This window comes from Symphalangus syndactylus, chromosome 13 (assembly GCF_028878055.3).
Source record: "Symphalangus syndactylus isolate Jambi chromosome 13, NHGRI_mSymSyn1-v2.1_pri, whole genome shotgun sequence".
NCBI classification, from domain to species: Eukaryota; Metazoa; Chordata; class Mammalia; order Primates; family Hylobatidae; genus Symphalangus; species Symphalangus syndactylus.
Window position 1 is genome coordinate 86,552,777 of NC_072435.2, and position 144,179 is coordinate 86,696,955.

Sequence of the window (144,179 nt, forward strand, 5' to 3'; positions counted from 1 at the left end):
ACCCAAGATAAATGTTGAATATTGCTGGGGGTCCTGGAAAACATTAGATGCTCTGTAAAAGAGTGGCCCTACTTCCAAGTTAGAAGCAGGCTGTTTGAACTTTCAAGTACACCTCTGGCACCATAAGATTTCTGTACCCTGGGCTCACCTTGACAACCTAAATCCTATTCTTACTGGATCAGCTGCTTTCCTCTGGGAATTCAAGTAGAATACAGGCTCTGAAATCACCCATTTTTCTCTTTCTAAAAGCAATATTATTATTTTCTTTCTATTTTTTTCTTTCCAACTTTTATTTTAGGTTAAAGGGGTACATGTACAGGTTTGTTACATGGATAAATTGTATGTCATGGGGGTTTGATGTACATATAATTTTGTCACCCAGGTAGTCAGCATAATACCCAATATGTAGTTTTTAAATCCTAACCCTCCTTCCACCCTCCACCCTCAAATAGGCCCCAGTTTCTATTGGATCCTTCTTTGTGTCCCTGTGTACTCAATGTTTAGCTCCCACTTATAAGTAAGAACATGCACTATTTGGTTTTCTGCTCCTGTGTTAATTCACTTTGGATTATGGCCTCCAGCTCCATCCATGTTGCTGCAAAGGTCATAATCTTGTTGTTTTAATACCCACGTCATATTCCATGGTGTATATATACCACATTTTCTTTATCCAGTCCACCATTAATGGGCATCTAGGTCGATTCCATGTCTTTGCTATTGTGAATAGTGCTTCAGTGAAGATACTTGTGAATGTGTCTTTATGGTAGAACGATTTGTATTCCTTTTATGGTAGAACAATTTGTATTCCTTTGAGTATATACCCAGTAAGAGAATTGCTGGGTTGAATGGCAGTTCTATTTTAAGTCCTTTGAGAAATCTCCAGACTGCATTCCAGAGCAGCTAAACTAGTTTGCATTCCCACCAGCAGTGTATAAATTTTCCTTTTCCTATGCCACCTCACCAGCATCTGTTATTTTTTTGACTTTTTAATAACAGCCATTCTGACTGGTGAGAGATGGTATCTCATTGTGGTTTTGATTTGCATTTCCCTAATGATTAGTGACAGTGAACATTTTTTCATATGCTGTTGGCCATATGTATGTCATCTTTTGAGAAGTGGCTGTTCATGTCCTTTGCCCATTTCTTAATGGAGTTGTTCATTTTTTGTTAATCTGTTTCAGTTCCTTAAGATTCTAGATATTAGACTTTTGTCAGATGCGTAGTTTTCAAATATTTTCTCACATTTTGTAGGCTGTCTGCTTTGCTCCTTTGATGGTTTGTTTGGCTGTGCAGAGCTCTTTAGTTTAATTAGGTCCCACTTGTCAATTTTGGTTTTGTTTGCAATTGCTTTTGGCGTCTTCATTAGGAAATCTTTGCCAGTTCCTACGTCCAGAATGGTATTTCCTGGGTTTTCTTCTAGGGTCTTTATGGTTTTAGGTTTTACATTTAACTCTTTTATCCATCTTGAGTTGATTTTTGTATATGGCAAAAGGTAGGGGTCCAGTTTCCATCTTCTGCAAATGGCTAGCCAGCTATCTCAGCACCAATTACTGAATTGGAATTCCTTTCCCTGTTGCTTGCATTTGTAAGCATTGTTGAAGATCAGATGGTTTTATTTGTCAAAGATCAACAGCTGTATTTCTAGATTATTTAATGTGTTCCATTGGTCTATGCATCAGTTAGTGTCGTCCTGTAGTATAGTTTGAAGTTGGATACTGTGATGCTTCCAGGTTTGATCTTTTTGCTTTGCATTTCTTTGGCTATTTGGGCTCTTCTTTGGTTCCAAATAAGTTTTATATATTTTTTCTAATTCTGTGAAAATGTCATTGGTAGTTTGATAGGAATAGCATTGAATCTGTAAATTGCTTTGGGCACTTTGGTCATTTTAACAATACTGGTTCTTGCTACCCATAAGCATGGAATGTTTTTCCCTTTGTTTGTGTTGTCTCTAATTTCTTGGAGTAGTGTTTTGTAATTCTCATTGTAGAGGTCTTTCACCTCCCTAGTTAGCTGTATCCGTAAATATTTTTTTGTTTGTGGGTCTTGTGAATGGGATTGCATTCTTGATTTGGCTCTCAACTTGGATGTTATTTGTGTTAGAAATGCTACTGATTTTTCTACATTTATTTTGTATCCTGAAACTTAGCCCAAGTTAGTATCTTATCATCTGTGAAGACAAATACTTTTACTTCCTCTCTTCCTATTTGAATGCCTTTTATTTTCTTCTCTTGTCTGATACTCTGGCTAGTGCTTCTGGTACTATGCTGAATACGTATGGTGACAGTGGACTTCCTAGTCATGTTCTGGTTCTCAGGAAGAATGCTTTCACCTTTTGACCATTAACTATGATGCTGGCTATGGGTTTGTCAGAGACAGCTCTTGCTATTTTGAGGTATATGCTTTCAATGGCTAGTTTGTTGAGGGTTTTTAACATGAAGGAATGTTAAATGTTATCAAAAGCATTTTCTGCATCTATTGAAATTATCACGTGGTTTTTGTTTCTAGGTCTGTTTATGGGATGAGTTACATTTATTGATTTTTATACACTGAAATAACCTTGCACCCAAGGAATAAAGCCTACTTAATCACGGTGGATTGGCTTTTTGATGAACTGCTTGATTTGGTTTGCTAGTGTTTTACTGAGGCTTTTTGCATCTATGTTAATCAGGAATATTTGGTCTGAAGTTTTTTTTTTCTCATTGTTTCTGTGCCAGATTTTGGTATCACAATGATGCTGGCTTCATTCATAGAATGAGTTAGAGAAGAAGCCCTCCTCCTCAATTTTTTGGAGTAGTTTCAGTAGGATTGGTACCAGCTCTTCTTTATACATCTGGTAGAATTTGTCTGTGAATCCATCCGGTCCAGGTTTCTTTTTAATTAGTAGGCTTTTAATTACTGATTCAATATCAGAACTCATTATTCATCTGTTCTTGTATTCAATTTCTTCCTGGTTCAATCTCAAAAGGTGGAATATTTCTAAGAATTTATCCATTTCATTTAAGTTTCCTAGTTTGTGGGCATAGAGGTGTCGGTAATAGTCTGAGTGTTTTTTCTATTCTTTGGGGTCAGTGATTATGTCTTTTGTCATTTCTGATTGTGTTTATTTGGATCTTCCCCCTTTTTTCTTTATTAGTATAGCTAATGGTCTATCAATCTTTTTTTTTCCCTTTCAAAGAACCAACTTTTGGTTTCATGGATCTTTTGTATGGTTTTTCTTATCTCCGTTTCATTAAGTTCAGATCAGATTTGGTTATTTCTTTTCTTTTGCTACCTTTGATGTTGGTTTGCTATTGTTTTGAAGTTCTTTGAGGTATCATGGTCACTAATCTGAAATTTTTCTAACTGTTTGATGTGGTTGTTTACCACTATAAACTTTTCTCTTGGGGGAAAGGCCAAGATGGCTGAGTAGAAACAGCTGTCGTCTACAGCCCCCACTGAGAAGAATGAAAATGATGAGTGACTTCTGCATTTTCAACTGAGGTAGCCAGGTTCTCTCATTGAGACTGATTAGATGGTTGGCACGACCCATTGAGAGTGAGAAAAAGCAGGGTGGAGTGACACCCCACCTGGGAGCTGCAGGAGACAAAAAGATCTCCCTCCCCCAGCCAAGGGAGGCAGTGAGTAATTGTGTGCTACTCCACTGGGGAAACCATGATTTTCCCACAGATCTTTGCAACCCGTGGATCAGGAGATCCCCCTGTAAGCCCACACTACCAGGGCCTTGGGTCCCAAGCACAGAGATGTGCAGACTCACAGCAGCCACTCAGGTCAGTGGCAAATCTGGCAGGCACTGAGAATGCAGGGATTTTTGTAGACTTTAGCTCCAGGAACTCCAGTGAGACCATAGATCCGTCCACTCCTGTAGGAAGGGGGCTGAAGACAGGGAGCCAAGCTGCCTCACTCAGTTGGCCCCACTCCAACAGAAGCCCTCAAGCTAAGACCCACTGGCTTGGAATCCCCACTGGCCAGTGCAGCAGGCTGTAGACTGCTTAAGACAACCGAGTTTCTGTTGGGAGAGAAAGCCACCATCACTGTGGCTCCATTCAGCCATTTTCCAATGATGGTACCAGCTAGACTGGGTGGTTTGGTCTGGGAGGAATTCCACACAGTGCAGCACAGTGACTATGACAGATCATGTCCAGACTGCCTCTTTAAGTGGGACCCCAACCTATCCCCTCTCACTGGGCAGGGCTTCCCTGCAGGAATTTCAGCATCTCCAGCCAGGGGTTTAAGGACGGAACTCTGATCTCCTTGGGATAAGCCCCTAAGGGGAAGGGGCAGCCAGGGTATCTGGGAATCATCAGTCTTAGTCTTTTCTTCCTGCTAGCTCTGGAGAGTCAGGGCAATCCAAAAGAGGAGGATTCCCCCCAATTCAGCATACCTGCTCTGCCAAGGGGCAGCCAGACTACTTTTTTAAGTGGGTCTCTGATCCCATTCCTCCTGACTGGATGAGACTTCCCAGTAAGGGTCTCCAGGCACGTTATACAGGAGTATTCCTGCTGGCATCAGGTTGGTGCCCCTCTGGGATGATGGAGCTCCCAGAGGAAGGAGCAGACAGCCATCTTTGCTGTTCTGCAGCATCCAGTGGTGATACCTCCAGGTGCAGGAGGGACCCAGGTGAATAAAGTCTGGAGCAGACCACCCCAGCAAACTGCAGTGGCCCTATGGAAGAGGAATCTGACTGCTAAAAGAAAAACAGAAAGCAACAACAACAAAATCGACTGAAATAGTCCCACAAAAATCCCAGCCGAAGGTCAACAGCCTCAAAGATTGAAGGTAGATAAACCCAAGAAGATGAGAAAGAATCAATGCAAAAACACTGAAAACTTAAAGTACTTCTTCTCCTTCAAATGATTATAACACCTCTCCAGCAAGGGCACAGATCTGGGCTGAGGCTAAGATGGATGAATTGACAGAAGGAGGCTTCAGGAGGTGAGTAATAGTGGACTTTGCTGAGCTAAAGGAGTATGTTCTAACCCAAGGCAAAGAAAGTAAGAACCATGATAAAACATCACAGGAGCTGTTAACCAGAATAACCAGTTTAGAGAGAAACATCAATGACTTGATGGAGCTGAAAGTGCAAGTTTGTTCACAATGCAAATACAAGTGTCAGTAGCTGAATATACCAAGCGAAAGAAAGAATGTAAGAGCTTGAAGATTATCTTGGTGAAATAAGGCAGGCAGACAAGATTAGAGAAAAAAGAATGAAAAGGAACTAACAAAACCTTCAAGAACTATGGGATTATGTTAAAAAACCAAACCTACAACTGATTGAGGTCCCTAAAATAGATGAGAATGAAACCAAGTTGGAAAACATACTTCAGGATATCATCCATGAGAACATCTCTAATCTAACAAGACAGGCCAACATTCAAATTCAGAAAATCCAGGGAACCACAGTAAGATACTTCATGAGAAGATCAACTCCAAGACTCATAATCATCAGATTCTCCAAGGTCAGAATGAAGGAAAAAATGTTAAGGGCAGCCAGAGAAAAAGGCCAGGTCTACAAAGAGATGCCCATCAGACTAACAGCAGACTTCTCAGTGGAAACCCTACAAGCAAGAAGAGATTGGGGACCAATAATCAACATTCTTAAATAAAAGAATTTCCAACACAGAAGTTTGTATCTGGCCAAACTAAGCTTCATAAGTGAAATCCTTTTCAGAGAAGCAAATGCAGAGGGAATTCATCAACACCAGGCCTGCCTTGCAAGATTTCCTGAAGAAAACACTAAATATGGAAAGGAAAAACTGTTACCAGCCACTACAAAAACACGCTGAAGTACCCAGACCAATGACACTATAAAGCAACTACATAAACAAATCTGCAAAATAACCAGCTAGCATCATGATGACAGGATGAAATTCACACATAACACTATTAACCTTAAATGTAAATGGGCTAAATACCCCCAATTAAAAGACACAAAATGGAAAGCTGGATAAAGAGTCAAGACCTATTGGTATGCTGTATTTAAGAGACCCATCTCACGTGCAAAAACACAAAGACTCAAAATAAGAGGATGGAGAAAAATTTACCAAGCAAATGGAAGACAGAAAAAAGCAGGGGTTGCAATCTTAGTTTCTGACAAAAAAGGCTTTAAACCAACAAAGATTAAAAAAGACAAAGAAGGGCATTAAATAATTGTAAAGCATTTAATTAAATAAGAACTACCCTAAATATATATACACCCAATACAAAAGGACCCAGATTCATAAAACAAATTCTTTAAGACCTGAAAAAAGACTTAGACTCCCACACAATAAAAGCGGGAGATATTAACACCACACTGACAGTATTAGAAACATCGAGGCAATACTTTTTTTCTGTTATGAAGACTTTTTTACTTTAAGTTCTGGGACACATTTGCAGAACAGGCAGATTTGTTATATAGGTATACATGTGCCATGGTGGTTTTCTGTACCTATCAACCCATCATCTAGGTTTAAGCCCTGCATGCATTAGGTATTTGTCCTAATGCTCTCCATTCCATTGCCACCCACCCTCTGACAGGTCCCCGTGTGTGATGTTCCCCTCTCTGTGTCCATGTGTTCTCATTGTTCAACTCCCGCTTATGAGTGAGAACATGTGATGTTTGGTTTTCTGTTCCTGTGTTAGTTTGCTGAGAATGATGGCTTCCAGCTCCATCTCTGTCCCTGCAAAGGACATGGACATGAACTCATTCTTTTTTATGGCTGCATAGTATTCCATGGTGTCCAAGGTGTATATGTGACACATTTCTTTTTTTTCTAGATGGAGTCTCACTCTGTCACCGGGGTGGAGTGCAGGGCATGATCTCGGCTCACTGCAACCTCTGCTTCCTGGATTCAAGTGATTCTCGTGCCTCAGCCTCCCGAATAGCTGGGATTACAGGCACACACCACCACATCCAACTAATTTTTGTATTTTTAGTAGAGACAGGGTTTCACCATGTTGGCCAGGATGGTCTCGATCTCCTAACATCATGATCCACCTGTCTCAGCCTCCCAAAGTGCTGGGATTACAGGTGTGAGCCACCGCACCCAACCCACATTTTCTTTATTTAGTCTATCATTGATGGGAATTTGGGTTGGTTCCAAGTCTTTTTTTTTTTTTTTTTTGAGACGGAGTCTTGCTCTGTCGCCCAGGTTGGAGTGCAGTGGCACGATCTCTGCTCACTGCAAGCTCCGCTCCCTGGGTTCATGCCATTCTCCTGCCTCAGCCTCCTGAGTAGCTGGGACTACAGATGCCCACCAACGCACAAGTCTTTGCTATTGTAAATAGTGCTGCAATAAATATATGTGTGTATGTATCTTTATAGTAGAACAATTTATAATCTTTTGGGTGTATACCCAGTAATGGGATTGCCAGGAAAAATGGTATTTCTGGTTCTAGATCCTTGAGGAATAAATCACCACATTGTCTTCCACAATGGTTGAACTAATTTACACTCTCGCCAACAGTGTAAAAGCGTTCCTATTTCTCCACAGCCTCACCAGCGTCTGTTGTTTCCTGACTTTTTAATGATTGCCATTCTAACTGGCGTGAGATGGTATCTCACTGTAGTTCTGATTTGCATTTCGCTAATGACCAGTGATGATGAGCCTTTTTTCATGTTTGTTGGCTGCATAAACGTCTTCTTTTGAGAAGTGTCTGTTCATGTCCTTCAGCCACTTTTTGATGGGGTTGTTTGTTTTTTTCTTCTAAATCTGCTTAAGTTCCTTGTAGATTCCAGATATTAGACTTTTGTCAGATGGGTAGATTGCAAAATTTTTCTCCCATTCTGTAGGTTGTCTGTTCACTCTGATGATAGTTTCTTTGCTGTGCAGAAGCTCTTTAGTTTAATTAGATCCCATTTGTCAATTTTTGCTTTTGTTGCAATTGCTTTTGGCATATTCGTCATGAAATCTTTGCCTATGCCTATGGCCAGAATGGTATTGTCTAGGTTTTCTTCTAGGGTTTTTATGATTTTGTGTTTTACATTTAAGTCTTTAATTCATCTTGAGTTAATTTTTCTATAAAATGTAAGGAAGCGTTCTAGTTTCTGTTTTCTGCATATGGCTAGCCAATTCTCCCAGCCCCATTTATTAGTTAGGGAATCCTTTCCCCATTGATTGTTTTTGTTAGGTTTGTCAAAGATCAGATGGTTGTAGATGTGTGATATTATTTCTGAGGTCTCTGTTCTGTTTCTTTGATCTATATATCTGTTTTGGTACCAGTACCATGCTGATTTGATTACTGTAGCCTTGTAGTATAGTTTGAAGTCAGGTAGCATGATGTCTCCAGCTTTATTCTTTTTGCTTAGGATTGTCTTGGCTATATGGGCTCTTTTTTGGTTCCATATGAAATTTAAAGTACTGTTTTCTAATTCTTCAAAGAAATTTGATGGTAGCTTGGTGGGAATAGCACTGAATCTATAAATTACTTTGGGCAGTATGGCCATTTTCATGACATTGATTCTTCCTATCCATAAGCATGCAATTTTTTTCCATTTGAGTCGAGGCAGAAAAATTAATAAAGATGTTCAGGAATTGAAATCAACTGTAGATCAAGTAGATCTCATAGACATCTGCAGAGCTCTCCACCTCAGAACAACAGAATATACATTATTATTGGCACCACATGGCACTTACTCTAAAACTGATTATATAATTGGAAGTAAAACAGTCTTCAGCAAATGGAAAAGAACTGAAATCATAACAAACAGTGTCTCAGACCACAGCACAAACAAATCAGGATTAAGAACCTCACACAAAACCACACAACTACATGGAAATTGAACAATCTGCTCCCGAATGACTCCTGGGTAAGTAATTAAATTAAGACAGGAATCAAGAAGTTCTTTTAAACTAATGAGAACAAAGAGACAATGTACTAGAACCTCTGGGATGCAGCTAAGCAGTGTTAAGAGGGAAATTTATAGCACTAACTGCACATATCAAAAGCTAGAAAGATCTCAAATCAACACCCTAACATCACAACTGAAAAAACTAGAGAATCAAGAGTAAATGAACCCCAAAGCTAGCAGAAGACAAGAAATAACTAAGATCAGAGCAGAGCTAAAGGAGACAGAGACATAAAAAACCCTTCAAAAAATCAACAAATCCAAGAGGTGTTTTTTGAAAACATTAATAAAATAGACCTCTAGCTAGACTAATAAAGAAGAAAAGAAAGAAGAATAAAACAAACATAATAAACATAATAAAAGGGATATCACCACTGAACCCAAAGAAATACAAACAACCATCAGAGTACTATAAACATCTCTATGTAAATAAACTAAAAAATCCAGAAGAAATGAATAAATTTCTGGACACATAAAGCCTCCCAAGACTGAACCAGGAAGGAATTGAATCCCTGAATAGACCAATAACAAGTTCTGAAATTGAGACAGTAATAAGTAGACTGATAACCAAAAACAGCCCTGGACCAGATGGATTTACAGCTGAATTCCATCAGAAGTACAAAGAGGAGCTGGTACCATTTCTTCTGAAACTATTCCAAATAATTAAAAAGAAGGGACTCTTCCCTACTCATTTTATGAGGCCAGCATCATTCTGATACCAAAACCTCACAGAGAAACAACAACAAAAAACTTCAGGCCAATATTCCTGATTAACATTAATCCAAAAATCCTCAATAAAATACTGACAAACTGAATCCAGCTAATCCAAGACAATCAAGTTGGCTTCATCCCTGAGATGTAAGGCTGGTTCACATACACAAATAAATAAACATAATACATCACATAAACAGAACTAAAGAAAAAAAACAAATGATTATCTCAATAGATGCAGAAAAGACCTTCAATAAAATTTAATCTCATTTCATGTTAAAAACTCTCAAAAACTAGGAATTGAAGGAGCATACTTCAAAATAATAATAGACATTTATGACAAAACCACAGTCAATATCATTCTGAATGACCAAAAGCTGGAAGCATTCCCCTTGAAATACAGCACAAGACAAGGATGCCCTCTCTCACCATTCCTATTCAACATAGTATTGAAAGTTCTGGCTAGGGCAATCTGGCAAGATAAAGAAATAAAGGGTATTCAAGGAGGAAAAGACAAATTCAAATTATCTTTTTTTTGCAGATGACATGATCCTATATCTGGAAAACCCCATTATTTCAGCTTAAAAGATTCTTAAGCTAATAAGCAACTTCAGCAAAGTGTCAGGATACAAAAAATCAGTGTGCAAAAATCAGAAGCATTCCTATACACAAACAATAGAGAAGCAGAGAGTCAAATCATGAATCAACTCCCATTCACAGTTGCTACAAAGAGAATAAATTAGCTATGAATACATCTAACAAGGAAAGCGAAGGACCACTTCAAGGAGAACTACAAACCACTGTCAAGGAAATCAGAGAGAACACGAACAAATGAAAAAAATATTCCATGGTCATGGATAGGAAGAATCAATATAATGAAATGACCATACCACCCGAAGTAATTTATAGATTCAATGCTATTCCCATTAAATTACAATTGACATTCTTCACAGAATTAGAAAAAAACTATTTTACAATTCATATGGAACTATAAAGGAGCTCATATAACCAAGATAATCCTAACCAAAAAGAACAAAGCTGGAGGCATCACACTACCTTACTTCAAAATATACCAGAAGACTACAGTAACCAAACAGCATAGTACTGGTAGAATAACAGACACATAAACCAATGGAACAGAATAGAGAACTCAGAAATAATACTGCTTATCTGCAACCATCTGATCTTCAACAAACCTGAAGAAAACAAGCAATGGGGAAAGGAATCTGTTTAATAAATGGTTCTAGGAGGATTGGCTAGCCATATGCGGTAAATTGAAACTGGACCCCTTCCTTATACTTATACAAAAATTAACTCAAGATAGATTAAAGACTTAAATGTAAAACCCAAAACTATAAAAACTCTAAAAGAAAATCTAGGTAATACCACTCTGGACATAGGCACAGGCAAATATTTCATGATGAATATGCCAAAAGCAATTGCCACTAAAGCAAAAGTTGACAAATGGTATCTAATTAAAGAGCTTCTGCACAGCAAAAGAAACTATCGTCAGAGTGAACAGACAACCTACAGAGTAGGAGAAAATTTTTGCAATCTACCCATCTGACAAAGATCTAATATCCAGAATCTACGAAGAACTTAAACAAATTTACAAGAAAAAAAACTCCATTAAAAAGTGGGCAAAGGGCATAAACAGATACTTCTCAGAAGAAGACATTCATGTGGTCAGCAAACATATGAAAAAAAACCAACATAACTGATCATTAAAGAAATAGAAATCAAAACCGCAATGAGATACTCTCACGCCAGTCAGAATGGCAAATAAAAAACCAAGAAGCAACAGATGCTGGAGAGGTGGTGGAGAAATAGGAACACTTTTAAGTTATTGGTGGGAATGTAAATTAGCTCAACCATTGTGGAAGACAGTGTGGCAATCCTCAAAGATCTAGAACCAGAAATACCATTTGACCTAGCAATCCCATTTCTGGATATAAACCCAAAGGAATATATTCATTCTATTATAAAGATACATGCACGGATATGTTAATCTCAACACTATTCAAGATAGCAAAGACATGAAATAGACCCAAATGCCCATCAATGATAGATTGGATAAACAAAATATGGTACATATACACCATGGAATACTACGTAGCCATAAAAAGAAATGAGATCATGTACTTTGCAAGGACACGGATGGAGCAAGAAGCCATTATTCTCAGAAAACTAATGCAAGAACAGAAAACCAAACACCGCATGTTCTCACTTATAAGTGGGAACTGAACAATAAGAACATATGGACACAGGGAGGGGAACAACACACACTGGGGCCTGTCATGTGTGGTGGGGGAAGGAGAGCATTAAGAAAAATAGCTAATGCATGGTAGGCTTAATTGCTAGGTGATGGGTTGATAGGTGCAGCAACCCACCATGGCACATATTTATCTATGTAACAAACCTGCACATCCTCCACAAGTACCCCAGAACTTTAAAATAAAATAAAAACTTTTCTCTTAACACTGCTTTAGCATTCTGGTATGTTGTATCTTTGCTTTCATTAGTTTCAAATAATTTATTGATTTCTGCCTTAATGTCCTGGTTTACCCAAAAGTCATTCAGGAGCAGATTGTGTAATTTTCATTTAATTGTATGGTTTTGAGAGATATTCTTGGTATTGACTTCTCGTTTTATTGCACTGTGATCCAAGAGGACGGTTCATATGATTTCAGGTTTTTTTTTTAAATTTGTTAAGAATCGCTTTCTTGCTGACTGTGCAGTCAATTTTAGAATATGTTCCATGTGCAATTGAGAAGAATGTATATTCTGTTTTTGTTGAGTCAAATGTTCTGTAGATGTCTGTTAGGTCCATTTGGTCAACTGTTGTGTTTTAGATTCCATATATCTTTGTTAGTATTCTGCCTCAATGATCTGTCCAATACTGTCAGTTAGGTATTAAAGTCTCCCAAAATTATTGTGTGGTTATATAAGTCTCTTTGTAGGTATCTAAGAATGTGTTTTATGAATCTGGGTGCTCAGTATTGGGTGCATATATATTTAGAATAGTTCAGTCTTCTTTTTGAGTTGAACCATCCTCAAGACAGGTAGTCATCAGAGTCTCCAAGATCAATGTGAAAGAAAAAATATTAAAGACAGGTAAGCAGAAGGAGAAGTTCACCTACAAAGGGAGCTCCAGTAGGCTAACAGTGGACTTTTCAGCAGAAAATCTACAAGTCAGAAGAGATTGGGGGCCTATGTTCAGCATCCTTAAAGAAAAAAAATTCCAACTGAAAATTTTATATCTAGCTAAACTAAGCTTCATAAGCTAAGGAGAAATAAAATCTTTTTCAGACAAGGAAACACTAAGAGAATTCAATACCACGAGACCTGCCTTACAAGAGGTCATTTCCATGCTAAACATGGAAATGAAAGACTAGTACCTGCCACCACAAAAACACACTTAAATACATAGATTATTGAAACTAGAAAGAAAATATACAATCAAGTCTACATAATAACCAGCTAACAACACAATGAAAGGATCAAATTCACACATATTCATGTTAACCTTTAATGTAAATAGGTTAAACATCCCACTTAAAAGGCACAAAGTGGCAAGTTGGATAAAAAAGCAAGGCCCCACTGTATTCTGTCTTCAAGAGAACCATCTTGCATGCAAAGACATCCATAGGCTTAAAGTAAAGGGATAGAGAAAGATCTGTTAAACAAATGGAAAGCAAAAAAGAGCAGGGGTTTCTGTTCTTATTTGAGACAAAACCAACTGTAAACCAGCAATGATCAAAATTACAAAGAAAGGCATAAAATAATATTATTTTAAATTACAGGCTTTTGAAGTTGCAATGGCCCCAAAGTATCCCAAGGTTCAAGCACAGATTCCTTTTATGACTCTCCTGATGCAACAAGGATTGGTCAAGCTAGTGAAATTCCACCTAAAATGCGCAATCCAACATGTTGCCCAAATGAATCTGCCTCCTAGCATTCCTCTGCAATCAATGGTTTGAAGAGTCCTACAGAAAAATGCCCAATCTAAACCCTACTTTCTTCCTTTTTCTCAATGATCACTAGCTTGTTTTGGCTATTTTTATGTTTCTTCTGAGTAATACAGTAGACTTCTCTCCAGACTTTTTATCTGTAGTTTTCCTCATAACACTAACCCTTCCAACACATTCTGCCAAAGTTATTTTTTCAAATACAAGAATCCAAGCTTCTCACTTTTCTCTTTAAATAATTTTGATGTTTCCTTAACACCTACAAGAAAAAGGCTAAAGGTCTTAGTGTTATAAAATAATAATGTTAGGAAAGTTTCTCCAAATGCATTTCTGTCTATCATTCTGATCTAACCAACATTCTGCCAGCATTGCTCTCCCCCAAAGAAAGACGCTTTCCTCATGCTCTTTTGCATTTGAATATGCTGTTTCTTTTGTGGCAAAGCCTTTCTAATTCTGTTCTCCTTGGTGAATCCTAACTCATCCTTTAAGACTCCACTCAAGTGTCACAAGCTCTGAAGAGTCCTTTAGGCAATAGCTGTTCTTCATTTTTGTCTCCACAGCACTTTCAGAATTCTATTTAGCATGTATCAGATTGCATTTTACCCATCTCACTACATACCTGACTTCCCCCTCAAGTTATGAATTCATCCAGGATAGGGATGATAATCATACACCCACAATGTCAGGTTCATTTTCTGGCATGGAGGAGTTCAGTGTGCCCTTATTCTAGGACTGCAAGAACAACTGAATAAATGGAGTTCTTCCACAGAAATAAGGAGTCTTCACATTCCTGAAAACCTCTTGTTAAAACTTGATTAAGTTAGAGCAGAAAATAAATCATGGAGATGCCCTTTTACTTTGTTTAAAGAAGATATACCATGAAACTCTGGAAATTCAGTGAAAAATGACATTCAATTTCCCTCCTTTCAGTTGTGGGCTAAATAGTATTGCCAATACTGTCTACTCTTAAAAACTGAAAATTTTTTTTTCAGACTGCGAAATATCTCAAATTCTTGACTCCTTCTACTGTTACTAAATCAAATTGCATTTTGTTTTCCACTTAAATTTTCATTTTACTCCAGGAGTTTTTAGAGAAGCCACTTGTATTAGTGAATTTGTGTTCAAAGTGCAAATTCTGCTGCCCAGTTTGTTATATCATCCCCTCCTATAGCTGTGATTTATCTGTTACATTCATGGTGTATTTTCTAGATAATTAATGTTTATAGGTAGTATAGTAGAGTATGTATCTATATATAGAGAGAGAAGGAGATATATTTGAATCTTATCTCATATGTATAAATTTCAGGCAAAAGACCTGATGCTTAGAAAGTCTAAGCCACTTATTAGGGTGGACAAGCTTCCTGGTTTGCCTGAAATAAAAAGAGTTTCATAGATGTAGGACTTTCACTTTTAAAACCAAAAAAATCCCAAGGAAATCCAGCGGAGTAGGTCACTCTATTACTTATTTAAGTTCACACAATAAGTAGCAGATACAAAGGCCAAACTGAGTTCTACATATACCCCAAATTCTATATTTATTGCACATGCTGCCACCTTGATTTTTATTTTGCCCATAACATTAATTTCTACATTGTTCATCATAAAATGCAAAGTTTTTAAGAGCAATACACAAATGGAAGAGTCTAGTGAAATATTTTAACAATATTTTAAGTTATGAATTAGTAGCACAGTTTGCTTTCAGCTGTAGATGTCATCTTCCATTTACATGCCGCAATTACTAGCTAATAGATTTATTTTGCAAATCACTACGTTGTAAAACTTAGAAAGTCAAAAAATAACAGATGCTGACAAGATTGTGGAGAAAAAAGAACACTTATACACTGTTGGTGGGAGTGTAAATTAGTTCAGCCATCGTGGATCACAGGGAGGCAATTCCTTAAAGATCTAAAGACAGAAATACCATTTAACCCAGCAATCCCATTACCAGGATTTATGTAACCAAAGGAATATCAATAATTCTATTATAAAGACACATGCATGCACATATTCATTGATGCACTATTCAAGAGAACCAAGACATGGAATCAACCTAAATACCCATCATTGATAGACTGGATTAACAAAATGTAGTACATACACACCATGGAATACTATGCAGCCATGAAAAAGAATGAGGCCATGTCCTTTGCAGGGACATGGATGGAGCTGGAGGCCAATTATGCTTAGCAAACTAACACAGGAATAGAAAACCAAATACCACATGTGCTCACTTATATATAGGAGCTAAGTAAGGAGAATGCATGGACACACGGAGGGAACAACACACACTGGGGTCTACCAGACCCCAGGGAGGTGGGAGGAGAGAAAGGATCAGGAAAAATAACTAATGGGTACTAGGCTTAATGCCTGGGTGATGGAATAATCTGTATAACAAACCTCCATGACACAACTTTACCTACATAACGAACCTACACATGTACCCTGAACTTAAAATAAAAGTTTTTAAAAAATAAAAATAAATTTATCTAGTTACTAAGAGACTAGTTGTTAGGACTCTCAAATTAGACTATCACTCCCCTATGAAAATAAGTAGTTCTTAATTCTTGTGAACCTTCATAAAGTTTTTAATGTCCCTCAATGGGCTTCTATTTCTTCCCCAAACCCACCCCTCCAATTTCAATTTTAGAAATATTTAAGACATATGGAGGAAGGGGGGTAAATTATTGCACTTTCACTGATTTGAAGAGAAAGTGAACAAGCTAATGTTTGGGTTGTGGGACAGACTGTCAAGACAAATTGGATTAAGAGGTGATAAAGGTTGAAAGACGATGTCATGTATGACTGAATTATTCTAGTAATATTCTCCAAAAGATATCTGGGCTAATGTATTTTCTCTTGTGAATGTTTTTCACCAACCTCTATGCATTTATAAAGAAATATGGTACTCTTCCTTGCATGTGATTTATAAATCTTCAATTTTTTATTACTTTCTCTCAAAGTATACTTGATAAAATGCTACTGATGTGACTATATTTCCAATTAGTTTTTGACAATAATGCAGAATTCAAGTGTCCTAATATTTAAAAATTAACACGAATGAAAAAATTGGTAAAGGATTATACATTCATTCAACAAACAACAGCATAGTAATGAAACACATTTTAAACCAAGGGTTAAGGACCTTGCATATGTGTTTTTATTGTACTTGTGATTATCTAGGTGACTCTAAGAAAATCACATCATAATTTTCTCTTTTCAGTTTTTCTGTTAGCAAAATGGTAAATAAAATAATTGCCTAACTTCGCCCATAGGCATGGGAAGAGATTCAGCTACGTGATCACAATGCATACTGGGAAGGAGAGTATTTGCTAAATTTGAATAAGGAGAAGAAACATAGAAACTGCAATACTTCATGTATAGCTGTTTCTCTTTCAATTTCCAAGAGAAATTGAAAGACTTTGAGGCAACACAAAACACTTAAACTCACTGAGGTGATTTTCATGTATCCTCCGGTTTTCATATATGTAGTTTGCCAGTGCCTCTTACACTTTACTGTGTAAAAATATTACCTAGAGATTGTATTAAAATGCAGATGATAATTCAGAAGGTCTGCAGTTCAACTTGACTGTGTGCATTTTTTAAAAGCACTAGAGCGATGTTAATAATGCAAATAAAGGAACCACACTTTGAATAGCAATGTAGAAGGCTATTTGTTTCCACAGTATTAGAGGGATGACAAAAATAAACAGCCCTATGAATGACATAGTCCAGAGTCAGTGTGACATACTAGACATTACAACAAGAGACTGGTTTGAAATTTGGATAGGAGGTGTCCTATTCCATTCAGTTTGCTATTGTATATAGAACACAAGGGCAACTTTTTATAAAGGCCATAAACTAAGCAGTTTATAAGTAATAGAAATGTATTTCTCATAGATTTGGGGGCTATGAATTCCAAGACTGAGGTGCCAGCAGCTTCAGCATGTGACTAGGGCCCACTTTCTGGTTCATAGATGGTGGCTTCTAGCTGTTTCCTCAAATGGTGGAAGAGAGGGGTGAGGGGAGGTCTCTCTGGCACCTCTTTTGTAAGAACACTAATCCCATTCATGAGGCCTCTGTACCCATGACCTAATCACCTCCCAAAGGCCTCAATTTCTAATCACATCACCTTGAGGGTTAGGATTGCAACATATGAATTTTAGGGGACCACAGAATGTATACCATAGCAGGGACATATTAATTTGAGGTAGTAACATGACAAGGGAGTTCCCCACAAAAAAAAAATCTGGTAAGAGATAGCCAAGGACAGATTGGGAAAAGCTTCAGATAATTTGTAATTGAAAAAAATTCAGGGTATATAGAACACAGGGGCAACTTTTTAAATGAAAACACCAAGGCAGAGAGTGCAGTGCACAAAATTTGTTTGGAGAAGAATAAAGTTGAGCAAACTTCTCAGTAATAAATCAAAATGAGTAGAGACAGATGCAGCTGGGTCAGTTTTGAGGGCTCAGAATGAAAGGGGAACTTTAAAAACTGAATGGTAACATCTGTACGATGCAAAGAAGACCCAAAAACTATTAAAAGGAAGGGAGACAGGATGAAAAGCTTTCTCAGGGGAGAAGTAAAATTAAGACATTTTCTGTTGATGGCAAGACAAAAAGTAGGAGGAAAACGGTCATTATGGAGGTTGCAAGTTATCTCTTTGCAAATGGGAACGCTTGCTCAGTAGAGCAGACAGAATAAGAAAGTTCATCAGATTTCAGTGGGAAAGAAAGAAGAAACGGGGGGAGTTATCTAGAGAAGTAATTAAGAGAAAGGCTATAGAAAATAAGTGTATGCCTGCCGTGATTTGAACTAAAGTGACCGGAGAAATAAATGTAGAAGGTGAAGAGGAACAGATCCTGAGTCAAAGGAGAAATGTAAAAGAGAAGAAAAGTGTCAAAAGAGAAAGAGAAATAGCACTTAAAGTGTGTCTTTATAAATTAAGTCACAACGTTGATAATTTTTTTTATGATTCACTATGAAGAAGAAAAAAGATGACATCCATTCAAGTACTGACAAATTCTAACTAACTCTATGAAAGCCTAAAGAGAAGGACTGAATTACAGGAATAAATTATTTTTTAAAATTGGAAGTAGCAACATAAGTAATGAACATAGTAAAATAAAGTGGCAGGGTAAACAGTGAAGACCAATGAGCAACCAGTTGGAAAGTATCATATGGAGAGCAGAGCAAAGGACAAGGAGGATGCAGATGTAGAAATAAGAACTCCATTCATCTGGGGAAAGATTAAAAGTGTCCACTTCTCTATGGCACACCCAGTTTGGCTTCATCATTTCTCTAAGACCTTTTTTTTTTTTCATCATTGCCAACAGAATACTAACATTTTTCTCTTTACTCCTTTTCCTCCAGGTTCTTATAGATAATTTATTGAGCAATCTGATAACTAAATTTGAGTTATGAAAGTAATGCTTAATAGTATTTTCTATTTCATTTCTTCCAGATATGTTGGTAAGATCCGTTCATATTTGTTTCCAAGTCATAAAGACCAAATCATGTTTACAGGGTCATAAAGGAGATAACTTCATTTTGAGAATATTTTCAGTTGTGTCTACTCTCTGAAAAGATTAATCCTTTGTGATAGGCACCAGTGTAATTTTTAAACACTAATTGGGCTTGGTCCATATCCAATTCTGCCATTACTCAATGTTCTTAAATTTATTTCAGAGTTTACCAGAGGAAGGGAGAGGAAATTATCCAAAAGCAAATGACTATTGGAATCATTACTGATTATGTTGTATCTCATTAAAGAAACGTTTGAGTAATGCAGAAAAGTAGGTCAGAAGTATAATGGCTGTCATGTTTAGGACATAAAGCAAGATGATCAAGCATGGGTATAATTTTAAAAGTAATAATTTTAGCAGAATGTAGGCATGGAAATAGCTGGTATCTTTTACAATAGTCATTATAGTAGATATCACAATGATGTTAGTGCTCAAGACATTTTTGAAACACTTTCAGAAAATTTTCATCAAGATCAGTTCACAAGTCATGCAAAAAAAAATGTTCCCATAAAATCACGATTGCCTAAATATTTGTATATTCTCAGCATAGCATCTCAATCTTTATTTTTAAAAATAAACAAATAAAAATGCTTATTGTTGAAAGTGCACCCAAGTAAACATAGGTGAAGGGATCAATCTGAAGTGTCAGAATAAGTCTAAGTAACATTGAACAGTTTTTAATTTGAATTGCTTTAAGGACCACATTTCTTAACTTCTTACTGGTAGTGCTGTCTATTGCAAGAACTTTACAAGGCAAGAAAGAAAAAAAAACTTGATTCATGATTTATTTGAAATAAACAGAATAATATATTTCCTTGGTCATGAAAAGGAAATAATCTGCAAAATATTTTGAAACAACATATTAATTAATGCACTGACTCTTGTCAAAACAGAAACTTGTATAGTAAACTACATTCCTGGCAATATTAAAGAGTTGTTGTTCAAGCTAGAAATCACAATGTTTCCCTCTCAGCATGAACAAGATGGAATCCTTGTGTACGCTTATCACTCTGATGCCCACTATGGTAGAATTTGGGTATTATGTTGCATGTCTATTATTATGTTAATTAACATAATATTTTGGTGTTCTTTCTCTCCATTGTGAATCAAAACCATTTGATATGAAATTATTTTCCTTTACATAGGAAGTATTGATCATAACCACATGTGTAAATGATTACATCTTTGTTATAAAACTTTAATTACAAATTTCCTGACTGGTTAAAAATTATCACAAGCTCAAATTAAGAAGACATTAATAAAATGTTTATTTATTCAATAAATTCCCTTTAAATACTTATATGAGATGTCCTTCTGACTTGTATTATACAGTTAAGAATTTTTTGGCAATTGTTTTGGGACAAGCCAAGGAGAAATGGAATAGTATTAGGGGTTTAACAAAACTGCTATCTTTGCATTTCATCTACAGAGTCTATATAACATTCATCCCTGGCAAAAAAGTTAACATTCCCTAGAAGAGAAAAATATTTAAGTCTTTAATTAATCTTGAGTAGATTTTTGTATATGGCATAAGGAAGGGATCTAATTTCAGTCCTCTGCATATGGCTAGCCAGTTATCTAAGCACCATTTATTGAATAGGGAGTCCTTTCCCCATTGCTTGTTTTTATGACCTTTGTTGAAGATAACTACAGGTGTGCAGCCTTATTCCTGGGCTCAAAACCCAAACTAGAAAAACCCTGGAAGAAAACTTAGGCAATATCATTCTGGACATAGGAACAGGCAAAGATTTTATGATGAAGATGTCTAAAGCAATCGTAACAAAAGCAAAAATTGACAAATGGGATCTAATTAAATTAAATAGCTTCTGCACAGCAAATAAACCATCAACAAAGTCAACAGATAACCTACAGAATGGGTAAAAATTTTTGCAAATTATGCATCTGACAAAGGTCTAATATCCACCACTTATAAGAAACTTACACAAATTTCAAGAAATAAAAAACAAACAGCCCAATTAAAAAGTGGACAAAGAACATTCTTCTTTTCCAAAAGAAGAAATACATGTGGCAAACAAATATATGGAAAAAAAAAAAACCCTCATCATCACTGATCATTAGAGAAATGGAAATCAAAACCACAATTAGATACCATCTAACACTAGTCAGAATTGCTATTATTAAATAGTCAAAAAATAATACATGCTGGTGAGATTGCAGAGAAGAAGGAACACTTATACGCTATTGGTAGGGGTGTAAATTAGTTCAAACATTGTGGAAAACAGTGTGGCAATTCCTCAAAGACCTAAAAAACAAAAATACTATTTGACCCAGCAATCCCATTACTGGGTATATACTCAAAGGAATATAAATTATTCTATCACAAAGACACATGAGTGGATATATTCATTGTAGCACTATTCACAATAGCAAAGACATGAAATCAACCTAAATGCCCATCAGCAGTGATAGACTGGAAATAGAAAATGTGGTACATATACATCATGGAATACTGTGCAGCCACAAAAAAAAAAAACAAGATCATGTTCTTTACAGGAACATGGATGGTGCTGTAGACCAATTATCCTTAGCAAACTAATACAGGAACAGAAAACCGAATACTGCATGTTCTCATTTATAAGTGAGAGCTAAATAATGAGAACACATGGACACGTAGAGGGGAAAAACACACACTGAGGTCTATCAGAGGATGGAAAGTGGGAGGAGAAAAAGAATCAGGAAAAATAACTAATGGGTACTAGGCTTAATACCTGGGTGATGAAACAATCTGTACAACAAGCCCCCATGACACAAGTTTATCTAAATAACAAACCTGCACATGTACCCCTGAATTTGAAATACGTTTTAAAAAAGGTGAGACAAATAGATCTGGGTGTGTGTGCATAATTTGGAGGAATGAAAAAGATATGTACTGTCTTTTTGAGGAGGTGGTATAGCCACGTGGTTGACTACTGTTTTTTTATTTACAGACCTGGTATCAGGCCAACACTTTCCCACTGAGGAGCACTGTGACTTTGAGAAAGTTACTTAAGCTCTTTGAGTCTTGTTTCTCAAAATCAAATATGGGCAATAGCAACCTCCTCAAATTGTCATTATAAATAATTACTAAGATAATACATGAAAAATGCCCACCATAGTACTATGTCTTACCTTTAGTAGAGGCTACAAAGAAACTGATTTCAGGAGTTACTGAGGGAGGGGAGAAAATAGTCACACACACGCTTGCCTCTATTTCTACTTTGGTGAAAAGTGGCATATGGTTATAAAGACCAAACATTTCTATGACAGGATTCATTCTTTCAACAGAAAACAGTTTAGGTGAGGTTTAGACTCCACATAAAGGAGGGGTCAGATTGCATTTTATTTAGAAACTAATAAAGGATTTGAAGCAGTCAAGTGGCATGCTATGTTTATAAAAATTATTTTGGCTTCTATCTGTAGAAATATTTGAAGGACGGCAAGACTGGAAAGAGGAAGGTAAGTTTGGAAACTACTACAATTGCTGAGGCAAATGATGAAGGCAGTCAGCAGCAAGAGACACAGATAGACTGGAACATGTTCTGGATGTAGAGATGACAGAAGTTACCGGTGATACAATATTGGGAGAAGAAACGTGTGCATGTTCCAGGATAATTCTTGAATTTTTGGCTTGATCCACTGGAACAGATACTGATGATATTTAATAAAAATGGAAGTGACAGAGAGAAGCAAGTTGAGGAAGAAATTAATTAATATGAAGTTTGAGATGCTTACTGAGCACCCAAAGCTGTCAAGGAGAACATTTGAACATACATTTAGGAGGGGGGACAAGTTGGAAATAAAAACACTGGAGTCATCCAAATATAGTTGGCTTTTAAAGTCACTCAGTTACTTGAGCTTAATCAGGAGGCATAGAAGCAAGTAGGAAATTCAGAATGCTCAGATGTTTAGAGCTTGACAAGTTAAGAAAGGGCCAACAGAGGAAATGAGAGAGGAAGTGGCTGGCAAAGAGTAGGAAAGCCAGAAGGGCAAGTGGTGTCACAGAAAGCCAGACAGGAAAGTACCTCTTAAAATAGGGAATGGACATCAGCCTCAGTGCCGTGAAAGGGCAATAAATGAGATGGTATGAGAGAAAGCACCTATTACACTTCCAGACATGTAGCAGGTATTTAATAAATGTTACTTCCCTTAACTTTGTGTTTTCTAAGAGGTTAGCAGTGTTTAGTGGTTAAGAGTGTAGGCATAGGAGCTGATCTGCCTGAGTTCCAATTCTTCCTCCACCATTCCATAACTGTGTGACCTTAGGCAAGTCACTTAACTTCTCAGTACCTTAGTTTCTATATTTCATTTTATTTTTAATTTTTGGGGATGGAGTCTCCCTCTGTCACCGAGGTTGGAGTGCAATGGCACCATCTCGGCTCACTGCAACCTCGGCTCACTGAACCCTCAACTGGGTTCAAGCAATTCTCATGCCTCAGCCTCCTGAGTAGCTGGGATTACAGGCACACACCACCACACATGGCTAATTTTTGTATTTTTAGTAGAGACGAGGTTTCACCATGTTGACCAGGCTGGTCTCAAACTCCTGACTTCAAGTGATCCTCCCTCTTTGGCCTCCCAAAGTGCTGGCATTACAGGCATAAGCCACCACACCCATCCAGTTTCTATATTTTAAAATGGAGGCACCATTAGTGCTTAATTCACAGGGATGCAGCTAACACGTTGCAATCAATCAGTAATGTTAATTACTATTTCCTTTCATATGTTTTTAAAAAGTATACAATAGGTATAATTTTTTTCAATTTTCATAATTTTTACTTGGCTGAGTGTCTTAATTACATTTCCATGGCCAGTGAGATAATAAACAAAGCCCGCCCTTTCTTTTCACATTGTACAGATATCCACTTTTTAAACATGTTTAATTGACATATAATAATCCTATATTTTTACGGGGCACGATGAGATATTTTGATGTATATGCATACAGTGTATACTGTAGAATATTACAATTAAATCAAGCTAACATATCTATCACTTCACCTATTTTTTATTTGTGGTGAGAGCACTTAAAATCTACTCTGAACCATTTTGAAATATACAATATATCACTATTAAGTATAGACATCATGTTGTTCAATAGATCACTGAAACTTATTTATCCTGTCAAACTGAAGCCTGGTACCTTTTGGACAACATCTCTTCTTCCCCTATTTGCCCACTGCCTCTCCCATTCCCCAGCCCCTGGTAACCACTATTCTACTCTACTTCTGTGGATTTGAATATTTTAGATTACACACGTAAGTGAGATCATGTAGTATTTGTCCTCCCATGCCTGGCTTATTTCACTTAGCATAATGTTTTCTAGTTCATCAGTGTTGAAACAAATGACAGAATTTCCTCCTTTTTTAAGGCTATATAGTGTTCCATTGTGCATATGTAACATATTTTCTTTATCAGTTCATCTATTGATGGACACTGAGATTACTTTCCTATCTTGGCTATTGTGAACAATGTAGCAATGAACACAGGAGTACAGGTATCTTTTCAACATACTGATATTGATTCCCTTGAATATATAGCCAGAAGTGGGATTGCTAGATCATATGATAATTCAATTTTCAGTTTTTTCAAAATCCTGTTTTTCATTATGGTTGTACTAAGTTATATTCCCACTAACCATTTACCAGGATTCATTTCTCCACATCCTAACGTTCATCTTTTATTTTCTGAATAATAGCCATTCTAATAAGTGTTAGGTGATATTCCATTGTGGTTTAATTTGCATTTTCCTGATGATTAGAGATGTTGAGCATTTTTTCATATGTCTAGTCACCTTTTAAATTTCTTTATTTAAGCAGTGTCTGTTGAGGTTTGCCTTAATCCATTTGTGCTGACATAATAAAATACTACAGACTTGATCATTTGTAAATAACAGTAATTTGTTTTTCACAGTTCTGGAGCTATGAAAGTCCAAGATCAAGGCATCAACAAGTTCCGTGCCTGGTGAGGGCTGCCCTCTGTTTCCAAGATGGCACATTATTGCTGTATCCTCACATAGTGGAAGGTGAAAAGGCAAAAGGGCTGAATGCTGAATAAGCCTCTTTTTAAGGGCCTTAGTCCCCTTCAGAAGAGAGAAGGCCTCATGACTAATCACCTTCTACAGGCCACACCACTTAATACTATCACACTGGTCGTTGTTTCAGCACGAGTTTTGGAGGACAGCCAGACCATAGCAAAGTTCTTTGCCCATGTTTTAATTAATTGGGTTGTTTTCCTGTTATTGAATTGTTTAAGATTCATATATTTTGGACATTTGCCCCTTATCAGCTATATGGTTTGCAAGTATTTTCTTTTAATCTGTAATTTTTCTTTTAATTCTTTTTTTTTGCTGTAAAGTTTTTTTAGTTTGATGAAATTTCATTTGTCTATTTTTGCTTTTGTTGACTGTGCTTTTGGGGTAATATCAAAGAAATCATTGCCTAGAACAATGCTGTGGAACTTTTCCCCTATGTTTTTCTTCTAGTAGTTTTACAATTCTAGGTCTTAAGTTTCTTTCTTTAATCCATCTTGAGTTTATTTTTGTCTTTAGAATGAAATAAAAATCCAATGTTATTAGTCTGTGTTTGGATATCTACTTGTAAAGAATACAGTTATTTTTATTGTCTGGAGTCCTGACAAGAAACAGAACTCACTTCAGATGGTTCAAATGAAAAACAAAACAAAACATTAATGTATTGTACTTTCTGAGGTATAGGAACAGCAAAAGGAGTAAATCAGGGATGGTGGAGCATGCAGAGACTAGCAACAGCTGAAAGTAATTTCCTCTCACAGGACCAAAGCGGCATGAGGAAGAAATGGTGTTACCAGCATTCACTGAGGATTAGAATTGCAAAAATGATGCTTTCTAGTGGGAAAAAGGAAAAAAAGTTATTACCAAGGACAAGGTAATGTACAACTTCCTCTCCTCCCACCTTCCTATCTCAGTGCACTAGGGCCGCTGGCTGGTTAGAAGCAGAAGCCAGCTGGCAAAGAAATTACAGTGAGGCAGTTTGCAGAAATTAACTTTCTAAGGCCCAGATGGAGCGGAGCATGGTGGAGCATAGACTAAGGGAACAAAGAAAGACCATGGATGCTTTGATATTCTCTAGTGTCATGTTCATAGTCAAGTCCCAGTAAATAATACCCAGACACAAGTGATTCTTCCCAGTTTCAATATCCTCCTTCCATGCTGGTAGCCTATCTACCATCAACACCACCAGCTTCTAAGCTGTGCTTTATGTCATCAAGATTTTTATAATCATTAACCTACATGGTGTCTCCTTAGCACTTTGCTTCTAATTAAAATATATATACTGATATATGTCATATATATATTCAGTTGCAAAAGTGTTTACAAATTATTAAAGTTACATGCATGATCCAAACTCTTCTGCAAAATAAGCCAAAAATCTTGTTTGTTTTCAAGATCTGGACAGAATTCTTTGATTTGACTACATTCCACAAGAATGCTTTCATTCCTGCTTTTTACTGGAAACTTTTAAACTGTTGACACCACGGATTTTAAAAAATAAACAGATGGGCATAGCTTCATGACTTCATTTTATATTGTGAATATAAATATTCAGAGAGATAAAAGACAATGTCTCTATTTTTAATGTTTGTAAATTTAAAAATTTGCCGACGTCATTTTATCCATCTGTACTTTGCTTGGCTTTTGTCCCTTAATAGATCTATAACTGTGTTGGGAAGTTGTTTAATCATAAGTCATTCTAGGTAAGTTAGAGGTTTAAAAAAATAAAAATGAAAGAATCAAAAAAAAAAAAACCTTGATGTCAAGATAACTAAAAATGTGAGATTAGCAAACCTGGTTACAGTCACAGTAGAACGAACATAAATCATTTTCAATAATTTTTTCTTTATTTAAAAAAACCCTTTTCTCACTTTACAGGGGAAAAAAAAGGTATTTGGCATAGAGTAGTACTGGACGTTATCCAGAGAAGAGTTTTTTTCAGAACTTGGTCCCTTTTCTAATCTGAACAAGTTCAAGCTACAGCAAAATTACAGTTTCCCAGTCTCCTTTTAATTTCCAATTTTTGTTAAAAAGGAACCTCAGAAGATATTGACTTTGTGCTCCTAAATTTGAGACAGGGCAGGTTAGAAATCTTTGCAATTTAACTAATATCAGTAACCTAATGGTGATGAACAAAATTTATATGTAGATGGAAAAATTTAAGCTAGTAAACACTAGGTTGTCATTTTAAATTGAGATGGATTTTTATGCTTTTTTTTGTTCTAAATGGATATTTTACCATCACAAAATGGATGGTAATTATAAGTTACATTTTGCCAAACATGGAATCAGAAAAAAGAAAAGACTTTTCATGATGCATCAATAAATAATGATTACATATCAGCTGAGTGCAAAATCATGTGGTCAAAATTAATAAATACAAATAATTTATGTCTTCATTTTCTATGCATCAGGTTTTGTTGTTGTTGTTGTTCAAGAGTAATTTGTCCAAAATTTGTTTCCACATAATTTGATTGCATTTATATTTTAAGGAGAATTCTTACAGTCTGGTTAGTGCTTTGCTCAGGTCAAAGACATGTAATAAGCAAGTCATACACTTTGGGATCTCATAATTTCTCTGTAGAGAGTGGAGCCCTAAAAGGGATAAATAATGAAACAAATAGTACTATAACACTGAGCAACAGGTGCCATAAATATACATAGACTAATGTGAGCCCATATATTCAGTAAAGTTTCATGGATCTGAGACTTCAGATGATCCCACAGTGAGACTGAGTTAGCCAGTATACAGATCACATAAGTAAAAATTTTTTGGAAGAAAATTTTCTAAGGTGATGATCTGGCAACTTTGGTTTCTAAAATATTTTTAAAGTAATAACTCAGATTTAGAATTTGTTTCTTGTATACACAATTTTCTTTGAATACTAAGAGCCACACATCTCAGTGTGATCAAGATACATACTTTTTTAAAAATGTGAAATTGGCTACTTAAAATATGCGATGTGGCTTTGAGAGAGAGAGAGAGAGACCTGTGAGTTGGAAGCTTGGTCTACAGAAAGTCTGCTCTGTATCCCTTCTGTCTATGGAAAGATTCTCAAGCCACAGAACAAATAATTCCAGCTGAAATAACTACAAATAGCATTCTAATTATGCATCCAATTTCCAGGCAAATATTATTTAAGAGTATTGCAGTATTTTCTAATGCTATATAACATAGGTTGGGATAAATTTTAATAGTAGAAATTTACTCCTCAGCTTAACAGGTATTTTCCCTTATTTTTATAGCTAGTATCAGAATGTTTATTTTGTAAAATTTCCAGCTCTAGCCTTTTTAGCAATCATAAAAATCCTCAAGAAAATGACACATTTTATCTTTAACCAAAATATTTTGTTTTCCAAAACTGTTTTCACCGGTGATAATATATTATAGCAAGTAATATTTTGATCAAAGCTTTGTCACATAACCCATAAGAAAAAAAATTACCAACTACTACGCTTTTCTTACTAGACACTTAAAGAAAACTGAGAAAAATAGAATACCAACAGTATCGTTTTCTTTTTTATTTTCCACCTAATTTTTCAGATGAGAGTATTAAAGTCCAGTGTAATAAAGTCTTTTGCCCAAAGCCACACAGGTAGAAAATATTTTCCTATGAAGAAGTCCATTTGTTTCACTATACTGGGCAGTATATGTTAATTGAATGCATAAATGCACTTTTGTTATACAAGAATGGTATATTTGAAATGCATGAATAGAACTTTTGTTTATGAGAACTTTTGAATTCTAAGATCCTAGAGGAAATCCTTAAAAGAGAGGAGCAAATGAATTGTGGATATAAAGGACAAAATTCTCCAAATTAAAATTGATGGATTGGTAACTATCATTCTACTCAATTTCTATAAGTTTGGCTTTTTAATATTCTACATATAATATGCTATTTGTCTTTCTGTGCCTGGCTTATTTCACATAACATAATGTCCTCTAGGTTCACTTATACTGTCACAAATGACAGAATTTCCTGTTTTAGTAAGGCTGAATAGTATTCCATTGTGTATATATATCACATTTTAAAAACCTCATTCATCTTTTGATGGACATTTAGGTTGTTTCCATCTGTGGCTGGGGGAGGAGGTAGTCAGGGAAAGGGGAGATGTTGGTCAACAGGTACAAAGTTAGATAGAAGAAATAAATTCAGGCATTGTATTGCACAGCAAAGGTGACTATAATTAATAAAAATGTATTGTATATTTCAAAATAACCAAAAGAGAATTTAAAATGTGTCCATTGCAAAGAAATAATACATATTTGAGGTAATAGATAGGTTAATTAGTCATTTGATCATTTCACTATAATTAATAATGTATTGTGTATTTCAAAATAACTAAAAGAGAATTTAAAATGTGTCCATTGCAAAGAAATAATAAATATTTGGGGTGATCGATATGTTAATTAGCCATTTGATCATTTCACAATGTATACATGCATCAAAACATCATATTGCACCATATAAATATATACAATTATTATTTGTAAATTAAAAATAAAAAGAGAACAAAATTGATAGATTGGAAAGAAAGGAGCATTGATCACTAAAAGTAGAAGAGAGAAGATTTTTGTTGGTTTATTTATTGTTTGTTTTGGCAGGAGAGTTTGACAAAGTCAAAAGAATGGTGTGATTAGGCACTGCTTCACGAAGACCTGAAAAGAATTTTCCAAAAATGTTGCAGTCAATTAAATCCTTTACAGTGAATTTGCTGATTATGATAAGAAAGATGGCCACACTCACTATTCACAATAGCAAAGACTTGGAACCAACCCAAATGTCCATCAATGATAGACTGGATTAAGAAAATGTGGCACATATACACCATGGAATACTATGCAGCCATAAAAAAGGATGAGTTCATGTCCTTTGTAGGGACATGGCTGAAGCTGGAAACCATCATTCTGAGCAAACTATCGCAAGGACAGAAAACCAAACACCACATGTTCTCACTCATAGTTGGGAATTGAACAATGAGAACACTTGGACACAAGGCGGGGAACATCACACACTGGGGCCTGCCATGGGGTGGGGGAATGGGGGAGGGATAGCATTAGGAGAAATACCTAATGTAAATGATGAGTTAATGAGTGCAGCAAGCCAACATGGCACATGTATACATACATAACAAACCTGCACATTGTGCACATGTACCCTACAACTTAAAGTATAATAATAAAAAAAAAAAAGATGGCCACACTATTGGAAGTTTCTATTGATGAAGATAAGGGTAATCTCTAACTAGGTTTATTTTGTAAGTAAATGCAGCACCATCTCACTTTAATACAAGCTGGGACTAAAAGTATTGCAAGTAGCACAGAGTACCCCTTCAAAACATAAAACTTAACATGTGACTGATAACTTGTATATGTGGGAGAAATTCTCTATCATACTCTTTCTTAGGAGGCCCTACTGAGTGACATATGGTTTATGTGATACATTGACAAATAATACGGTTCAGAGGCAGTATAGGGTTCTGTTAAGGCCACTTGACTGATGGAGTGGTGCCACCAAATTTCCAAGAAAGGAATGTTGCAAAGAGAAAATATATAAGACCTAGAATTAGGATAACATCTGGATTTAGGTGTGCCTAAACGAATCATGCTATTATGCAGAAAGTCAGGGGAAGTGCCCAAACTGAACAGTTGTGGGTTACTGATGCTGCTCCGATTGCCTGCACACAGTGTAATCCCATCCATCTGCCAATGGACAAGAATTAGATCCATATATATGCGTGTATATATATATATATATATATATATATATATATATATATATATACACACATGCATATATGCATGTATGCATATGGATCTTAAACATAAATGAATTATCTTTCTCTATAGATATATGGTATTGCTTTCTATATAGAAAGAGCATTCATTTGTGTTTAAGTTCTGACAACCCCTAAGATTTCAAAGTATTTTCAATGTATTGATAGAACATCAGGAAGCACAGATCAATTCAACCCAGGAGTGTTTTACAACTTAGTTTAGCGCTCCAAAGAGAAGTCTGGGTAAAAACACAAATATAATTCTGTCTTTATTCAAGAAAATTCTGAAAATTGAACTTACAAAAAAGAGAATGTCGATATATATATGCAAGGCACAACTTATTTGATAGTTCCTTGGAAGATGTTGGAAAAAATTAGAAAGTTGGCATAAACCAATCTCTACCGCAGGGTTGGTAACAGATTCGAAAGTGCACTGGACATACTGGACTTGAAGTTAAAAACATGAATTCCAGTTTGAAGATATGTTTTTTATCTTCTGTATTTTTGTTGTTGTTGTTTGTTTTGTTTTCGGAGACAGAGTCTCACTCTATCTCCCAGGCTGGAGTGCAGTGGCGCAATCACGGCTCACTGCAATCTCCCCCTCCCAGGTTCAAGCAATTCTCATGCCTCAGCCTCCTGAGTAGCTGGGCTTACAGGCGTCCGCCACCATGCCTGGCTAATCTTTATATTTTTAGTAGGGTTTTGCCATGTTGGCCAGGCTGGTCTCGAACTCCTCACCTAAGGTGATCCTCCCACCTCCCAAAGTGCTGGGATTACAGGCATGAGCCACTGTCCCCGGCTATCTTCTGTATTATTTTGGGCAAGTCACTTCACTCCTCAGAATAAAACTTCCATCTCACAATATACACAGTTAAGCGAATAATACTTGCTTTTGCTACTTCAAATGGTCTGAGGAGATCATTCCTATCTTGGTTGAACTCTGGAGATGTGTTTGCTCCTGCCTGGTTTATTATTATATAGCATCTTCTGTGTCTTCCTTTTTAGTTCCCTGGTGCAATGCCTGTTGTACAGTATACATTTAACAGACACTGCAAAATTTGTATAACTGCATAATTGTATAACACACACAAGAGGAAATAAATAGAGTACTCAAAAAGATTTGTTGTGAACTCTAAAATGTGAAAAGTATTAGAGAAGTCCAAAGTAGAGGAAGAAACAGAGCGGCAGAGGGCATAAGAAGACATTAACCTGAGAATTTTCCATGGCTGGTTGTAAATTTTCTTATGAACCCAAACAAATTATGAAACAAATATTTTCAGCTATTACACACGGGATTAGCCTATCACACTACGTAACTGACCTTGTGTTATACTCTCTTTATACTCTCTACAATTAATGATCAATCTATAACACTGCTGTGCAAGAGAACTTTCAGCAACGATGGGAAGTTCTACAACCGTATCTTGGAGATATTGTAATTTTCGTTTTAAAGCACATATTACAGGAAAGCGAGATGCACAATTTTTTCATTTTCCGGTGCATATACAAGTCATTTGTACACTATATTACAGTCTATTAAGTGTGAAGTAGCACTATGGCTAAAAAATCTACATACATTAATTTTAAAATACTGTATTGCTTAAAAATGAGAATCATCTGAGCCTTCAGTGAATCATGATCTATTTGCCAGTGGAGGGTCTTGCGTCAGTGTTGATGGCTGCTAGTTAATCAGGGTGGGGGTTGCTGAAGGTTGACATGCCCGTGGAAATTTCTTAAAATGAGACAGCAATGAAGTTTGCCCCACTGACTGACTCTTCGTGTCCCGAAAGATTTATCTAGCATGTGATGCAGTTTGACAGCATTTTACCCACAGTAGAACTATTTCAAAACTGGAGTCAATATTCTCAAACCCTGCTGCTGCTTTATCAATTAAGTTTATTTAATATTCCAAGTCCTCTGTTCAACAACATTCATAGCATCTTCACCAGGAGTAGATTCCATCTCAAGAAACCACTTTCTTGAACATCCACAAAAAGTAACTTCTCATTTGCCTGTTTTATTATGAGATTGCAGCAATTCAGTCACATCTTCAGGCTCTACTTCTAATCCTAATCTCTTGTTATTTCTACCATATCTCTAGTTAACTTCCTACAACAAAATCTTGAACTTCTCAAAGTCATCTATGATGGATGGGTGAATAAACTCCTGTTAATCTTGACATTTTGAATTATGAATGTTATGGATGGTATCTAGAATGATGAGTCCTTTCCAGAAGGTTTTCAATTTATTTTTCCCAGATCCATCAGAGGAATCAGTTGATGGCACTGATGGCCTTACAAAATGTGTTTCTTAAATGACAAGACTTGAAAGTCAAAATTACTCCTTGATCCATAAGCTGCAGAATGAATGTTGTGTTAGCAAGAATAAAAACAACATCAATCACTTTGTACATCTTCATCAGAGCTCTTGAGTAACTAGGTGCATTGTCAATGAACAATAATATTTTTAAATGAATCTTTTTTACTGAGCAATAGATCTCAACAGTGGGATTAAATATTCAATAAACCATGCTGTAAACAGGTGTACTGCCATCCAGGCTGTGTTGTTGCATTTACAGAACACAGGCAGAGCCAATTTAACATAATTCTTAAGTGCCCAAAGATTTTTGGAATGGCAAATTAGCATTGGCTTCAAATTAAAATCACAAGATGCTCTATCCCCTAACAAGAGAGTAAGCCTGTCCCTCGTAGATTTGAACCAGGCATTGACTTCTCCTCTCTTGCTATGCAAATCCTATACAGCATTTCTTCCAATAGAAGACATTCATCTTCACTGAGAATCTGTTGTTTAAGGTAGCCACCATCATGGATTATTTTAGCTTGATCTTCTGGATAACTTGCTTTGGCACTGTGCCTTCACTTTGTACTTTTATGTTACGGAGATGGTTGCTTTCCTTAAACCTCATGAACCAACCTCTGCTAGCCTCAAACTTTTCTTCTGCAACTTCCTTACCTCTCTCAGCCTTCATAGAATTGAAGAGAGTTTGGGCCTAGCTCTAGATTAGGCTTTTGTCTAAGGGAATGATGTGGCTAGTTTAATCTTCTATCCAGACCACTCAAATCTTTCCTATACTAGCAATAAAGCTGTTTCACTTTCTCGTATTTCTATGTTCACTGGAGTAGCACTTTTATTGATTGATTGTTTCTTTTTGAGACGGAGTCTCACTCTGTCACCCAGGCTGGAGTGCAATGGCGCAATCTCAGCTCACTGCAACATCCGCCTCCCAGGTTCAAGCAATTCTCCTGCTTCGGCCTCCCAAGTAACTAGGATTGCAGGTGCATACTGCCACACCCAGCTAATTTTTTTTATTTTAGTAGAGGTGGGGTTTCACCATTTTGCCCAGGCTGGTCTTGAACTTCTGGGCTCAGGCAATCCACCCACCTCGGCCTCCCAAAGTGCTAGAATTACAGGCGTGAGCCACCATGCCTGACCTGGAGTGGCACTTTTAATCTTCTTTAAGAACTTTTATTTTGCATTCACAATTGGGCTAACTATTCAGCACAAGAGGCTTAGCTTTCAGCCTGTCTTGGCTCTCAACATGCCATCCTCCCTAAGCTTAATCATTTCTAGCTCTCGATTAAAAGTGAGAGACATGTGACTCTTCCTTTCACTTGATCATTTTAGAGGCCATTTTAGAGTTATGAGTTGGCCTAATTTCAATATTGTTGTGTCTCAGAGAATGGGGGGCCCAAGGAGAGGGAGATAAATTAAGGAGAGGAAGAAAGATGAAGGGTCAGTTGGTGGAGCTATTGTAACACACACAATATTTACCTATTAAGTTCACTGTTTTACATGAGTGTGGTTCATGGCACTCCAAAATAATTACAACAGTAACATCAAAGACCACTGATCACAGTTCACCATAACAGAAATAGCAAGTTTGAAATATTGTGAGAATTACCAAAATGGGACACAGAGACACGAAGTGAGCACATGTTGTTGGAAAATGGCACCAATAGACTTGCTCCATGCAGAGTTGCCACAAACTTTCAATTTGTGAAAAATGCAATATCTGCAAAGCACAATAAAGTGAAGTACAATTATGCCTGTATATGTGCCCTGTTTAAATAGTAGCCACTAGCTACATGCAACTGCTAAGCACTTGAAATACGGCTAGTGCAATGGATGAACTAAATTTTTCATTTCATTTCATTTAAATTAGTTTAAAATTCAATGAAATACTCACGTGGCCAGTGGCTACTGCATTGGACAGCACAGATCTACAAGTTAATGGCTAATGAATGACCATATTCATCTGTGGAGCAGAGGAGAGTGTCTAAAACAGCATAGTGACCAAAATAATACATGCCTAAATAAAAAAGAATCATGATTTCAAAGACTCCAGTTTTCAAAACTATTAAGTCTTGCTTTCTGCAACTTGTGACTTAACACACCTCTTTGACAGATCCTTGTATTCTTTCACCAGAAACAGAAACAGAATTCGTTGTATTTCACTAAATACATGGCTTCATCTTTTGGGACTTGGTTTCCTCATCTGTAAAGTAAAGTGAAGTGGTTGGACTTCGTTAGTTCATATTTAAATTTTTCTTTCAGCTACAAAGTTTGGAAGCACATTTAAGTGAATTGCTGGGAAAAACTGTGTGTTTGATTTTAGGTCTCATCTGTGAATTCCTGTCTCATCATGAGAATCTCTCTAACATGTTTTCCTTTCCCTCTGTACTTCTGACTCCCTCTTATCTCCCCACAGTTCAAAAGATTTCTCCTGTCTGATAGATTTATCCTTCTGCATTTGTGCTGTCAAAGAGCTTTGTTTAGACAGAGTCCAGACATACTTGTGTGTTGCTTATGAATTCTAATTAAGAAGGACAACACATGAGTCAAGGTTATCTTTAAAAAAATAGAACTTCAGTCTAAGATCAGAAAGGAAGAAAAACATTATAAAATAAACTTGGCATAAAGAACTCCAAAGTTTAAACCAAACTAAGATGGGAAGCATAGGAAGCATGTTTTTCTTTCACAAAGTCAGATTAATTCTTATTTGAAGGGTTCTTTGAGCATAAAGAAACTGCCACTGCAGAAATGCAGATTTCTGATGTGGCCACCTTGAGTTTGTTGAAGAAAAACAATTCTGAAAATTCACTCAGGTCCCTCTGGCTCCCCGGGTTCTTTGCACCCTGATAAAGAAAAAGATTACACATGCGCCACCTTTTGGAGAAAATGGGAATAGCAGCAAAGAGGTCAGATTCAAAGACCATTAGCTCTATTTCACCCTCAAAGGGAAAAACAAAAAGCCAAATATCACTTATTTTTATTATAATATTTAAAAGCTATATCCCCCAGAGGTTTATTAATCATGTGACATAGAACTATTAGTAAAGTCTGAATTAAAACTTGGATTTGGTTTTTCTCATTTTCAAAGTGGTAATAAGCTGATTTTGCTTTAAAACAATAAGTCTGAAATAAACACAAAATAACAAAACACTGTCTCGAATCCTAATGTCATAGTTTTCATTTATCCTTGGTCATGGATATAGATCTACAGGGAAAATTAATTATTTTTTTTCTATTTATTCTATCCTAGTTAGAATAATCCTTAACTTTAAGTATTGTACCTCCCTTCTTCTTAGTACTTAGAGTGGAAAACCAGAGAGGCAAATTCATTTATTTTACTAGAAAGAAAATTCTTATTTGTTTTATCTAGAACCATGAAAAAGAAGTGGTATCACAAATCTGCTTAGTTTTTTTGGACTTGAAGCGTAGAGTCGAAGGCTTTTGAGATTCCACAATGCTTGGGAGAAAATGTAAGTAAAATTACTGGTTACTATATGTAAATATCTTTTACACATGTTAGGCATTAAGGCGTGCCCTCCAACGTTATAATGACCGCTGAGCAAAAGATTCTGCAACTAAACAGTAGACAATGCTGACGTATAAAATGCTTCCAGGATGAAAAGGGGAGATAGCTGAATTTCATTTTAAACAGTATTGACATATCCACAAATCTGACTTAGAGATAGTTCTCACTAGACTTGTATATTGAAGTCACAATCATAAAACAATGCTCTTCATTTATTGTCTTTAAATTCTCATCTCTGTCTGAAGACCCTTTCAAATATAATAGAATAACAAAGCATAGAGGCAAATCTGATAAATGACTGATAGCTTCTATGTTTCTGAGTTCATTCTCCCAACATTATTTTGTTTATACAACAACCTACATGTACAAGAATTAAAGAGTTCTTAAAAATATTTAACTTGAGTCTTAATCCAGATCAGATTTTTCATTATTTCCTAAAAAAAGTGTCACAAAAGCTGCTGTGATTTTAAGTATGAAACGAATGCTACCGTTGTAAATAGCAGGCATAATGTTTTAAAAAATAATTCTCATTGGATATAAATGTACTATGTTGACTTTTATATCACTCCTTTTCCCACTCTGTAAGTTTTAATGAAATTATTTTTCCTTAAAATAAATACATGAAAGATTGATTACTAAAACAGCATTATGCGTTTTATGTTCTGCCAGCAGGGAGATGATAGAGTTGGGTTTAAATTCCTCAGCACGCCCTGCTGTGGTTGTCACTCATAGCTCTCCCTTTCCAAAAACCTCAAAATAGCTTATAATGCCACGTACTATATGTGGAGTAATAATTAGGCTTTCCAGGGTACTTTCTGTTGGACAATCCCTTTGGCACACACAAAAGCCATAAAATCCAGCTCTTCACACAAAGTTCTCCAGCTTTTTTTGAATGCTTTAAAGATCATAACTGTGATATCACTTGACAACTTGGCATGGTGAAAGCTGACTAATGGGCACTTTTGAGTATGGAGTTTTACGCTTTTTCTTTTCTTCTTTTGGGGACATCTACCAGGATTTGAGAATCAAATTGATAGGATAAACCTACAATTTACAGTCCTTGAATCCTGATTAATTAAGGGCAGACATGTTAAAGGTTTTAAGTTAAAACTGATTTTTGCAAAAGGAATTTGGGTCTTCAAATGAAAAGAAAACATAAAGACCTTCCAAAGAAATTTAACATTTTAAATGAGCTTCCAGAAGCCTGGAGCTCATTCCATAATAATATATTACTTTTCTAATTAGAATCCCTAATTATCTGGTGTATTCCTATGGATGCATAGAACCTTGTAATTTGGCCACTCGCCCACTCCATTTGGGGTTGCTCTTGTGAATTTAAATTGCACCCCAGTTACCACCAGATGCACCTACGACATGTGTCTTCAGAGTCTACCACACTATCAGTATAAAGTAGAGGAATTATCAGAAATGACTAGAGAAAAGAAAGGAGATTTAAATATTTATAGAGTAAAATCAGGTTGGCTTAAACCCAGGTTTTTCCAGTCAAGAAAAGGGGATAGATCTTTTTTCCTTTAGAAACATACAAACACACACAAAAAAGCATTTTTATTCACATAAGCAACTCTAAGACAAGGTCCTAAGACAAGTTTATAATGGTGCCCTGCAGAAAATAAGAAAAAAACTACTCATAATTATTTGTTAATTATTTGTTAAACTCACTTTATCTAACCTGTAATTTCCGCTAAGTCCTTGCTTGTTTTGATATATGTTTAATTAAATTGTTTTGTTTGTTTTTTTGAGATGAAGTCTCACTTTGTCTGGAGTGCAGTGGCGCAATTTCAGCTCACTGCAACCTCTGCCTCCCGGGTTCCAGCAATTGTCCTGCCTCAGCCTCCCGAGGAGCTGGGATTACAGCATGTGCCACCATGCCCAACTAAGTTTTGTATTTTTTGTTAGTAGAGACAGGGTTTCACCATGTTGGCCAGGCTGCTCTCGAACTCCTGACCTCAGGTGTTCCACCTGACTCGGCCTCCCAAAGTGCTGAGATTACAGGCGTGAGCCACTGCACCTGGCCATGATATATGTTTAATTAAAATTAACAGAGGGCATGATAAAAAACAAAATAAGCATAAATTACTCATTTAACCTACATACCCATAATGTTCCCAGTTGTTTTCAGCTCAGTTTAAAAATTGGTCTAATTTGTAGCTAATTTTTATGTACTGGCCTGCATATGTTTAAATAGTGGAATAAGCAAACATCTAAACATGACATTTAAAATCTATTTTGAAATTTCTTGTTCTGCTTTTTAGAAAATGACTGGATATATGTACAAGTATATATATATATACACACATATATACATATATACATACATATATACATATATATGACTGCATGTGTGCATGATGTATATGTATATGTGCATAATTTAGGGTCCTCGTATTTTTCACACTGTGGGTAGGAAGGGTAGGATTTAGACAATCTTGTGGCTGTTACCAGGAAATGTAGCCCTTTTTGATCTTAGTAAAACATTTTACAAATAAATGCATAAAATTAAAAATTATATTATCAAAGGGGAAAATATTAAAATACACATGTTACTTGTCTTCACATAATTTTACAAAATAGAAAAAATATTTTAATTCTTAAAATTATATAATAAAAATCACTGGTATAAACTAAGACAGTTTGAGATTTGAATCTTATTTCCAACATCTTGTGTAATATCCAATATCCAAGAACCTGTGATCTCGGGAAGTTGTAGAGCCCCTGAAGTCCCAGTTTTCTAGTCAGAAACCTTATCGTTACTTTTCAATAAACACACATTCCTTCCTTCCAAAGCTTTGCAAAAAGGCACTTCCTCTAGTAGGTCCTTAGCCATAAACTCCACCTAGCTTAATTAATCATATTTATCCTAACATACAGTAAATAAATTTAAAGTTCTCAAAAGAGCAAGTCACTTCTAAGATTCTACACAACCAAGGTATGATAGCAGCTTTCATTCATCCATTCACTCATTCATTCATTCATTCATCATTCAGTTATTTATTCAACAAATGTTCATTAAAGCTTGCGTGTGTGTGAATGAGTGTTGGATTTCTCTGAAAGGCTGGAGCAAAGTAGAGGATGCCAGCATGCATACTTGTCCTGCTATCTCAATATCTTGTCCAGTTTTCTCTATTCATTTCACAGGACTGCATATGCACCAGGTAGTCAGAGGTGAAGAGGATGATACCCCTATAGCTGTGGGGTGTTTCACTGTTTTAGAAGGGACTGAACTCATTTGAAATTGGCAACTGAAAGAAGTCATTATTCTCAACTCAGAAAAGCCCAGAAACAAGTCCAGGCTGGTAATAAAGAAAGCTATCTTCAATGTTCATGCCTCAGAAGTAGATTTTCTCGAAAGACACTGTATCTAATTTTGTATTTGTAATTTTTTATTTTATTTCATAAAGACAGCCTCAATATTTATAGGCTTGAAGCCATATAAACTGAATTTGCCTCTACCTGTGCTACTTCTTTTTATTTTGTTTTGTTCGTTGCACTATATTTTGAGGCCATTACTTTTAGGAACAGTCTTCAAAGTGTATAAACCAGTGGTTCTCAACTATCCTGTTCATAATAGTTGTATGGAGGGATTCTATTAAATATGAACCCCAAGTTTCCACACTAAGGAGCTTCTGTTTCAGTAGTCTAGTTTGTAGCTTTCAGAATGAATACGTGTGTGTGTGTGTGTGTGTGTGTGTGTTATTCCTGTCTTTAGACCATACACTGAACATCAAATACAAGACAAATTTTTTAAAATTTAAGAGAGCTTTAGAATCTATCTGCTGTTGTTGTTCTTCATTTTAAGATAAGCTGAAGTTTTTTCTGTTATGTTGGGTGGCTTTCTATTCTGAAATGATGGCAGCTGCAGGGGGTTTGGGATAGGGTAGAAGGCTCAGTTTGGTTAAGGACTTTCTTTGAAAGTGGCTCTGTAAGCAGATATTTGGAAGTATTAATCTTTTTTTTTTTTTTGAGACTGAGTCTTGCTCTGTCTCCCAGGCTGGAGTGCAGTGGCACAATCTCAGCTCACTGCAGCCTCCGCCTCCTGGGTTCAAGTGATTCTCCTGCCTCAGCCTCCTGAGTAGCTGAGATTACAGGTGCATGCCACCATGCCCAGCTAATTTTTGTATTTTTAGTAGAGACGGGGTTTCACCATGTTGGCCAGGCTGGTCTTGAACTCCTGACCTAGTGATCCACCCTCCTCGGCCTCCCAAAGTGCTGGGATTACAGGCGTGAGCCACCACGCCCGACCGGAAGTATTAATCTTACTCCTTATTGACCTTGCCATTGATATGGCTGGTCATTTAGAATAGTTGATATTAAACTTCAGTTCCAATTCCAAGAGACTACAGTAAAAAATGTTGAAGTCATATAGATTGGGCCCAAAATAAAATATAAACAGTCCCCACATCTCCGTGTTGTAGACTTTGATATACAGCACTTTTAATTATATTGCCAACTCACTCTATTTCTTTTTAACCTCTGTTCCTTCCAGAGGACCCCTAATTCCTGCCAACCACCTGACTCTACCTCATTCCAACAGTTCCCAGCCACCTGTCTCCCCCGTCCTCCATTCCATCTGCTGTAAAGCAGGCTCTGCAAAACAGTCATTAAAATCTTTAGAGATGCCATCTGCTGCCTAGTATTGTCTATGAATCATTTGAGGTTATAAATATTACATTTGCATTGTGTGGCCTGGGACCTCTGAAAAACTGACTCAACTAATTTAACATCATAATTATCATCATGGCCTAGAGGACTACAATATCCAAATAGTATTTCATTAGTAAGAGCAATGGCTTTTTAAAAGAGTAAAATAGACTCCCTCCTTGTCATCCAATGAAACCCATCATCCAGTGAAACCCATCCCTGGATCAAAGATTCTGGAAGATACTACCGTCTTTAAGTTTTACTTAAACCAATTAAGAGCTAAGATTTAGCCAAGATTCAAAATAAATTACTTAGTGACATTGAAGATAGTTGAATAGGAATATGGATAGATGAGTAATAGAAAATGCATAGTACATTGTAGGTTTAGTAGAAAGTGATTAAAGATAATCATTGTATCATCTAGAAATTAAAGTGAAAATAAACATTTTTTGTCCATTCTTTTACTAAATAACAAAGATTTCTTTAGTCCCTCCATTTAGTACTATTATTTTTATAATAATTATAAATTTAGAGTATATTTGATAAAATATTTAATTCTCAATACTAAATCATATTATCAAAAATACATATCAAAATTATCTACATAATTATATGAAGTTCTAAACTGCTTAAATGATTTAAAGGGTATGTATTTTGTATATATCTAATCATTTTCTTCCTTCTAAAATGATTTATGAGTATGTAATTTTTTCAGTTATTTTATAAAGTAAATCACAATAAGGTATTATAAATGCTTCCAAAATCAAAATACATGTTCCATATCGCTTTCAACGACACAGTAGTATCTGTAATTAAATCCTAAAACTTGATAGAATAACCCTGCACCACCACCTGCTGTTGGAAACAAAAAATTTAATTTCATATTTTCAACTTATAGCTATGTATAAGCTTGGTGCTAGGTATCAATCTTGGTGCTAGGTATCAATCTTGGTGCTAGGTATCAATCTTCATGGGGATAAAGCAACACTATTATTATGGCTTTTACGGATTTTTAAGGATTCTACATAATTTTTTGAGCATGTGTGTAGATTTTTAAGTATACCGATTCTACAAAGGAGGAAAGCAAGAAGTGGAACAAAACAAGTAAAGCCAAATCAAATAAATAAACACTTGCAATCTGAGTATTCTGCTGCACTTTAGGAAGAAGAGAACTTCATTTTTCTGCCACAGAATCTCTACAGTTTTTATTCTTAATAATTTCATACACTATCATGATTATTCCTGCATATATTTATCACTGTTAACAGATATATTATCAGTGTTTAATGCAAAGGGAAAAAATGGCCTTTTACATTAGGACAAACTCGTATCTGAATGCCAGCCCTTCTACTTGTTAGCTTTGAGTTCAGTCCAATCATTTAGCTTCTCTGAACACCAGGCTGAAGACTTTTTAAAAATTGAGATATACACATGCATCTTATAGGGTTTTATGAGATTTTTAAATATTGTATGTAAAGTACCCGGGATACACATTAAGCACTGAATAAATGGCATCTCTGATTATGTTATTTTTATTCTATAATCTTTGTATGAATCACTAAAATCTCAAATCTGGGAAGTTCAAATCTGATCAGACCATGGACAGATGTTAGAGAGATCATAAGAAGACACAAGAAATCTTATATTTGAAATAAATATAGAGAGTGAGATTTGAGTCAGACACTCAACCAAACTTGATAGAAATACCAAATCTATAATAAATAAGCCTTAGAGTTTCAGTCAACAATCCAACTGGGGTTCATCTTGACAAGGAGGTTGGGGGGGAGCACAGACAGTCCAAACATATGTTCATGAACATATACAGATTCATCTGATGAAGGTCACTTTAGAAAGCTCGAGTCTCCCTCATAGACAAGCCTCTAATGGATTTTAAAGAATGGACTTTTATCATGTTTTCTGAAATAAATTACTCATCAACTCTATAGAAAGCAGTAGTAGGCACATTTAATGATACTTACATAAATAATGTAGTGAGCAGGAACATCACTAGGGGAGTCTTTTATAAAAATCTAATTAAGTCAGATAAATGAAATAAGACTATCCATTTAGTACTATATGAAATGAGGCAATGGATAAATAAAAAAGAAAATAGAGAGATGGATGGACAGACAGATGAATGCAGAGACCTCAGAAAAGAAGTTTAGCAGGGTAGAAAGTAAAACTCTTCCTTACAATAAAATTCCAACTAACAAAGGTAGAACGAACGATAGAAATAGAAAAATCACTATTTGGAAACCATGCTAGTAATAATCATTTCAGACAAGACTCACCAAATAATTATTGCATAAAAGTATAGTGAGAAACAGGATTATTATGTAATCTCAAAGTAGCTCACAAGGTAGTTATTCATTACAAAGACAAAAATGGTAACTTTACATTAAAGAAAATTGGCAGACACCACCTTTACCAAATGGACAGTTAAATTACTGTTTCACTAAAGACAACATGCTGCACTGAGAAAAACACATCACTCCTGTTGTACTCCTGCCAAAAATACATAGCTTAAATCTAATAATGAAACGTCAGACAAACCCAAACTGAGGAACATTGTTCAAAATAACTGGTCTGTATTCTTTAGAAAAAAGTATCTGTCATGAATGTCAAAGAAAAGCTGAGTCTCTGTTGTAGAGTAAAGAAAAATAAAAAGATATGAGAACTACAGGCAACATGGGATCCTGGATTGGTTTAGAATATTAGTGGTATAAATGGCTGAATTTGAATATGGCTTCTAAGTTAGACTGCAGTGTTATTAATGTTAGTTTCTTGATTTTGTTCATTGTAATGTGGTTAAGTGACATAAAATGTACACTAATGTATTTAGATGTAAAGAGTATTATGTTTGTAACTTACTCTCAAGTGTTTCAGGAAAAAATATGTAACTACAGTTATATTTGCATCTATACTTATATCTACATTTGTAATCATATCTATGGAGATGCCAGGGTTGGAAGAGAGAAATAGGGAGGAAAAGAGGAGAGGGAGAAGAAGGGAGGAAGAGTGAGAATTATAAAGCAAGCAAGAGAGGTAAAGGTTAACATTTGGAGAATCTGGGTTAGGGTATAGTATATAGGAATGCTTTGCTCTAATCTTGCAACATTTTTGTACACCTGAAATTACTTCACAATTAAAAGTAGAAAATGATAAAGGAAAGTGGAGGAGAAGGGGAAAGGACAAGGAGGAGGAGGAGAAGGAGGAAAAATTTACTTTCAATTCTCCTCTTTTGCAATTGTTTTAAATCTGGCCACTAAACATCTAGATTTCATAAATACATAACTATTCAATCTGAGTAACATTTTTAGGAGAGAAAAACTAAATCGTTTAAGGCACAGAGAGCTTACATCTGAGTATTACATAGCAGTGAAACATGGGTTTCATTGCTGATGGGATTTGTGGTTAACTTACATTCTTTTTCCCCTACTGAACAATTATAAATTTCCTTGAGCATTAATTGGTAGCCTTAGCCAGATGTTAAAATGTGGCTGATAAAATGTAGCATCATATTTCAAACCAAAATCCAAAGTCTAAGCAACATCTAATTTTTTTGGAATGTAGATTGTGAAACTTGAAACTACCAGAGTATTGGATGTGCTGGAGAAGTTTGAAAGGGTCACAATTGAACCAGACGCATCAACCAGCCTAAAGGGCAACAGATGGCAAGGAATGTCTCAGAGCTGCCTAGCTTATTTTATCCCTATTCTTGGTAACATCTCCATTTTCTCTTATATTAGACAGTGTACTACATAGGTCCAGCCTCAGAATGCCTGCAAACCGACAGTTCCCTTCAACCTAAGACAATTACTGAATAGAAGTTTTTGAGCTGACAACAGATGGATACATCACCATACTCTACCCACAGCTGATAAATTCATCAGTGAGCCCTTGATCTGGTGCCAACCAATTCTTACAACCAGTGACACCTATGAGGTGGCCTGGAACAAAAGGTCCAGGTACATAGATAATGGTGCTTATGGTGGAGTTTTCTGTTTTGCTTTGTTTTAAAAGAGAATTACTGAAACACACTCGACACAAATTTTGCACATTTTAATGTGTGCAATTGGATTTATGACATATATATACATATATGTATATCAACATATTTATACCCGTGAAACCATCACAATCAAGATATTGTGCAGCAAACCACCATGGCACACATTTACCTATGTGGCAAACCTGCACATCCTACACATATACCCCTGAACTTAAAATGAAAGTTGAAGAAAATAAATGTTGAATAAATCTATCACCTCCAGAAGTTTCCTCGTGCCTTTGTAATCCCTCTCTTACTCCTGTCCACCTTCCTCCTATAGAAGGCAATCGTTGATCTGCTTTTTACCAATGTATGTTAATTTTCATTTCTTAGTATTTTGTAGAGATAGAAGAACCATACATTGTGTCCTGTTTTCAATGGCTTCTTTCACTCAGCATAATTATTTTACTAGCAGTTACATATATGGTGTAGCATAAATTTCTTTTTATTGTTGACTAGAATACTAGTTTACAAATATACAATGGTTTGTTTATCTATCTGTCATGGACATTTGGATTGTTTCCAGTTTTTAGCTATTATATCACAAATAAAAATGATATGAACATACATGTAAAAGTTTTCACAGGAACAATGCTTTAGTTAACTAAAAACCTAGGAATGGAATAGGTAAGTTTATGTTTAACTGTTTAAGAAACTGCCAAGCTATTTTCTAAAGTGGTTATACCATTTTACATTCATAACAGAGTGAACGGCAATTCTAGATCTTCAATAATCTAGCCAGCACTTAGTGTATAATATTATCTCATTGTGATTTTAATTTGTATTTCCCAAATAACTAATGATGTTGAGTGTCTTTTAACATGTTTATTTAATACCAGTATATGTTCTTTGGTGAAGAATCTATTCAAATATTTTGCCTATTTTTACATAGGTTGTTTATTTTCTTTATTGTTGAGTTTTATAAGTTCTTTATATATTCTGAAGACATATCCATTGTCATATATACGCTTTGCAAATGTTTTTTCATATACTGTACCTTGCCTTTTTATTCCCTTAACAATGTCTCATGAAAAGCAGAATTTTTAATTTTGGTGAATTCTGACTTAATTATAGGCCATGCTTTTGGTATTGTATCTAGTAAATCCTAGCCCAGAGAATCCTGTGTTCCCTTCTAGAAATTGAATAGCTTTAAATTTTATATTTAGGTCTAATATCCATTTTGTGTTAAGTTCAAATAATGAATTGACATTGATTTTCTTTTATGTTATGATGACATTTTCATGTGTTTTGCTTTGTTTGATCTTTTGCATATTATTTGATTATTCCAACATCATCTAATGAAAATACGATTCTTTCTCCTTTGAACTTTTACACCTTTTAAAAAATATCACTGTCCATATGCATGTAGCTCTATTTTTGTAATCTCTATTTTATTCCATTGATCTATTTCTAGTATTTGTACAAATACAACATTGCCTTGATTAAAATCACATTATAATAAGTCTTGATATCATATAGTGTTAGTCCTCCCACTTGGTTCTTCTATTTCAAAGATGTTTTGGCTTCTCTAGATTGTTGCATTTCCCTGTGAATTTTAGAAATTTCTTTTTCATTTTCTGCCAAACCAAAAAAAACAAAAACTAGGACTAAAGACCCATGGGTATAGTATGGGTCTCAGTATACTTAGACCTTCAGTAATTTCGCTCTGCAATTTTAGGTAGTTTTCAGTGCACAGATTTTTTTGGTGTTTTATCAGACTTTACCTTAAAAACTTTGTATTTTTGCCGTTACTACATATGGTACAATTTTTTATTTTTAATTTTTGATTGTTGGTTGCTAGTATATAGAAATATAATTGATTTTTATATTAATCTATAAGTTTGTCAAACTCATAAGTTCTAATATCATTTTATATATTCCATTATATTTTTTATAAAATGTTTGAATAAAATTTTACTTATTTCTTTGTGACATGAGTGCCTTTAGTTTTAATTTCTTTTTCTTTATCTTATTGCACTGGCTAGAGCCTCCATTTTATGTTAAACAAAATTGATGAGACCAGACACCTTTGTATTTTTCCTAATCTTGGGAGAAAACATTAAGTCTTTCACTATTAAACATGATATTAGTTGTATATTTTTTTATATCTGAACTTTATCAGGTTGAGAAACTTACCTGCCATTTCTACTTTGCTGACATATTGTCAAGAATGAATATTGGATTTTTTTCAAATGCTTTATCTCGTTAATTAAAGTGTTGATTTGGTTTGTTCTTTTCAGTTTGTAATATGGTGAATTTATTTGATACATTTTTGAATGTTAAAACAACCTTACATCCAGGATAATTACTACCTGGTCATGATGTATTAACAGAATTATGCAGATATCAAAACCAGACAAAAATGTTAACATAAAAGAACATTACATACCAATATTTTTCATGAATATGCAAAAATAGATAGATATGCTACCCAAATTTTAGCAAATCAAATCCAGTAATATATGACGACTATGCGTGGTTTAACCCAGGAAGGTAAGGTTCAAGAGCAGTGGGAAGAGGAATAGAGAGGACTTGAGTAAGAACATGGAGTGAAATGAATTTGTGACGACTTTGATGTAGAATCACCAACCAGTTCTGCATTACTGCTATCATAAAACTCAAGTATTCCTTATTTTCTTATTTCAGTAAAATTTCTTCATCCTGATTTTATATGTATCCTTAGCACAAAACCTCCATTAATTGAGAAATAAAGGTGGGTCTCTGCTCCTTGAAGCCAAAAACTCTTAACTAACAAAACATCCTTGATTATCTTTGTTTGTGATTAGGGTGTGCTTAGATTAAGATGTTTTAATATTCTCCATAATGTAATAGAGTTTATGGATCTTCTTTATGTTAACACTCAGCAGGCCCTCACGGAAGAACTGACCTGACAGCTTCCTTGACTCTTCCCAGCCTCCAGAACTGTGATAGACAAATGTTTGTTGTTTATGTCACCTAGCCTATGGTAAGTTGTTATAACAGCCTGAACCAATTAATACAGAAGGTTTGTATATGGTAATTTTGTGAGGAAAGATTTAGTTCCTCTAAAATTTTGTGAAAGCTTTTTACCATAAGTTGCACTTTAGGACATAAACCCTATTCCCTTTATGTAAATACGTAAAAAGAAGTCAATAAAGCCTCTAGGATTTACACCTCAAACTACTCCCTCTTTGTCTTCATTCTGCTATATAGATGTCTCCAGGGAGGCCATACCTAATGAGGAGCTCCCAACAAATTGCAACTGATGTTACCTACAACCAAATATGTCAGGAGGGTTAGAAAACCAATACAAAGTTAGTCTGTCAGAACCTGTGTCAGGCAGAGGGCTCCCATGCCGCATAGTTGCTTTAAGATGTTAATTGATTATAAAGCACAGTACAGCTCCCAAACAAGTGTACTCCAAAATGAAGTGGAAATCTTAATGAAGTCATCAAGACACATCATAAGGACTTAAGTCGAATATTTAAAAAGAAAAATTTATCAGAATTCTCTGAAGCAGATTTTTTGATTACACAATGAGAATGAAAATATTATCTTTTGAAGAAAAACATCTTCAAAAAATTTTTTAGAAAATGTTTTAAACCTAGGTCAAACATCCTTCGAAACCACCCTATTCCATTTATTCTAATAACATACTCAGTAAGTATCACCGTAGTATTTGAGATACACTGAGAAAATTTCACTGGATAATAGATATAATTGTTCAAATTATTTTTCTATTTAGCACATATAAATCAAGCCCTTGTAGAGCTCCAGACACCGTTCTAAACATTGGGAATACAACAATGAACAAAACATATATAGGTGGTGACAGATGTTATGAAGAAAGAAAAAAGCAAAGAATAGGGTTATGGGTTGATGGGGAGGGGGAGTGCTATTTAAATAAGAGGATAGGAAATTAAGTTACAATAATAAGGTGACATTTAAACGGACATGTAGGCAGAGTGATGGAGTGAGCCATATAGAATAAGACTGTCCAGATATGGAGAGCAGCAAATGCCAAAAATCCAAAGCAGTTTTATGCTTGGCCATATTCAAAAACCAGCGAGGTGGACCACACGGGAGGAGCAGAGCAGGTTAAGTATCAGACTTCCACACTGGGGATGCTTCAGCCTCCTACCTCCCATTAAAGGTACTTCGTCTCTCATTAAATTCAACAACCTGCTTGCAAAATAAATTATTTAACTTCTGATTCCCCCAAGTACTTAACATCAACTGCTTTTCACATATGCTTTAAAAGTTTCAACTTGTGTCTAATCTTAACACCACAGGAAAAAATCCTTTGTATTTGCTGTAGACTTTTTTTATGTCTATGTGGATGTGTCCATCTGCGAAAGGCAATGGTAGGTAAAAGTGTCAGAACTGAACTCTTTTCTGTTCAGATTTAGTTCATCAAACTTCAACGGGGCTTATATTTCCATTTTCTATTGTCCATTTAAAAATATAAGAAGGATTTTTAAAAGAGCTAAATTTCCACATAAGAAAGATAAAGTAAAACTGTATTTGGAAAGTTTTCTTGGGAGCCAGTTTAGAATGGTTAGCAATACTTGTCAATGCAAGAGCAAATAAAACAATGAACTCTGCCCACTTCTGTTAATTTACTGTAAAACCTCATTGGTAATAAATGTCAAGAAATCCTTCTTACAAAGTTGTCTTCTATAATACATTTGTAACTTTTTTTCTGTTTATAAGATCTATTGTAATATTTTTCCTGGATGTTTTTCAGGGAAAACAGGAAGCAAAACAAACACATCATGCAAATCATTTATATTGGCTAAATTAGGAGACGTTTGTTTATGCAAAACAATCAGCATCCACAAAGATTATGCAAAACACTGTTCAGTAACACCAAGTTTTTACACAAATGATACACTGTTTCCCCTGCTCTTTCTCTGTAACTCCTCAGAAAATTCACTGGTTGTGTGTGACCTTAGCCTAAGGCAATTTTATACCTACAGTTTTTAAAGGTATGCTTGGAATTTCATTTGGAACAATTCCGCAATAATACGGACCTATCTTATATAAGAGAAATGATACGTTTTTCTTCTTGGTCATAGATTTTAGGAGTAAAGGAGAAAAGCAATAAGAGGTTAGGGGATGGAAGGTGTATTAGTCCATTCTCACACTGCTACAAAGAAATACCCGAGACTGGGTAATTTATAAAGAAAGGATGTTCAATTGACTCACAGTTCCACATGGCTGGGGAGACCTCAAGAAACTTACAATCATGGCGGAAGGTGAGGGGGAAGCAAGCCTGGACCTTCTCACATGGCCGCAGAGGAGAGTATAAATGCAGGAGGAACCAACAGACACTTACAAAACTATCAGATCTCGTGAGAACTCACTCGCTATTATGAGAACAGCATGGGGGAAACTGCCCTCATGATCCTATTACCTCCACCTGGTCTCTCCCTTGACATGTGGAGGTTATAAGGATTATAATTCAAGATGAGATTTGAGTGGGGATAAAAAGCCTAACCATATCCACAAGGCAAATCTTCACTCAAAGATAAAGCAAGAACAAAAACGGGATGGATAGAATTAATTATATTGCTGGGTTTTCTTCATGAAGAACACCTGTGCCCTGTAGAGCTTTTCATTTAAGACGCTTCTAATAACAAACAGTTTAGTAATAGTACATTTTGGAGGTAATCTCAGATTAAAAACACCAGCATTTCCTGACCCAAGCAGCAAAGAACAGCATGGGGGAAACTGCCCTCATGATCCTATTACCTCCACCTGGTCTCTCCCTTGACATGTGGAGGTTATAAGGATTATAATTCAAGGTGAGATTTGAGTGGGGATAAAAAGCCTAACCATATCCACAAGGCAAATCTTCATTCAAAGATAACGCAAGAACAAAAAAGGGATGGATAGAATTAATTATATTGCTGGGTTTTCTTCATGAAGAACACCTGTGCCCTGTAGAGCTTTTCATTTAAGATGCTTCTAATAACAAACAGTTTAGTAATAGTACATTTTGGGGGTAATCTCAGATTAAAAACACCAGCATTTCCTGACCCAAGCAGCAAAGAACAGCATGGGGGAAACTGCCCGCATGATCCTATTATCTCCACTTGGTCTCTCCCTTGACATGTGGAGGTTATAAGGATTATAATTCAAGATGAGATTTGAGTGGGGATAAAAAGCCTAACCATATCCACAAGGCAAATCTTCACTCAAAGATAAAGCAAGAACAAAAACGGGATGGATAGAATTATATTGCTGGGTTTTCTTCATGAAGAACACCTGTGCCCTGTAGAGCTTTTCATTTAAGACGCTTCTAATAACAAACAGTTTAGTAATAGTACATTTTGGGGGTAATCTCAGATTAAAAACACCAGCATTTCCTGACCCAAGCAGCAAAGAACAGCATGGGGGAAACTGCCCTCATGATCTTATTACCTCCACCTGGTCTCTCTCTTGACATGTGGAGGTTATAAGGATTATAATTCAAGATGAGATTTGAGTGGGGATAAAAAGCCTAACCATATCCACAAGGCAAATCTTCATTCAAAGATAAAGCAAGAACAAAAACGGGATGGATAGAATTAATTACATTGCTGGGTTTTCTTCATGAAGAACACCTGTGCCCTGTAGAGCTTTTCATTTAAGACGCTTCTAATAACAAACAGTTTAGTAATAGTACATTTCGGGGGTAATCTCAGATTAAAAACACCAGCATTTCCTGACCCAAGCAGCAAAGAACTTACGGCTGCTGTTGAAAACAGGACAAATTTGCTACACAGCCTCTCTTATTACTTAAAAAATTCACTTTGGTCAGCCAAGATTAATAAGGGGGGCTCACAGTCCACACAAATTCTTCTTGGCCCCTGCTATTTGTCAAAGCATCCATGTAATATTAATAGCATTAAGCAGCTCCTAAACATTCATATTAGTGATACCAATAATATTTGGCCTTAGTGTCAGCTCAGCACTTCCCATTCTCATTGGAAAGGGCGAATATTTATATTAGCTCCACTTAGAAGATGCATCTTAGGACACTGAAGCATGTAACTTAACCCACAAAATTAAAAATAAAGTCATTTCAGTGTGACCTTTAAAGAAACACAATTCAGTTATAATATGGCTTTTTGAATATAAGAAATAAAGTATAACTAGAATTGGGTTGTCTTATCATCCTGAGAGTTACAAGGATATATATTTCCTTCTGGAAAGTAGTTATTTTGGACCCTGCCTGTCCAAGTATTTTCTCTGTCAATTATCGCAGATTGTTCAGGTCTTCAGGGAATTCATGGATCAAAAAACATAAGACAGTCTTTCTATATTGTAGAAGATTTCTATCACCAACTATAACTCAGTGCCAATTTCTGCAGTATCCATCCATATTATAAAAGTTCCAATAAACACTGGAGTTGGAAACTTTGGTAGATTCTTGTGAGATTTCTGAGGTTTAGTTGCCAAAAGTCACAAAAGGTTGAACTTTTGTCAAAGATATTGATATTTAGCAGAATTGGAATGAAATTTCATCATGGTTTGGTGGCACTAATATAAACAGAAAAAAATTGTTTATTTTTTTAACAGTGACTTAAACATTGACGATTTTTTTCATGTTACTATCAATAAATTTATCTGAAAGTAGGGGCTATAATACTGCTAGAGTTATCTAGTATGCTTTTGTTATTGTGATTGTTTTCCCTTGTCCATAATTTCTCTAAACATTTTATTTTTCTTATATCTTTACTAGGGTTATTTTACATACACACATCGTCTCTTCATTCCACATGTGCCATTTTCATCCCATTTCTGAGTATTTTCCAGTGCACCACCCTCCTGTGTCTCATTTAGCTCTTACCAAATCTTTGTATTATCACATAATAGAGTTACAGATGGTTTTAGGGCTAAATTATATTCAAAACCTGAGCTATGTTTTTCAATTAACTGTTTAAAATATTTTAAATGAATCCCTTATTTAGTGGTAAATCATTTAATTAGCAAACACCTAGAAGAGTGTAAGGCACAGTAATAAACCTGGGGAAATTAGGTCATCCTGACTTGTTTTTGGAGAGCCATTTGACTGCCAGATCCCGTGGGTTCCTTAAGAATACTATTTCCCAGAAGTAGAAACATTATTCTTTAGAGGCAGAAGTTGAAAGATGTTCCTGGTAAATGGTATATAATTTTAACTTGCAGTGGTCCAGAAGAGAACCTGAATATGCATCTAAGTTGCTTCTCATTTATACTGTCTCAAAGAACACAAATATACATTCGAGGCACAGGAAAAATGTCAGATTTCTACAAATAAAGTATTTGCACGTGTAAGTCATGATCAATGCAGGCAAAAGACCTACAAGGAGACCAATATAAGAATATAAAATGTAAATGTTTTAAAAAAAGTAATTTCAATCTAAATTTTTTCATTACCATAATATATTCCTATGCACATATACTCAGAAACATATCTAACAAGATCTTATAAGTTACAGAATCTAACACAACGTGAAACTGCTACATATAAAACTATATCACAATTAAGCAAAAAGTAACACTTTTTAATCAGGCAAAGGGTTAATATATTTGAGATATAGTTTATAAGAAATAAATATCAATTAGACTGCTTCTGAAGAACAATGTCTAGAAAATACGGCATGTGAATATTTTATCCTCCATCTCAATTTTTTAGAGTGTGGATGACAGTTTACAGAGAATTGAAGTTGATAAGGCAAGGAACAGCTGAAAGTGCAGGCAGCCCTTAGCCAAATAAAGTTTCTAAGATGGGAAATATCCCCCACTGTTCTGTTCCGGAATTGTTGCCATTGCAGTGTGGGGCAAGTAAGAACATGCAAATTTCTTGACAACCTTCCATATGCATGTCATCTAAAAATTGCATGTATTGGGAGGCCGAGGCGGGCGGATCACGAGGTCAGGAAATCGAGACCATCCTGGCTAACAAGGTGAAACCCCGTCTCTACTAAAAATACAAAAAATTAGCCAGGCGTGTTGGCGGGCGCCTGTAGTCCCAGCTACTCGGGAGGCTGAGGCAGGAGAATGGCGTGAACCCGGGAGGCGGAGCTTGCAGTGAGCCGAGATCGCGCCACTGCACTCCAGCCTGGGGGACAGAGCGAGACTCGTCCCAAAAAAAAAAAAATTGCATGTAGTGCTCACACCAGCCATTCAGTTCACTCAGCTATTTTCACAGTGCCTGATTTACTAGCGAGAAAACAGTAGCTTAAATAGATTAAATTATTTTCCCAACATCTCCCAGTGGCTAAGTGACAAAGTCAGGATGCATCCTCAGTTCTATGTAATTGTGAAGTCAGCGGTCTTTCTGTTAAATTCCATTGCCTTGCATTTCATAAAGACTGAGAGGGTTCTGTACTATGGAAAACTGATCTTGAAGACTGAGATGCCTATGAAATGAGAAAGACTAAATAGATAACATCCATGGAGAAATAGGAGGATGGGTAGGTGCCTGCCATGCAGGAGGTGCATATTTTATGTATGTGAGCATGTACATGGTACCTAAGTGAGTACATACGTGGTACCTAAGGCACTGTGGTATACTTAATATAGGGTAGAGTAGAAAACTAGTGCAAGGAGAGGCCTCTCAGAATGGGGCATGACTGAAGAGTTAGAGCAATCTAAGGGAAAACAACAAGTCTGATAACCCAATTTATCCCAGAGTCAGGCTTGGGTTTGCGTCTTCTTGTCTCTATCATGTCTAATGTTTCCTCGGTGGTTGCTGGCATGCCTTGTCTTCTCCATTGATTACACTAGTAACCTCTATGAGACCGAGGTCAAAGAGAGAATCTTTCTTTTTTTCTCAAGAGCCCCAGGTGTCACAGTGATCAGATAAAGCTGGCCAGATGACTGAAACTTCGAGAAGGCCCAATAACAAATGGAAACAAATGGTTTGTGAATGGAGGCATGAGTGGCACAGCAAAAATTTCCTTTCATGGAAAGTTGTTAGACCATTGAGTGTTAATGTGCATGACCTCTCCATGCCCATCCCTCCATGGAAAAAGGCACAAAAGGCAGAAATCTTAAGGTTCTGGGGTCCTCTGTCCTGGTAGATTCCCACACTATGGGAGCTGCCGAATCTGACTTTGAAGCTCAGGGCACCGTCCTGTGAGGATAAATGGAGGGACTTAAGAGCCAGGCTTACTTGCTAGCATCCTTGACCATGCATTGTTTGTTTGCTGATTCTATAGTAAACAAAATCTATTCCAAATCATCATTCTCTCAATGGTCCAATCTAGACCAGCTTTAATGGTCCGGCCTAGTTCAAGCAGGATATGGTAATTGCTGATGTTTCTTGTAAAGCACTTTGTAATTACCAAGGTTCTATCATAGATCTAATTTTATTTTTTATAATCCTCTCATGAGAAAGAGGGTATTTTTCTTCCCCAATCTTCAAGGTGTAGAAACTGAGTTCTAGATTTGTTAACTCCTTTCACATCTCACCACTGAGGAATTTGGGGCCAGAATCTATGTATCCTCTATCCTACTGCCTTCTGCATATTATTTTATAAATAGCATAGGGTTAATGACTGATAGGAAGGTCGCATGGATCATCGCTGTTTTCAAATGAAAATTTCTCCCAATTTTGGGAACTTTTGGCTTCCCATTATGTTTCAGCACATTTCAAATTAAACATAAATAGGGATAAGATTTTACCTGTGGAGAAAAATCACAGAAACTTGAATAAATGTTCTTTTCAAGTTCAAAATTGCAAGTAACCAGAAAACAGTCTTGGAAAATATTCTAAATAGGGGGTTGAGACTGTAAAGAAAATATCCAAAATGCAAACTACATGTCATGTAATAGTCTGGAGGTACACAAAGAAAAGCTGCTTTGGTGTTTAGAAATGAGAAAATCAAAATTATATAACAACCAGCAGCAAAATATTCAATACTTTAACTCATAAAACAAATTTTTAGTCTCTGCTGACTTGGGAAGGAGGTAGGTCAAGGAACAAGGACAGGATCCTGGCACATAGCTTAATCAATGCAAACTGAATGGATGAATAAATGAAAGGAGTTATTGCCATAAACACAGCTGAGAAGGAGAATGAGAGATGAGTCCCCCAAACACAGATCTTATCCTGTACCTTCTCACATTTTTTTCTTTAACAGTTTTTACAATATTTGATTTTGTTTTTAATTTCTCCTTTTCTACAGCTCATGAATCCATAAGTTTCACCTTTCCCTGGATAGGATGAAGAAAGGTTCTACTGGAGTGTAAGATTTGAATGTGTGATGGTTGTGGTAGAATGGGGGTAAAGAGAAGGCACTTGTAGAAACACGCACAGTACTAAACCTAAACCTGCAGTACTTAGAGTTGTCACTACTTCTCTGTGTGCTCAGAGCTTTACTTCTATTAACTCATTTAATTCTCATGATCCTAGAAGGTTGATTTTTCTACTTCCAACTTATTTATCAAAAAATAGAGACAGAAGTAGCACATAGAAAAGGCGGCAGAGCTGAAATTGTAACCTGTATCTCTCTGAAATCAATGCTGTCTGCTGTCTTCACTAAACCATTCTCAGACCATAGGAATAATCCAACTTTTTCAGTTTGCTCATTAGTAATGAGTAGTGATATGACTAATAACTGAATATAGCAAAATAGTTATGGACCTAGTTATAATAAATCCTGTTTTGGTCCTCTCTACATTATACCAAAGCTAGCCTTTGGTTTATTAGTTAAAGATAAATTTTGAAAGCATATCATATACACAGATAGCATTCCCAATAAAAGCACTGGTTGCATAAGTAAAACCCAAATGCATTGCCTCCACAGAGCCTATGCCTCCAGTATCACGTAATCAGGGGTAACTGCTGTTTTGCCCATAAAAGTCCTGGTAGCATCCAGTATTGGAAAACCTGGTTAGAGGCTGGTGGCTCCTGGTGTCCTTTGCCTAGATACCTGGCTACTCTAAAGGCCTGAGCCATCAGTTTCAGAAGGTTACAATCCATGTGCATATCTCAAATTTTCCTTTTATATTAGATGGCATAAAATACAGATATGAATTTATAATTCTTGAATTAATCAAAATCACAAACTAAACTGAATCAAATGTAATGTTTCTTTTTCTTCCCTGCTTCTAAGACTAAAGTCATAGAATTAAAGGCATCCAGAACTGTGTTTAAATTATTCTATCCATCTCCTGAATCCATTCAGAATGTAAAATTATTCAATAGCTCTTTAAAAGATTTCTTCAAACTTTACATAATTCTATCCTTTTCTGATTTTCACATATTTCTTAGCATAAATTTGATTGCAAGAGGATGAATATTTTGACTTATTTAGAGAAAGAAAATAGTTTTCTGATTAGTTATTTAAATAATTTTGACAAAGATGCTCTCCAAAAATCTTAACACAAACAAAAAGTGATTTTGAAATACTGCTTTGGATTCTTCCAACTTAAAGTGAAGAGGAGAAATAGAAACTGGCATGTGCTTAGAAACACTAATTGTAGACTTGGGTTGCTGAATATTCCCTGAAAAATAATATAACATTTTTTTCCTTTGAAATAACGAAATAATGGCATTAACAGCCCATAGCCACAGTGAAAAACTGGAATAACGAGAGTGGGAAAAATATTCCAAGGTGAATGCCAAAATGCCAAGGTAAAATGCAAAGAATGATAATAGCTCTTCATTTTTCTAAGATGAGTTTTCCAGTTCTGCTTGGAATAAGTATGGGAGTTAAGTTACAACTGGTAGCACATCACATGGTTGCCACTTCTAAAGTTTGCTAAGAACAATTACAAAATCCTAAATGGTAGTTATTCTTGGATATTTGCTCTCAAATCTTGTTCTTTACCAGCTCAAACTGAAGGTACTGCTGCTGGTAGCAAAAATGAGAGGGTTTTCTGGTCCTAGTTAACTCTTTTGAAATCGCAGACTCTTGGAATTCAAATAGATGACATGCATGGGAAATCAAACATAGAACTGTCCTTGTAAGTAGGAAGAGTTAGAAGCCCTTTGCCAGCTTTACGGAGGCTATAGAATTGTGGTGTCATGTATGCCTTCTCATATGCTGGGAAATTTAAACTTTAAAGTCATCTGTGTCATAAAAGCACCCCTATTAAATGTAAATATCCCTGGACCCATCATAAGCCTAATAGATTCCATCTCCTGTCACATTAGGAACTGGAAAACTCTATTAGGAAGAAACACTGTATAGAAGATGGGTTGAGAAAGATTGTAAGAGCAAGTGGAGGTTTACTGTGTGAAACATCACTGTGATTAAACAGCCATGTGTGTTGGCTGATGGCAGGGGCAAGAGGGAGACGGCTTGGTGGAGGGTTCAGGGAACAAAGTCACATACAGTGCTCTTCTTCCAGCTCTGTTTTACATCATTATTAGTTGATAAATAATAGGAACGTCAAGAATGAGAGCTAAGTTGTTAAGTCTCATTTTATCTATTAATTATTAAAGAAAAAATATTTACAACACTTGTTGAATAGTAGGGCAGACTTTACCCAAGACCATTTCATTAACTATAGGGACCACTGAGATGGGTTTTGCCATAGAGGAGAAAGGTTGGGCTCAACTCCATATACAATAAGGAAAACTGGGAATTTATAGCCTGTGAGCCAGGTTGTAGTAGGAAGGTCAGTGGACAGAAACACACCAAGAGGAGGTATCAGGGTAAGAGGCAATTCTGGTTAAACCAATGTAACAGAATTCCTGCTGATGGCAGGCCAAGGTGATCAGACATTACATGAGGAATGGTGGGGAATGAGGAACCTGCTCAGATATACAGTATGATCAGATACTGAGGGTGGAAGGTTCTGGTTAAACCGACTTATCAAGATTGTTTCTAATATTGGACAACGCAAAAACACAGAAGCCCAAAAGTCAGGACCTAGTTGAGAAGAGAGTTCAGAGGCACCTGATTATGGCATGGGCAAGGAGGAAATCTTTGTCCACATTCCTGCACCCAATGTAACTTTATATTTATATTTACTGTTAATGAAAGTAGAAAATATTCACCTAATAGGCCATAATATAATATTTCTACATCATATAGGAATACATTTTACTTTAATAGAAGTGGAACTGAACAGTCACTAGAAGGATATCCATTATAGATTTTTCCGTGGTGGGGCTGAATGGAGCTTACTTTTGTATTATAATTTAATGAACAGTCAACCAGAAGACTTAAATTCTAGTTAAACCATGCGAATGTGGACAATTCACTTCTCTTTTACTTCAGTCGTTCCCCTAGAGTTGGCTATGTGCTTTCTAGGCAAAAGTCTGCTTCAAGCTTTCACAGGCAACACTTTTACCAAATGGTTTGTCACAGAACAACAAAAGTCACTGGATCTCCGGGCTGCAATATCTATTTGTTTGCTATTCACTGCCTGACTGTAATTCAATTGCCTCATATTTATTATAAAATAATAAATATCCATGCATTAATCTCTGTGTTAGCTAGTTGCTCTATCAAAATTAATTTAAAATGTGGTAAATTTTACAAGACAATAGTATATTAGTCACTCTCACAAGCAGAGATGAGCTGTCAGGGGTTGGAGGCAGCTACTATCAACAGTTGTCTTCGGTCCTTGCATCTGAAGAGAGAGGGTGATGTGGAAGTTGGCACAGTAACTGACACACACATTGCACTGAAGGGGAGAATTTCAGTCACAAAGGCTGCACTTAAAATTAAGAGCATTTATTACTAGCAGGAATAAAGAAAGAAATACTGAGAGATAATTGGCAGGCACTTCTACAGTAGACTTCGAGTCCAACAAGCAAAGCTCCATATTTATAATCTTTGAGAATTTTTGTTTCCCAGACACTAGTCTCTGTGCTCTGCCCAACCTCTGTCCCTCAGTTTAATATTCTTTATTTTGAAGTAATTGTTTTTAAAACTAGCCTTGGAAATATATGCACAAGTCTTTTAACAAATCTCCCCTACCAGTTGTATATAATAAATGCTACCCTTTGTCGGGTGCAGGCTGTTTGATTGGATTTATTCCTCCTATATTTTTAGTTTGTAATACAAAATTTGTTTGGCTTTGTTTTCAGTCCTTGAATGTTTCATGTTATGAGGCTCTTAGTTGATTTTAGACTGTAAGTCATGGGCAAAAGGACCTCTCTTTGTTTCCTTCCTTTTTTGCATCCAGGAATGCTTCCTTCATCTTAGCTTGATATCTTTCTTCTAGTTAGGGTTGCCAGAAAAAAATACACTATGCCTAGTTAAATTTGAAATTCAGAAAACATTTTTTTGTAATATAAGGTATATTGCATGTAATATTTTGGACATATTCATACTTCAAAAGTAGTTATTATTTATAAAAGTAGTCAATATTTAAAGTTAAGTAGGTGTGCTATGTTTTTATTTGTTAGCAATTCCACTTTTAGAACAAAACTGAAAGATGCAAGAAATAGCTATTTTTCCCACTAAAATAATACATAGTCTATAACCCAACTCACAATAAGCATCATAGTGACCAAAGATTTTGCAAGAGCAAAGCAAGGCACCAGCCTTGAAACTTGAATAGCCTAGTCCTCACCTCACTCCTTCAGATGATCCTATCTGCCAATTTCATATTTGAGAATATATTACGTATAGAATCTCACTTTGGTTACAAAATTTTTACCAGAGAGGATGTTCTGACTGCAAGTGCCAAAAATTCACCTGAAAATAAGTATCTTAAGTAAAAAGGTGAATGGATACCTGATTTGCCAAATGTCCTGTGACAAGGAAGCTCGATTAATGCAGTGGTTGAAGAATAGAATTAGGAACCAGGCTCTGTTCCTTCGTACTGCTCTGCCACTATTTTTTTCCTCGTTGTCACAAGATGGTTGCTACATTTCAGGGCTCACATGCAGACAAGATCCTATTCAGTGGACCAAAAATGATTATTTCTGGGCTGCTTTATAAAAGAAAGGAAATCTTTTAAAAATGACCTCGACTGACTTCCTCTCACATGTCATTGCCCAGCACTGGGCTATATTTATATCCCTAAATCAACTACTACCCAGGGCAAGAGAGTATGCAATTGGATTATTTATCAATGTTTACCTCTGAGCAATATTCAAGAAAGATGGATACCCAGTACACATTGGGACCCTGCCAGTAAGGAAGTAGAATTGGAAAGCAATAACAAAAAAAGGAATTTATAAAGGACTATCAATCATAATTTTTAAAAGTAGGCTTCTAATAGAATAATTTTTTAAGATGAATCATTTTTACTTATGAAGTGTCCACAAAAACTGACCATTAAATAAGCTACACAGGAAATCTCAAATTCCAGAAGCAAATAATATGTAAGAGGTTAAGTGAAAGCCTCTAAAATTTGTATGTGTATAGTTTTAAAAAGATATTTATCACTAACTCTTAGAGTGAAGAAGGAAATCAAAATAGGAAATTACAAACATTTATAAATACTATAACAAGCATATAATATTTAAATGGTCATAGAGTAAAGCTACAGTAATCAAGACAGGATGGTATTGGTGAAAGAATAGACAAATATATCAATGGATAAGAAGTGAGATCCCAGAAATAGACTCATATAAATATAGATAACTGGTCTTTGACAAATAATATAGCTTAAATATTTATCTCTTCCCAAATCTCATGTTGAAATGTAATCCCCAATGCTGGAGTTGGGGCCTGGTGAGAGGTCAATGGATCATGGCGGGAGATTTCTCCTGAATGATTTAACACCATCCTCATGGTGCTGTCCTCAAAATAATGAGTGAGTTCTTGTGAAATCTGGCTGTTTAAAAGTGAGTGGCACCTCTCTCTCTCTCACTTGCTCCTGCTTTTGCCATGTTACGTGCCTGCTACCCCTTCGCCTTCTGCCATGATTGTAAGCTTCCTGAGGCCCTCCTTAGAAGCCAAGCAGATGCCAGCAGCATGCTTCCTATAAAACCTGCAGAATCATGAGCCAATTAAATCTCTTTTCTTTATAAATTTCCCAGTCGCAGGTATTCCTTTGTAGTAATGCAAAAATAGCCCAATACAACAAAGGAGCAAAGGCCGTATCATGGAGCAAGGATTGTTCTTTCAGTAAATGGTGATGGAACAAACATCGTGTACTGCAAAAGTTAATGTCAAAAGAATGAGAAAATAAGCCACAGACTAGGGCAAATATTTGCAAAAGACAGTTCTGAGAAAGGACTGTTACTCAAAATACATGAAGAACTCTTAAAAATCAACAATAAGAAACTAACAACTAATTTAAAAATGGTTAAAGACCTTAACAGATACCTCATCAAAGAAGATGTACAAATACCAAATAAGGATATGAAAAGATGTCCAAAATCTTATTTGTCTTAGTCTCTTTAACCTATTATAACAAAATACCATAAATTTGGTAGCTTATGAGCAATATAAATTTATCACAGCTCTTTTTTTTGTTCAGATAAAATATTATAGGTTTATTTATTTAAAACTTAATTCTCGCATTGGGTATGCAAAATACAAACTCCATAAAATGTTCATTTTACTTTGTACTTTACAAATGTGCAAAATAGGCTGGGCGTGGTGGCTCATCCCTGTAATCCCAGCACTTTGGGAGGCTGGGGTGGGTGGATAGCTTGAGGTCAGCAGTTTGAGACCAGCCTGACCAACATGGTGAAGCCCTGTCTCTAGTAAAATACAAAAATTAACTGGACATGGTGGTGGGTGCCTGTAATCCCAGTTATTCAGGAGACTGAGGCAAGAGAATCACTTCAACCTGGGAGTTGGAGGTTGCAGTGAGTCGAGATCGTGCCACTACACTCCAGTCTGGGCGACAGAGCAAGACTCCATCTCAAAAACAAAACAAAAAAAAAACAAAAACAAAACAAAACAAAAACAAATATACAAAATAGAAATTTATTTAAATTTATATTATATATTTATTAAAGCAAGGAAGTATACACACAAAAAAAATCTGTTCTTGGGAATAAACCATTGTACAAATTATTGCACATCTAAAATCACAGTACATAGAGATTGTATAAAAATGTTAAAGAAGTATGCCAGGTGTATTTACCTGACTTAGGTCACAATCTAGATCAGAAGACAAAGATTGGAGTGCCACGTTCTGATGGTCAGGTTCTGATGAGGGCTCTTTTTCAGGTTGAAGCCTGGGGACTTCTCACTGTGTTCTCAGATGGTGGAAGGAATAAGAGAGCTCCCTTGAGCCTATAAGGACACAAATTCCATTGATGTGCATTGCCCTTGTCATCTCCCACAAAAGCAGGGATTTGGGGTCTGTTTTATTTAGTGATTTTTACTTGAGCATTGTGTGGAATATAGTAGATGCTTTCTAACTCTGTTGTATGTCAAAAATGAATCATTATCATTTTATGGATGACAACATTAAGGCATAGAGAGGTTAAGCACATTTCCCAAGATTGCTCATGAAATAAGTGGCAGGAGTAGGATTAGAAGCTAGTCAGTCTGTCTCCAGAGTTAAGGATTTCAACTTCTATGCCACATTGTCCCCACAGGGCTAGAGTTACTGTACTGGTAATATAGCCAGATTTATGTAGTGAGAACCAAACTGTGGGAAAAAAATCAATAAATATGATACTTCGAGCAAATATATAAATAACAGCTAAAACAAAAGAGAACTGAAATGAGAATGTGACACCCTAGAACAGCTGACATGGGACAAAAATACCTTGGGACCCACACTCCGAGTCAAGAAAAAAACAGTATTTATTTCAGAGCCCTGGTATATTATAGAATTATTTTATGTTTCAGTTAATTATACAGCAAATATATTCTAATTATGGCCAGAATTAATTATGCTCCTTGGTAGAAGGGATATAAACTTTTAAAAATGACTATTTTTTTCTGTTTGTTTTTACTTATTTTAAGTTTAGGGGTACATGTACAGGTTTGTTACATAGGTAAACTTGTGTCATGAGGGTTTGTTGTACAGATTATTTCATTACCCAGGTATTAAGCCTGTTACCCATTTGTTATTTTTCATGATCCTCTCTTTTCTCCCACACTTCACTCTCTGAAAGGCCCCAGTTTCTAGCTGTGCACCCATGTGTTCTCATAACTTAGCTACCACTTATAAATGAGAACATGCAATATTTGGTTTTCTGTTCTTGTGTTAGTTTGCTAAAGATAATGGTCTCCGGCTCCATTAATGTCCCTGCAAAAGACATGATCTCATTCTTCCTTATGGCTGCACAGTATTCCATGGTATATATGTGCCACATTTTCTTTATCCAGTCTATCATTGATGGGCATTTAGGTTGATTCCATGTCTTGACTATGTTTTAACAGAGATACAAACCAAGCCTTGATGAAGGATTCTTGTTATATCATTCTGAGAACGTGTCTCTTTGCCATCTTTCTAGCTTCTGCATGGGTTAGAGGAGTCTTGCCTGTGAAATGTTTCCAAGAGCACAAGCCCAGTAGCATCACTGGTTGCAAATGAGGTAATAAAATGTTCTGGATTAAGAATCACCAAGTGGGCCAGCTGAAGACCATACTGCCATGAGAGAATTGGTAGACAATGGATACTGTAAAACAAATCAGAAATCCTACTTTTTTCTTTTTCTGAACCAGTGGAAGTGAATTTCAGGGACCAAGGCAAGGAAGAAGCATTGTGCTCTGAAAGTGTCCTTGACTGCACTTCTAGTTATTGTCAGGAATATTATGTGTTTTGTTTGCTGGCGTATGCCTTTCCTCTATCCCCAGTGTCCTTGCTTTTCCATTATTGTAAAACCAGGACTTAGTAATCTTAGTAATGGCAGTAATCTTAGTAAATGGTAGTAATCTTAGCAAATTGCCTTAACCTCTTTGAGCCTACCTTTCATTATCTGTAAAATAGGGCTACTAGCCCTTAATATGTAATGTTTTCATAAATATTTAATGAGTTGAAATTTAGAGTGCTATGCATATGTTGTGGCAATTAGCAATCAATAAATAACATAATAGTAGCCACTATTGATGCTATTTATCTGAGACCTAACACATGAGCTTGTCACATAATATGTGTTCATTAAACATATGTTACACATATGAGTCTGACTGTGAACTCTTACAGAAGACTGACTACCTCTTCCCTAGACCCCATCGTATTGAGGTACTCCTAGTTGGTGCTTAGTGCATTTGTTCACGCTAAATATTTACAGGGATTCAACAGAGAACAAATCTAGTGTTGAAAGTATCAAAATTTAAAGTCTGATGAAGATGCATAGTCTCTAATTTTTCTACCTGGTAAAGTTGCCCTGGTGTGGATATTATACTTTGTCTTCCGTCATGTAAATGAGCTTTCTTGGTCTGTTCACTAGCACTGGCCTCAAGTTGATGTCCCTCTTGTTTGATCTTAGGGATGGTTGGCATCTTGAAACATTTTCTCCATGCCAGAAGTCATATTTGAAAAGGGAGGTGGTGAGTTCTCAAATATGATAGAATGTCTATGTTTTAAAATTTGCTGAATATGGGAAATTGCCTTGGGCACGGCGTTCATTAGATGCTGGGGGTTTACAGACCTGGGTGCTGAGTTAAGCTGCATCGCCATCTCGTGGTCAGTTGATGTGGTGGCCAGAGACGGAGCGTTTAATGAGTATGTGAGTGAGCAGATTTCATATGCTAGAGTTGAAGGGAACTTGGGGGTCACCTTGTAGACCCCTTATTTGTACACAAGAAAAATGAATAGAAGAAAAGAAATGACCCAATCTTTTTGTTACAGAGGTTAATCACAGAATTGCCATCCCATTTAGTTGCTATTTCTCTCAACAGTGTGCAATATAGGCTGTGTGTCTTTAGCTGAATACTTGAGTTTTCATGTAGTTGCATGACTTACTATGAACATGAACGCTCTTACTTTTAAAATGGGGCTGATATTATTGTTGTAAGTATCAGTTGAATGATGGAGTATGCAAAAGGACTTTAAAAATAATAAATTATTGAATGAAATCTAAATATTATGTTTTATGTTAAATTTTTTTGGTGTGGAAACAGATGCCATCTCATTCAAAGTTGCATCTGCAGTTGAAAGCCACTCACTTATTTATTCATAAGTTAACTTCCATGAGTATGTATTGGGCAGTTGCTATGTCATCACCACAGAAAGAAAGGACACAAAGAGTAAGAAAACACAGACTTAACTCTTAAATAAATTACAGTCTAATAATGAAGAAAACGTTAATACAATGTGCAATGTGTTGTGATAACAGATATTAGAGTAGATCCCAGAGACTGGTGCCAACTTCAGTGCTTGCACATAAAAAGAGAGTGTTCAGTTCTGTGAGTTGGGGTGGAGCAGGGTTGCAAAGACAGAATAAGCTTTATATAGGCAAAAATAAACATGAGTTAAGTCTCAGGTAAATAACAGTAGTATGCCAGGGAAATAGGTGAGGGCAATTGGGAAAAGGAAATTATGTATATGAAATGCTAAAACCCTGAAAAACAAAACTATTAAAAAGAACAATATTATCTTATAGTTACCAAAATATTTTAGTTCTGGTCATATGTCTTCAGGAACTCATGGATCTCATTCCAAACAAATGACAAAATAATTTGGCTTGGGGCCACTATTTCGTAACATCTAATAAAATTTGATATTTTTTGAAATTATGAAAACTAAGATAATTTTAAATTGTGAAATATGTTATACCCTAAAGAGTCAATAGAAAATGATGAGAATCAAATGCTTTATGAAAGCTCATCTAGACTAATGGCTTTATCAATTTCTATATTACACACTCGTCTTTTAGTTCCATGTATTAACAGCTGTTGGAGTTTTTTTCTATTTCCCTTTCATCATACCAGGTATTTGAAAGAAAACCTTAATGGCCTAAAAGTCATACTTTCTCATTTCAAATTCCTTCTAGTTTTCTTCACCATCCTCTGGCATTCAGAGAATTGCTTTGTAGACATATTGATTGACGGCCATCTATCCACACATCAGGCATTCTAAATGGCTCCCTTCTGGGCTATCTCAGGAGAAGAAATGTTCATTCGCCCTTCAAAACACAATAGTGAGGACAACTCTGTCAAAAAAGATATTTCTATGCATAGTGAAAGGCAAAAATTACATTATTCCTGGGTATGTTTTCCTCTGCCTCTGCACATCAAGGAGAACAGAAAAACTTAAGTTTTTAGACAGATAACAAGGTAACAAAATAATTTGAAAAGAAAGCAAGCGTAGAGAATTTCCAAAATGCATAAAAGGCTGACTGTGTTTTAAGAACTTGGTTTTTGCCTCTCTCGTTTTTCACTTGCCCACCACGAATACCATACTTTTCAAAGAGGTACTTTGTCCTGACTTTATGCCTGCTTAGGTTACTCATGCCTTGAAGTGCTTTCCCCTCCTCTGACTCTCATCCTTGCCTTTTCAGTGACAACCATCATTCAAGATTAAGCCCAGAAATTGCAGTCTCTGGGAAAGATCTGACTTTCTAGGCTGGAATATATGCATGTTCTATATGCTCCCTTGGCACCTTGTGCTATTTTACTGTGGCAGATTGATTGATTGCAGGCATTATTCCTGTTTTTCCTGCCTCTCGGTTTCATGTGTTTTGCAGTGGAACTTTGAATCTCATCCCACCAAGAGGCTATTTCCTCATTCCTTTGAATCTGAGTTTGCCTTGTGATTTGCTGTGGCCAATAGAATGTAGAAGAATATTTGTTTGCAAAAAGATTGCATCGCTTATAATCACGGACTCATAAGATCCTAATAATTGCTAGGGGAGGGATAGCATTAGGAGAAATACCTAATATAGATGACAAGTTGATGGGTGCAGCAAACCACCATGGCACGTGCATACCTATGTAACAAACCTGCACCTTCTGCATATGTGCCCCAGAACTTAAAGTATAATAAAAAAATTAAGAATAATAATTGGATACTAATTAATTGCCCAGTTTCTCCATGCAGTAGTCTTCAGGCATCTGCCATTATGGTGGCTCATAAGAAATATAACAAAGTACAGATGTATTAAGGCTTTTCTACACTGAAGGATTTCACTAACATAGACCAGGAAACTGCACCTAGGTCAAGCAGCCTTGCACAGTGTCTTCAAGACCACTGTCAAGGCTTATCTTGAGAAGTGGGTACTATCAAATATGTATGCCAGCTGAGGGCAAAAGTGAAAGCAAACAACTGATAACATACATACATACCCAGTGAGTTCTTTCAATCTCAAAAGGATGCTCAATTATTTCTTTGACTACTGTCAGTTTTCATTAATTAACAGAAAAGATTATTGAGAAATATATATTACTTTGTAGGGTTAGTTGGTTTAGTGGTGTAATTATTCTTGGCAGAACTCTGAAAGGACACAAGTAATAACACCTTCAGATGCCAGTTGTCTTGGCATTGAAGACTTGAAATTATCCCTTGGTGATTTCCAATCCGGCCAAACCTCTGTGAAAAAACACGCTAGGCATATAGTGTCCCAACAAGGGAAAATCACTGCATCAGAAAAAGTGCCTACGATCACCAGTGTGCTTGAACCTATTAATTATAGGGAACTAAACATTTTCTCTGGGTTTTGTGACTCCTATTGGAGGTTTCATTGACTTCTCGGTTATCATAGTATAAAACCTGGGACATTTGGTTCAAAGAAGGAAAATGTTAATGCAATTGGAGTGCGTTCCTGCTTCTCCACCACCTCCTTGAAGCCCCATCATATCCCTCGTTAGTTCTACCATGTCCTTCAGATGCCAACTTTTAGTCCACAGGAGGAACATGAGCATGCCAGAAGCTGCCACCATGTGGAATTGTTCTGAAAGTCACACATACTGTCCTCTTCACAGGTTAACATTCCTGGCCTAAGAATTTACCATTGCAGACAAGTAATATGAATACCTTTTGAATTATGACATAATAGTTCATATGCGTGCATACACCAATACTTAATTAGATAATCAAATGCTAATGAGAGACAGTCATAGCTGGCCCAGCCTGTGGGCCTTCCTGAAAATACCATATTCAAAATAGTGAAATTATTCTCAGGGAGAAGGTCAGAAAAATCAGGGATTCCAAAGGGATGGTATGTATTTCTGAGAATGAAAAGTGGCTCTATATAGTTCTGTAAGCCAAAGCTTGAGGTGCCTCCAACTTGTACCCACAGAGGTAGTCCCTCACAAGGTATGACTTTCACTGAATTAGATCACTTCCTATCCTTTCAGTATATAAGTCATGAGTTGTGTAAGTTGAAGCAAAGACTGGAAAGGAAAATTGTCTGTCAAGGAGGAAATGTAATTCTTCCTTATGCAAAATAAACCCAGAGCTATAAAGCCCAGGGCCCCTAAATTATCCCCATGGAGTCTTCCTCTATCTTTCTCTTGTATCATCTTTTGTATGTGGCTTCTATCCTCATGGTCACCTTCTAGCTCAAAATGGAGAGCTCAGGCCCTGGCATCACATCTATATTCCAACGTAGAAAGAAGAAGGAACAGAGGAGGAAATCAGACTTTTCTAGTTGCACGCCAATTTTTTTTCAAGATGCCTCTCTGAAAATTGTTGCCAAAAACTTAACATTACTGGCCAAAAGTTAGTCATATGTACCTGGCTGAAAGGGATGCTAGGAAAGACAGTCTGTTAGCTGTGAACATTGTTGACTCAAATTACTTTAAGTTCTACTACTAAAAAAGAAGTAGAGAATGGGTACTCAGAGGACAGCTAGCCAAATCTTCTCTACTAAGTTAAGGATATGAGAGAAGGAAAAGTAACAACGAACTGACCTTGAACTGATAAAAATGATGACAGGAAAGAACTTCCAGGCAGAGGGCAGGAGAGTCAGGTTAGGTTCCAAGAGTCTAAAGTCTTGGCTGCAGATGGGAGCCATCCAGAAGTTATTAGTGCAATGGAATATTAAGTTTAGGATTTAGAACAAGATAAGTAGGAAAGAAACTGTGCTGTTCTGTGCACACCACCTCCTGGTTTTGGTAATTTGTTCAGGAAGAGTGCTTTAAGATAAATCTGGGTCAGGGTTTTTGGCCCAAATTGGCAGAAGCTATCAATTGATTCCAAATGCTAGACCCATGTCTCCACATCCAATAGATGTCATTGTCAGAGTCTACCTGATCTGGAATCTGTTTGTTGCAACAAACCCTTGGGGTTAGTTGTGCATGGATCTCTAATCTTTGGAACCAGAGAGATGAGGATTGTTAATGATGGAATAAATCAACTGTTATAAACAAATTCTGGCGAAACATGTGAATACTTCCTCCTCTGCATTTTGTACTCCTAATAGTCCCTCCTTGACTGGGGGTGGGAATCCTTAGGCTCAGTGCCGCTCCTGGGTGGACTGTCACCAACTCCCTGCTTTTCTTTGCTCTCTGTGGGTCAAGTTATTTGCCTAGTCAGTCCCAGTGTGAGAACCTGTGTACTTCAGTTGCAGGTGCTGAATTCATGCACCACTTTCAGTCACTCTCTGTGAGCGCTGTGGAACAAGGTGCCAAGGAGGAAGCGTTCACATGTTTAACCCGAATTTGTTTATAACAGTTGATTTATTCCATCATATTCTTATATTGGCACCAGAAATACTGTCTCTGGATTTCCACTTATTTTTACTATTCAGGAAGACTGGTTTGTTTCTGATCTCTACTTCAAGGGGGATGTAAGAGTAGAAATGTGTGGGTAACTTTTTCAGCATCCAGTTTGCTTTAAGATTCTGTTACAGAAATTGAACTGGGTGTATATTAACTTTCCTTTCCCCCAGCACTGTGGGAAGATTTTCCTTTGCAGTATCTAGAGGCAGATGAAGAGTTCTGGAGCCATGACATTGGTGAAACTATTCACAATGGTCAAGGCTGCATAGTAATTTTCCCCATTATCTACCTACTTCTCCAGTCACATTTAACTCCACACTACTGCTTTTCCCTCTTCGCTCTTTCACTGTGCATTTTTCCCTGCTACCACAGGCCATTTGCATGTGCTGCCCAGCCATCTGCAACACTTCTCTCACCTACTTGCTTGCCTCTGGCACTCCCTCCTCTAAACACACACATTTAGTTCATATTCATCCTTCAGACCTCAGCTGAAGCAGCACATCTTAGAAGAAACGCTTTTTGAATCCTAAAGAGCACTCAAATCCTTATAATATGCAAACTTGAACTTTCATTTCTACAAAAGTATATCTTAGCTTGAAATTTGCATACATTAATATTAATATGATTAATGTCCCTCTACCCTGTTTGGCTCTAATCACACTGACAGCAAGGAGTGGGTCTTTTATGTCAACTCTTATATTACCAGCACTCAACATACGCATGGTAAATAGTAGGCGTTCAATAAATATTTTGTGACTGAATGCATGAATCTGTATTTGTCCCTGACATATAATAAGCCTTTCTCTCTCTCTCTTTCACACACACACACACATAAACACACACACACTTTCTCACACACACACACACATCTTAAATAAATATATCAACTAAACAAGTTAATATGTGTTAAGTGAATTTATGAAAAAATTGTTTAAGATGCTGTGTGGTACAGTGAAATGAACATGAACTTTACAGTCAGGCATTTAAGACCTAACAGCAGTTCTTAAATTAATTGGCTGTCTGAGTTTGGCAAGTTATCTTATCTCTCTGAGCCTCAGTTTCCTCATCTGAGAAAAGGATAAGAGCTTTGAGCTTAGTTGTCAAAGTCAAATGAGATAACCTTAAAAAACTGCCTAGCTGAGTGGTATTCCGTAAGTGCTTAATAAATGGAAGCTACTGCCATGATTGAATTTGTATTATCATTATGTTAAAGCAGGGAACAGAGGTCAGTTTAGTTGAATTACACACACAAAAAAACCAGTGCCGGCTACATAAATTTATTCAGTAACTAGTTGTAGAATAAATGAATAAATTCATTTTGGGAATGACTTGAAATCTGTACTGTGAACAAAGTATTTTTCAAGAGTATTTTAGAACAACTCAGAATCCTGCCACTAGGTGTCAATAAATATACACTCTAAAAACAAGACCTGGCTTCCTAGATTCTGAATCTGCCGTTAAATTTTCTTGTTAAAATATTACAGCGCCTCAATTATTTATAAGTAAAATCATGTGTATCATCAATCGAAAGTTTCCAACTATCTAGGAGTATCTATCAAGTAAATCAAATTTTCACACTCTTTCTTTTCGTTTTCTTTCCTTTTTCTTTTTCTTTTTTTTTTTTTTTAATACTAGGAAACACACTGGCTTCAGCCTGTACCAACCAAATTGACTGCTTAAAGGCCATTCAGCCCCTTTATCACTGTGGCTCAACTTTGACTTTCTTCCCAGTTCATCCGTGATTCAGACTTCTGTTTCAGGAGCTTTGCCCATGCCTTCTGCCACCTTCTGCGAGGAATTATACCTGTCCCATCCCGTCAGGTCTGCTGAATGTCCAGGTAAAGATTTATTTTTTCCTTTGGGTCTCAAAAATGTTTTATTCTAGTCACCCTTCACTAGATGTGGATTCCCTGTTACAAACTATATTAGTTTCCTGAGCTTACTGTACAAAATACCACAGACTGAATGGTTTAAAAAACTAAATTTATTTTCTCACAGTCCTAAATGATGGAAGTCCTAATGTTACCTGAAAGGGTCCCAATCCAGACCCCAAAAGAGGGTTCTTGGATCTCACTCAAGAAAGAATTCAGGGAGAGTCTGTAAAGTGAAACCAACTTTATTAAGAAAGTAAAAGAATAAAAGAATGGCTATTCCATAGGCAGAGCAGCCCCGAGGGCTGCTGGTTGCCCATTTTTATGGTTATTTCTTGATGCTAAATAAGGTGTGGATTATTTATGCCTCCCCTTTTTAGACCACATAGGGTAACTTCCTGACGTTGACATGGCATTTGTAAACTGTCATAGTGCTGGGACATAGCATTGAGTGCTATCATAGCATTGAGGATGACCAGAGGTTGGTCTTGTCACCATCTTGGTTTCGGCGGGTTTTAGCCAGCTTCTTTACTGCAAGCTGTTTTATCAGCAAGGTCTTTATGACCTGTATCTTGTGCTGACCTCCTATCTCATCTTGTGACTTAGAATGTCTAACTGTCTGGGGATGCAGTCCAGTAGGTCTCAGCCTTATTTTTCCCAGCTTCTATTCAAGATGGAGTTGCTCTGGTCCAGATGCCTCTGACACTAGATCAAGATGTCAGCAGGGTTGGTTTCTTGAGGCCAAGAAAGGAGCCTCTTACCCTGGCTTCTGTGACTCTCTCCTCCTCGTATCTTCACATTGTCTTTTCTCTGTACATGACTGAGTCCTAAACTCTTTTAAAAAGAACACCAATCATATTGGACCAGGGACCACCCTAATGGCCTCATTTTAATTTAGTTGTCTCTTTAAATACCCTATCTCCAAATGTAATCATATTCTGAGATGCTGGAGGTTAGTACTTTAACATCAGAACTTCAGAGGAACACATTTCAGCAAATAAAATACACTCTCACACACTTCAAAAGTTCTCAACACTATTTACTACAACTGCAATTATTAATATGTGCAAGTCATTAACTTAATGTCTATTAAGTGCCTAAAATCTATAAGTTTCCATAAGGGCAGGAACCATGTCTGTTTGGTTAAAGAGGTAACCTCAATATCCTGCAACTGTGCTCAATGTCTATACATAGTAGGTTGTCTTTTTCTATTATTGCATTAATATCATCTTCTTTATTTTTATTTCCTACATAACTCCAATGCCTGGCACAAAGTGGCTCAGTAAATATTTAATTAAAGAAATATATGTAATAGCCAGCAGCAAAAAGGGTGCTCTGGATGCTTTATTTTTCCTTTTTCTTAACCAACTCCTTACTCTCATTAGCACGACAGCCCACTGAAGTGGCTACATATTTGGCATCAGCAAAGAGAAGTAGGTTTCCCACAGTCAAATGGGTGCATAATAGTAAATTAGCCTCAGCCCAGGTTTAGCAGTTGTACGTTGGGTGGCTTGATAATAATAAAGTTGTGTCAGTTTATAGAAGCGGACATCCTATAGAGCCATATTCAGTACTTTCCTTTGTCCCAGGCACTGGGGCCTCTGTCCTGGCCTGCACTGCTCCTCTGCCAGCTGCAGCCCTCTCTTACTATGAGAAGTCTGTGTGGCAAGGGTACAGAACCATCTGTAACCCACAATCCCCATTTTTCTAGACCTCTGGCAGGTACTCAAGACTGTGATGTTTCCTGCCAAAGTGGCCTTCTGCTTGCTGCTGGGGTTTGCAGAGTCTCCTTCCCCAGATTCATTCTGCTGAGGCAACCTCAGGCCCAAGAGACAGCAGGAGATTCTTCACGGTGTGGGACACAGCCAGATGTGGAGAAAACATAGGGGCAGCACATGCAGGGTTAGGAGCACCCATATGATCTCTTGGCTCTGTCCCCCCAAATATAGGGGTAGACCTGGATGTCTTTGTATATTTTATACTCTGATGTTTCACCTAACACGTTATATTAGAACATATAGGAAAGTTTCCTAAGACACTATCCCAGGAATTCTCATGCCTCTGTAAAGTCATTGTTATTGAACATGTGCAGTGCCTGGAGCCAGACAAGCCTAAGCTTCAATACCAATTCTACCTCCACCATTTGTGTGACTTTGGACATGTCACTTAAACTTTCTGAGCTTTAGTTTCCCCAACTGAAAAAAAGGAAGTTAAATCAAATCATATGTTTATGACAAAACTTTGGGTGTGATGTTTCCTGTTGCCCTGGAATTAATTGCCAGGACCCAAGGCTGAGGATGAAAGATGTATTATGAATCCCACATTTAAATGAGACATCAGTGAAATATTCACCAACAATTAAGGCCAGATACCTCCCACAGGACATATGAAGAAACAGTCAAACCCTCTCTGCTACCCCCATCATCACCCAACCTCCTCCCTCAGTCTGTTTCAGTAGAGTCCTGGGAAGAGTAATTTAAAAAGCATGAGGAATGCAAGAAATAATATATAGTAATTGAAAAACGCATACACAGCAGAAAAGCAATAGGCGAAACACTGGCAAAAAAAAAAATATGGAAAATAATAGACCTGGTATTCCTAATGAGCCATAAAGTAAAAGGCAGCAATATGAAATTATTAAATTTAAAACATAATTCTTTTCAGTCTATTGCACCTATGAAGTAAGCCTTCCTTTTTAATCATGCTGGGCACATGCGCTAAGAGAAACATGGACCTGTTTTTAACCCTTGATGTTGAGAACTCAGAGAAAAGGTGAAGAGATCATCAACTAACTGGGGAACGCTATGTAAAAAGGACTAAAGAAACAATATTTAGGAAGGAGGAAAACAAAAGAAATAGAAACAACTTTTTTCTCTTCTTCAAGTACCTGAAAGTGTGATTTTTTTCAGAGCTCTGTTGTATAGTCTTTTTTTCTGAGACAGGGTGTCTTCCTCTGTCATCCACGCTGGAGTGCAGTGGTGCAATCACAGCTTATTGCAGCCTTGACCTCCTGTGCTCAAGTGATTCTTCCACCACAGCCTCCTGAGTAGTTAGGACTACAGGTGCACACCACCATGTCCAGCTAATTTTTGTGCGTGTATTTGTATAGAGATGATGTTTCAACATGTTGCCCAGGCTGCTCTTGAACTCCTGGGTTCAAGCGATCCTCCTGCCTGGCCTTCTGAAGTGCTGGGATTCCAGGCCTGAGCCACAGCACCCAGCCTGTATAGTTTTTGAAAAAGACAACATTGAAGGAATTGAATTTCTTTAGCGGTAGTAGGATTGACGACAATGATATATAATTATAAACCAGAAATATAAAAGAACCTTTGCCATTATATTCTTTTGGCACTTTCTGTGGGACAATTGTCTATAAGCTAAAGTAAGCAAACTGTCTTATTACCAAGATGAATTGGCTGGAAAAATGCTCTCATTATAAGTTGTTTATCCAAATTAGGTAGACAGTTTACTGATCAGAAGATTGAAATACAGCAATTCAACACCTGATGCTAATGGAAATAGTTCAGCTTTGTGTTCAAATCCTGGCTCTTACCTAGTAGCTGCACAATTTTAGGTGTCACTCAAAATTGCTGGGCCTAGTTCCTTCCCAGAAGAAAGAGAAATCACATTGTCTGTCTAGCAGACAGTGTTGGGAGGGTAAAAAATGACTCCAAATGCAAAGGACCAAGATTGTATCTTGCAGAGTAGAAATGCTCCCTCTTTGCCAGTTATTCCTGCACCAGTAGTTTTGAAATTCTACCCTACAAATAAAATGGGAAGTAGTACTATGCCAATTAGAGAACTTATAATATTAATAAATCTTGACATATTAATATCTTTTATATTAAAAACAAATTTCTAATTCTTATACCTGTAAAAATTGCTGTAATTTTCCTTTTTTTTTTTTTTGAGATGGAGTCTTGCTCTTTCACCCAGGCTGAAGTGCAGTGGCGCAATCTTGGCTCACTGCAGGCTCCGCCCCCCAGGGTTCATGCCATTCTCCTGCCTCAGCCTCCGCGTAGCTGGGACTACAGGCGCCCGCCACCTCGCCCAGCTAATTTTTTTTTTTTTTTGTATTTTTAGTAGAGACGGGGTTTCACTGTGTTAGCCAGGATGGTCTCGATCTCCTGACCTGATGATCCGCCCGCCTCAGCCTCCCAAATTGCTGGGATTACAGGCGTGAGCCACCATGCCTGGCCAATTTTACTTACATATTCAAAAAAAAATGAGGCCTATAAAAGTCCAGTTACTAATTTTTATTTATTTTTATTTATTTATTTATTTTGCACTACAGATAGAATCAGCCATCAAATCTAGCTTTCTCTTATTTGGAAAAAGTAAGTTCTTTTAATTTGATTAATAAGTAATTAAAGAGAAGAAAAATGGCTTTGACACAGATACTCTCTTAAATTGATCAAGTGTGGCCGGGCGTGGTGGCTCAAGCCTGTAATCCCAGCACTTTGGGAGGCTGAGGCGGGTGGATCACGAGGTCAGGAGATCGAGACCATCCTGGCTAACACGGTGAAACCCCGTCTCTACTAAAAAATACAAAAAAATTAGCCGGGCATGTTGGTGGGTGCCTGTGGTCCCAGTTACTCGGGAGGCTGAGGCAGGAGAATGGCGTGAACCCAGGAGGTGGAGGTTGCGGTGAGCCGAGATCGCGCCACCGCACTCCAGCCTGGGGGACAGAGAAAGACTCCGTCTCAAAAAAAAAAAAAAAAAAAATTGATCAAGTGGTTACTTTTGATTAACTCAGAGGTTAATAACTGAAGGTTTTGCTTCTCTTTGTGGATGTTGCTGGTGTTGCCACGCCCAGATCCACTGCACCTGCTATGGCGCCACCCCTCAGTTGCTGAGATGACAGCTGTTCACAGCTCACACCTACCCCATCTCTGGAGAATTTCCTTCTTCAAGCCTGAGGAGTTATGTCCATCCCACCCCAGCCTTCTACAACCCACAGCTAATGACAGGCTGACAGGGAGAAACTGGTGGAGCATTTGCCTCAAGGCAGAACCCACCATGAGGTGCAATTTATGCTCCAGAGCTCTGCTCCCCATGGATTGAGGCTGAACCTCCTCTTCAGCTGAGACCACATTCCTGCTTAGCTCCTTCCCTGCCCTGTCCTATTCTCTTCTCTTTCTTCTCTTGAAGGCTCTCCTTACCTAAAACAGCTCCGCCTGAATTCCTGTCATAGGTTCTGTTCCTAGGAAATCCAACCTAAGATGCCAGAGAAATGAGATGATACGTATCAATTTTATTTTTGTAAAACATTCTAAGAATGAAAGTTAGGATTCAGTTATAATGTAAAAAGGGAAAACACTTAAAACTCAGAGTTCTAAAACAATTTTAAATTTCATTTCTGTCATTTGAAATCAGACAAATTATAAGAATTTAAAGGGAATCTTAAAATGTTGAAAGCATTCCTATTGCATTTATCACAGATCAATAATGGGATAAAACAGAAATTTGCCACATAAAACAGCCCATTAAGTTTCTCAATGTTATTAATAACACCATTAGGGAAAAATATTTTCCCCACCTCTATACCCACCCATGCTTTTGAGCCTCTTGTTTTTTCTGTTTCCAAAGTTTAGAGAGAACAATGGTGACCTCCAGTGGCCAATAAGGCAATTTTTTGTCAAAACTCCCAAATTAAGTCACAGAGATACCGCCCCCTAATATTCATAGATTTTTTTTTATAGTTTGCACAATATGTTAACCTCTATTGATATACTGTTAAAGATTTTAGAACTCAAATATCCTCTTTTTAATCACAAGCCTAAAGTAGAGTATCGCTCAGAACACCATCCAAAGTTTTTAAAATAAACTGAGATCATTCCAAAGGAGTATGGGGTTTTAAACCCACAAATAATGAGAAAATTAAATGAGAGAAATTAAGGTCTTAATATACTAAATTACATTATTTCTAATTTCTATGGTGCTTTGTTATTGGGTGAAAATACATTTTTAAGTACCATCTTACAACTAAACATGAATAACCCATTGCTAAATACTGACCCAAAATACTATGTCTGATTTGCCTACTTTCATTTAACTGAAGAAATATGCAACTGAAACTAATGGTCTTTATTTTATTTTTTTGTAGAGACAGGGGACTCACTGTGTTGCCCAAGACGGTCTTGAACTCCTTCCTTGGTCTCTCAAAATGCTGGGATTACAAGTGGGAGCCACCATACCCGGTCATAGTGCTCTTATAAAATGCATCATCATATTTATTTTATAAATTCAGAAACAGAAGTCTATATAGATAAGTTTTTAAGTTACTAGGGACCTGGAAATCATACTGAAGATGTCTGCAACTGAAAACTCAGGAGAGTTCCGAGGCTAGACGGGTCAGGAGATGAATAAAAACGTTAGCCCCAACTGATCACGATGAGGTTAATCACAATACTAATTAAAGATACTACAGATCCTAGGACAATGGTCAGAAGACGAGCGACTATACTTTCCTGTTTGCCCTTGGAAAATCGAGGGCTGACTTTTCTACGTGCTCAGTTGTGCTCAGATAACCTAAATTGATAGAGAGAAAGCTAGCAGAGGATAAGATAAACTAGTTAACTGTAAATAAGATTTTGCTGTAGGAGAATCTTCTTGTTGCTCTGGTTTTAGATAGCAGAGGAAGCCAAAAAATATCTGCTTTAAGTTACCAGGAGTTGAAGTTCATCCCTGCTGAAGTTAACGGGTTGCTTCTTTTATCTGGTGTATTCTTACTTTACTGGTGAAGAGAAAATAAATTAATTAATACCTTATTGTTAAAAGGACTGTAGTGGGAGAAACTCTTTTATAAACTATGTGATTTTGTATGATTTTCTGATAGAAAATATTTGATCAGTTAATTGTCTTTAGACTCCGGATTTCCACTGGCCAAATATTGTTTATCTTCTTGGAGTGCTTTGGCCGGCTTTCTTTCCTTAGGAAATGAGTTGGAAAACATCAGTGATACTTCAAAGCCATAGCTTGAGGTTATCATCTGATTTATGAAATGACTATTTCCATCATTTGTCAGAACATAGAGTCCTTCCTGTGGAATTGGAATCCTAGTATGTAAATAAAATTGGGGAACTGCTGATTATCACATCATTGTAGGAAACAACTGAACAAAAAGGTCCATACCAAAATGACAAGAGTTGGATTTTTTGGGGGTGGCGGGGGGAGTCTCCCTCTGTCACCCAGGCTGGAGTGCAGTGGCATGATCTCTGCTCACTGCAACCTCCGCCTCCCAGGTTCAAGTGATTCTCCTGCCTCAGCCTCCCCAAGTAACTGGGACCACAGGAGCGTACCACCACGCCCACATAATTTTTTATTTTTATTTTATTTTATTTTTTTTTAATTTTTAGTAGAGACGAGTTTTCACCGTGTTGGCCAGGCTGGTCTCAAACTCTTGACCTCGGGTCAAGAGCCTCGGCCTCCCAAAGTGCTGTGATTACAGGCGTGAACCACCGCACCCAGCCCAAAACGACAAGAGCCTTAACATCTTTGTAAGGTACGGGAGATAATTTGACAAATTTAACATTTTGGAGATTGGGAAACACAATTTGTTTTTCTTAATTTATGTTCAGGGATATACTTTACCAAATGAGGTCATTAACTGTTTCTCTAGCATGTCCATAGTTTTTCCCCATTTCTTAATTTTCCTTTCCCTCAACAACAGGAAGTCAGGAAAAGTGGATCTCATTCTCATGTGTCTCTGTCTTATTTGAGCTTTGGAAAGTTACAGAACCTCTGTAGTCTTTAGATTTCCCACCCCTTAAATGAAAATCATAGGTCAGGAAACCTAAACATTAAAAAATAAAATAAAATAAAATTCTGACACTGCCCTGAGAGATTCTGACGCAGGCGATATTTGCGAGCTTGGGAAATGAAGATATATATTTCTAGATAGCTGTCTAGGTGGTTTCCATTATGAGCCAGTCTTTGGCACTGTTGGGTAATATTAGATGATCTCTGAGGACTTTTACAGACTTATGAATATAAAGTCTATTCTTCAATAATAGTAAATTTTGATGCAAAATGGTTTTCTTATCCCAAGAATGTCAATTGTTCAAATGGTAACTTCCAAGTCATTATGCATATTCTTGGTAATATCAAATGTCCATTCATCTCAATGGGAAAGGAGGGAGGAAAGAATAGAAAAAAAATCAAATCAGTTAAACCTGGGTTTGGGGGACTGGCCAGACATTAGACAGAATGAATTTTTTATTTTTCTTTAGTTGTGATGTTACGTAAATATTTAAGTGGGGGGTCTCATCAGAATATAAATGGTATACTTAACTGAGAGTAACAAAGGAAAGTTTTACAAAAAGACTACTCTGTTCAAATATGGACAGGGTGAAAGGAAACCAGAAAGTGAAGTTGCAGTCCCCTGGGGCTAGCATCAAGGAGGAGCTATTAATTACCCTCCTGATCCTAAGGGAAAAGAGGAAGGAACCACTACAAGGATAAAGAGATTTAAGGCTGCTCAGTGAGAGCTGTTTTGGTCATGTGACAAAGCCAACCTGAAGTAATCTGACAGGAGAAAAGTGGAAGGACTGCATCCCTGGCCTCAATTTTCTCTTTTCCAATGTGCTTTTGATACCTAGTGCCTCCCATTGACTGATTCTAAATCTAAGAGGAAAGGCAAGGGCTGTGCAATGCCTATGTAAAGACAATCCCCTGTGGGCACAGAGGAAGAAGTGGAGGGACACAGAGGGATAGGAGGTAGTTAAGCTGCAAAAAGACAGCTTCTTCCCCAGTGGTTTCAAACCTGCACAATGTGAACATTCTTCCGTAATGTTGTTTCTTGACTTATTCACAAGAATGCTTCCTATTTAGCTCCATAACCCAGCTCAGATGACATCTTATCTGTGAAGTTGTCCTCGCCCTTTGCCCACAAACCCATCTGTGTATGACCTCAAAATCAACTTTTAAAATTGCTCTTTTCATATCATGTTATGGGCCCGCATCTAAATTATTATTGAATTGCCCATATTTTCAATAATCCAGGACAAAATGTCCTTGAGGATTTGGTTGAGTCAAATTAAGGGGTCTGATAGAATAGACTGTTAATACATTTGTTTTTTGTTTTGTTTTGAGATGCAGTCTTGCTCTGTCACCTAGGCTGGCACGATCTCGGCTCACTGCAACCTCCGCCTCCTGGGTTCAAGCCATTCTCCTGCCTCAGCCTCCCAAATAGCTGAGATAACAGGAGGACACCACCACATCTGGCTAATTTTTGTATTTTTAGTAGAGACGGGTTTTTGCCATGTTGGCCAGGCTGGTCTCGAACTCCTGACTCAGGTGATCTGTCAACCTTGGCCTCCCAAAGTGCTGGGATTACAGATGTGAGCCACCATGCCTGGCCTCTCTCTTCATTTCTAACTCACCATTTTCGACCCACCTTTTTCCCAATCTCCATGAAACTTAATGTCCATGTCACTAAGTTACCTGAAATATGACAATTCTATGTAAATGAAGGATTGCTTTCTTTTCATATACCACATTTTTAGTCATGTTTTCCTGTGGATCAATTACTGTTTTATGGGTAAATTCACATCTGCTGAATTTGGAAAGCCTCTACTAAATAACATTGGCAAACCATTTCTTAGAAATAATTACTTTTGATAGACATACTTGTTTTTGTGACTTGACCATTTATTTCAGATACTTTTGAATGATTTTATTTGTAAATTATGGTTAAATGATATCTTGTATGTAAAGACATTAATGTAATACCTGATTTATTAAAAAAACTATCAACAAAAAAGCAACAACTATTATGTTTGGTAGTGCTAACAATAGCTTACACTTGTAAAACTGTAGTATTTTACGGCAATTTAATAGATACTATCTCATTTACTCCCATGAAGTAGATATTAACAGGACTTTCACATTATTGAAAAGATTGAAACTGATTACCTGAGTTTCTCAAACAAGATTACATAAGAGAAAAGCAACAGATTCCACTTTCAAATTCAAAAAGTTGGAAAGCTGAATTTGAAAGTGGAATCTGTTGCTTTCCTCTTATGTGATATTGTTTTTGATTTCCAAGTCCGCTGACATTTCACTATATTGTTTCTCTACAGAGCAAATGGCTTGTGTACTTCTGTGCCATTGTGCACATGTTTTGTCCTAATATTATATTTTTTCTCAACCCTTTGAATTCATGATGCCCTAAATATGGAACCAAATTCTTCTCAGCCTCTAGAACTTAGAGGGTCACCTGTAGGGGGTGCATGTATTGTCATGAGAAACAACCAGGTTACCTTCTTATATGGACCATTGTTCTAATTATAAGACTCTTGAATTTTCTTGGCAGTTACTGCCTCTCTGGGTCGAAGTCTTAATTCATTACAAGGAATTGAATTTCTTCTGAATTTGGAGATCTCACTTGTTGTTGCCATCTGTTATGGCCTAAACTGTGTCCTCCCCACCCTACCAAATTCATATGTTGAAGCTGTAACCCCCAGTGCCTCAAAATGTGATTGTATTTGGAGATATGGCTTTAAAGAGGTCATTAAATTAAAACGAGGCCATTAGGTTGGACTGTCTTAATCTGTTTTGACTGCTGAAACAAAAATGTTATAAACTGGGTGGCTTATAAACAACAGGAATTTGTGTTTCACAATTCTGGAGACTAGGAGGTCTAACATCAAGTTGCTGGTAGATTCTATGTCTGGTGACAGCTGCTTCCTGATTCATGAACAGATACCTTTTCACTGTGTCCCCACATGGTGGAAGGGAGTTGTGTTTTTTTTTTTTTTTTTTGAGATGGAATTTCGCTTTTGTCACCCAGGCTGGAGTGTAGTGGCGTGACCTCGGCTCACTGCAACCTCTGCCTCCCGGATTCAAGTGGTTCTCCTGCCTCAGCCTCCCGAGTAGCTGGGATTACAGGTGCCTGCCACCACGCCCATCTAATTTTTGTATTTTTAGTAGAGACGGGGTTTCATCATGTAGGCCAGGCTGGTCTCGAACTCCTGACCTCAAGTGATCCGCCCACCTCGGCATCTCAAAGTCCTGGGATTACAGGACGGAGCCACCGTGCCTGGCTGGAAGGAAACCTTTTTTCAGAGCAGTAATCACATCCAACAGGGCTTGCCCATTATCATACCAACGGGTTAGGATTTCAACATACAAATTTTGGAGTACATACACATTCAGTTGACTGCAAACTCCTCTCAGATATTCAAAAGGCGATGCTGCTTTGCTCTTTTGAGTCATAGAAACATAAACTTGTGAGAGGAAAATAAATCTTGGGACCCCCAAATCACTAAGCCAAAGGGAAAAATCAAGCTGGGAACTGCTTAGGGCAAATTTGCCTCCCATTCTATTACTAAAAACGAAAGCTACTAAGTTAGAAAAGCTACTTACCTCCCTCTCAAGGAATTTCCTTGTGGACAAAAGACAGACAGAACTTAAAGTTATCCCTCTGCTCACTGAGATAATGTATATCTGATGCCTCCTTTGGAAAGGCTAATCAGAAACTCAAAAGAATGCAACCATTTTTCTCTTACCTTCCTATGACCTGGAAGCCCCTCCCCACTTTGAATTGCCTCTCCTTTCTGGATGGAACAAATGTATATCTTACATATATTGATTGATGTCTCATGTATCCATAAAATAAATAAAACCAAGCTGTTCCCCAACCATGTTGGGCACATGTTGTCAGGATCTCCTGAGGTTGTGTCACAGGTGCACGTCCTTAACTTTGGCAAAATAAACTACCTAAATTGACTGAGACTTGTCTCAGCTATTTAGGGTTCACAAAGTGTTGGCGAGCTAGTCAGAAAAATGGGGCTCTCTACCTAATCGTCTTGCCATTTTATGAAAGCCAAAGAAAGATATTTCAAAGAGAAGGGCTGGGGAGTCTGTGAGTCACTACTACTCTTTGTTTCTCAGTGGTACGAGAGTACTAATATTTACGTAGCTAAAGCTGAGTCAGTGATGTGCAGCCCACTGGGTCCCTGCATGGTGCCCCCTGCCATAATGGGTTGACAGGACCATGAGGTAGAGCTTAGGAGGGAGGCTTGGGGGCTGCAGGGCATATTAAAACTTCAGTAAAATCACTCTTGTAAAGCGACTGAGCCCGAAGGTAGTATAGCTTTTTCTGTTCCTCTTGCAATATGTCAATCAGACTGCCTCACCTGCAAAAGTACCTTTCAATTTTATTTCTTCCATCTCCTAAGCTCTGATTTGCGATTTCAAGTTTTACCAGAAGAGGAATCATGGGTCTTGGAGGCTCCCCTGTTTTATGTTTATTTTCTGACTCCCTTTTGTGTTCATTAGGTAATGATCAGTTTTCCTAATGCCTCATTTCACATTTCTTTTTTTCAGCTATACATCCTACAACATATCCCTGAGGCAAAATAACCCTAGCCAAAATTCCTATAAAATGGTTTTGTATATATATCAAATCAGTATAAACAACATTATGATTTTAGACACTTAGCCCTTTCTAAATGAGTACTGACACTCCTGTTTATGTACCTTAAATGAGCTTTGGTACAACAAAATCCTTTTAAGCACACTCTTAATCTAAAACTTTTTCTCTGAATGTAAAGAATTCCCATTTTGATTCATTCATGTGAATAAAATGGGAATAACAACACAATTATTTGTTAAATATCTATCATGTTCCTGGTACTGTTTTAAATGCTGGGCGCACAGCAGTTGGAAAGATAAAATATTTGCCCTTGAAGAGTTTACAATTTGTTGGTAGTGAGATGAGAAAAGCCAATAGAAGTACATAGACTGTTTATCTAAAGCAGTCGCTCTCAGTGTGGTCCCAGTACCAATGACATCTGTATCACCCTGACCCTGCATTATGAGGAGCTTGTAAAAAATGAAAATTACTGAGCTCACCCCAAAACTTTTGTACCAGAAACTCTGGGTTGGGACTCAGCAGCCTTTGTTTTTAACAAGCCCTCTTGTTGCTTTTGATGCATGCTCAAGTTTGATTGGTTTTGTTTGTTTGTTTTTGTTTGTTTTGAGACACAGTCTTGCTCTGTCACCCAGGCTGTAGTGAAATGATGTGATCTCCACTCACTACAACTTCTGCCCCCCAGGCTCAAGCGATCCTCCTATCTCAGCCTCGTAAGTAGCTGGAATTACAGGTGTGTGCCACTGTGCCCAGCTAATTTTTGTATTTTTTGTAGAGATGGGGTTTTGCCATGTCTCCCAGGCTGGTCTTGAACTCCTGGGCTCAGATGACTTGCCCACCTCAGCCTCCCAAAGTGCTGGGATTACAGGAGTGAGCCACCATGTCCAGCCTTCACAATTAAGTTTGAAAACCACTGAACTACAATATAAGACTTAAGTGTTGGCTTAGTACAGGGAGACTTGTTTAAACAGGGCTAAGAGAGTCTTGTGGGTTCGGGGTAAACTTCTCAAAGAAGTTATTTCTAAGAGGAGGATTGCAGGATTGTAGAAATTGGCTGGGCAAAGGGAAGGCGGGGTGGGCAGAAATGAGAGGATATGCTGAATCAGGCTAGAGGTGCAAAATGGCAGAGCTTATTCAGAATTCAGGAAGGGTTCAGGGAGGCTGGAACTGCCATTGGTGGAGAGTAAGGAACAGTTAACAACTCTTATCAAAGAACAGGCAAAGCCTACCATCTATCACATCTGCAGGTAACAGAACAGTAAAAGTAACAGCTGCTGTCAGCAGTGACCAGTAGGCTTTTTCCATCAGGAAGGTCTGCAAGTCAGAATAAAGTGAGTGGGGAAAAGAGGCACAGTTGTGCATGTGAAGTTAGAGGGCCTTTGGAGGTCTATCCATGCAGGGAGGCAGGGAGTGAGCAGGAGGGACAACCCAGATAATACTAGGATTCTCCTCAAGAGGATGATGTCTTAGTCTTATTGGGCTGCTACAACAAAATACCATAAACTGGGTGGGTTATAAACATCAGAAATGTATTTCTTACAGTACTGGAGTCTGGGAAGCCCAAAATCAAGGCACCGGCAGATTTGGTATCTGATGAAGGCTGTTTCCTGCTTCATGAACAGTTAGTTTTTTCACTGTGTCCTCACCTGGTAGAAGGATAAGGGATGTCTTTAGGGCTTCTATTATAAGGGCAGTAATCCCATTCACTGGAGATTTGATCTCACCTCCCAAAGGCCCCAGCTACAAATACACTCACCCTGGGGATTCGTTTTCAACAACAAAAAAATTTTGATGACATACAAACATTCAGAGCATAGCACTAGGCCCTCATCCAATCTGACTGGTGTCCTTATGGAAGAGGAGATTAGAACATACTATGGGACACCAGAATATGAGCACACAGAGGAAAGACCACGTGAAGACACAGGAAGACAGCAACCATCTGCAAGCTGAAGAGAGAAGTCCCAAAGAAACCAAACCTGCTGACACCTTGATCTTGGACTTCTAGCTTCCAGAATTGCGAGAAGATAAATTTCTGTTGTTTGAGTCATCTCATCTATGGTACTTGATTATGGCAGCCATAGCAAAGTAAGACACCATCCTCTTGAGGATGGATTGCATTAGCCTTATGCAATTAGTATGAATGTACTGGAAGATGATGGCATCACTCGAACTGAAATCCAATTTGTGAACATACCCTCTGACTCCTGATACTTCTGGGAAATAAGTGAAGAAAGATAAAATGCTAAGAGGGGGGTTCTAAAATTGTTTGGATTCGTGGCATTAGATTTCTCTTCCGGATCCCTTATTCCTATGTCTGTCCTACAAATTCCAACACAGGGTGAAATGTTGGAGATCAACATGAATATCTTGCATTTCTCAGCCTTTAGCATAGGGAATGCCTACACATTGTATATCTTCTGTCAGAAAATGTTTCTATATCCAGTTTCCCATGTTGTCTCCTTGCCTTTTGATATTAATGACTACATTTTTAGCAAAGTTTGCAGAAAGTAGGGGATGATTTTTATGGAGATTTAGTCCCAGCGGTTAATGGGGTTGTGCATTGTGTGAAGAGTAATGCCTTTCAATGGTGACAAAGTAATGCTCAACAGCTTTCAAGCCACTGCATCCATCATCAATGTGGGCTGTGGTTTGTTACTGACATGAAGTGTAATATAGGGTCCTCCAGAAAGCATCATGATTCTGTTTCCCACGGTAACCCCAGCAGCGCATGTCAGCCAACATCTGGGCTTCACAGCTGTGAGGTTTACAAGAAGCCTGTGCCCGTGCCTCTTTTCAAAGGTAATTTGCTGAGCAGCACATATGCTCATTTGACAGACACACTGTGGCACCACAGGCACCAACCACAGGGTGATGGTTCCTATAAAATACCCAATCAGCTATTTTATATTTTAATCAAAGGAAGTATAATGTTGGCATTGCAGTAAGTAAAGGATAGTACAAAGCTAGACCCTGACATGGACATTAGTACTTACACCCAAATTGGAAAACCAGCTGATTAACAAAGGACTTTTCTGAAACAAACCAAGTCATTATGCACCAAGACAAACTACAGTTGTCACTCGACTTTTAAAGACTCTGCAGAAGGCCGGAGGTGTTCCAATAGCCCCTTACCCTCCTCCCACCAAAAAAAGGGTAAGGGATTTTCACAGCATTTTTTCTAATAGTCCTGTGTTTAAAATGGATGTTTAAAAGCATTCTTTTGTCATTCTGTCAGTCGTAACCAACAAATCATTCTCACTGAGAAATTACAGAGGCTTTCAAGATGCATGAAAGAGAAAAGAGTTGCCACTGGAAGGAGGGGGCAGCTGTAAATAAGACCCCTTAGGCATGCAGCTGTAATGAGGACTATTCACAGTGCCACTTCATGCCTTTGCTTTCTGCTCACTTATTCCGGACATATTGCTTAAGAGCTCTGTAATCTTTGGGGTTTGAAAAATTTACAGTTATGTGACCAACACCCAGCCCCACCTCCTTCTGGATTGTTCTACATCTAACTATACTACAGATTTTCACATGATGAATGATCTTGGATGCCAATGAAAAGGAATAGTTCACTTGGATCTATAGATTCCCTCGCTTTGCTAAAATAATATGCTTCTACATCAAGTTTCAAAATGGTTTGCATTTTTTTGCCCTACCTATGTTTTCCCTCAGCTTCTTTACATATTTTTCCTTAGTGTAAAATCTATAATAATAGATTCTGATGTTTTATTAAAAATATAAGGAATATTTGGATTCTGTTACTTTATTCTGAAGTCTATTATTACACTTTCCAGTATTTCCTTTTGAAAACATAATTAAGTTTATTCTTATAATATAATGTAAATACAATTATTTTCTCATTTGGGGAATATATTTTAGAGTAGCTATTAGCAGTATACAATATTACTTTTGTTTATAAAAGCCAGAGGAATTAAGACAGTACAAATTCCATGTTCCATTTTTAATCTTCATAGTTCTTTGTAGGATTAGCTACACCTTCCTTTCTTATTTATTTCATAATTTGAAAAACCATAATGACATCTACTTGATCTTGAATTGCAATAAAATTTTCATTTTTTGTCATAGCATTTACCTCATTTTAGATAAAATTTGACTTAGATGGTTTGGTTTTAAATTGTTGCTGTTGTTTTCATTTGTAAGCTTCATGGCAGCCTGTACACTAAAAATTACGAATTATCACTTGTCCTTGCACAAAGTTACCCTCTAACTTAAATATTTTCCCTCAGACTTCCCCTTATTCCAACTTGGGATATCCTCATGTCATTAAAGATTTTGATTTCTTAAAAGGTCCTCAAAATTTTGTAGAAAAGCACTTTACTCATTACTAACCTCGTATTTACACATATGATTCTAATTTTCTTCCCATGTTTTAAGGCTTTTATAGTAATATTACATAAATGGTCTGCCTAACAGCCAACCATTTCCAAGATAAAAACAGGCTAAGGGACAAATGACAGGCAATTATTAAGCCTGTTAAGGAGAAACTGTTAAGCCTAGAAGAATATTGATACAAACTGACTTTCTGCCCAGTGGACTCAACAAAGCTAACCTAATTCACACCAGATATTCTCTATGGGACTATAAATTCATCAGATTGAGAAGATGGCAACCCAGGACCACAATAAATTGTTCTATGGCATAGTAAGGCACCCTCCACATTCTTATTTTCAATGGCACAATAAGACACATACACACATACCTGACAAAGAATGAGTAATTTTGGAAAAAGCTGCCATGTTTTCAGTTTAATCTAAAGAGAGAGAGAGAGAGAGAGAGGAGGATCCTATATTCACTCCTAACTGCAAGTTTGGAAAAGGCATGAGGGATTTGGGAGTGAGGCAAAGAGGCCACATGGAAGGGAGAATTGAAACACAACTCAAAAGCCTGGCATCTGTGAGGTGAGAAGAGAGCAGGAGATGCCAGAAGTACCCATTACTGACTTGACTTACTTCACAGAACACAGGAAACTGTTGCTTCTAAGAAAATATCTATTTCATCATAAGAGAATTACAGCTCTTTTGTACATATGAATTTAGCCTGTTTGAATTTTGCCTGGTGTTTTGGCTTTGCAAATTTTTAGTTACGAGTGCTGAAGTATTATTCCAACCATTTCACTCTTTCCCAGTGAATGTTAGAACAATCACCTTTCAATTAATAAACATGCAGTTTTTTACAACTACTATCACAAGTAACAGCTTAGTGTGTAGAAAGAATCAATGGTAAATTTTGGTGTTTCCAGTTGCTCAATTATCTCATTTATCCTTTAGGTATCTGGCAAGCTGTCTTTCCCTTTTCTGGTCACCACTCCTCTGGGGATGTAGCCAAGTACAAATTTGCACATTTCTCCTCCCACAAGTGTCTCAGCTCCCACAGAAAACAAAATCTACATCAAGCATGTTTAAGACGATCTACATGTGAGGTAGAAAGGTTAACACACAGGAGGAGTAACAGACTCATTTATTTATTTATTTTTACCTTCAAGGAGTTTAAATGCAAACACAGAGAGAAAAACTGAAAATAAGCATGATTCTAGAATTTATATTATTGTTATATATATATTTTTTTAAGTAGATAAGTATAAAACTAAGGAATTGCTCAGATGACCAAGTCTGGAGCAAAAACATCTGACACAGGAAAGTGAGAAAATAAAATGGGGGCCTTGAGTAGAAAAATTTCAATGGGTTAATTTCTGCTGGCGTTCAACATGTTATGCCACAGCAAACAAATAAGAATCATGCTGGGTCTCAATTTATCAGATTCCTTTAATTTACTAAGACTGCATATTAAACTAAATTGTTAGCAGCTGGTTGTCTACCTCAACCTAACTCAACTCCTGGGAGCAATTACAGAGCTTCTCAAAATCTGTCCCTGTGTGCACCAAATTGATGTTGGAAAGAAAAAGATACCTCTTTCCAAAGTACTTTATTTCAGCCTTTCAAATTCACCTTCTGAAACCTAGGAGACATTCCTTCTAAACACTGTATACGGTATTGCTTAAGACAAGGAAAGTTTTCCCCCAAAACCCTTTGTGCTCCCTTCACTCTGGTAGAATTTTTCATAAGTTCTTTGGCCTATGCCCACCATATACTAGGCCACCCTTGCTCACAGAAGGCCACAGCAAACCCCTTCTGCAAGCCCACAACGGAATCGTAAATCTTTACAACTTATTGAAGTCTTCCAGATTTTTCAATATGCCCAATGATCCAGACTTTTTGCTTGCATGTTTAAATGGTTGCCTGATGGCTTGCAACAAGAAGTAGAAAGGCATTTTTCTTAAAATAAGCAAACAACCATGGCAAATGTCATATTCCCAAGCTTGAATAATAAATAGTGGTAAAATCTACAACCTGAAACATATTTTAAGAATCAGACATAGATTTGGGTTTTTTCTTTCTTTTTCAGGAAGGGGTCTCCCTTCCTGCCAATAAAAATTGCTTTGTGTTGTAAAACTTGGGTTCAGCTTGTCTCCTCCTTATATAAGCCCAGTTGAATAGACTGCTGAGGGAAAATCAAAGTTTAAGAGCTTGGCTTTTCCCGTTTGGCAAATTTCATTTCCTGATAATATCAGATAATTAACAAATTGTGTGTTTTAATGCCCTGTCTCTTGACACGCATTTGGGAAAAATACTTCTTGTGCCTTCTGAGTAATGGCTTAAATGGAAGAACATGCTCAAAAGAATGCTTTTTCTCAATGCATAAAACACACTCAGTATTTATTTTAATTGCTACACATCATGTGTATACTCGTTCGTGTAATTATATACATATTTAAAGGGCAAGAGGAAAATATTATTTTAAGACATTCATTATGAGCAAGGCATTGAAAATTTCTAACTCAAGATGAAAATTCATAAAAATTCTTTGGCAAAAACACCTTAGTATTCTCAATACGGTAACTGACTTTTTTTTGGGGGGGGGGGTTTATGAAATAACTAGATACTACCGTGCATTGCTTTTGGATAAAAAGGGAATGCTGTTTCTTAGCCTTTCTGCCTCTTTACTAAATGGATAATTCAGGACTGGGAAATGCAGCTCTAAGTTTGTTGTTTACGAAAAACACATGCTAATGTAACAGCGTATGAGGAATTAAAGGGAAAATATCAAACGCGCCGTGACATCCAAAATGCATTTAGCTGTTGGCTTTTACTACAGGGCCTTTCATTCTCCAGCCGACCCCCTCCAAGACCAAGTGTTTTTGCGTGTTGGGCTAAAAATAGCCAGCCAAGCCTAACAACTAGCTTCTGATTGGCTCAGAGCAAAGGCCACTCAGCCAATAAGAGCTTCTGGGAACAAAAGCAATTCTTTTGTGTGTGAGATACTCAACCCACGTCAAAACAGCTTCAGGCTGTAGAAATGATTTTGGTTGAGATTTAACAAGGTAATAATGCATTTCAGCCCTCTGAAAGGTTTGAAGCGGAACAAAGGGAGTAGTGAAATCTACAAAACAAACGGAGCGCTCAAGGCTTTCATGGGATGAATCATCCGGGTGCCTGGGCTACAAACAGTTGCAAGCTCAGAAAAGAAAAAGCGCTAGTATTTTCTTTCTTCCTAAGATTTTAACTTACTTTTCAAGCGAAAAACAAAACAAAACAAAAACAAAAAACTAACGAAAAGCCATCAAAGGTGTTGTATCTTGACTATGCCCAAATTTGTTATTATGCTTATTTGATGATGAATAAAAAGCAATTCGTCCACGGTTCCCTTAAATCTCACAAAGAGAAAACAAATGTATGTGTCGTAGATAGTAGGTAGTAAAGCTCCCGAAACTTTGGGCTTTCGTTTTTGGGCATCAAAAACAGCCCACGTTTTCAGAGTAAAGGCAGGTCTTGATTAACGCTGTGATAGTTCTCAAGGTAAGCAAATTACAGCAGGGCTTGATTGGAGAAAAGCATTGAAGTTTTGGAGGTTTGGGCCACTTTCAAGGCATTATGCCTCTAGGTGTCGCTGTTGCACAGCGGACGAACCTCTTCAGGGCATCCTTCCCCCTTTAATAGTCACTAAAAGAAGAAAATAGGCTTGGTAGGCGCCTTTCAGGTAGAACAAAAGGGAGTGGGGAGTCAGTGTTTGAGGCCCTTGAGCATGGTTTATGGTCATCACTATGCGACAAAGCATCCCTTAACAATGCAGATTACTTTACATGGAAATGAAATGCCATAAAGGACAAAATGTTGCTACAGTAACCACTGAAAATGTTACATAACACGTAGGAGCTCATAGGCCATTTCATGGCCTTAAACTGGCTTTATTGTATGGAAAATAATTAAAAGATGATGTTGTGCTTTATAGGCGTCCTTTTTAGGAAACAGAAGGACCCACACTTTAACCTCTCACATAGGAAACCTGTATAGGTTACCAAGTCCTGAAGTTGGCAGAGAAATACAGGTCACAAACAGACTGTTCCCATGTTCTCCTCCCAGAAAACTATGGATTCAATGTAACTTTTTCTCTTGAATATAGCTTTTATGATAATTAGTAAATGAATCCCTAATTAAGCTTTATTCCTGGTGTGGCACAACAAGACCCAAGAAAATCAAACATCTCAGTAAAACTGAAACATTTTTATTATCTGATTGGTTATAATCAAGAAGCAATATTTCTGTAACAGTTAACTGTTTAAGGAAACGCATAATCTGTCACAAAATATTGCATTCATCAATTATTGGCCCCAACTGCATTTATGAGCCTATAATCTTTTGCCATAAAACATGGATGTTGGGGGAGGGCTGTAGAGAGGAGTATCATATTCATTAACCAATATTACAGAAACTAAAAGTGGTAGTAGACCCTTTTCTTTTCTATTACATTCAGTTTATAATAGTTTTCTTTGACAATAATAATAATAATAAAAGAAAAAGAAAAATTCACCTAGGAATTGTATTCCTAAACAACGAAATCTCCAGAGGACTACGGATACGTAGTTTTCAACATGCAATGTCTAGAAAGAATGTGGGTTCTGTTTCTTTGCAGTAATTCTGTGTGTTTTATAGTCTTTGCTTTATCATCTTGGCCTAGAGCCAGTTAAAGAAATTCATCACCAAATGTGCAACAACCCATGAGAGGGAGTCCAGCATTGAGTTTGGAAATAGGATGAGGTGGTTGCAGAGGAAGAGGCCGAGGCTGTGAGTGATGTATTTCCCTATCTCCCTGAGCCTTTCCGCTATTGACTTGCTCAAGTCCCAGCCCTGACACGTAGCTGCCCCTGTGCCACCATCGGGATGCCCAGTGAGAGAAGAGATGGGGAAAAGGAAAGAAAACATCCTGTCCCACCTGCCCATGTAGTAAAGAAGACAAGGAAGAATTTGTAGAAACCAGGGGTGGAGAGTCTTCCCCCAGAGGAGAGAGGCTCATTGGTCATAAGCCCTAGGGCAGTGGAACCAGAGCCCTGGTCCTCAGATGAATGTGGGAGAAGGCAGGATGACTCCAGAGTTGAATATTAGATGTCAGGAGCCCGGAGAAGTGAGAGATGGCTACCAGGAGATGGGACCACAGCTGGATTCCAAACATGAACAAAGATTCCCACCTGAGACTGTTATACAAGCACTTGAGAACTGCCAGATGTCAAGGGGATCTTTTGGATAGTGAAAAAATAAGAAGTGACCATGTTAGCCAGAACATCACAGCCTCTTCCCTGTTTTCAGGAAGATTTAAGGCCCCCAGTCTCTGGTGCTATTTTGAAAAGGCTAGAGGAATTCTTGACAATATGGTAGAATTGAATTAGCTGGGCATGGTGGCGTATGCCTGTAATCCCAGCTACTCGGGAGGCTGAGGCAGGAGAATTGCTTGAACCAGGACCCAGGAGGCGGAGGTTGCAGTGAGCCGAGATCACGCCACTGCATTCCAGTGCTATAGAGCGAGACTCCGTCTCAAAAAAAAAAAAAAAAAAAAAAAAAAGAAAGACAATATGGTAGAATTTAGTCTTGGTGTTAAAAGTAGGTTAGATTAAGATAAATAATACAGAAGCCATTTCTAACATATTGGAGATTTACATTATACAAAAGACCATAGTTTATATTTTCTAACAACTGTGTTATTTATTACTGCATTCGTTCCTCAGTACAATCCTATAATGGAATTAGGACAGATGTCCTGACCCATTTATGCCTAGTGTTCCATTATTGGAACGCTAAACATCTGGGAGTTATTTATATCCTGCTGCTGAAGGTCATCACCAAGATCTGATTGCAAAAATTCAAAAAATTGCAGCTTCAGGCATAAATGGGTTAATTAGCGTTAACAAAGCAAGCCCTTCTGACTTTTATGTTATTCTTCACAAAACTCTCTGGGATTTGTCATTATTATAATCTCCATTAAGTAAACATTTTGAAGTTTTGTAAACACTAAGTTGAGGGGCTTGGCAAAGATCATTCAGGCTCTGTCTTCTGTGCTGAAACAAAATTGATAATTGAGATGCTTTTCTGAGTAATTTTATTATGAAATCCTCCTCTTATCAGAAATACCTGCATCAATCATGTTTTATTGCTAATTTTGGAAACAGAACAACAGACCTTTGAGAGAGCACTGGCTTGGAAACTAGATTTTGAGATTAACTGTTATGTAAGGACTTAGGATTTTGCTAGTTATAGGTGCCAGGGAGAAATTGGTCATAGCTAGGAAGCTAAAAAATGGAAGCCAAGCTATATAAAAGACAAGATCCCGTAGCCATGCACTAGGTAAAGGGTATGGTCATGAGGACTGGAAGCCCAGTAATTCCAAAATTAGGTGGAAGTGATTTTACAAAAAAGTCTATAATTGTGACGGTATGGGTAGACAAGAAATCAAGAATCCTGAGTAGCACAGCTAGAACTGGAAATGGTAAGTAGCAAATTTATAAAGTCTAGAAAGTTAGCAGCAAATCTTGGTTATGAATGGCCTAAGTCATATGAAATCCAGATCCTCACAAAGGGAATTGAAGCACCAAAATGGAGGAGGAATCAATACCGAGGAAATAACTACTTCCTAGGAGCTAGTGTAGAAGTGCAAACAGCTGTGGATTCTCAGTTCTAGATCAGGAATTGTAAGTGAGGGGCTCTCCTACCATTGTCCTTTCAGTCACATTTGTCAGCCACCAGGCATCACCAATGAAACACAGCACCCTTTTCTGTGAAATCTGGAAGCGGCCTTAATATCTTTCTCAATACAGTGCCCCAAGAAACCACAGGAAATCAATTGGAATTACAGTTTTGGGTGTATATTAAGCAAACAACTTAATGTAGCCTATAGGAGAATTAGAGTCACAGTTCTATAGAATAGGGTGACTATATGTCGCACATGTCCCAGAATGGTTTTTGTTTACGTCTCTTGCTACAACATAATTAATAGCACCCCATTCACTCTCAAAGGTGTCCCAAGTATGGACTATAAATTATATTGTCCTTCTATTTATGGAGAAAATAGTCAGACATCCAAGCCCTACTTCTGACTGACCATGTAATCTTAAGGCTATGTAAAACCACTGAATCAAGTTACTGAAGAAAACAGATACCCTGTATATTTGGTACCATGGAGACCACATTTGTTTTATGCATATGCATGATCTGTTTATGGATTCTGGGTCTCAAATTCCCTTCTAAGAGAAATGAATATCTACATTCAAGACTAAAAGGGAGTGATCAGTGACATAAAAAATACTCAATGTGTTTTGTGATCCTTGGGATCAGAGGCTGTGAAATGAAGTAAAGAATATTTTACTTAATATTGTTATATACATTGCAAGAAATATTACTTCAAGTTTGCCCATGTATTTGTTCTCTCAACAAACAATTACAGAATGCCTATGATAAAACAGCAAATGTGTGGGATAGGTACTGCCATTCCCAGTTTCCTACTCCCATAGCAGACATCACTAATTGATCATGGAACTCTTTCCCTCTCAGAACAGGCTCCACATCAGAATCCTTCTTCACAAGTCTTCTTGGCACCCACACCATTAGACAGAACTTATACTTGAGTTGAGCTCAAGTTTCTCTCCATCCCCAGCCTTGCCCTTCTGTCAGGTCCTGTACTAAATGGTAGAAGTACTGAAAAGCAATCAAATTATGATTGCTTTTGAGAGGCCTCTGGTCTACTGGAGGAGACAGACAAGTACATGCTTCATTGCAGGGATAGGACTAGGGGATGCTTGTGCACCAGGTGCCAGTACCATCGTTGTCTGCTGATGATGGACCTATATGCAAAACACTAGAAGGATTTTAGATGAGCCTTTGTGCAGTCTAATGAAAGCTTGACAGATAAAAGATACTTAGGTTGGAACTTGAAGAGCAGTTAAGGATCAGATCAAGAGGTAAGAGAGTCCAAAACAGAAGAAACAGCATATGCACAACCATTGTGAAATAAAGTGAGAGTAAAATCAGGTGGGGCATGGGAGTGGTGGCAGTCGGGGAGGCATGCTGGTGCAGAAAGGTTTGATTTTAGGGATTAATGTGAAATACAAATTAGAGCTATGTCCACATTGAAAGCAAACCAGTAGGAGTAAGACATTCACCAGTTATTTGCCTACATGTAAAACTGTTTTGATGAAGTTTTTTTTTAAATTAATTAAGCTGTAAAGAATTCATTACATCAACCCCTCCCCTCCCCCCATTTGGCTTAATGTAGCTACAGATGCAGGTTCCAATATTTCTTGTGCAGTCTTTGACTTATTTCTCCTCAAACTCCTTTCTTAAATTAAGGACAACCAGCCTTGTCTTCCCTGATACATGAGTCAGGTTTTTAGGTTTATTTGTTCTTTTATGTTTCTTATCCTATAGTCATGCTATGTTTAGCTCCCATGTCTGCATCTAAAATCTAAAATGTATACTTGCTGTCTACAAAACTAAAAAATGCTGTGATATTTTAGTATGTGGAAGACTCAGTTCATGATTTTTAATGCCCAAATATTATTGAAAATGCAGCTTGTACATTTTTCTACCCACAAGCTCTCCAGATCCATCTTTAGAGTGTTTTATCAAGTTCCAGTCTTTGGAGTCATTCTGTAGTTGTGCCTGTCTTTTTCCATAAAATTTACTTAGCTCTGTGGACTGGTCCTTTCCTAGTTTTAATCCCTATTTGTCCCAGTGTGTATTTATCTAGACTGTACAGCTTTGGGTTCTATGCTACCTATTCCTCTAGTCTACCACTAGAATTATCCAGAATTATCTTCTAGTGCACCTCAAGAAGCTCCCATCATCTCCATTGTCCCAAGTCCCATCCCAAATACTATGGAATTTCCTCTTTCTTACCTCAAAATTGTGTTCTCTTTAGAAATATCATTAGTTTTGTAGATCATAAATATCCTGAAATCATTGAGTGTATACTTCTAGGGTGACTATTCATTATTCTGGACTTATAATTTTAACCTAATTATAGAGGCAAAATATTTCTGAATCTACCTATACATGTTATATAGTTGTAGATCTAGAGGTAGCTTTTCTCAGGATAAAAAGTAAAAATAAATCTCAGTTCTTTTTTTTCAGGCAAAGGTTTCTCTTTTCTAGTTAGAATTCTCTGATGACTATAACTGATATTTAAACCTCAGAATATTTTGGGTTCAGTTCAGATAAGCATCTATGACTTTGAATGTTATTTCAACATTTTGAGTACATAAATTGAAAATGTATGAACAAACAGCTCACATCAGATTTTTGCTCTTAGATATAATCATTTCCAGCAACAAAGTATGTGAATGACAAAAGCAGTATCAATTTTATCTGACCTACATGCTTATGAACAGGTTCTTTTCCAAGAGTTTATTTGTAGGTCATTTAGAAGTCCAAATCAGCTTTGCTCATTGAAACAGTGCTAAGCTGTGGTGAGGTGCTGAGGCCAGCCTGTCAGAGCATGGAATGGAGTGCTAAGACTCCTAAAGGGCTTTCGTAGTGGACCCTGAGTTGGGGAACAGTGATAATGATACTTGACATTGATAATTATTCAGCTCTGTATGCTTTCCATGTGTTAACTCATTTAACCACAACCGTATGAGACAGGCACTACTTTCATACGGAGTTAATGAGGACAGAGGTTGAGTAGCTTATACACAGCACTCAACTTGGAGAAGTTGAATTTGAATCCAGGTATTCTGGCTCCAGGGCTAGTGTTCTCAACCACCACTTCTGGAAAGGGGATGGGGAGGATGAGGAGAAGAAACTGCTCAGAACAAATGTGGGTGTGAGGGGAGATGATAACTGGAAGAAGGGATTGAGAAGAATCAGCTGTGAAGGAGGAAATGCTGATCATTAGCAGGGTGGAATTTTGCCTCCATTCCTTCCTCTGATTCTTAACTTTTAAAATCTTCTTTATTCTATTTCATTATCATGTCCTCATTTAGTCTTCCTTTTCTTTTCTTTCTTATACCACAGCAGATTCTACTATTGAAGGTGTATGAGTAACAGGGAATATGAAATTAGAGATGAACTGGGTTAGGGTAACAATTGTCCTGGTTTGCTCCTGCCTTAAGGGGTTACTGGGAACACTAGATATCCAGTTTTAAGACCATGAAAGTTTCTGGCAAATGAGAACTCGGTTGGTCACCTTAGTATGTGTATGACAGAACTGTTGTCACAAGACCCTGTACAAACACAAGGAGGAAGGGAAATGGGAACCAAAAAGAATTCCTCAGGAGCAGTGACCATGGGAAATTTGTGAGAGCTGAACTTCAAGCAGCTGGGGTGGATTTTGAGCTTCAAACTCCGAAGTGCATTGAGAACATTAAGCAAAAGTTTCTGCTTGATCATTTCTCCCCAGTTCTTAAGTAGTATTTAGACAGATTAAATTTGGCCCCAAACTAGGTCATGAGGTTTTACAAGAGTGTGGAGGAGAGTGGGAAGCCGCTTTTATCTGATGAAAGCAACTGGAAAAACAACACTGTTAAAAGTTTACTTGTCCCTACAGGAAAGAAATGTCTTATTCAAGTTACCCAGGGCCACTTCATGTTGCTTCCTTGTTTAGTGATTGAAGAAAAAAATAACATTGCTCTCAACTAAAATTTCACATAGAGATAATAAATAGTTTTTGAAATAACTTAAACATATTGAGAAACAGGCTGAAATACTCTCAAATTCTATGCTGTCTACTGTGTTCAGATTTTCTCTATTTCTACAGATTTATTAGTTATCAACTGAGTTACTGTCCTTATCTCCTTAAAACTATAATTTGTTGAGTTTATTTGTTAGTATTTAAAATATTACTAAATGAATTAAACAATTGTTTACCATTGTTGATTTTAAATGAGTATTTTCTATCATAAAAATACATTTTGAAGAGATTTACAATGAAAACATTTTCCAAAGTAACAGAAATATTGCCTTTGACATGAATTAACTGCTTTTCCAAGCACCCTTATGAGACATATTTTTAAATTGTTTTTAGAGGTATTCTGTTTTAAGTACATAAAGTTTCTGGAACACTCTTAATGAAATGTTTTTGAAGTTGAAAATATAATGGCAAACCAAGGCAGCCTGTCTAGATAAAACTATAAAAAACAGTCAAGTAACTTTTCCACCATGTATAATCAAGACACCTTATACCTTATTATATACCTGATATAATCTATTGTATATCAAATAAAATGCTTCAATTCTTCTAGAAAAAAAAATTTGAAATGCCCATTAATTCATGGGTTTATCATTAAAATTATATATTACTATGTGAGGCAAAGCCCGATTTTCTACTGATTTCTTTTGGCACCAAAAAAGAAATAGAAATAATAAGATAATAAATCCATAGGATCCTCAACTTAAATCATGGTTAATTTATTAGTCAAATCTTGGTGCAATGACAAACAACTGTAAGTTATCAGTGGTTTATGACATCTTAGTCTGTGCAGGCTGCTAGAACAGAATGCCATAGACTGTGTGGCCTACAACAACAGAAACTTTATTTCTCACAGTTCTGGAGGCTGGGAAGTTCAAGATCATGGCATTGGCAGATATTGGTGTCTACAGCCTTCTTACTCTACCCTCACATGGCAAAAGGGTTGAGGTGTCTCTCTTGGGTCTCTTTTAAATGCACACCAATCCTATTTAAGAAGGCCCTGCCCCCTTGACCTAATCACTTCTCAAAGTCCACACTTCCGAATACCATCACCTTGGGGATGAAGATTTAAATTTTTGGGGGGACATCAACATTAGCCCTGTAGCATAACACATTTAGTTTTTGCTTATATTATATGAGAATGTGGACTGGCTTCATCTCTGCTACACTCAACAGGACTCAGCTTGATGGTATTCTTCATGTCTTATCATTCTGGGATCTAGACTGAAGAAGCAACCACTCTCTGGAACATGCTATTTTCATGGTGGAGAACAAAAACTCAAGCATGGACAGAGCCTAATGCAAATACTTGATGCTGTATGTCACATCATCCCAGCCCACTTCATTTTTTTAAATTAAATCTAAAATTTGTTATGGGTACATAGTAGGTGTGTATATTTGTGGGGTACATGGGATATTTTAGTACAGGCATATAATGCATAATAATCACGGCAGGGTAAATGGGGTATCTATCACTTTAAGCATTTATCATTTCTTTTTGTTACAAATATTCCCATTATACTCTGTTATTTTTAAATATGCAATAAATTTTTGTTGACTGTAATCATCCTGTTGTGCTGTCAAATACTAGGTTTTATTCATTCAATCTAACTATATTTTTGTACCCATTAACCATACCCACTCCCCCCACTCATCATTCATAGCCTCTGGTAACCATCATTCTACTCTTTATCTCCATTAGTTAACTGTTTAAATTTTTAGCTCCCATAAATGAGTGAGAACATGTGAAGTTTGTCTTTCTGTGTCTGCCTTTTTTTGCTTAACATAATGTCCTCCAGTTCCATCTATGTTGTTACAAATGAAATGATCTCATTCTTTTTTATAGCTGAGTATTCTGGTTAGTAATTCCTTGTCAGGTGAATAGTTTGCAAATATTTTCTCCCATTCTTTGAATTTTTTATTCACTTTGTTGATTATTTCCTTTGCTGCACAGAAGCTTTTTAACTTGATGTGATCCCATTTTTGTTTTGGTTGCCTTTGTTTGTGGGGTATTACTCAAGAAATCTCTGCCCAGTCCAATGTCCTGGAGTGTTTCCCCAATGTTTTATTTTAGTAGTTTCATAGTTTCAGGTATTTGATTTAAGTCTTTAATCCATTTTGACTCGATTTTTGTATATGGTGAGAGATGGGGGTCAGAGGTCAATTTTCATTCTTCTGCATATGGATATTCAGTTTTCCCAGCACTATTTATTGAAGAGACTGTCCTTTCCTCAATGTATGTTCTTGGTTCCTTTGTTGAAAATGAATTCACTATAGATGTATGGATTTATTTTGGGGTTCTCTATTCTGTTCCATTGGTCTATGTGTCTGTTTTATGCCAGTACTATGCTGTTTACTGTATCTCTATAGTATGATTTGAAGTCAGGTAATTTGATTCCTCCAGTTTTGTTCATTTTGCTCAGGATGGCTTTAGCTATTCTGGGTGTTTTCTGGGTCCGTATAAATTTTAGGATTTTTTTTTCCTATTTCTGCAAAGAATGTCACTGAATTTTTGATAGGGATTGCATTAAATCTGTAGATTGCTTTGTGTAGTTTGGACATTGTAGCAATATGAATTGTCCCAATCCATAAACATGAAATATCTTGAGGACTTGTGTGTCCTCTTAAATTTCTTTCATTAACATTTTATAGTTTTTATTGCATAGATCTTTCACTTCTTTGGTTAAATTTATTCATAGGTATTTTATTTTATTTGTAACTATTTTAAATGGGATTACTTTCTTGATTTCTCTTTCAGATTGTTCACTGTTGGCATATAGAAATTCTACTAATTTTTGTATGTTGATTTTGTATCCAGCAAGTTTACTAAATTTGTTTATCATTTCTAATAGTTTTGGTGGAGTCTTTAGGTTTTTTTCAAATACAAGATCATGTAATCTGTAAACAAGGAAATTTGACTTCTTCCTTTTCAATTTGGATGCCCTTTCTTTCTTTCTCTTCTCTGACTGCTTCAGCTAGGACTGCCAGTTCTGTGTTCAGTAACAGTGCCAAAAGTGGGCATCCCCACCTTGTTCCAGATCTTAGAAGAAAGATTTTCAGTTTTTCCACATTCAATATGACACTAGCTGTAGGTCTGTTAAATATGGCTTTTAATGTGTTGAGGCATGTTTCTTCTATAAGCAATTTTTTGAGGATTTTAATCATGAAGGGATGTTGAATTTTATCAAATGCCTTTTAAGCATCAATTGAAATAATCATGTGATTTTTGTCCTTTATTCTGTTAATATGATGTATCACACTGATCAGTTCATGTGTGTTGAACCATCCTTGCCTCCCTGGGATAAATCCCACTTGGTCATAATGAATGTTCTGTTTAATGTGTTATTGAATTTTTGCCAGTATTTTGCTGAGGATTTTTGCATCAGTGTTAATCAGGGATATTGATTGGCCTGTAGTTTTCTTTTTTTTGATGTTTCTTTGCCTGATTGTGGTACTGGGGTAATAGTGGCCTCACAGAATAAGTTTGGAAGTATTCCCTTCTCTCCTATTCTTTCTAGTAGTTTGAGTAGGATTAGTCTTAGTTCTTCTTTAAATGTTTGGTAAAATATAGCAGTGAAACCATCTGGTTTCAGCCCAGCTCACTTCTGACTTTTAGTAGTTTGAGTCTGCTGCCAGTATCTCAACTGCAACACTGGCCAGGCTGTTCTCAGTCTTTCTGCCCCAGGGCTTTCTCCATGGCCTTCATAGTCTATTCAGCCTGCATGTAGTCATTGCAGAGCATTGCTTCCAAGCTGGTGCTGCAGCTTCAGACTTCAGTTGGTCATTCCAAAGCTCTATCAGACTATCAGTGTCTAAATGATGTGGCATAAAATATAACCAGTGTATCCTGTCTTCATGTCCCAACCTGTACTTCTCTTCTGTGAAGTAAACTGTCTTTTATTATTTTGTGCAGAGTTTTGAGTCTGTTAGTGGTGCTGGATGAGGATATGCAGCCAAGAAACGCAAACCCACCTAGAATGGGTGTCTATTCCTGGAATAACAAACCACTGGCCCTTTCTATATAGAAAGGGCTCAATCAAGTCAATGTTCAGCCAAGTGGGAAGTTGATCTTCTCAAGGAATAATGGCACACAAGGGCTCAGTGTTGGTCTCTACTGTGGATGGATTAGTCATTTAGAAGTGGAAGTAGTTGGAATGGCCTTGATAAGTAAAAATTCATGATGTTTGGCCCAAGCTTGGACCCCACGTTGGCCACTATGGCTACTCTGTTGATAATTGATAATCGACCCAGGATTCCATGTTATTCTTAGTTGAACCCCTGTGCCCCAGAACAAGTTCAATGGGCACATCAACAGAGTAGCCATAGTAGCCAACATGGAGTCCAACATGCGGCCAGTGGTAAAGATTGGCTAATATCAATTGGCTGAGACCTTTTAACACATGATTGATGAGTGCCTCTTCTGTGATGAATGGTTCAACATCTTTCCACAGATGATCTCCTTTTACCTGATCTTCCAATAATTTCCTATTCAGGATACTCCCTGACCAGCTGACCAGGCTATTGGCCCCTTTCCATGAATCCCTCTGCAGCCTTACCCCAGGCCACTTCTTGTTTTTAACAAAATAGATAACCAAGTGCACTGATTTGCTTTGGATCTCTGTCCCCACCCAAATCACATGTTTAATTGTAATCTCCAATACTGGAGGTGGGGCCTGGTGGGAGGTGATTAGATCATGGGGATGCATCCTTCATGAATGGTTTAGCATCATCTCTTTGGTGCTGTTCTCCTTATAGAGTTCTCATGAGATTTGGTTGTTTAAAAGTCTTCACCACCTCCTTTTTCTCTCTCAGTCCTGCTTCTGCCATGTAAGATGCATGCCCCTGCTTTGCTTTCCACCATGAGTAAAAGTTTCCTGAGACCTCCCTAGAAGCTGACCACATGCTGCTGTGCTTCCTGTACAGCCTGCAGAATTATGAGCCAATTAAGCCACTTTTCTTTATAAATTATTCAGTCTCAGATGTTTCTTTATAGCATTATGAGAATGAACTAATACATGCACCATTTGAAGTTCTTCATATTGAGAAAATTTCGCTTCACCATTTTCTTTTAAATTCATTTCTGATTATGACTATAATGTAGTCACCATCTATTTTCTGCTTATATCCATATTCCAAGCTCACACATCCACATACAAGTTCATGTTTTTTCATCTGTTTCTGTTGGTCTTATGGAACCCCTAAACATAATCTCAGGTGGATGCTGATGGAGGGAAACTGGTTCAACTGGAATGAATAACATGAAAGCCTGGATTTCTTGTTCATGCAGCCTACTCACACTCTCTGACCCTATTTAGATAGATCCCAGATGTATCATTTCGATTTTATGATGGACTGTTGCTGGGCCACCTGAATTGGAAATTTCAAGGTACATGGTCACTTGTTTGATTTGATGGTGAAATATTCCATGTCTACCAATGCCCAGGAGCATGAGAGGAGCTATTCCTTGAAAGAACTGTAATTTTCCACTGATAGGGTTTGGCTATGTGTCCCTATCCAAGTCTCACCTGGAACTGTAATCCCCACATGTGGACAATGAAGTCCAGGCTGAGGTGGTCTCAGTTGGACATGAGGAACTTCTAGGGAATTCGAGCAAAGATCACTCTTGCTATGCTTTAGCAAAGAGACTGGCAGCATTTGGCTCCTGCACTAGAGATCTGTGGAAATTTGAACTGGAGAGAGACGATCTGAAATTGGAATATACATTTAAAAGAGAAGCAGAGCCTAAAAATTTGGAAAATTTGCAGCCTGATGATGCAACAGAAAAGAAAAACCCATTTTCTGGGGACAAATTCAAGTGCATTGCAGAGATTTGCATAAGTAACAAGGAGCCAAATATTAATCACCAAGACATTGGGGGAAATGTCTCCAGGACATGTCAGTGATCTTGGTGGCAGCCCCTCCCATCACAGGCCCAGAGGCCAGGAGGGAAAAATGGTTTCCTGACCTGGGCCCAGGGATGTCCTGCTGTGTGCAGCCTTGGGACTTTGTGCCCTGTGTCCCAGCTGCTCCAGCTCCACCTGTGGCTAAAAGAGGTCAAGGTACAGCTTGGGGTGTTACTTCAGAAGGTGCAAGTCCCAAGCCTTGGCAGCTTCCATTTAGTGTAGTGCCTGCAGGTGCTCAGAATTTGAGAATTGAGGTTTGGGAACCTCCTCCTAGATTTCAAAGGATGTATGGAAATGCCTGGATGCCCATGCAGAAGTCTGCTGTTGGGGGTGGGGCCCTCATGGAGAACCTCTGCTAGGGCAGCGTAGAAAAGAAATGTGGGGTTGGAGCCCCCACACAGAGTACCCACTGGTGCACTGCCTAGTGAAGCTGTGAGAAGAGGGCCACCATCCCCCAGGCCCCAGAATTGTTGATCCACTGACAGCTTGCACTAGGCACCTGGAAAAACAGCAATCAATGCCACCCATGAAAGCAGCTGGGAGTGAGGCTGTACCCTGCAAAGCCACAGGGGTGGAACTGAACAAGGCCCTGGGAGCCTACCTCTTGCATCAGCGTGATCTGGATGTGAGACATGGAGTCAAAGGAGATCATTTCAGAGCTTTAAGATTTAATGACTGCCCTGCTGGATTTCAGACTTGCATGGGGCTGGTAGCCCCTTTATTTTGGCCAATTTATCTCATTTGGAATGGGAGCATTTATGCAATTCCTATACTCCCATTATATCTAGAAAGTAATTAACTAGCTTTTGATTTTACAGGATCTTAGTCAGAAAGGACTTGCCTTTGCCTCAGATGAGACTTTGGACTGTGGACTTTTGAGTTAATGATGAAATGAGTTAAGTCTTTAGGGGACTGTTTGGAAGGCATGATTGGTTTTGAAATGTGAAAAGACATGAGATTTGACAGGGGCCAAGGGTGGAATTATATGATTTGGCTCCCCACCCAAATGTCATCTCAAATTGTAATCCCCACGTGTCAAGGAAAGGAAGTGACTGGATCATGGGGATGGTTTTCCCCATGTTGTTCTCATGATAGTCAGTGAGTTCTCACGAGATCTACTGGTTCTGCAAGTGTTTAGACGTTCCTTCTTCATTCTTCTCTCTCTTGCCACCTTGTGATGAAGGTGCTTGCTTCCTCTTCTGCCATAATTGTTAAGTTTCCTGAGGCATCCTCAGCTGTGTGGAACTGTGAGTCAATTTAACCTCTTTCCTTTATAAATTACCCAGTCTTGGATATTTATTTATAGCAGTATAGAAATGGACTAATACATCTACTGTAGTAGGAATGATCTTGTTCCAGAACTTAATAAATGAATGTTGTAATTTTCCCACTGACTCTTGGTATGTACTCTAAATTTTACCCACAATCAACTATTCCAAGAGCACAAAGTCTGCTGGATTATATGACCCAAGCAGCAGGGATGTTTGCAATGTAACCTGGATCTGCTAAACAGCCTTTATCTGCTCACATTCTATTCAAAACTGATAGCCTTTTGTGTTACACAGCATATAGGCCAAAGACTATTCTTAGGTATGGAATAGCTTGCATACAGAGCTTGAAGAGCTACAAAGTTTTGTGCTTCTTTCTTTGTGGTAGGGATGCAAGCTAAATCAATTTATCTTTTACTTTTTAAAGGGGATGACCCTATTTACTGGGGGACATGGGATACCTAAAATCTTAACAGAAATGGCAGGTCTCTTATTCTTCAAAGGTTTTATCTCACTCTGAGCCCATGTCTACCAAGGCTTTGAGCTTACTACCTATTTCTTCCTGGATCAGTTTGAGTGCAATGGAGCAAGGCTATGTTCTGAGGGATGTCCTCATAGTTTTGATCTCTTTGGAGTATGACAGAGGGCAGGAGACTTAACATAGCCAAGAGACAAAAATGTAAATTTATAGTTGAAGGTTCCATGTGAATGAAAACTTTAAAAAAATATTTTTTGCTGATGGCATAGAAAAGAATAAAACTCTCTAGGTATGAAATACTCTTCAGTGCCCTCCACTCATGCCACCCATATATGGTCATTACAACCTCCTAATTTCCAGCAGGTAAGCACTGCCATCTATGCTCAATGTCTTCAGGTCTCCATCATCTCCATTGCTATTAACAAGTTAAGCTATGTGCCAGTCTCTTCTACTGTCAGCCCTTCAGAAAAGAGCCATGACAGAAAATATTAGTGAATCTAGTATCTGTCTCACCAGCACGTTCCTTATACCTTTTGTGGACTATGCATCCACTGGGCTTTCATGGAATATATTCCTCTGCTGGGTTTCCTGGCATCACAAATTGTATACTCACCCCCCTGAGCCTTTTACTCTTCCTGCTTTTACTCCTTTTATGCCTCCGCTACCTTCTCTAGCAGTTCAGACATTTCAACTCACCAAGTCTTTCTCCAGGTTTCTGAGGCCTACCCTAGCATCCAATCTTTCCCATGCTCTGTGATCTTTGTCAGGGCATTAAATCCCATCTTTCAAGAGAAGTCCCCGAAGTTTAAAAAGAAAAAAAATAAACAGAAAACTTTTGCTTTTCTACTCATAAGTTCTAGCCCTGGTGAGCAGGTACTCTGTTTTAGTCTATCTTGTGCTGTTATAACAGAATAACTGAGACTGGGTAATTTACAGGAAACATATTTCATACATTTTTGGAGGCTAGGAAGTTCAAGATCGAGGGCTTACATCTGGTGACGGTCTTCTTCCTGTGTCATCCCATGGAAAAGGTAGAAAGGCAAGAGAGCACATGCAAAAGAGAGGGAAGGAAGTAAAGTTCATCTTTTTATCAGAAACTCATTCCTGCAATAATGGTACTAATGCGTTAATGAGGACAGAGTCTTGTTAACAAAACTACTGAGAAAGAAGTATTAAATTTAAAGAAGCTTTATTTCCACAAGTGGTTTGTGAACAGGGGATACACAGCCTTCAATACAAAACAAAGACGTGTTCTACCAGAACAAAGATAGGGGTTGTCCTTTATAGAAAAAGTTCCTGCTCAGGTTCCCACTATGCTATGCTGTGCAAATGAGGAATGCAAGCTTGCTTAGTTTCAGCTGGTTGAGGTTAAGTTTGACTGTGGGTCACAGGCTATTGGTTAGATCAAAGTGATGGTAACCATTGGCTCAGGTGTATAAACAGAAATAGGCAGATATGAGAATCTCACAGTTACACCAATATGTGGTTTTTCCAAGAATGAAGAGTGCATGTGTAATGTCTGGTCAGCAAATGGAACTTAGCTCGCTTTTGAATTTAGGCCCAGTTAGCCACTCAGGTTCCATCTTAAAAGACTGGCTCTTTCAGGGTTCACAGCCCTCATGATCTAACTACTACTTAAAGTTCTCACCTCTCAACACTGTTGCATTGGGACTTAAGTTTCCTACACATGAATTTTGAAGGATACATTCAAACCACGGCATACTCAAACATCCAATCTCATGGATACTATTCTGAATCTTGAAAGCACATACTAGCTAATTATTGAACTTAATGAAATGATGATCTCTTTTCTTACTTATCAGTCCCAGTATGTTTTTATCCCTCAGCTGGGTTATGCTGGAATTTAGCCATGATTTTAGCCTGGAAGCCTAGAGAAAAAGTGGGAGTAATTCCTGATAAATATACCATTTATCTTATGTGATAGTGGCCTCTGAAGTATTTTCTTGCATGAGAAAATGTCTAGTTCTTCATAGAGAATGGTGGGTCAATTCTTTAGGCTCTCAAGTTGTAGATCCTTGGGGAAATTCACCCAGATGTCCTCTTCCAATATTTTAATGCCTCAAGTTTTCCCAAGCAGATTTCTGACCTTAGCCTAAGAAAATTCCTCAATGAGCATCCAATCATCTTTGCAGCTCAGTGGCCCTAAACAGCAGATCCTGAATTTGCTCTCCAGCTATGTCCACTCTCTCTCTTTGCAAAAGATAAAAACATTTTATAAGCTGCCCAAGATGCCTTCTGGCTTTTACACTTACATTTGCGCTTTTGTTAACAATGCTCAATTTTTCATTATCCCACAAATGCAACGTATTCAATTTTCATTGTCCCACAAATGCAACTTAGTAATAATTAGTCAATTTCATTACCATTCTATGTTTCTGACGCTGGATTTTTCAAATGCATGAATATTGTCCTGGTTAGGACATTCACCTGCAACATGACATTCTCCAAAGTCACCACTGATGAAAGTTTTACCAATTGAACTATTGTCTTGTGCCAAAAAATATTCATACTCCACATCCACTTGAAAGGAATCCTTATTGTCTGGTTGGTGGCAAATGATCCACTTGCATAACTCCAACTTATTCACTGATATCACAGATTGTGTCCAGTATCAATTAATGTCACTTGGTTTTTCTAGGAAGGGAAAGCCAAGATTGAGTTAGAAGTGCAAAAAAAAAAATTATTGGAGAATAATACCTTTTAAACATGTAAAGGCAAAGAAGGCAGGCACATCCAAACGAAGCTTTCACACTGTAGTAAAGGCCTGGCTCCTATGAAAGGTGAGAAGGAAGCCAGAAGATTGGATAGGATGAGCCTCACACAGCACTGCAGCTCTGACAAAATCCCAGCCAACATGATGAGGATCTCCTTTAGGAGGACTGCTCTTTGAGGAATCCTGTACCTGAAAATTGAGGTTCTGTTGTACGCCTGCCATACTCATTGGCTGAAAAATGTCTGGGTATCATAAGGTCTCGGTTCAAATTTGAGGCATAGTCGCACCTGGAGGCTGTTATCTAATTGTGTTCCTTTTGACAGGTTTTCTCTTGAAGGTAGATCTGAGCCAAATACCTCCATGACTGCCCTAAAGACGTCTGACTGATACAGAGTCATGGCAATAATTTGTTCAAACAGCTAAACCTTTCAGCAAAATACCAAATAACTCCAAAAGTATGAAATTAAAGAAACCATCAATACCCGTTTTGTAATAAACTTCTCACAATTTGTTACTTTTCTCACTCTTCCTCTATTATTATCTTTTTATCCTTTATCTTATTATCTTCCAGTTTTATCTTATTTTGAAAAAAAAGTTTCTTGCATCTTTATATTTTCTTGAAATAAAGCTTGTCATTATATTTCTTTTCTTTTCATAGCTGTGATATTGTTTTTATGTAAATCTATATTTCTATTTATTTTTCTAATGAGAAAAACCTAATTGCCAGTATTAAAAAAGGTTTCTCTCTCTCTTTCTCTCACACACACACGCGCACACACACACACACACACATGCATGTACACATTTAACTTTTGCAAACACATGCACAACTTCTAACTTCTGCAAATGAATTATGAGGAATAAAATACGTATACTCTTTGATATCTTACGTCAAGAAGCTCACATTCAGCTAATCATAGTGCAGAATTAGGTTCCCTTTTCTCACCCTGGCTCCCTTCTATCTCCTGCTATCACAAAAATAACATTACGCTTGTGGAAGATAAAGACAGCATCCTCTTTCCAGTTTCCTTTTACTTCCTGCTAAGAGAGATTAGTTTATCGGGATGTGAGGATGTCGATCTTCATGAAAGCTACTTTGTTGCCTAATAAGGTAAAGTTTTCTCATCCATATTACTAGCTGGCTTCCTGCTTCTCCATAATAATAAATAATTTTGTGCTGCATGAAAAAAATGTTTTTTCAGTTGTTACTAGAGCAAGCATTCCAATCAGAAACTACAGTACATGACAAGGAGACTATCTCGTCAAAATTCCTAACTATACATTTTATCTTAAGTATAAATATAAAGTAATCTCATCATAACATCTGAAAACACAAGTAATCAAAATTTCTTAGAGATTTTCAAGAAAGGAATCTCAAATACGTGTTTTTTTCTTTTCAAATGCACATTCAAAAAATACTTCTGGATGTATAATGTTATTTTAGGGGCCTGACTTGCTTTCTAACAAAATGATGGTTTTATCATTTGGTCTCAAATCATGAAATAAATTTATTTTTATAATCATATATTTGTTTAGGTCTTTAGTATTATATGCCAAACACTGAGCTAAATACTCTAACACTTACATATCAGAAATATTAACTGGATCTATGACTCTAAATATGTAGAAGATGACACTCATTTTCTGAGAGAGAAAAAAATAAAAGCTGCAGATGCTGTAGAATAAAAATGAACAATCAATTTTGTAGTAAGCAGGTAGCTATCATATGTGGTGGTTATGAAAAATACAAAATGTGGAAGATAATAGCCCCATTCCACTTTATTTTATGAGTTCGACTTTGCACCTTTGCTTTCCATATCTCATATTGAACAATTTAATGGGTACAGCCACTCCTCTTGTTTTTCTCCCTGCCCCAAAACTGGCTCTTCTAAAATAGAACATGACTAACACACTTTAGTTGGAAATGTGTGCAATTATATTGGTTTTCCTAATTTGACTGTGGCCTTGGAACACTGTGTGACAAAAGACTATTCACAGGGAACACACCCTCCCTTTGAAATATGAAATATACTTCCTCCATTAAAGAACTAAGATGCTCAATAAAGTCAGTAGAATTTCATCAGACTCTTTTTCCCTTATACATATTATTCTTTGGCCAATTTTGCATGCAATCAAAGCTAGAGAAGACCCAAGTCTTATGCCAAACTGTGAATGGAAATAGCAAGGAAAAAAATAATAATAACATCTGTTTGGAATGTTAGCCCCTTGAAAACAAGGGAATTTCACATATGGTGAGGGATAAAGGGAAGAGGTTAAGGCAAAGGACTTTGGATTCATATTGAGTGTGGGGCTTTGTACAGTTTACTTAACTCCTGTAAGTTTCAATTTTCTAACCTGTTTAAAGTATCAAAAATAGCTTCTTTATGAGGTTGTTCTAAAGATCAAAATGAATTTTGTAAGCACTGATATGTTGCTTTGCACATAGTAAGTGCTCAGTAAATTATTAATAATTTTTGCAGTATAATATTTTGCTCCAGAATATTATATTTATTACTACAAAAGTATTTGGCTGAAAGAGAACTTTTGTTTTTAATGCTGTATCAAAATGTATCAAACTCCAGAAACCTTGTTCCAAGTGGATTACAGCAGTAATCACTGGCTACAAATATGCTAAAGGAAATAAATGTTTGAATCCTAGGGTCCATTGAGTAATTTAAATAAAATAATAATTAAATAATATTAATATAAATCAAATAAAATGGATGTATATCTAAATTATTGTATAGAGTGAAAGGAGATGAGAAGAAAATTCCTGAAGCCATGGAAACATCTGAATATCTCTTTATCTCATGATTTTTCTATCCAAAGAGATATATGAGAAGTTTTAACAAATTGAAATACACAGCACACAGGCTTTGTGTAAAATATTTTGGCATACAAGCCTGCTAAAGGAGAATTAAAGGGTCTGTGGGAGAATTAGTCTGCTCACCCTAAAGAAGTACTTCTGACTTGTTCCCAAGGTTACTAAAGACCTGGATCTTCTCTTTGGCCAAGAGAGAAACTTTGGAAGAGACTTGGGTCTTATTAATCTAGGACAATATTCTTTTCTCTGGAAACATGGATGATTCCTCAATGTATATGAATCATTTGTGGTTTTCATGATGTGGCCTGATGTTAAGACTAGCTTCTGTGAATTTAAATTCTAGCCACCCAACCTGATTTTAAGTAAGAAAGATACTAAAAATAAAAGCCTTATATTCATGATCTCAAATGCTGACTGCAAATTGTAAACTTGTGAAATCACAGACCATTGTCTTGTCTTGTCACAGTTGTATCCCTCATCTTCTAATACCAAACATAGAAAAGGCTTTGTAGGAATACATAAACTGTTTGCCCCTTTCCTCTGTTGGCGCCAAATGCCTAATCAAGGTATTAAGAGTTCGACTCATGTGGATGCCATCTGGCTTTTCTGCTTTTTCTCATGGAGTTCTCAGTTCGCTCCAGAACTTACTTTTCTCTGGACCTGACCCCTGGCTCTTGGAACCTCCCCTTTAATTCCTGAGATGCATGATATTTCTAAAAGAAATCAGATAGGTCCAATGGTTAATCAGACCATCTTTTACTTGGGATAAGAGTGCAACATAAAAATTCCTTGGTTCCCCCTCAACTGGTTATTCAAGAAGCACTCAACTTCATCCTATCTCTTCTACCCCCACCATGGGAATGACCCGTGCAGTTTTACAACTAAGAAACATTGTAAACCAACTCCAAAACCAAGTAGATAAAATTTCTATCTTCCCAAAGCAAATATTAAATCATTCTCTATGCTTAGCTAAACCAGATAATTCCTGACTTTGCTATTTGCTACTACAAACATAAAACCTATGAATAAAGTCAGCAGAAGAGGATGGCAGGGAGGATATATTAATAGTTATATTTAATTTAACAGAAGCCCACAGTTTGATGAATTCTGGACCAAAGGTTAGAGCAAAGTCTAAATTCAGATTGCAAAGTTAGATGATTCTAACTTGGCATGAATTAACTTATAGGTCTTATTTTCTAAATTTGTTGATTTTTAAATTATTATCATCATTATTATTTTCCTCTTCTTATTTGCTTACTATACATCTTCTTTAGAGAAACATTCATTTAAATCTTTAGTCTGCTTTGTTTTGTTTCAAATTGTGCTGTTTGCTTCCTAATAATTTAATTTTGAAAGCTCTTTCTATATGCTATAGTCTTTGATGTGCAAGTATTTTTTTCCCAGCCTATGGCTTTTCTTTTCATTCTCCTAGAGAAGACAGGATCCTGGACCTCAGTGATAATTGGTATTCTTCCGCTTAGGAGAGTCTCCTCTGTGATTTTTATAAGACAAAAGTTATTTGGTCATTTTTGTATTGTTGATAAAGTCCAATGTATAACTTTTAAAATTAATTATGCATTTGGCACTATATATACAAAAATTCTTGCTTAAGAATATTTAATAGGTTTAGATTTTATACTTAGGCTTATGATCCATTTTCTCATAATTTTTGTATAAGTTGCAAGCTATAAACAATCTTCTTTTTTTTCCGTATGGATTGCCAATTGTTCCAGCATCATTTGTTGAAAAGATTATACTTTCTCCACTTAATTGCTTTTAGATTTTGGTCAAAAATTAATTGAGCATGTATGCTTGGGTCTATTTCTAGCTCTGTTATATTAACCTGTATGTTTACCTGCATGCAAACCCCATGCTGTCTTGATGAATGTCCATTTATGATATGTCTTGAAGTCAGATAGTATAAATCCTTTGTACTTATTACTCTCTTACAAAGTTTTTATTAACTATTTTTATCTTTATCATTTCCATATAAATTTTAGAAGTATCCTATCAGAGTAATGCAGGCCTCACAGAATGTGTTAGGAAATATTTTTTTCCTCTTCAAATGTCTTGAAGATTTTGTATAGAATTAATATGTATCATTTCTTCCATAAATGTTTAATAAATTCATAAATGAAGCCATCTGGGCCTTCACTTATTAACTTCGAATTTCAAGGGTGCTTGATCAAGGAGGACAAGAATTCATTGACTTGAGGGCACTCTCTGCAGAGAGGGGATTGAAAACCCTGTCAAGAACAGCTGAGAAAGAGGCAAACTTGCTGCTATGGTGACCATAGAAACCATGGAGAGTGATGACTAATACTGAGCAAGTGGAACCGCTTGATTTGCCCTGCCAGAGAGGAGAGGAAGGAATAAAGAGGCTGATGGAAGTGGGCCCGCCAGAATGGATGTGAAAGGCCAGAAGACACAGAAGAGGATAATATTTCACAGGAGGGCCCAGAGAACACCATGTACCAAGGCCATCAGGAATACACCGGTGTTTGTGGCACTAGCATCACTAATGAGTTTAGTAATAGGTTTAATCTGTAGACCAGAGCTGTGCTTGCTAATATCCTGGAGATAATAGGACTGCAAAAAGAAAAAATAATAAATAAATAAATAACCAGGTGGCAGCATTTAACTACCAGAAGCCAAGGAACCACAATTACCATTTAGACCCCACCAAGATCAGAGGGGCAGTAAAGGGGCTGTGACCTCCAGGGAGTTTATGGAGATAATTAAAGCATGGCATTCACAAGGGAAAAATAGACAGACAGCCAAATAGACCTCTGATTAATGTTTACAACCAGAAACTGTCAAGAATTGGGGAGTAGGAGGTTGAGAACAATCTCCCAGATAAAAAGTCATTATTCCTTGCCTAGTTGTTGAACTGATTTTCTGATCTGGAACCCACTAATTGAAGGCATAGCTAGATCTCCAGCATGAAGGACCCATAAACACAGCAGGAAGCAAATAATGTAGTGATTTCCTCAGTCCTTTCCCAAAGATACTTTTAGTTACTTATTCAAGTGACTGTACACTGGGAAAAGATATTACAAGGAGTGTTAGACACATGATCTGAATTGACATTGATAGTCAGGGGTCCAAAGCAGCCTTATGGTCCTTCTGTTAGATCAGAAGCATATAGAAGCCAGGGAATCATTGGAGTTCTGAATAAAGTCCACATCACAGGGGGACTACTGGGTCATCATTTCCCAACACCCTGAGCATATGATTGGCATTCATACAATGGGCATTTAGGGTAACCCCCACAGGGAATTCTTGGCTGGTAGGGTAAGAATCATCATAGTGGAAATGGCCAATTAGAAATCCTTGAAATTGACTCCACATATCCAAGATAACAAATTAAAAACTATATTACATTGAATCATTTGGGAAGAACAGCAAAGAGAAGTGCCATCAATGGGAAAGGAGTGGTGATCATTGTGATATTTCTGCTTAATTGACCAGCCTGGTCCCAGCAGAAACAAGATGGATCCTGAATAATGACTACTGCAAGCTCAACCAATTACTTGTACTGATTGTAGCTATTCCGTGAAATGTAGAAATACTGCTAGAGCAGATTAATAAGGCCTCAGGTCTATGGCATATAGATTTTGGTTTGACAAATGCATTATTTTGCATTCCCATTAGTAATACCTTTACAAACAGTTTGCATTCATGTGCAATAATGTTCATTTAGAGTTTTGCATCAGGCCTGCCTTAGTCCATTTGTGTTGCTGTGAAGCAATGCCTGAGGCTGGGTAATTTATTCTAAAAAAGAGGCTTATTTGGCTCATGGCCCTGCAGGCTGTGCAAGAAGCATGGTGCCATCATTTGCTTCTGGTCAGGGCTTCAGGCTGCTTCAACTCATGGCAGAAGGTGAACAGGAAGCTGCATGTGCAGAGATCACACGATGAGAAAGGAAGAAAAAGATAGGAGAGGGTAGTGCCAGGCTTTTTTCAACAACCAACTTTCACAGGAACTAATAGAGCAAGAACTCACCCATTACCATGAGAATGGCACTAAGACATTCATGAGGGATTTGCTCCTCTGTTATCCAGAAACTTCCCATTAAGGCCTCATTTCCAACATTGCAGATCAAATTTCAACACGAGATTTGAAGGGGACAAATATTCAAACCATAGCAAGGGCTATATTAACTGCATTCTCCTCCCACAACATACTATAGTCATCTGAAGAACTCTAGACCACTGAGACATCCAAGGAACAACATACGGATCCATTATGTTGATAACATCACATGGATTGGACAGCAAGAACAAGAAGTGACTGTCATGCTAAAAATCTTGGTAAGACAATATATGCTTCAGAGAAAAGGAGTTAAACACTATGAAGATTCTTGAACCTATCATTTCCATACAGTATTTAGGGGATTAGTGGTTGTGGCTGTGCTAGAATATTACCTTGAAAATAAATGGCAAATTGCTGTATCTTGAATTTCTTACAACAAAAAAGATAGCATGGTGCCTGATAGGCCTCATAGGGTATGGTGACCACACATTATACACCTGAAAATTCTGCTGTGGCCCATTTGCCTGAAGTCATTGAAGGTTGCCTGATTTGTGTAAAACCTAGAATAGGAAAGATCTTCATAGCATGTCCACTCTGTGGTGCCAGCAGTGCTGCATGTCTTAACAGATCCTATGGCATTAGAGATACCCGTGGTAGGAGATGCAGTGTGAACCTCTTGACAAGCACCACTGGGAAAATCACAATACAGGTCTCTGAGAACTTGGATTAAGGCCATGCCATCCAAAGCAGAATGTGGCTGGAATTCCCCAAGGTAATCCCCAGTGAGTCATGTCTTTGTACAATCTTATGAATGTGGGTAGAACCTGGGATTTCCTTCTTAGCTAATAGACTCTGGTAAAATTAAAGCATAATTACCCCATGGTTAGGCTATGCTATACTGTGAAGGTGATGAGATAGTCATTCGCTTGATCATGTTACATTTTATTGACTCTGTCTCAGCCAACTGGAGTAAGCCCCTCCTGCTGGCTCTGAAGAAGTAAGCTGCCATGTTATGAGAGGGCCTTGTGGCCAGGAACTGGGGGTAGCCTCTAGGAGCTGAGAGTAGTTCCTAGCTGACAGCCAGCAAGGGATCTCAATGTTACAACTGCAATAAACGTAGTTGGAAGAGGATTCTGGACTCCAGACAGAAGCACAGCCTGGCTGACATGATCATGGACCCAGCTAAGCTGTGTTCAAACTCCTGTCCCACAGAAACTGTGAGAAAATAAATGTGAATTGTTGTAAGCCACTAAATTTGTGCTAATTTGTTATGCTACAATAGATAACTAATACACAAAGAAATATATGCCTATTCAGAAACAACTTCTGGCATGTTACCATGCTCTCACACAGATAGAATGCTTGACCGTAGAGCATTAAGTGTCAAAATATCTAGAAGTTTTCAATATCAGCTGTATTTTGCCAAACCCAATAGGTTATAAAGGTAGACTGGCCTAGCAATGTCCCACTGTCCCATGCAAGTGCTACAGCCAGGATCAAGCCCAAGTTGAACTGAAAAGCATGTATTACCTACATAAGCAGGTAGCCTAGAACCCTGTGTCACCTACTACACTTGTCCTCGTGTCCCTCTCCTAGCTCTTACCTATTTCCATTTGAAGACAGGGTGGAGGTATCCCACAAATCATCTGAAGGGGGAGGAAAAGCCCTGAGGTTGGATTATAAATAGTTTGCCTTGGTATATGGGTATAAACCAAAAATAGATGAAATCTGCATTACAGCTACAATCAGGGATGCCTTAAAACAGAGTAGACAGAGAAAATCTTCCCAAGGGGCAAAACTGTGAGCAGAGAATCTAGTCATTCACTTTTCTGATGAAGGATAAATGGCCCAAGGTAAGAATGAATAGAGATTTCTCTTTTCTTTTCTGTTTTCTTTTCCCTTTCTTTTCTCTTGCTTTTCTGTTTTTTATTTTTTTACTCACTCTGTCACACAAGTGGGAGTGCAGTGGCGCGATCTCAGCTCACTGCAACCTCCACCTACCGGGTTCAAGCGATTCTCCTGCCTCAGCCTCCCAAGTAACTGGGACTACAGGTGCATGCCACATGCCCGGCTAATTTTTTGGTATTTTTTTAGTAGAGACGGGTTTTCACTGTTTTAGCTAGGATGGTCTCAATCTCCTGACCTTATGATCTGCCCACCTCAGCTTCCTAAAGGCTAAGCCATCACACCTGGCCATATATAGAGATTTCTGAACAATGTTCAATGACCTGGCCATCTGATCAGGAGCCTATAAGAAAAAGGATTAAAAGATAGGTGCCTAGGAGATTTGAGGTAGACAGAAGTGGATAGACATACGGAGTGGAAATAAAACATAAAGAGTTTTGTACCATATGTTAATTCCTACTAGAAAGCATCCAACCTAGAAATGGCACTGAACAACTAAGTTAACAAAGTGACTTATCCAGTTAAAGTTCATTAGCCTTCATCATTGGCTTCCCTGAAGTCAGTATAGTCTCAAGTAAATGAAATCAACATGGTGGCAAAGATGAAGATTGTGTATGGACCCAAAACCATGATTTCCACTTAACAAGTGCATTCTGGTCCACTCTAGTGGACAACAGATACCAGCACTGAGCACCTGACCTGGTACTTTTCATTGATGAAAGCAACCAGGGACTTAGTGGAAATTTGACCACATCATGCCCCTTCTGTGGTTGACCCTGACAGGGGTAGTTACCTATTACAGGTTGTCTTAGTCTGTATTGTGCTGCTATAACAGAATGCCACAGACTAGATAATTTTTAATGAACAAAAATTTATTGGCTCACAGTTCTGGAGGTTGGGAAGTTGAAGACTAAGGGGCTGTTATCTATCAAGGGACTTCTTGCTGCCTTATCCCACGGAAGAAGGATGAAGAGAGGGTAAGAGAGAGCAAGAAGGGGCCAAAATGTCCTTTTATAAGGAATCAACCCCTGCAATAACAAATTCACTCTGCCAATAATGACAGTAATCCATTCATGAGGGTAGAGCCCTCACAAGCCTAATTACCTCTCATTAAGCCCCACCTCCTAAACTGTTGCAATGGGGATTAAGTAACCAACACCTGTATTTTGGGAGCACATTCAAACCATAGCACCAGTATTGATTTACCTTCCAAGCTACAGTCAGCTCAGCTGTCCAGGATTTATGGAATGCCTGATCCACAGGCACTGAATCCCAAATAAAATATCAAACTATTGTCCTGACTTCACATCAAAGAAGGTGTTGCAATGAACTACATCACATACCACACAATCCAAAAGTAACTGGCCTCAGAGAGCTCGAACTTGTTTCTAAAGACCCAGCTGAAGCACCAGCTCAAAGGAAATGATTTGAAAGGATGGTGTGCAATCCTTTATGACATAGAGTAGGCATTAAATGAGAGGCCTGTATACTGATCTGTGTCCCATTGGGAAGAACATATGGAGTCTGAAATGCACCTAGAGGGTAGAGGCTGGTGATACTGTTAAACATCCTGCAAGACACAGGGCATAGAACAACCCCTTACCACAAAGTTTCATCCCACCCAAAATGGCAACAGTGCTAAAGATGAGAAGCCTTGCTTTAGAAGAAGATGCACATTTGCCAGAGAAACAGCAAAGGTGGTATTTAACTATATGTTACGGTGTTCTTTGGATCCTTATGACAAGTCAGAGTTACCATCATGGAGGGGTAATGGGTCCTCATTAGTAGAAGGAGCTAGGACTGCTCTTACACAAGGTGTAAGGTGAGATATAAGTGGAATTTGGGCACCTCTTCATACTATCTCCTCCCCACTGTAATTATGAAGGAACATGAGCAACAACTCCTGCTAAGAAAATATGGTTTCCAAGGCCTCAGATCCCTTAGAAATGAGGGTTCAAAAAAGTGGGCAAAGGACATGAACAGACACTTCTCAAAAGAAGACATTTATGCAGCCAAAAAACACATGAAGAAATGCTCATCATCACTGGCCATCGGAGAAATGCAAATCAAAACCACAGTGAGATACCATCTCACACCAGTTAGAATGGCCATCATTAAAAAATCAGGAAACAACAGGTGCTGGAGAGGATGTGGAGAAACAGGAACACTTTTACACTGTTGGTGGGACTGTAAACTAGTTCAACCATTGTGGAAGTCAGTGTGGCGATTCCTCAGGGATCTAGAACTAGAAATACCATTTGACCCAGCCATCCCATTACTGGGTATATACCCAAAGGACTATAAATCATGCTGCTATAAAGACACATGCACACGTATGTTTATTGCGGCACTATTCACAATAGCAAAGACTTGGAACCAACCCAAATGTCCAACAACGATAGACTGGATTAAGAAAATGTGGCACATATACACCATGGAATACTATGCAGCCATAAAAAATGATGAGTTCATGTCCTTTGTAGGGACATGGATGAAACTGGAAAACATCATTCTCAGTAAACTATCGCAAGGACAAAAAACCAAACACCGCATGTTCTCACTCATAGGTGGGAATTGAACAATGAGAACTCATGGACACAGGAAGGGGAACATCACACTCCGGGGACTGTTGTGGGGTTGGGGGAAGGGGGAGGGACAGCATTAGGAGATATACCTAATGCTAAATGACTAGTTAATGGGTGCAGGAAATCAACATGGCACATGGATACATATGTAACAAACCTGCACATTGTGCACATGTACCCTAAAACCTAAAGTATAATAAGAAAAAAAAAAAAAGAAATGAGGGTTCAAGTCAAACTGCCAGGCCAGCTACCCCCAAATGCTGCAGTAATAGCTGTGTGTGAGGAAAATTTAGAATAGTGGAGAAGAAATCAGATGGGCACGGGTTACAGACCCAAGACCAACCGCGGTGACGGGGCTTCTAGTTCATCTCATTAACCTCCTTCTACGTTTTCCCTCAGGAAGAGAGGTCCATAGGGGCCATGGAGGAGCTGCTCCCCAGCATCCAGGGGGAAGCATCTCAAGGTGTAGACAGTGGGAGCTATGAAGATGCTTGCCTCAGATGTCCCTTTAAGAAAGAATCTGCCACATGTGGAACAGTTAGCTCACCACTCTGGCTGCCCGGTTGGTAGGAGTTGCTTCAGTTTCTAGTTGCTGGCTTGCTTTTTCTCTGCTCAATATAAAGTGCTGTGCACACACATAAAGTTGGAAAAACAGACAGGCTGATTTATTATTAACATATAACAATATAAAGTATTATATATATTATATATATATGATTGGAAGAGGCTTGTCAGATGTCTCTGGCTACTGTTAGCATACAACATACAGCTTCCTTGTTAATATTTTTCCAAGAAAGTGCTACTCATTTGCACTTCAACTTATGTTTCTTTTTGTAGACTTGGCAACTGGAAGGAAATGTGCTTTTAATTGAAACTTTTCTCTTTAGAACATTGTTGATCAAGGAAGACAAAAATCAATAAAATAACTTCATTTGGGGGCAGGGAGTATATTATTTGCATTTTGCTTATAATCCCCATATGCCTGACACACCCTGCCTTCTTGCATAATGTTCTTTACTAGACTTCTAATCAATCTTGATTATCAGTCATTTCCTAAGTTTTATGTTTGTTTGTTTGTTTGTTTGTTTTTTGAAAAAGAGTCTCTGTCACCCAGGTGGGGTGCAATGGCATGATCTTGGCTCACTGCAAACTCCATCTCCTGGGTTCAAGAAGCGATTCTCCTGCCTCAGCCTCCCAAGTAGCTGGGACTACAGGCACCTGCCACCATGCTAAATTTAGAAGTTTTAGTACAGATGGGGTTTTTCCATGTTGGCCATGCTGGTCTCAAAATGCTAACCTCAGATGATCTGCCTGCTTCAACCTCTGAAAGTGCTGGGATTACAGGCAGGAGCCACCATACCAGTCTCCATTTTCTATTTGTTTCTTATTTTTTCATTATTACAGCATTTTAGCAAACTTGATTTGGGATACATATTTTATGCACCTGGATAAATACGTTTAAGAGTTGTAATATTCAGTTTCCACATGACTTCTTGCTTACATTAAAAAAAAAATTTGTTAAACATATTTTCAACACATCTGCTTAAAGAGTGAATTTTCTTTTTAAGCTATGTTTTTCTGTATTTTTATCAGTATAAGATTATTGTACACATTTTCGTGGTACATGTGATATTTTGATGCATGTAAACAATGTGTAATGATCAAATCAGGGTAATTGAAATATCCATTACCTCCATCTTTGTGCTGAGAACACAACAATTCTTCTATTTTAAAATATGCATAAATGATTATTAACTATAATTAACTTACGGTAGTATCGATTATTTTTAAAATTTTATTTGTCTTCTTCCCCTCTTTGTTCCTTACTTCCTTATGATATTTATTTAGCTGTTGCCTAAAATGCTTGCATTGTTATTTTTTCTTTCTTGCCATGTAGCTCAGTGGAGTCTTAAGGCTGTTAGTCTCAGGGCTTTGATTATCTGCTTGCTCAGGTAAAATTATATAATTCAATGTTTTTATTTTTTTCTTTAGTAACTATAAGTAAAACCCTAAGAAGTAGATCAGCTGCACCATGAAAAAAAAACATCCTTCCTTACTTTTACTATGAAAAGATAGAAAAATTAAAAAAAAAAAATATATATATATAGTCAGCCCTCTGTATTCATGAGTTCCACATCCACAGATTCAACAATTATGGATTTAAAATATTAAAAAAAATACAACAATGAAAAGAATATATAAAATACAGTATAACAACTATTATATAGCATTTACATTGTATTATAAGTAATCTAGAGATGATTTAAAGTATATGAGAGGATGTGAGTAGGTTATATGCAAATAGTATGTCATTTAATGTAGGAGACTTGATCATCTGCAGAGTTTGGTATCTGTGGCAGTCCTTGAACCAATCACCTGCAGATATCGGAGGGACAACTATATAAGTAAAGGACATAGATATATTTAAATGAAAAGACTAGGGAGTATTTTGCTTTGGAAAGTGATTTAGCCCAGTTGACACAAAATTATAAAATAGTAAATTTTTGTTGATTAGGGGAATAAACACTTGCATTTTGTAAGGTAGAGGTGTTAACAAAGTTGTCATAAATTAACAATGTTGCAGATAAAGTTAAACAATAATAAGTCAATTGTTGGCCTAAGTAACATTGTTTAGCCTAATTATATTTTATGTTTTTTAGTATGCAGATAATTTGCCTGAATAGAGGATTGGTGTACCAAAATAAATAACCTTGGGAATGAGAATCAGCACAACTATAATCCATCACTTTGTCTGCTTTAAGAACTGAAACCACCTACATCCACATATCCTAATTATTAGGACTGAGAACTAAGCTTCCTTGTGTCGGTACAACTTACATGTTTGGTCCAGGAGAATTCTCACCAAGGCAGATAGGAATATGGCCAATAGTAAATAATTTTACTATTAGTTTCATGAAATTTGTCAAACCAATTTTGGCAAATAGTTTGCAAATTTAAACAAAAGATCCCCTATCAGGACAACAGATTGCTCACCTAGCAAATAGCTCATTTATCAAACATTTTACTTACCATAACTACTTGAAGACCCTTGCCTCACTGTGTCTACCAACTGTACGCCACAAACCTTGTCCAATCCCCATCAATTTCCTATCTTGAAAGACCTACCTTAAATCAATTATAACCAGATCTCAAACCTGATAGATATATGGATCTGACCTTCTCCTTCAAAGACAGAACTAACCATACAGGTAATGTTGTCCTGTACTGCAGTAGATCTGATAAACGAAACTTTGCCTGGTTGACATATTTTTTGTGTATTTTTTGGAAGGGGGAGGATGCTGGTAGAGTTGATGAGCTAGCCACGGCACTCATCCATCACTCTTTCACTGCTACCCCTACCATTCCTATGCCACTTCAGTTCCATCAAACCTAACTGCTTCCAAGAGAAAAGACACGTTATAATTAACAAGAGTACATTTCTCCTGTATGCAGTTTTTCTCATTTTTCCGAATAAGATTCATTTGAGCAAGTAGATGCTTATAGTACAGACTTTGTTAATTCCACACTAACATGAATGTTCTGAGATATGAACAAGATGCTAGCAGTTATAGTATCTAAACTATATGACCTTGGGCACGTTTCCCAATCTTTCAAGGCCTCAGCTACCTCATCTGTAAAAAAATGATGATAAAAATGACAATGATAATTGCTAATACATATTTGAACTTAGTACATCTGACGTTAAAACTGAAACCAACATACTTTTCTGTTTTTGTGTTAAAAGATTCTGGGACCCGATAAGAAATACAGAAACATGGGGCAGAAAATAATTGTCCCTGGAAGATAAATGAACTAAAATAACTTGTTTTATAAGACCAACTACTTACTTATTCAGTAATACTTGTACCAATGTCCTTGCCTTACTGTGTCTACCAATCCATAACTCTCATCAGCTGCCCAATCCTAATTAGTCTCTTGCTTTTTAAGATTCCTAATAGAACCATCAGCCAAAATTATACATATATGCGTGTGTGTGTGTATATATATATATATATATACATACAAATATATATACACACACACACACACATATACCTATATATTTTTTTCTGACATTTCCCATTCTGAGATTCTCCTAACTTAGACTAGAATGGTATTGACCTTGACCACAGTATGTTTAATAAGTTAGGTTCTGCTAGCTCGGCTGGTTTCTAGAGGTTCCATTTGGGATTTGGCAGATGGCAAAGGCCTTATCCTTAATACCTTATATGCATTAATTTCTTTAATTCTCAAAATAGCCCTGTGAGGCAAGTAATATTATTATCCCCATTTTACAAAAGAGGAAACTAAGATCCCTGGAGCTTAAAAAGCATATTAGTGCTTTTGTGAAAATTAAATATAATAAGACACACACATTCAAAAAGCCCAGCAAAGGTATCTAGCACAAAGCAAGGTTTATGAAATCTGATTACTATTTTTCTGTTATATTGATAATAGAGGAAAACAATAATTTTTACCTTGCCAAAGAGATCTCCAGCATGAATACATTAGTGCTATGAGAATTGTATGTATTTTTAAAATCCTCAAAATGTTTGATCATAGAGAACTTAGAAACTGGGAAATTTTCAGCAAATGTTTGTTTCTCACTTGTGCACAAAATAGCATATATTTATAATGGTCTATGTTTATTTATTTTCTAATAAAGCATTTTACAAAAATCACTAAGTGTACATATTTTTTAAATTTTCTTCTAATCCTTGATCTAAAGTGAGAATATGACATTCAGAGAAGTTTTGTGTTATTTCCAGAGCTGCAAATCTAAGTTCTCAGCCACGTATCACCTCCGTCAGGAGTCAGCAATGGTTTTCTGTAAAGAGCCAGGTAGTAAATATTTTAGGCTTTACTCACCATGTGGTTTCTTTTACAACTGTTCCACTTTGCCATTGTAGCACAAGAGCAGCTGTGGGTGATATGTAGGGGTGTGGCTGTATTTCATAAAACTTTATTTCCAAACACAGTTGGCAGGCTGTTTCCAGTCTGTGAGCTGTAGTTTGCTGAGGGCTCTTCTAGATGTGACTTTGAGAGCTTCCATGGGGTCATGTGTTTTTTATCCTCTTTGATTTCCTGCTAAGGTCTGACAGCCCTGAGAGACACTCATTCATAGATGCAGTATTGCGTCAACATTTAGATACGCTATCACTAACTTTTCTGGGTAGTCATGACATTTAATATTGTACTTGGGTGACTTCTGTGACAAAATAAAGATATTGTGAGTAAACTCTAGCTGGAAAACAACAACTGCTTTACTGTGAAGATCTGAGAATCTAATAATACAACACTGGTGTCGCCTGGGGCTGTCCTTCAGAGAAGGCAGTCACTCTAGGAGCTTGAACAACAATTTCCCTGAGGATAAAAGAACTGTTTTGTCAAATTCAGCACCCAATCTGGTTTCATTATTTTAGAATATAAAACTGTTTGGTGATTAACTTTGTTTACACTTGGCAAGTATTGCTTCCTTTTCTGGGGGGGGAAAAGACAAAAAAGCACATAAAAAATTTAAAAAGCTTTTGACTTCAAATAGTTCTTACAAAACTGCACTTGGATGAGTTAAGTGTGGAGGAATCAAAACCATATGGATTATACTTCTTTTAAAATAAACACTGATTTAAAAATTGAGGGAAAATTCTTAAACATAGACTTTCATCTTCACAGACTCCAAATAGTCAAAAAGCAACTTTAAGAAATTTGATCAACCCAAAGCACAGCTGGGTTTACCCATTCTTAATTATAGTGTTTTCATTGTATATCATGTAAAAATAAACAGCCTCAGGAGTGGCCTACATTCAGCTATTTTAAAGGAGTGTGGGGGCTTTAATTTAGCTCTACTGCAACTTTTGTCCAAATCCTGGATTTGAGGTAAATTACATATGGTATTTGAAATGCTAAAATGTTAAGCACTGTCACTCATCATATTTTATTTTTTAATTGTCCAGTCATTGTCCCCAGAATTAACAAAATGTTGAGAATTGCCTATTTGAAATTATCCTAAGGTGACTTATCCTGACTAGATTTTCATCTAAATGCTTAGTCATCAAAAAATGTGAACCTGGTACCCTTATTTAGTGAAATGACATTTCTGCATGGGGTTAATGCTCATCACAAGCAAACAAAATCATGTTTTCTTAACCACAGTCTTACTTCAAATTAAATCAATTTAGCTATTTATTCATTCCCTACCAGGGTTCAGGAACTTTGCTAGGTACTGAAAGTTCAAAAACAAAAAGATATCTGATCTCTTACAGGAACTCAAGAAACAAAAGGTGAAATGTAGTTAGGCAAAGTATTGCAATACAATGCAGCATTTGCCATAACACACGTAAATCATGGAAGAAAAGACCTGTTTCCTGGAGGACATGGTGAAGGCTTCTTAGACAAAGGGAACATTTGAATTGGGTCAGTAAGGGTTTCCCTAATGAAAAAGGTAAGCAAGGCATTCTGTGTAAAGAGAATTGGCAAGAATCTAGAGTGTCTTTATGTGACATAGAGTATAAGGTGGAAAGAGGAATGGCCAGAGATGAATCTAGAAAGTCAGGCCACAGTCACATAGAGAAGGACTTTGTAGGTTACACTATGGAGTCTGGAGTTTATGGTCACTATCAGATACAGTGAGAAAGACAAATTTCATAGCTGTTTGGAGAATAAGTTTTAGGACTGTGTGTGTTTGTGTGTGTGTGTGTGTGTGTGTGTGTGTGTGTGTGTGTGTGTGTGTAAGAATGGAGGAAGGGTAGAATGCAAAAAAAAAAAAAAAAAAAATAGGGAATCTTGCTCATATTCTCCAAAAACGCATACTGCAAAATGTAACATAGTTAACACAAAAATGTAAAATAAATGCACAAAAAGTCACAAGCCAGTTTTGGCAAGTGCAATTGCTATAGTGACTTGAGGATAGCCTCTATGGGGATAGGAACCAAGGCTGACTTACTGACTGCTTTGTCCAAGCCCTTAGCATAGCACACGGAACATAAGTTGGTAAGCAGCAAGAATTTGTTGAGTGAATGAAAGACAAGTGTGAAGGTCATATTGTATTGATATGAGCCAATGTAATAAGTCATTAATAAAGCTCAGAAGATGGAAGATTCATAGGGGTGATACCTGGGAAAACACATCTGAAAGGCAGCTTCAGATTTTTCAATCCATTTACATTAATCTGGAGGGGAGGAGAAAGAGGTAGTCTGTCTCCTCAAGGCTGGATCAATAGCTGTTGGGGCAGCCTCTTAATCATGTTACCTCCTATGTGCTGCTCACCCAGTTTCTATTCGTTCCCCACTGGTGCTGTGTTCAGACTTCCAAAACTGCCCTCCTAGTGAAAGAGAGCAGCACTGACCTAGGAAAGAAGTGATATTCTGTCTTGAGAACCATTAGTCTCTTTCTTCCACCCCTTCCCTCAAGTGACACACTCACCCTTTACATTAAGGATCTAAAAGCAGCATAGTGACAGAAGAGGGAACACAACCATTATTGACTTTGACCCATTTTAGTTATATGAGGTTCGCTGAGTCTCAGTTTCTACTTAGTAAAATGGGCACAAAAATAATGACTAGTATGAAAAGATTTAATTCAATGAGATCATGATTCTGAATAAGCACTCACTCTCTTATCCAGATCTCCCCTTTCCCATTCCATAGGCTGCCATGTGCCAGCTCTTGTCTTCCTTTCACAAGGGAAGGGATGTATCTTCAGGTATAGGCAATTAAATGGAAACTCATGCTCAGCTTTTCACCATTAGAGAACTTTGTTTGTAATTGTGAAATAAATTTATTAGTTTTTTTGTTGAGGAATAATTGCATGAAGAGTCACCTACCACTTCCAAAAGTGAATAACAATGTTCAAGAAGACTCCAATGTAAAGCTTTAATTAAGGCAGAAAGGTGCTTTAATTCTGCAAGGGCACAGGCCATGTGAAGTGTGTAAGTAAAGACTGTGTCTCACAGACCTTCAACAACATGTAGCACTATTGGCCAAGAGAACAGACACTGCTTTGCGATTCCTCCCACAAGTCAAGACCAGTTAATTACTGACCAGGCCAGGAAGGCAAAAGCAGGTCCTCCTGGAAGATTCAAAATTCTTCTGATGGTTAGCGTTCACTCAAGGATTTCCGACGGCCTGGCTGAACATTCTGTAGAAGATCTGGCAGTTTAGAACATGTCTACTCAATTTCTCCTTTGTCAGGGATCAGACCTGCATTTTTTTTTTTTTTTTTTTCAAATTTCCCAGCTCTGTCCCCATTTTCTCTTACAATTGTGTTCTCTAACGCAAATTCTGCTTATTTAATCCTATCTCAGTATCTGTTTCTTGGAGGACTGGAATAACATACTAAAAGAGCCCCATGAGAGTTATCTTCTGCTCCAAATGGTTATTAATTTCTTCACCTTTGGCCGGGTGTGGTGGCTCACACCTGTAATCCCAGCACTTTGGGAGGCCGAGGCAGGCAGATCACAAGGTCAGGAGATCGAGACCATCCTGGCTAACATGGTGAAACCCTGTCTGTACTAAAAATACAAAATATTAGCCAGGCGTGGTGGTGGGCGCCTGTAGTCCCAGCTACTCGGGAGGCTGAGGCAGGAGAATGGTGTGAACCCGGGAGGCAGAGCTTGCAGTGAGCCAAGATTGTGCCACTGCACTCCAGCCTGGGCCACAGAACGAGACTCCGTCTCAAAAAAAAAAACAAAGAAAAAAATTACTTCACCTTCAAAGATCAACCTTGCTAATGATCTTTAAGTGACATTTTACATTTACAGTATGAAACAAACATGTTGCGTGGCCTACCACAGCTACCACAAATACACATAGGATTAAGTCTAGACTTTAAGTCCACTTCATAGCCGGTATAGATACCTATCTATCCTCTCCCACTCACGTATCTCACACTCTAAAACGATTCAATATCACCATTCCTCAAACATTCTTAACCCGCAAATGCTTATGTCTTTGCCAGTATTGTCTTGGGTCTAAACTGATTTTCACAATGTCAGCCCATAAACTCAAGGCCCACCTGAATGGCTTCCTTCCTCTGATGCCTCCTCCTATGCTCCCAAGCAGGAGTAACTCCCATACAATTGCTTCTTCTACGGGCATGCAAGTGGCTGAGTAATAAAGCTATTTATAGGTATCTCTGATCACACTAGGTATGATTCTTTTTGGTGTTTTGCATAGTGCTTGAGAGTCTGATACATTGTAGGATTTAAGTTCAATAAAAAGCCCAAATCAGCAATATAATATAAAGGAAACAGAATGAATTTGGGAATAGGACAATTTGGTTTAAAATTCCAGATCCATCATTTATCGGCTGTGTGATTTGAGACAAATCATTTAATTTTCCTGAGGTATATAAAATGGGATAATAGGCCTCATATGACAGAGGCTTTATGAAGAGTCAATGTGAGAAGCCTTTTATGTTGCACTCATTCAACAAACTGAGCGCCTACTATGATCTGTGCACTGTGTTACATCCTGAGGATATTTCAGTGAATGAGAGAGGGTGCTTTATCTCAGAAAATTTTATTTCAGTTATGTAGAAAGACAGTAAGTAGTTAATTTTTTTTAATTTGCAGATTATCATGACTTTTGGGAAGAAAATAAACAGGATGCTGTGCTAGATAACGATGAGAAGGAGAGGCTACAGACTTCACGAAGAGCAGCAAAAGTGTCTTTGAAGAAGAGCTGGACAATGTATATGGTATGTGCTCCCTATCATTTAGGGTTCCACCAGAGAAACAGAACCAGTGTGACACACACACACACACACACACATACACGCACACATACACAATTATATTGTACAATTATTTCTCAACAAAAAGAAAATACATGTATTTCAATTAGACACAAACTCTAATTGCAAACACACATGTGCATATATAGTGTGTGTGAGTGACTGTGTGTGTTTATTGCAAGCAGTTGGCTTATCATGGTGGTTAGCTAGGCAAATCCTCAATAGGACAGACTGGAAACTCTCAGGCAGGAGCTGAGGCTGTAGTACACATGTGGAATTTCTTTTTTTTACAGGAAAACCTCAGTTCTTTTAAAACTTTTCAACTGATTGGATGTGGCCCACCCAAATTATCAAGATTAATTCCCTTTATAGTCAAGGATTGTATATGTTGATTACATTTACAAAATACCTACACAGCAACACCAAGATTAGTGTTTAATTGAATAACTGAGTATGGTAGCCAATCCAGGTTGACTCATAAAATTGTTCATCACATGCTCTAAGATGTTAATCCCTTAACCATAAATTTCTTAAAGCATACTTTTGAGGATCTGGATGTATAATCAGCTTTTCCAATAGAAATCTCTCCCAACACTTTGGTAACATCTTTCATATCAAAATCACAGTGAATAAGGATTTTAAAACGAAAGATATTTTGTCTTCCTGAAATGTTGTAAGATTCCACACCATGGCAGCTGAGCAGGCTGACCTCTAGGCCATTTATTGTGGTTAAATATGCAAAAAAAGTAGAAAAGATTTTATTGCTCTAAAACACCCAGCAGGCAGCACAACTATCAAATATCTTTACATACTCATAAGGAAAAACTATATTTCCTTCTGTGTTACCTCACATTTTTGATTCTAGATAAATGATTTAATATTCATTTCATATTAATTAAATACCTAAATTTTCTATATTAAAACTAAATTGAAAACTTATTTATTTTGCAAGTCAATAGTAAGCAAAATGTGAGTCAAAAAGCCCAAGTTAAAAATCACTGTACAAAATTTGTTAAATACATGTTAAATGAACACAAAATATAAACTGTTATCCCTCTTCATTTATCAAGCATAAATGCTCTTGTGTTTTATTTTCATCACAGAAAAATATAATATTAAATTAATGGTGGCTTGTTTCCTCCCTCCCTCCTGCCTTGGTTCTTAAATGCCGAATAATAGTGTCTACTGTCTTGGTTTTTTAAATGTGGACCTTGGTGTGTCTTGCCAACTTTTCCCTTGGGAGTTAGGGAGCATCACTTCTGCCAGCACTCCATAAAGATGTCAGAAACCATATTGATCAAGGAAGGCAGAATGGCCCATGGACTCATTGCAATTCATTATTGATTAGGCCACTCTGTCATGTTAACTGGAAACCAATGCTTTCACTTGAGTTTGAAGTCACCCTCCTTTCAGGTGGAGGGAGTTTGGTTTAACCTAACTGTTTTTTTAAGTGCATATCTAGCTCCAAGTCTAACCACAATGTTCTGCCTGTATCCTTAATGCAGAGTACTTCTAGTCATCTTGAACAGGCCAGCTGTAACCCATAACCGGTACTTTGAGGTCCAGTGTTTCCCTCTGACCACACAATGGAAGGTTGGAACAGTTTTGTAATTCAGAGTTATGCTTTCATCTAAGGTGATTTTGCTTTCTTAACACCATTTTCACCCCTGCTTTCTCTCCTAAAATTATTTTTAGTACACATCATAAACCAAAAGTAATCTCATTAGCTGCTCAGAGGAAAATATCTCTCATGTGAAGTAATATGATGCTGAAATTTCAGGATCATTGTAACTGTTATAAAAATGTGCAGTTCAGTAAAGATGATAAATTATGAATTAATATTATATTGAATAACAAAATGTAATCTAATTTTACAGAAAAAATTGGAAACATGGTAGGAGAATAAAATAGATGAGTAAACTGAGGAATGGGAAGATACCAGAATTACTCAGATTCCCCCTGCTAGGCATGGCAATTTTTAATGCCCCATTACTTGTTATTATATCACCAGGTTGGTGTTTTGAAAAGTATTTCTAAATGTTTCTGCAAAACTCCCCGTGGATAAGATTTTTAAGACAAGTATGTTTGATAACACCATATATCATAACCCCTGCCAAATAATACATAATGCACATTAGTATATTAAAGACTTCACAACAAAGAATCTTGAGTTCATGTTGCCCAAACTTATTTAAATGTCTTTATCATATTTTTATTATTGTTATATGTATTTTTTAGGCAATTAATAACCTGAGGATGTAGTATTCTCTGGAACACATTTTAGGCAATATTATGCCAGCTTTTACAGCTAGTGTAAAGGAGCTGCGGGCAAAACTAGGAAAATATTGCCCATGGAATTAAATGGGGAAAAGAAGTTTCAAAGAAGGGATAGACAGTAGCGATTCATAGAAAGATAAAAAAGAGAAGGGGTGGCCAGGTGTGGTGGCTCACACTTGTAATCCCGGCACTTTGAGACGCAGAGGTGGGTGGATCAGAGGGCAGGAGTTCGTGACCAGCCTGGCCAACATGGCGAAACCCCGCCTCTACTAAAAATACAAAAATTAGCCAGGAGTGGTGGTGTGTACTTGTAATCCCAGCTACTCGGGAGGCTGAGGCAGAAGAATTACTTGAACCTGGGAGGCAGATGTTACAATGAGCCGAGATCACGCTACTACACTCCAACCTGGGCAACAGAGTGAGACTCCATCTCAAAAAAAAAAAAAAAAAAAAAAAAATCCCAGAAGGTTTTAAAAAAAAAAAATTGAAAGGCTGATTTTAAAATTTATAGAAAATGCAAATGACCTGGATTTCCAAGACAATTTTGAAAAATAACAAAACTGGAGAAATAACACTACCTGACTTCTAGATTTTATAAAGGCATTGTAATAAAGGTAGTGCAGCATTGGTGCCATGATAGAAGACAAATAAGTCAATAAGTCAATAAGTCAATATTCCAGAGACAGAGGAAAACTTGAATCTTTATATTGAGAAAGCTTCCTGAGTATTCAGCACAATATATACTTGTGTAAATTTACAATTTTGTTTTCTTTCTAATATCTGGATATTGAACCTAATTATTAGGAATTAGGGTGGGGATGTCCTAAACTTTTGTAATTTTTGCATAAATATATATTGTGCTACAATAATTGTTGTATCCAGATATGACATCTGGGAGTTCTAAATTCCTTAATTTTTTCTATAAATCGTGTCAGAAAACAGGATTATTTAAAATCAGAAGAAAACAAAGTATAAAAAACTTTTCTTTCAAGACCGCAAATCAAAATTATAAAATAACGTGTAGAGAAATGAAAATATGCTAAGCACCACCCCACCCCAAAAAGGGGAAGTTTGATAAACAATTTCATGCTGGTGGATATCAATTTCAGTAAAAGGGTATAAGCCACCCTAGCTGCAAAATGCTAAAATGGAAATGTAGAGAAAACAGGTGGCCAGAAATGGTCATCATAGGGTGAGAGATAAGAAGCCAACTACCTTAAATACAAATGTCTTGGACTAACCGTAATGTGTTTCATCTGTGACACTTTGTTTTACTCAGCTGTTGTGTGACCAAAATTAGAATGAATATTTCTTCTTACTCTGTGAGAGAATACAACCAAGTAGGTTGCCTCTTCCTGGTCTGGATTGGGGTAAGTGGTCTGTTGTTCTGGATGCCTTGGGTCCTGCTTGGTCATGCTGTAAGACAGCAGAGAGAGTGGGCAGAATGGGATGGCAGCTCAGGGAGTCTTGCATCCTGCCCTTAAGACAGTAGAAAACAGCCGAGAAACACACCTTTGCTCCACATACAGGCTTAACGTGCACCACAAGGATACTGGGCTTAGCTCTGCTCCGAAGTCAGGATCTAGCTGGTTTCTTTGTTACTATTTTTTAAGGCACCATATAGTTTATGAATTGTGTGCAATGTTCGGGGTAATCTATTTAGCACAAGTGTTTGGTATTCTCATAATCCCTAATTGCTGGCATTTCCTAGAACTTGGATCACTCTTCATCACGCATCAGGATTTTTCAAAACACAATTGTTGAGAAAGATCTGAACATCTTTTTATTATGACAGATAGTACTGTTTGCACAGAAATCACATGACACTGCCTCATAGCATAAATTGTGTTCACAAATAAAAATATTTATTTGTTCAAAAGCGAATCCATGGAGGAGTTCCTTATTAAACAGTGTGTTGTGAGCTGAAACCCCCTCAAAAGAAATTTGCTTATTAATTCATAAAATGTATTAAATTTTAGTAATCAAGGTATATTTATAGAGCACTAAAACTGTGTTTGTCAATATAAGATGTTCGAGAGAAGGCATAACAAAGACAAAGAAGTGGTAGAAATACAACAGAATATTTAACATAACATGGACAAACTAAGGGTATATAGAAGGATGTAAAAAGTGTGTTAAGAGCCCAGAGGGAGGAAGTTGGGAAAAGTTTCCCTCCAAAGATGACATCTGAACTGTTGCCTGGGGAATAAATATGAGTGTGATTGGGGAGTGGAGCAGATCACAAACAGCAAGGTGAGTATATACAAAGGTACAAAATTCAGGCTGTGGTGTTTTTAGAGAGGCAAGGAGTTTGGTGAAGCTGAAGAACAGGTTTCCCTGGGGTAGGTAGGGAATGAAGGGCCATGAAATAAGTAAAAAAAAAACAACAACAAAACAACTTTTTTGTTTACGAAAAGGGAAACCAAAGGACATTTCTAAGAGAAAGTGACAACACAATGAAGCAGATGGCTAGTTTAGAAATAGCATGATGGTAGGGCAACAGAAATGGTCTGAAAGGAGTGGTAAGTAGTGGAAGGCAAATAACACATATAAATCTCTGAATTAACATTTTCTCTCCTCTAAATATTTATAATTTTTGAAAGACAAGAGTTTTGATTTCAGAGAAAATGCATTAGGCTTTGTCAAAATCCCAGAACTGATGGTGAATGCGTTTCTAGAACAATGGCTCTGTAAAGGAACATGCCCAGCAGCCACTGGGGTTTAAGAGTGCTAGTAGCCCCAGACGGAGAAGGAGGGCATCTCTCCAGAGCCATTCAAAGAGAGTGGGTAAAGCTAATCATTTTTGCAAGTAAATAGTGAGAATTCTGGATGCACAATCTGCTTTGAGTTAGACCAAAAGAGGTTTGCTCTCTGAGACATGTTTCAAGACAAAGTCTGATACTGTTTGGACAAATATCATCAAAGGCTAATCAGAAAAGATTACTGTTGTTTTATGGTGATATATGATAGAAAAAATTCCAAAGTGTTCTTTTAAAAAAATTAGATTTTAGCTGATGAGGTTTATGTTTACAGTAAAACCTCACAGAGCTCCAGGCTAGAAGAATCCTTGGCTTGTATCCTGAATGTCAGTAAGCTCCTGGCATTGCCATCTAAAGGTATGAAAAACACTTATAACACATTTAGTTTGGCCTTTTTAACTCTTAAATTGCATGGACTCTGTGAACCTGTAACTGATTGCACAGAGCATAGTTATCCAAATACCTGGGGACCCGATCCCGTGTGAAATGCAGATCTTGTTTACTATAGCCTTCTACTTAAACCAGAACCAAATTGCAGTGTGTGAAAAAAACTCATATTTTTGTTTTTGATTTTTTTCAAGTCACTGTTGACTGAATATTTCCCCCAGGATGTTATTTTGGTTCTCTTCTTGATGGTGACATTTTTACTAAAGCAATTCAATTTAAAAAATTATTCTTCACTAGGAGTTAGGCACCATGCTAGATATTAATTCGATGATGACTAAGACATGCCATGAAATTACCTGTAAATTTCGGGAGAGAATGTGGATGTGTATACCTTCTTGGAAAACCATTAGGCAATGATGGTCCACAATCTCTTAACTAGACTTCTGAAATCCAGAAAGCCCTAAGAACAGATTTGTTGGCAAAATGCCGTGACATGATGGAAATGTGGTTATTTATGCTCTTCCTTCGATTGTAGTGAATATTTATACATTTTGCTGTATTGATCTGTTTAATTACTAAGTGCTGCTCCCCACAAACACTGCTATAGGTGTTACATAAAAAATGACATATATCCTACATTATCTTTTTACATTTTTTTTTGAGACAAGTTCTCACTCTGTTGCCCATTCTGGAATGCAGTGGCACAATCATGGCTCACTGCAACCTTGACCTCCTGGGCTCAAACAATCCTCCTGCCTCAGGCTCCTGAGTAGCCAGGACTACAAGCACGTGCTACCATGCCCAGCTAATTTTTAAATATTTTTGTAGAGATGGAACTCAGGATCAGCTTAGTCTCAAACTCTTGACCTCAATTAATTCTCCTGCCTAGGCCTCCCAAAGTGCTGTTGTTACAGGCGTGAGTCACTGCACCCAGGCTGTCTTTTTAAAATCTGAAAAATTCTGAATTCTGAAACACATCTGACTTTGAGAATTTTATATAAGGGAGAGTGGATCTGTATTTCCCTCTTTCAACGTTGTTAAACCTTGTGATATGTGAAATCAGCTGTGTACATAAAACTATCTGCATCACCCCAAATCTTTTATTTCACAGACTACTTTTAAAGAGTGAAGGTTCCTCAGACTTCCTACAGTTTTCTTGGTAATGCTATTTAAATAAAGCCTCATTATAATGTAAAAGTATTCTTTTTCAAGTTAACATCTCTATAGTGCAAGTTAAGTTTTTAAAAACTGTCTTTTCCCTCTGTGACTTGAATTTCGTACTTTTCTGCAGGTTGCTGTGATCCTTCATGTAACACTAGCAAGCTGGAGGACTCACTTGAGAACTGTGATTTGAAAGGACTACTTTGGATGGCATATTAAATAGCACAAAAGCAAAATTAAATATTGCCCCTCACTTTTGCATATGGCACAGAACCAAGTCCCTCCTTCATTCTTAACTGGGCCCTGAGTTAAATCAGTTCCTTATGTGCCAGGTTTTTTCTTTTTTTTTAATATATTGTAGACCACCAGCATATTGACTTTCGCTGCTAGGTTAATTCATTTTTGTGTAGGCCTTAATGCAAAAATTTCTCTTACCATCACTGGGACTGTATTTGAACTTGAAAACATAAGTCAATGATTAAGATGGTCTTAGCTCTGCGCTGGGTTTTCTTTTTTTGTAACTCACATCTGTGTATGTGTATACACACACACACATACACACACATATACAGGGTTGCACTCCTATTTGAGAGTTAGGATGTCCTATTTTCTAAACAACCTGGTAAATTATAAAAATAAATTGAATGCCAAGATTGATCTGACTTCAACAGTCTCCTAAATTACTGTCTGAAAGTTTTGTGTGTGTCAAACAGAATTTTCACATTTTTTTTTTTTACCTCGTCCACTTCCATGCTGTTTGAATGTTTGCAAGATATATATGCCTTATTATTGTCAAAAAGAAAAAAAATTAAAAATTGTACTTACAGTCATGTTAATTTTAACTGATAAGTATTCAGACCATGGATATAAATTGTTGTTTTATCTCTTACTACATTTGTGTACCTGGTAAGAAACTCAACATTACCTCTCATCTACCACTTCAGCAGTGAAGTTTGTAATAATGATCTCTCTGTTTGTTGCAGGGTTAATTGTAGAGACTGAGAACAATTCTTAATTTAACAACAGATCTTCTTCAATATATGCTTTTTTAATTATAAAATACTTTAAAAATGTTAAAGTATATAAAATAGTTTAAACGTGTTAAAGTTACTTTTGAAAACAAATCAATTTAAAATATACGAAGCTTTGTTGCTTGATACCATGTAATGTGTTTCAAAAATTATATTACCTAGGGCTTCTACAGCTTTTATTCAAGTCACAGGAAGAAGAAACAAACAACCAAATAAACTTAGAGAAAAATCTGCTTCCCATGGAATATACAACAGATATAAAAGGTTAAGAGCTAGGTTCTACTGGAAATATGCTAAGATCAATTATATTTTACATTTTCACAACTTCTCTAAATTGACTCTCCCAGTTTGCAGATGGCATTAAGCTGTCTCTGAGTAGTGAAATGTCAGGCTACGGGTGGAGATGGGGGGGATGCACAATGTTATTGCGAGTGGGTGGAAAAGCACTTGGATGAGTTACAGAACAGAAGGTAACTGGTTGCAAGGGGGAAAACCATGCACCATAGGATGCCGGTGAAGCTGCCCCAGAGCAACCACTCACAAAGCAGGAGTGAAAAGGGTAGCTCTAGTGGGAGAGTGCCCAATGAAAGGCGCTGTCAGTGCTGCTGACAATAAAATGATGTGCATTAATAAGTTTCCTGGAATGTAATACTTAAGTCAGTTATTCAAAACCTGGTACATGTACACCTGGAGCACAATTTGCAAAGCTAGCCATTTCAATATGAAAAATAAACAGATCTGAGAAATTGGCAACCAAAGTGATCACGTGCCTAAGGCGCTATTTATTTGAGTATAAAATTGACAGTGCACTTCCATTTTAAAAGGCATATGTACTTACAATCATCATTAAGAGTTGTCAGGAGGCAAAATAATGATATAAGCAGAATTTACTCCATAATGCTCTTCAGAAGATACTTAGCAGTGGCCAGCTCTGTGGCAAAACAAGGTAAATTAGACTAGCATCTGACCTTTCACAAAGTGATTGTATATCTATTATCTCATTTAGTTCTCAAAAGAGTTCATAGCAGTACGTGTGCAGTGAGAGGAAAGATTGGCTGGCAGGGAGTTATATTAGAGGGTTCTGCATATTATACTCAACCACTTGTATTCTCAAGCACCATTAATAAGGATGGCATTCTGTGGGAAAATCGAGGCATTAGATATTTTTATAGATGGATCTATGAATTATTTTGGCAATTTTAAAGTGCTTTTAAAAAATCTGTTTTCCCCCAAGTCCATATTATTGTGTGCTTCCTATAGTTTAGTATTTTTAGTTTCTCAAATGCAGACATAAATTAACTTATTACAGACAATTACTTATTTTTGCAGCAACTTCTTTTTTCTAGATTGAAATTTGAATGTAGGGAACTTGTCATTTCTTCCAGTTTTACATTTAATAGATAAACTTTCCTATATCTAAGGTTTTCCATTTCTTTATATTGTCAAATATCATTCAGAATGCCCAGTAATAAAATTTTGCATTGTCTCAGTTAATTTTTATATTTTATTCCTGATAGTTCCAAGTGATGACATCTGAACTGAAATTAAAACCAATTACGTTGAAATCATTGTGATGTAAATCAGAACTTTCCGTGATTGGACACATGACCCTAAATCTTATTTATTTTAATCTAAATAATTGTTGAATATTCTTTTTTTATTTTTTTTACATCAGACTGATATAGTCCAAGTGGAACTAGCTGATCTCATTGAATAAAAACCTCTGAGTTTTATTTGAAACTGAGATACTGTGAGAACAAAAAGAGGCTATTTTCTGGCATAAAAAACTGCAGAGCTATTTTATTAGAATGCAGAAACGTCTGGGGAGTTAACCATTGTACAGATGGGATTCACATATACCTTACTTTCTGTGGGCCTTCCTTCAAAGTTCTCTCAATTATCAGAATCCTACCGGAGTTGTACCAGAAATTCTTTGTTCTCCATGAGCTGAGATAGCAATTGCAACATAAGTGAATCTTGATGGCGGTTAAAAATTTCCAGCACAAACACAAACACACAAACCAAGAACAGCAACAACAAAATCCAGACACAGAATGTCAAATGCAATGTTTTTATAAAAGAAATGTACCCCTTACTTTTCTTCACTTATTTTTATCTATGATTATGCCTATTTTCATAAATTTGACCCAATTTTTTACATTAAAAGCTCAACATGTTCCATTTACTATCCAAAGCCTTTCAGATTACCAGCAAACCATGAGAAATAGATTTCAAACAGAAGAATGAAAAATTTATTATAAAGGTTAGAAAAAAATGAGACATGGGGTGCAGGCAACTGAACTGATATATTCTATATCGAGGATGTGGGAAGTGTTGCATTTGATATTTTGATGAGGAAGTGATCTGTAGAATTAGTTGGCTCCCTAATGTTTCCAGCTCATGTTAATCACATAAGGACAGAGACTGTTAAAGCAAACAAGCCAGTTTTGTGGTAGGGAGGGTATTTAATTCTTTCCATTCTTGAATTCAAGCACAAAGCAATAAATAATGCACACACACTTTTGGACAAAGCAAAATTTAATTAGAAAAAAATAAATTTTGTGTCATTCCCTAAATGAAGAATAGTCTATGTAATGTACATAGTATACATTATTAATTGCCCATGTGGGGATTAAATTAATTCCATTTGGAAAGTTATTTTTCCTCTTAAGTCAGCAGAAAGTATAATTATGCACATTTTGAATAAAGGTATATATTTTTTATTCATGTCCATAGTGTGTTAGATATGATGAAATATTAACATATAAGGAAGAAGGATAACAGCATGGCAAAATAGATAAAAGTATTCAAAATGCCTTGTTTGAGTAAGCAACCATTTATGAACAGTATGAATGTAGACCTTTATGCAGAGACTGAAGAAGTACCACAGAGGAGGCTGTAGCTGAACCTTGGTCATGAGTATGAATAACCTGGCTGATGAAGTAAAAGGGTTGTTTCAGGCTTGAGGATAGAAATAGACAAAATATGGAGGGAGATGTGAATGAGAGATTTCACAGCACTAACTTGTTTATTTCCCATTTTCTGAGCATGTCTTGTATTTTCTCACCTCTGCACCCTTACTGGACACAATCCTGTATGCCTCTGATGCTCGCCTATTGTCTCTTAGAGATTTCCCATGTGGAAATTCTATGCAGACATTAAACTCAAGCTTAAATGCCGCATTCCCCACAGAGATTTTTCTAATCCCTCAAGCTCTGACCCCTACCATCTCTAAACTCTTTTAACAGTTGATAAAACACCCCATGTTAATTAGTCACTGCTCTGCATTAGGAAAGACCTTTATATATATACATTAGCTCATAGAATTTTTGCCAAAAGCTTTATAAGTCCATTATTCTCTTTTTAAATATGGTGAAATAGGCTTAGCAAAGTTAATAACCTGCTGAAAGTTGCATAGTTAGGAAGGGGAGGATTTGGATTCCAACTAAGCTCCATTTTATTTTATTTTATTTCATTTCCATTGAATTCTCTTTTAGGTAACAATTTTCCATGAATTCTGTATTTATTTACCAAGTAAAACACTTTGGGTTGTAAGCAATAGAAACCTTTCACAAACCAAATTAATCATTCATGAAGACATTTTGATAATAATATGCAGTTATATCACGGAGCTTAAGCACAAGGAGGGCAATGGACCCTCACAAAGGAGTGGCATCAAAAGTTGACCAATCACAAGGTGGATTGAGAATTCTCCATCTGGGATTGGTTCCCTGCATTTCTTCTACCCCTGCCACGATGTGATATGAGTAGGACAGACCTTAATTCCAGGTTCAGGATATATCCTGTTGGTCTCAGTCACCCAGGATGATCTCAATCCTAGGTATTAATCAATGTTTGGCCTTCTCTGGCTACAGCAATGATACAGCAATGATTTTTTTGTTAAACATGTGACCAAGTGGACCCAATCAAAATGGCACCTGAAATTTTTTCTGATAGTTGAGAAAAGAGAAGTTCTCTACTTTTGATGGATGATTTCTGGATATAAGGCTTGGAATGATTGTCAGTTTACTACCACGAGGAAAGCTGATCTGAGGTCAAAGCCAGTAAATGGAATAGGGTGGAGACTCACAGGTAAATAGAGCCAGGCCCAAATCAAACTGTTCCTGAATTTTATGTGGTGTGGTACATTATCACTCCAAAGTACTTACTGCTTATCCCCCTAAGAATTATATTCACCCACCCTTTTGACATCAGTCTTTGTCATGAAACCTGCTTTGGTCAATAATATGTGAATTGAAGAAAATGCACATGACTTTTGAGAAGAAGCTTTAAAAGCCAATATATAATTCTACCATTGCCACCGTACATTTCACTTTGTTTTATGCCATGAGATATCCTTGGTAGGGTCAGCTCCTTTAGTCTGAACCCCAGAATGAAGAAGACACATGGAAAAGAGCCCTGTACTGACATGTAACATGTAAGACAAAGAAATGTTTGTAGTAACCCACAACAATTTTGGACTTTTTTTCTATAGCGTAGCCTAGTGAAAGCTGACTAATACTATCACCCTTGAACGTTACTGTTAAATAAGCCAATGAATGTCCTTCATGGTCAAAACTGGTATGAGTTTTATGTCATTTTCTTTTGAAAATATCTTAGCAGAAAAACCCATTTCAATCAGTTAAATAATGTGATCAACCCTAAGCAGTATCAGGAAAGCCTTTTAACATGAAAACTTCCCAAAGATACATCATAATATAGTCTTTCATCTGTAATGCTAGATATGTAATTAAGGGTGGCGATGGCTACAAGGATGGAGGTCACCATTTCTGTGGCCATCTCTGTGGACACCCAGACAACATGGAAGAAGCCTTCCCATTTCCCACAATTATCTTAATGAAATGAGGTAAAATGAATTTAATATAATGCATAGAATTTTAGCATTGCTCTGTCAATAATTTTTTTCTCTCACACAGAACGTTTTCCCTCATTAACAAATAAAATCAAAAGCTGAAGCAAATAACTGAATCT

General features: G+C 37.1%; 1 long non-coding RNA gene across 1 annotated transcript; it reads left to right on the plus strand.

The window, feature by feature from the left end:
• Positions 1-36,322: 36,322 nt before the first annotated feature.
• Positions 36,323-79,478, plus strand: LOC129460602 (uncharacterized). Its single transcript, XR_008650274.1, has 4 exons — positions 36,323-36,624; positions 48,579-48,660; positions 72,464-72,666; positions 78,806-79,478. It is a non-coding gene; the product is annotated as an uncharacterized lncRNA (long non-coding RNA).
• Positions 79,479-144,179: the final 64,701 nt, after the last annotated feature.